This window comes from Larus michahellis, chromosome 8, assembly GCF_964199755.1.
Source record: "Larus michahellis chromosome 8, bLarMic1.1, whole genome shotgun sequence".
NCBI classification, from domain to species: Eukaryota; Metazoa; Chordata; class Aves; order Charadriiformes; family Laridae; genus Larus; species Larus michahellis.
In genome coordinates this window covers 5,694,130-5,806,781 of record NC_133903.1, presented here as the reverse complement: position 1 = coordinate 5,806,781, position 112,652 = coordinate 5,694,130, and the positions used below count along the sequence as shown (strand labels likewise).

The 112,652-nt window shown below is 59.5% G+C and overlaps 9 protein-coding genes and 1 long non-coding RNA gene across 25 annotated transcripts; 3 read left to right on the top strand and 7 right to left on the bottom strand.

Moving 5' to 3' along the window:
* Window positions 1-625: 625 nt before the first annotated feature.
* On the bottom strand, window positions 626-7,301 carry LOC141748052 (chemerin-like receptor 1). 5 transcript variants are annotated; one of them, XM_074599427.1, is made up of 3 exons: window positions 6,670-7,301; window positions 5,703-5,845; window positions 626-3,038 (listed from the first exon to the last, which is right to left on the bottom strand). In XM_074599427.1, the coding sequence occupies exons 2-3, from the start codon at window positions 5,763-5,765 to the stop codon at window positions 1,935-1,937; spliced, it is 1,167 nt and encodes a 388-aa protein (XP_074455528.1). In that variant the 5' UTR covers window positions 5,766-5,845; window positions 6,670-7,301; the 3' UTR covers window positions 626-1,934. The 5 variants fall into 5 exon arrangements, with proteins under 5 accessions (XP_074455528.1, XP_074455529.1, XP_074455530.1 ...); XM_074599428.1 differs by lacking the exon at window positions 6,670-7,301 and having other exon boundaries at window positions 5,703-6,043; XM_074599429.1 differs by lacking the exons at window positions 5,703-5,845; window positions 6,670-7,301 and adding an exon at window positions 3,529-4,427.
* Window positions 4,473-11,184, top strand: SHMT1 (serine hydroxymethyltransferase 1). 2 transcript variants are annotated; one of them, XM_074599424.1, is made up of 12 exons: window positions 4,473-4,588; window positions 6,054-6,175; window positions 6,735-6,880; window positions 7,186-7,301; window positions 7,390-7,550; window positions 7,718-7,799; window positions 8,049-8,261; window positions 8,527-8,643; window positions 9,002-9,124; window positions 9,420-9,536; window positions 9,721-9,831; window positions 10,314-11,184. In XM_074599424.1, exons 2-12 carry the CDS (start codon window positions 6,074-6,076, stop codon window positions 10,481-10,483), a joined length of 1,458 nt encoding a protein of 485 aa, XP_074455525.1. In that variant the 5' UTR covers window positions 4,473-4,588; window positions 6,054-6,073; the 3' UTR covers window positions 10,484-11,184. The 2 variants fall into 2 exon arrangements, with proteins under 2 accessions (XP_074455525.1, XP_074455524.1); XM_074599423.1 differs by having other exon boundaries at window positions 4,499-4,601.
* Window positions 11,029-20,808, bottom strand: SMCR8 (SMCR8-C9orf72 complex subunit). Its single transcript, XM_074599422.1, has 2 exons — window positions 18,263-20,808; window positions 11,029-16,056 (listed from the first exon to the last, which is right to left on the bottom strand). Exons 1-2 carry the CDS (start codon window positions 20,614-20,616, stop codon window positions 15,603-15,605), a joined length of 2,808 nt encoding a protein of 935 aa, XP_074455523.1. The 5' UTR covers window positions 20,617-20,808; the 3' UTR covers window positions 11,029-15,602.
* A 166-nt stretch (window positions 20,809-20,974) lies between these two features.
* Window positions 20,975-32,743, top strand: TOP3A (DNA topoisomerase III alpha). Of its 6 annotated transcripts, none has more exons than XM_074599421.1 (20): window positions 20,975-21,059; window positions 21,480-21,734; window positions 22,924-22,983; window positions 23,406-23,479; window positions 24,088-24,163; window positions 24,716-24,824; window positions 25,128-25,271; window positions 25,810-25,980; window positions 26,204-26,304; window positions 26,441-26,515; window positions 26,673-26,755; window positions 26,875-27,082; window positions 27,260-27,445; window positions 27,876-28,005; window positions 28,422-28,535; window positions 28,620-28,785; window positions 29,214-29,357; window positions 29,648-29,770; window positions 30,018-30,748; window positions 31,800-32,743. In XM_074599421.1, the coding sequence occupies exons 2-20, from the start codon at window positions 21,549-21,551 to the stop codon at window positions 31,976-31,978; spliced, it is 3,060 nt and encodes a 1,019-aa protein (XP_074455522.1). In that variant the 5' UTR covers window positions 20,975-21,059; window positions 21,480-21,548; the 3' UTR covers window positions 31,979-32,743. The 6 variants fall into 6 exon arrangements, with proteins under 6 accessions (XP_074455522.1, XP_074455518.1, XP_074455520.1 ...); XM_074599417.1 differs by lacking the exon at window positions 20,975-21,059 and adding an exon at window positions 21,109-21,193; XM_074599419.1 differs by lacking the exon at window positions 20,975-21,059 and adding an exon at window positions 21,130-21,197 and having other exon boundaries at window positions 21,477-21,734.
* LOC141748053 (uncharacterized) lies at window positions 23,750-29,220 on the bottom strand. The gene is made up of 4 exons (XR_012588887.1): window positions 29,041-29,220; window positions 28,601-28,692; window positions 26,620-26,699; window positions 23,750-23,961 (listed from the first exon to the last, which is right to left on the bottom strand). It is a non-coding gene; the product is annotated as an uncharacterized LOC141748053 (long non-coding RNA).
* Window positions 32,744-33,950: 1,207 nt separating the features above from the next.
* Window positions 33,951-38,592, bottom strand: MIEF2 (mitochondrial elongation factor 2). Its single transcript, XM_074599297.1, has 4 exons — window positions 38,139-38,592; window positions 37,858-38,011; window positions 37,193-37,370; window positions 33,951-36,339 (listed from the first exon to the last, which is right to left on the bottom strand). The coding sequence occupies exons 2-4, from the start codon at window positions 38,002-38,004 to the stop codon at window positions 35,285-35,287; spliced, it is 1,380 nt and encodes a 459-aa protein (XP_074455398.1). The 5' UTR covers window positions 38,005-38,011; window positions 38,139-38,592; the 3' UTR covers window positions 33,951-35,284.
* Window positions 38,593-38,667: 75 nt separating this feature from the next.
* FLII (FLII actin remodeling protein) lies at window positions 38,668-49,103 on the top strand. Its single transcript, XM_074599290.1, is given in 31 exon segments — window positions 38,668-38,810; window positions 39,648-39,758; window positions 40,939-41,010; window positions 41,184-41,264; window positions 41,765-41,850; window positions 42,005-42,166; window positions 42,272-42,375; window positions 42,480-42,655; window positions 42,742-42,899; window positions 43,023-43,107; window positions 43,407-43,554; window positions 43,697-43,830; window positions 43,947-44,159; window positions 44,241-44,420; window positions 44,494-44,576; window positions 44,656-44,730; window positions 44,989-45,072; window positions 45,140-45,311; window positions 45,395-45,499; window positions 45,701-45,892; window positions 45,998-46,186; window positions 46,288-46,427; window positions 46,543-46,587; window positions 46,589-46,769; window positions 46,966-47,120; window positions 47,249-47,309; window positions 47,398-47,526; window positions 47,631-47,737; window positions 48,002-48,107; window positions 48,219-48,284; window positions 48,467-49,103. Coding segments are annotated over 31 exon segments (3,798 nt in total). The 5' UTR covers window positions 38,668-38,747; the 3' UTR covers window positions 48,602-49,103.
* Window positions 49,104-49,205: 102 nt separating this feature from the next.
* LLGL1 (LLGL scribble cell polarity complex component 1) lies at window positions 49,206-61,856 on the bottom strand. 4 transcript variants are annotated; one of them, XM_074599294.1, is made up of 23 exons: window positions 61,637-61,856; window positions 58,793-58,890; window positions 56,627-56,708; window positions 56,419-56,549; window positions 55,842-56,000; window positions 55,599-55,761; window positions 55,365-55,500; window positions 55,223-55,277; window positions 54,951-55,108; window positions 54,652-54,869; window positions 54,460-54,527; window positions 53,997-54,150; window positions 53,470-53,574; window positions 52,965-53,257; window positions 52,722-52,875; window positions 52,490-52,643; window positions 52,110-52,393; window positions 51,587-51,851; window positions 51,362-51,476; window positions 51,171-51,265; window positions 50,936-51,059; window positions 50,751-50,830; window positions 49,206-50,509 (listed from the first exon to the last, which is right to left on the bottom strand). In XM_074599294.1, the coding sequence occupies exons 1-22, from the start codon at window positions 61,715-61,717 to the stop codon at window positions 50,752-50,754; spliced, it is 3,171 nt and encodes a 1,056-aa protein (XP_074455395.1). In that variant the 5' UTR covers window positions 61,718-61,856; the 3' UTR covers window positions 49,206-50,509; window position 50,751. The 4 variants fall into 4 exon arrangements, with proteins under 4 accessions (XP_074455395.1, XP_074455394.1, XP_074455396.1 ...); XM_074599293.1 differs by having other exon boundaries at window positions 49,206-50,491; XM_074599295.1 differs by having other exon boundaries at window positions 49,206-50,462.
* Window positions 61,857-63,267: 1,411 nt separating this feature from the next.
* Window positions 63,268-82,389, bottom strand: ALKBH5 (alkB homolog 5, RNA demethylase). Of its 3 annotated transcripts, none has more exons than XM_074596832.1 (5): window positions 82,339-82,389; window positions 80,866-81,694; window positions 74,198-74,278; window positions 69,649-69,804; window positions 63,268-67,896 (listed from the first exon to the last, which is right to left on the bottom strand). In XM_074596832.1, the coding sequence occupies exons 2-5, from the start codon at window positions 81,588-81,590 to the stop codon at window positions 67,713-67,715; spliced, it is 1,146 nt and encodes a 381-aa protein (XP_074452933.1). In that variant the 5' UTR covers window positions 81,591-81,694; window positions 82,339-82,389; the 3' UTR covers window positions 63,268-67,712. The 3 variants fall into 3 exon arrangements, with proteins under 3 accessions (XP_074452933.1, XP_074452932.1, XP_074452931.1); XM_074596831.1 differs by lacking the exon at window positions 82,339-82,389 and adding an exon at window positions 81,890-82,215 and having other exon boundaries at window positions 80,866-81,697; XM_074596830.1 differs by lacking the exon at window positions 82,339-82,389 and adding an exon at window positions 81,890-82,215.
* Window positions 82,390-82,830: 441 nt separating this feature from the next.
* Window positions 82,831-107,275, bottom strand: MYO15A (myosin XVA). Its single transcript, XM_074596828.1, has 64 exons — window positions 107,084-107,275; window positions 103,526-107,053; window positions 102,522-102,604; window positions 102,225-102,288; window positions 102,009-102,118; window positions 101,677-101,751; window positions 101,368-101,458; window positions 100,794-100,897; window positions 100,190-100,253; window positions 99,996-100,109; window positions 99,646-99,807; window positions 99,428-99,541; window positions 99,258-99,316; window positions 98,861-98,984; window positions 98,678-98,773; window positions 98,454-98,585; window positions 97,889-98,014; window positions 97,620-97,697; window positions 97,073-97,227; window positions 96,873-96,918; window positions 96,608-96,732; window positions 96,245-96,362; window positions 95,978-96,153; window positions 95,820-95,904; window positions 95,472-95,525; window positions 95,205-95,286; window positions 94,984-95,114; window positions 94,149-94,244; window positions 93,823-94,058; window positions 93,138-93,316; window positions 92,942-93,014; window positions 92,569-92,760; window positions 92,328-92,422; window positions 92,124-92,212; window positions 91,905-92,028; window positions 91,690-91,751; window positions 91,480-91,543; window positions 91,241-91,379; window positions 90,629-90,719; window positions 90,448-90,544; window positions 90,078-90,199; window positions 89,877-89,936; window positions 89,635-89,710; window positions 89,119-89,234; window positions 88,922-89,040; window positions 88,697-88,838; window positions 88,316-88,427; window positions 88,092-88,166; window positions 87,470-87,675; window positions 87,265-87,398; window positions 87,129-87,186; window positions 86,901-86,973; window positions 86,597-86,670; window positions 86,412-86,494; window positions 86,058-86,188; window positions 85,843-85,937; window positions 85,352-85,429; window positions 84,999-85,095; window positions 84,758-84,918; window positions 84,525-84,658; window positions 84,297-84,430; window positions 83,564-83,697; window positions 83,113-83,253; window positions 82,831-83,017 (listed from the first exon to the last, which is right to left on the bottom strand). Exons 1-64 carry the CDS (start codon window positions 107,273-107,275, stop codon window positions 82,916-82,918), a joined length of 10,482 nt encoding a protein of 3,493 aa, XP_074452929.1. The 3' UTR covers window positions 82,831-82,915.
* Window positions 107,276-112,652: the final 5,377 nt, after the last annotated feature.

Genomic DNA, 112,652 nt, shown 5'->3' with positions numbered 1-112,652 from the left:
TTTTCCAGCCATCGGAGCAGTGAGGCTCCAAGGCAGGTTTCTGGAAGGATGAACGGGACAAATGGTAGCTTTGGCCATTTTACAGGCAGATTGGGCAGGCCAGGAGAGGGAGGTGTGATACACTCACCTGCTCGGTCAGATGCCTAGGATGGGCTGCAAATGCCAGCACCTCAACGCTGCCATTCCCTTTTACGTGACCAACATTTCCTACTTGTGAAAATTAAAGCAGTTTAGAGGCTGATCAAGCCTGAGACGAAGACTCCCACCAACTTCATCCTGGGCAGTTTGCAAATGTGAAACTTGACCAGACCCAGCTCAGCCACACTTGCTCTTCTTTCTTCTCCAAACCACTGGTTTTCAAATACACCAAAAGGTCTGAAACCCAACGGGAAGCCAGAACTGCGGTCTGGCAATCAGATCCACATGGACAAAGTGCCCCAGGCAAGTCCTCACGCCCAGGTCAAGTCCCGTCTACTTCAGTTATGAGAGTTGCTGCTAATGCCAGTGGTTTGTTTCCAAATTCTGGGTATTTAATCTTTTTATCTGGGTGTTCTATTACCAAAGATGAGCATGGTTGGTCAGATTGGATCAACAAGTGTTTTATCACACAGGCGACACAACAGGCTGGGTATGTTTTACGTAAGTTTATTGGGATTTAATATTCATTCACCAACAGTACAAACTTCAGATCTCCACTATTTAAGGGCCAGAAACATGTCAAACATGACCACAGACAAGCATTGCTCAGAAACAGTTATGCTGTACATCAAACCTGAGTAACCGGAGCACAACCAATAATTTGTCCTGCCACACATCTGGGGAGAGAAAAGATGAGTGTCTTACCAGCTATTCCAGACCCTACACAAATACATGTAGCTATTTCATTTAACCCTATTTCTTTAAAAGATGCATGTGTAAGAGTGCCTCTGGATGGATCCCACAGCACATTCAAGCTGTATTTTTTAAACTATTTTCTCCTTAAGCTTTAGCAGCCCATATGTCAGACTGGAATGATCCACAGGAAAGGATCTTTGTGTTTTCTTTACCAATTTAATTACAAGGGACTTAAGGAATAGCTTTTCCCTTCCTCCTTTTCTCCTCTGGACAGCCAAAACACTGGCACAGCCATACACCTCTGGCACATACACCTCTGGCACAGCCGTAAACTACTGGCACAGCTGCAGGCTGCCGGCACAGTTGTACTCTGCTGGTGCAGCTGCACCCGATTTTGCTCTCTGGTGGAACCCCAGCAAAGATGAGCTGCCAGGAAAGTCTGGCAAGGGCAGGGAACAAACTCTCCCCTCGGCTCGCCATGTGCAAATGCACTGCAGGCAGGTGAACCCAACAGAGACACAAACAGGGTTTGTCCCCACATGCCTCCCCTGGGCATGTACAAGGTGACCCCGGGCTGGGCGGCAGTGTGGAGAGCAACTGAGAGCTCCTTCCTTGGGAGCCAGGAGGAGTGGAAAGGAAAGGGAGCTCTGCCAGCAGAGCCACAAACCCAGCGAATTTTTTAAAGGGCTTCCTGTTAAAAACTGGAAGCTGCAACAGACCAGCAGTGCCGAGGCACACAAGTCTGATGACTGGCAGCCACCACCCAGGCTGTGGTTGCCCTCTCAGCTCATCCAGCCAGGGAGACATTTTGCCAGGTATGATGGATCATAGGGGATGGAAAAGCTGCAGGGAAACAAGGCAGCCAAGGAAGGGGCACAAGGAGCAAAATGTACTTTGACTTTCCCACCCTGCTGCAGCTCCAGATAGTTGTTTAATTTCCATAGTACATTAAGTCATAGTAGGTTTGAGATACCTCCAAAAGGTCAAATCACGCTTCATTAGCATGCACAGCCCTTTGCAGCCCCCAGTCCTGCAATTATAGCTCTGAAATGAAGGGAAATTGCAGAGAAAAAAATTGGCACCTCCACACCAGCACCCACTCAGACCCTCGGGACCTCTGCTTCTGAAGCAGACCTGGACTTTCGCCTGCTGGTCAGGCTGCCCAGGACCGACTCCTCGCTGAAGGCCCCTTCAAAGGTCGACAGGATGGACTGGCGAAACTTCTCCTTGAAATCCGGCCCCACAAATACGTACAGGATGGGGTTGATGCAGCTGTTGAAGAAGGCAAGGCTGGAAACCAAGGGGATCCCTATGTAAAGGGCCATTTTCATCTCATGACTGGAAGAGTTTTTGGATATTTCCAGCAAGGAGAAGACGTGATAGGGGAAATAACAGAGGAAAAAAGAGACTGTGACAGCAATGATAATTCTGTATGGTTTTGCAGAGTTGGCTAACTGCCGCCTTTTCAGCTTGACAGCAACAATGCTGTAGCAGATGAGAATCACCGTGAAAGGGATGAGGAACCCGCATAAGAATCGCGTTATGATCATCGCTTTATGCCGCATCCTCCACAGCCTCCGCGTTGCCTCGGAGGTGTAGTCATCGGACAGTGCAAAATTATTATAGCAGCTGGTGATGTTCCTGGAACTGACCACAGTGTCCCGAAAGACGAGGTACGGCGAGCTGAGGAGCAGAGCCAGGACCCACGTCCCCAGTGCGATCCTGGCCGCCAGCTCCGGACTCCTGCGGTTGTGAGACCAAACGGGAAAAGCAACAGAAACACAGCGGTCCATGCTGATGACTGTCAGGAGGAAGACGCTGGCGAACATGTTGAGGAACGCAATGGTGCTGTTCAGCTTGCACAGGAGCTTCCCAAACGGCCAGTGGAAGCCCAGGGCAGTGTAGGCGATGCTGAGGGGCAGGAAAAAGGTGAAGATGAAGTCAGCAATGGCCAGGTTGAGGAACCAGATGGAGTTCACCGTCTTCTTCATCTTGAAGCCAGCAATCCAGATGACGAGGCCGTTCCCTGTCACCCCCAGCAAACAGGCAATGCTGTACACCACCATGGAGAGGACATGCATGCTCTTCTGGAGGCCGGAGTAGTAGTCATAGGCAGTGGCGTTCTCGGACTGCACAGTGGGGGAACTGGCGGAGAAGGGTGAAGGGGAAGAAGAGACGCTCTCCATCACCAGCACGCCGGAGTCCTGAAATCATAGCAGCACACACTGCTGTGATGTGCAGCTCCTACTGCTCAGGGGAGGTAAAAATCTTTGCTAGCAGATGTACACAAATTGGGTATGCAAAGCCAGACTATATAACTTAATATATAATTAATATAAAGTCCTTCTCTACAGCATCTGCATGTCACAGAAACCACTGCAACCAGAGAAACCGACCCGGGTTTTGCTGCTGGTGTTGGCACTGTCAGAACACCACCTCCGTGACCAGCCTACAACAGCGATCAGACATGGGCCAGCAGCAGAACCACAGGAACCCAAACCCCACAGCTGTGACAAGTCCTCTTGGGATGACCAACCACACATTACGGTAGCAAAAAACACCTGGACTGATAAAGATCAAGTTAAAAGACTGTTCAACAAGTACCTTCCAGGGCAGAACAGTCTCCGAGGTGTGTTCTAGTATAACCCTTGGCCCGTTACCCACCACCCACGATCCCCTTGCCCCACTCCGCACCTTGCTCGGTGCCAGCAGGACTCACCGCCGGCAGGACTCTCCTTCGCGGCTCTGTCCGACCCCCCGAGAGACGCAGCTCCTCTCCGGTGAGTGATTCATGCTGCCTCGTTCCATTTTCCCCTTGGCTTGGGATCACGAGGAATTTAGTGGGATCCCTTTATTCCCTAATCTTCTTCCTCAATTTGCTGTGCATTGATTTAACCCCTGATGCCCTGGTGATCGCCGTGCTGCTGCCTGGCATGCCTGCTCGCCTTGAGGCATGGCTTCGGCCGCCCAGGGAGGGTGGCTAGAACCGCTCCCTTCCCGCTGCAGGGTGGCCAGGGGGCTCCCATCCTCCATAGAGAATCCCCCCGGGATGGCGGGGTGGTGGGAACACCCCAGGGCTGGGGGAGAGGTCCCCCACCGGCATCACAGGGTGCGGGGTAATGGCAGAGGAGAGGTGACAGCAGTGGGGTGACAGCAGAGGATGGGTGATGGCAGAGGAGGAGTGATAGCTGGATAGGTGACGGCAGTGGGGTGACAGCAGAGGAGGGGTGACGGCAGAGGAGGGGTGACGGCACAGGGATGATAGCAAGGGAGGAGTTGACGTCAGAGAAGGGGTGACGGCAGAAGTCTGATGGAAGAGAAGGGGTGACAACAGAGGGGTGACGGCAGAGGAGGGGTGACAACAGAGGGGTGACGGCAGAGGAGGGGTGACGGCAGAAGGGTGGTGACGGCAGAGGTCTGATGGCGGAGGAGGGGCGACGACAGAGGAGGTGTGACGGCAGAGGGGTGGTGACGGCAGAAGGGTGGTGGCAGCGGAGCCCCAGCCCGCCCCGGTCAAGGTCACCCGCGCCCAGTCCGCCACGTGCTGGCAGCGCCGCCAGCCCCGCCTCAGCGCGGACCAATAGGGTGCGGGGAGGGGGAAGAGCGCGGCGCTGATTGGACCAGATACTCGGAGTGTGTTCCCCGCCGCCGGCCGACCGAGGCGCTGATTGGGCGATGCATGGAGGGGCGTGTCCGAAAGGTCTATGCTAGGCGCGCGGGCTCCCGCGCGGTGGCGGAGCGGGACCGGGACCCGGTACGGCGGGCGGGTAGGGGCCGTGCGGGGCCGGGACAGGGCGTGCGGGGCCGGGAGGGTTGGGGTGCAGGAGCAGGGCACCCCGCTGCGGGGCGAGAGCCGGGCAGGCAGCGCTGTTCCCCACCACCGGTGTCGGGGCAGGGGGAGCGCAACAGTGGGAGCTTCTCAGAGATGCGGAAGGCGACGGAGCCGGGATACAGAGGGGTTCAGAGCCGGGTGGGGAAGAAGCATCGGGGCTGGGGATCATCCCTGCAGCAGGTGAACTGCCAGGGCCCTATCGGTGTCCTGCCACGAGGGTGGAAATGGGGGTCTCAAACCTGGGTGGCAAACGGGGAGCTCTGTTCCCCTGAGCCTTCTGCAGGTCTGTGAAACCACTGGGTGTGAGTACTGCTGCCACCCGTGCGCTGAACCAGCTGTCCTGCTCAAAGCCAGAGCACTGCACCCTACCCTTTCCCTTGCAGCCCTTTCCCCATCCCGATGCAGCTTTTCTGACAGTGGGGATTCCCACCCTGCCAGCAAGGCCCCGGGCTCAGGGAGGAGGGCAGACGGGTGTCCCTGCCCAGCAAGGGCAGCACACAACAGGCCTGCGCTGAATGGACTTCAGCAGCTTGGCACAAGCAAGCCAAGTATGATTGCTTAATAACCTGCTCACGGCCCTTTGCTGGCCTTGCAGGGTTAATGGTTAAAAAGATGCATTGTTTTCAGCCAAGGCAGAAGCTGGGCTGTCACGCCTGCCCGGGAGCTTGTGCTCTGCATTATAATGCAACCAGGAGTTGCATGGATGGGGACAGAGGGCTGCTGCCAGGCCTGGGCATCACACATGCTGTGGAGTCAAGCTGAGGCAGAGCTGCTGTCTCTCGGGGCCCTGCTCCACGAGCCGTGCTTGCATCAGTTAGGGTTTGGGGCAGAACTCCGACCTGCTGGGACTTTGCCCTCATGGCTATGCACAAAGGAAAGCAGCCGAGAGGTTTAGGAATGCTGGGGAATGCAACTCACATTAAAATTGAGGTCTTGTGGGTATGAGCACTTCACTGAAACTAAACAGCAGTTTTAATAAGACACCCTTATGTCCATGAGGGCATGCGCTAGCATTTCCTAGAAGCCTAAGACTCACGGTTATATGGGATCGAGAGGGACAGGCATTGGTCATGTTGCTGATACGGTTTAGTCCATGCATGGGTTCATCATGTCCCCAGGTGTCTGGCCAGGCGCTGCAGAGCTGGGTGGCGGGACTTCAGGCAGGGCGGTGATGGGAGACTGTAAGAAATGATCAAAGCATTATAATTAATGATCTGGTCTTAAATCAGTGGGGGAAACCTTAGAGTTGTTGCTCTTTTCCTCTCCCAGTGGGCTCCAGCCCATGGCTGGTCTCTGTTTCCAGGGAAAACGTGGGATAGGAGCAGGCAGGATGCAGGGAGGCACCCAGCCCCGCTGCCATCCCACAAACTCCTTTCTCTGCTGGCAGGTGACATTGGACCCAGCAGAATGGCAAACTCAATGCAGGGTGAGGGGGCTCTCCCCAGTGCGGAGCTCTGGGCCTCCCATAATAAGATGGTAATGGAGCCGCTCGACAGCAACGACCCGGAGGTGAGACCCCCTTCCTGGCCCTGGCCCAGCAGCCACTTCATTCATCCCCCGGGCAGCCACAGGGATGCTGACCTCCTCAAGCCAGGGCTGTGGCAGAGAGACGGACCAAGGCTGAGCTGGTGGGGCCCATCCATCCTCCGTGCCCTCTCTGCCTGGAGTAAGAGGTGGAGAGGGAAGGCATCCTCCAACTGTTTGCCCATAACATGGTCATAACTTTGCATCTATTGCTCATACCCCTCTGCTTGAAGCTCTAATGCCCACACCAAAGCAGCTGGCCCACCAGGCCACGTGGCAGTTACCCTTGTCTCTCTAGCCCAAATGACAGATGAATTATCTGGCAGCTTCCTGAAATGTAGAAACCCAAAACGTGGCCTGTGACTGGACATGTGAACTGTTTAGGATCAGCTGTACAGAGAAGGGATCTCCTCTCCCTTCTCCACCATCTTTCCAGGCCCCTCTCCACACCCTGTCCCCTCCAAGGGTGCATCCCCTACCACAGAGCATCCACGCATCCGTGCAGAGCTGGCACGGGTGAAGCTGTTTCTCTTCCCTCCCAAAGGTGCACAGCATCATCAAGAAGGAGAAGCAGCGGCAGAGGCTGGGGCTGGAGTTAATCGCGTCAGAGAACTTTGCGAGCCGAGCAGTCCTGGAAGCTCTGGGATCCTGCATGAACAACAAATACTCTGAGGGTTACCCAGGACAGAGGTATGGGGCTGGGGCTGAGTCCCACCCAACCCAAACCCTCACAGGGAAGGGAGAGGAACCACCCACGCTGCCAGACCTCACCTCTGGAGAGGAAGCGATGTCCTGGTGCTGGCAGCCAAGCTCCTCCAGGGCAGGATCTGACCTTCTCGACTTCTGTCCTTGTCCACACATGGGACAATCTCAGCAGGGTCATGTCTGCTGCAGCAGCAAACGCGGCGTCACCCCAGGTTCTCCCCAGCTTGGTCACGGGGACCGTTCTGAGCAATGAGTTTGGTTTTAACCCCTACCCCGTCCTTTACCGGCAGGTACTATGGTGGGACGGAGTTTGTAGATGAGCTGGAAAGGCTGTGCCAGAAGCGAGCCCTGCAGGCGTACCGGCTCGACCCCGAGAAGTGGGGCGTCAATGTCCAGCCCTACTCAGGTAACGGTGTGCTCAGGAGAGCCAGGCCATCTGCCCAGCCTCTGTGCATCCCAGCACCCATAACCGGCCTGGTGTGCTCTCACTGCAGGGTCACCCGCAAACTTTGCGGTGTACACGGCCCTGGTGGAGCCCCACGGCAGGATCATGGGGCTGGACCTGCCTGACGGGGGCCACCTCACCCACGGATTCATGACAGACAAGAAGAAAATCTCTGCCACCTCTGTATTCTTCGAGTCCATGCCCTACAAGGTAGACAGCTGCTCCAGCCAGAGCCATGATGTGGTCTTCATAACTGTTGGTGCCTCTTAAAGTTAAAAGTAGTAGCATCAGGCTCTCAGCACACTCACCTGCAGGATGGTGCTGCAGCTGATCTTCACCCCTGCCAAGGTAGCTGAACCCTCCTCTTCCTCTTCCAGGTCAACCCCAAGACCGGTTACATCGACTATGACAAGCTGGAGGAGAATGCCCGCCTCTTCCACCCCAAGCTGATCATAGCAGGTAAGGATCAAACCCTTACCAACCTCGCTGGTGACACGCACTGGGTGGGGGTGGCTCACTGAAGCCAGTAGCAGCCTGATAAGCCCGTGGATGCTGCAGTGCCAGGAGATGACCTCAAACACATCCACACTGGCAGGAGCTTGTGTGCTGTCCCCAGCTGGGCTGTCCCCATCGCAGGGCTGGACCCGTGGCTGTCCCAAGGTCATCAAGCATCTGCTCCTGTCCCCTCTACGTGCTATCTCCCTGCAGGTGTCAGCTGCTACTCGCGCAACCTGGACTATGCCCGTATGCGGAAGATTGCTGACGCCAATGGTGCCTATCTCATGGCCGACATGGCTCACATCAGCGGGCTGGTGGCTGCTGGTGTGGTGCCATCCCCCTTCGACCACTGTGATGTCGTCTCCACCACCACCCACAAGACCTTGCGGGGCTGCAGGGCTGGCATGATCTTCTACCGCAAAGGTGCATGACCCAGACAGGGAGCCGGGAGAAACGCTCCCCCCAGGCTGGGGGGCTGCAAGTTAAAGCTCCTTCCTGCTCTAGAGGGAGGGCAAGAAGGTCTGGGGCCTCCTGGGAACATCTGGGGAGCTTCCCAGTGCCAAACGTGGCCCAGATTTGGAGAGGAACAACCACCATCCCTGTTTGGAGAGGCCAGAGGGTGACAGCAGCTCATGGGAGAAGGGAGGCTGAGCTGCCTCATGAGTGATCCTGCCTTCCCCTCCCACAGGCACCCGCAGCGTGGACCCCAAGACAGGCAAGGAAACACTCTACAACCTGGAGAGCCTCATCAACCAGGCGGTCTTCCCTGGGCTGCAGGGAGGCCCGCACAACCATGCCATCGCAGGTACACATCCAGCCTGGTCACCAGTTCCAGGGTGTCAAAGGGAGTCGGCAAAGGTGTTCTGGCTGGTCTCTGACCCCCAGCAGCAGTGAAGGGGGCTCCAGGTGACACGGGGGGCTTGCAGCCTGGAGATAACACAGCAAAGAGCAGCTGGTGTGATCCAGCATTGCCCAAGGAGCAACCAGGCTTGTCCCATCCTGCCTTTTGGCTCATGGCACCGCTGCCAGCCTGGTTAGGGGAAGGGACTGTTCATCAGTTCGCTCAGCTTCCATGATGACTTCTGCTGGCGGTGCCACACATCCCCGCCAGCTCTCCTGGTCAGAGCCCCCAGAAACTCACCCTGGTCTGCCTTCCTCCCCAGGGATCGCCGTGGCGCTGCGGCAGGCCATGACGCCCGAGTTCAAGGCTTACCAGCAGCAGGTGGTCGCAAACTGCAAGGCGCTCTCGACAGCGCTGATGGAGCTGGGCTACGACATCGTCACAGGTGAGGACAGGTCTTGGCTGTGGGACGGGGCTGACGCCTGTGTGGCCAAGGGTCTGAGCCAGGCCACGAGGGCAGCACGTGCACGGATGCAACAGGCAGGGCTCTGCCATTGCAATTCCTCAGGAAAACCACAAAACTATTTTGAAGCAGCCCCTCTTCCTAAGGACAGGCCCCCTTCCATCCCCAAAACCAGGGGCAGGTCCCAGCTCAATCCCAAGCCTTTTTTGCTGAAGTGTCGTGCAGGAGCAGCATTTACCCTGATCCCACGTCCCCCACTAAACCCCTCTCTTTGCAGGGGGCTCCGACAACCACCTGATTCTCCTGGACCTGCGCAGCAGAGGCACGGATGGCGGCCGGGCTGAGCGGGTACTGGAGATCTGCTCCATCGCCTGTAACAAGAACACGTGCCCTGGTGAGAGATCCCACAAGCTCTCCTGTGTTCTGCCCCACACACTAGGGTTCTCCCGTGGCCTGTGCAGAGCTTCCTGCAGGGCTCCCAAATTCTGGTCCACCCCAGGCACTGGGAACCACGCCAAGTTGCCGTGTACAGCAGTTTTGGTACCTGGTTTGGTCACACATGACTTGTTTTGGTGCAGGTGATGTCAGCGCCCTGCGCCCCAGTGGCCTGCGGTTCGGGACGCCGGCTCTCACCTCCCGCGGCTTCCGGCAGGACGACTTCCGCATGGTGGCTCAGTACATCCACAGAGGTGAGGCTGGGGGGGCGTGAGTGGCCCCAGGGCAGCTCCTCCGGGTGACAAGGCACAAGCTGGGCGGTTTCCCCAGCAGCTGGGGAGGGAGCACACACACAAGTGAGGAGGAACTGTCCCACCTGCACATCTGGATGTGGGACATCTGTCCACAGCTGGGACCAGCCAAACCCTCCCTACTGCACTAGCAGAGGGTTGAAAGCCTGAATTAGAATTGTACCTTTCCCAGTCTAGTTCCAGTTGTCCTCAGGGGTCCCACGCTGGTTTCCTGGGGCAGTAAGCCCCTCGCAGCCCTGCTCCTACCCTCCCGCATCTTAGGGAGCAGCCCCAGTGCTGCTGCGGGGTGGTGCAGGGCTAAGCCCGCAGCCCAGCCTCGCAGGCTCCCTGCGGCAGGGCTGGGAGAGGTGCGGAATGCGGCAGCTGCCCACTGCGGGCGCAGGCAGAGGTGTTGCAGCTGGCCGACGCATCTCCCGTCTTGGCAGGGATCGAGCTGACACTGCGCGTGCAGAAAGACATGAGCCCCAAAGCCACACTGAAGGAATTCAAGGAAAAACTGGAGGAGGACAAATACCGGGGGGAGCTGAAGGCACTGAAGGAAGAGGTGGAGGCCTTCGCAGCCACTTTCCCGCTCCCGGGGCTGCCTGTCCTGTAAGGGGAGGCACCTGTGCCCGCTCCTGGAGCCGCCGAAACACCTCTAGCCTGAGATCAACACCCCAGTGCCTTCTCCCAGCACCTCCCCGCTGGCCCTGGCTGCGGAGCACCAGTGGCTCTTACTAACCTCTCCCCTCCCATTTGGGGCACAGGACCCCCCTGAGCACCGCTGCCGCCCCCCACCGCGGGGAAACTAGCCCCTTCACCGCCCAGTGTCACAACTGGGACCGAGCACCAGGGAACCCTCAGCCTCGCAGACAGGCCGGGGTTTGATCCAGCTCTCGCTGGCTGCGAGTGGCGGGTCCACCCCTGCCATGAATCACCCCCGCGGCCAGGCGCACTGTGCTTGGCTCCACAAGAGACATCACAGCTGCTAAAAGCCTCCCTGGTTTCTGCCTCGAGAATTTCCTTTGGTGCCTTCCAGCCTCTGCAGGCTTTTACAAGGCCCAGCCTTGTCCCAAACCCACCGAGAACAGCCCTCCCGGGATCGCCATCCCATCCTAGCCAGCGTCTCCAGTATTTCCTCAGACCTCTGAGTTACAAAGCTTAGGTAGAACCATTTTTTAATAAGCACGGTAAAATTAAGAATTTAACCACAATGTATGACAAGAATTATAAGCTTTAAAAAATACAACCAATTTTTTTTTTTTTTGTATTTCAAAAATATCTGAACCCAAATAAATAATTTTTTTTTTAAAAGTACATTTCTCAGACTAGTCATTTGGTGTTAACATCAGTTAAACTCTTGTGCAGTAACACTTACAGCACGACACTAAGACATGCTTCTTGGATTTCTCCCGGTCACACTCGCTCTAACTACTGACGCAAGCATTCGGCACGCACAGGCACACACACAGAACTCAACATGCAGTAATAGGATACAGTGCTTTAAAATAAGATGAGAATTCATCACAGCCTGGCAGCTCTGAGCCCAGCCCCATCCCCGTGCCGGCAGCGAGGTGGCCAGCGGGGCCGGGTACCCTGTGTTTCTGTCTTCCAGTTAAAACGTGTCTCGGGGACCGGCGTGCGGTGGGTTTGTGACCCCTCCAGTATGGGGCTACTGGTGCTCTGACGTTGTGCTCCTGGGGCACTGAGCGGAGCAGGCACCCTCCTTCAGCCCAGGCAGCATTTCCCATCCCACCTTATTGCAGGAGCCTTCTCAAAGCGCTGCTACAAGCCCCAGGTCCTGCCCAGCTCTCCAAGATGCTGAATCTGCAGCGTGGGCTGTCACCCGTCACCAAACCGGGGGTTCAGGGCCCCCCATGCTCAGTGAAAACCAAAGAACAGGCCTGGGGGCACAGAGCCACCAGCTCCCACCCCTCTAGCACCTCTCCCACCCCTTCCCAATGGTGAATATTGCTAGAGTACAGGCGGTACTTCCCTAGGCAAGGCAAGACAGCCTTGGAGCTGCTTAGAAGTGATTGCTACTGGATGAAAGTAAATCCGAGCACTATTCTCTGAGAAATGAAACCTGTGTAGGGTTAATATCACCTACTCCTATGGCTGACCCTCCTCGGGGTGGGATCTGAAAGCACTCGGGCTAGTGGGCTACTCTAGCGTAGAGCGGGAGCTGGTGGTTCATCTCCCAGCGCAGGAAAGTGGAGGAGTAAGAAAAGGGAACTCTGCCCTCCCGGCCGGGCAGCGGACGGCCAGGGGAGACCTTTGCTCTGATGAATTCTCGGTCCGGCTTTAACGCCTCCTCTCCCTGACAGCCAGAGAGAGAGGAGGGAGCCGGAGCCGCGGTGCGGGAGGTGGGGACATGCTGGCAGCACTCACGGAAGCAGTCGACGGCCATGCAGAGCACCGCCGGCTCCGGCGGCCGGAGGGTGGGTGCGGGAGGGCTGGCGAGTATTGCACTGCGGCTGCGAGGAACCTGCCCTGCTCCTGGTGGAAAAGGATGGCTGGGTGGCGGCGCTCGGGTGGTGCGGTGCGAGGCGACGAACACATATGCCAAGGTTTGTTGCGGGAGCTGTTAGTGCGAAGATCGTAACTTGTTGTAAGTCTGCGAATACCAGAAACTAGTGAGGTAACACAGTGAAGATGAGGGGGAAAAGTCTTAAAGTGCCAATATAGGAATCTTTACTGTACAGAAGCAGGTCAGAGAAATTACGGAGCAAAGAGGAATTCAGCTCCCGAATCACCAGCTCCACCCAGACTCCCCCCCGATTTCTGTCTCCAGCTGCACCGAGGTGCCACAGCCTGATGTCATTACCCCTTTCCTGGAGTCCGAGCTCAGAAGTGACCCTGCCGTGAGTCAGTTTTTGGATGACAAGTACTCCAAGGTGCGTTTCCCCACAGCTCCTGCTTAATAGTCGAGTTGCAGATAGTGTAGAGCTCCTGTTTCAAAACAGGCCGAGGGTCCCAGCAGAGCCCCTCGAGTATCCTCCCAAATCAGAGCTACTTTGTGGCGGAGATGAAGCAGGTCAGACAGGTGGTAGTGCAAGTATTGCTCAACACAGCCTCGAATATCCGATACTACAGGTTTGATAGAGGGAGCAACGAGAAGTGAGTTATTTATCAATTTATGAGCGCAGCTGAACACCGCAGGTAGAGACCGCTGCGACTTAAGAGATCGGCCAACACTAATTGTCAGTCCTGCTCCACCGCTCTGCGCTGTCAGCCTGGAGGAAGACGTAAGTGAGTCAGCAGGAAAAAAGTTCCTCCCTCTCTCCTCAAACCCAAATAGCATCAGGTCATTTTCCAGTAGGAAACAAGCTCCCGCGCTGAGCACTCCTCCAGCGCTGAGGGTCAGGCAGGACGCAGGGAGCTTCGGTCTGCCCGGTGTCGCCTGCATTACTCATTTACCGAGACGCCTCTTCCTCCGGGGAATCTCGCCTCAGCTGTAGTGTGGAAGCCGTTCAGGTGCACACGAATCGACAAGGGGACACCTCAAGTCACTTCTGAAAGCAAGCGTTTTCGAGGGACACGGAAGTCTTTTGCCAGCAGACCCAGTTCACGTGACAGGAGGGCACGGTTAGGAAAGGAAAAGGCCTTTAAACATGCTTTAAAGGTGTGCAGCCCCGCACACAGGCACACCGCTCACCTTCAGCGAAGGCGACACCACGCTGCTTCCCAACTGCCACCTGAAAACACCATCACGAGGTCCCCTGACTTTGGAAATCCCTCTGGAGAGTACCAAGAGCTCAACTTGCCCAGCTGAGCTGGCCTCACGGTCGGTCACCAGAAACAACACTAACATTTAAAATAGCCTTTCTGCCCTGTTGGTTTACGCCCCCCGCGCTACCCAAGAGAGCCCTTTCCAGGTGAAGGAGGGGGCAGCGGTACCGAAGGGCAGGTGCTGGTGCCAGACAACACCCTCCCCAGGGAGACCTCCTTGCCTTCGGGACACAGGTTTCGGAGCAGTGCGGTTCTCACAGCAAGTTTCAGTGGGATCTAAGCCACGCTGACGAACCCCAGACCCTACACTGAAACTTCCCCTGGGCATGGAAGGAACATCACATTCATCTCCAGCGCGGCCTCACACCAGCACAATAAACAGAGGTTTAAAAAAACCCAAACCAAACCACGCTTCAGCTCATCTTGTACGATCTCATCTGTTCTCACTCCATAATCAGAAAAGTGATAAAAAGAAATAAAACCAAGGCTAATCTTTCCTAGCAAGGCTTTTCTTGCTTAGAAGTACCACGGGGGCTGCTACCGCCACACAGCACCGGGCAGAGCAGATTGCAGCCCGGCACTGGTGGCGAGGGAACAGCATCTCCTACGAGACTCCAGAGGGAAGAGCTGTGCCTGGGCACAAAGCTTTTGGCACTAACAGGAACAATCTGGGAGTGTTACCACGCCAGTGGTGCAACCTTTATGGCACAGGCAGCAGCGTAGAAGCTTTGAAAAGTAAAGTCCCCAGCATCTAGGCTCAGATAGTGGCAGTTCTGCCCGGTCCAGAGCTACCCAGGAGCGCCCCGGGAGAGGTAGTCGAGACGCGACAAAGGCTCGGCCAGAAGCAGCATGCAGCCACGCTGACCCTGCTTTACTGCAAAGCACAAAAGTCAATTACCCGACAAAAAAAAAAAAAAAAAAGAAAAGAAAAGAAATTATTACGGATACGACATGGAATCCAGTACATTCATCCCCAATCTCTCCTGAGCACTGGTAACCCACCATCCCAGCAGCCGGCTCTAACAGCTTGCTGTCTCACAGCATAGCTTCAGCTGAATTGCACTGTTCGTTTCCCCATCACAAAATGCCCCAATAATGAGCCCCCCCCACACCTCTGTTCAGTTCCCCTCGTTCCTTAAAAGCCCACCCTCAACCTCAATGATTTGAGGATTCCCGGTCTCCCTCCCACCCTTCTCGGAGGTCACCCAGCAAATGGGACGTGACAAATTAACAAGGCACAGTGCTCTACATTCACAGCAGCGGGCGCCTCGGTGCTTGCCGGCATTAAGGAGTCCTTCCACATTCCAGATTTTAACAAAGCTGAAACTGGCAAACGCTTTCTGGAGAGAAGCACGTGTGCCTCCACTGCTCTCCCACCCGAACAGGGACAACTTGTCCTGGGAAGCGCCAGGAAACACAGAAAAATGCAGGAAGGGACACCATCCACTACTGCTGCGCACAGACATGTAACTGCAAGCTGCCATCCTGCCAGGGAGCTTCCGAGCTACACTCACGTGAGACACTGGTGGGTTAAAAAACTTCACGTGGCCTTTACACCTCCCCCCTCTGGTCTCCGCCCCGGCTCCACGGAAGGGACCAACAGCATTTAGGGCTCTGGCAGAAGCACCCGAAGCACTGCGTTATTTTGGGGGCTGCACACTAGTAAGTATTGATCCCCAAGACAGCCCACCTCTCTCTCCGTGCCATAATCTCCCTGGGATGCTGCCATGATATGCTTAACAAGTTTATAGTGCCCCTTCTAACATTTAAAAACAGAGTGCCCAGTGTTATATGTGATGGAATATCTATGTTCTTGGCTACAGGGAACCACACAGAAATCCGGCCCCTCAGACACTGATTTCTGTGGAGCAGAGAAGCTTGCAAATGCATCGGCTTCTTCGCCCCTACCCAACGTATGAGAGCTACTGCAGACAGCATCAATGTCAAGCACGGATGAGCTTTGTCAGACTCTGAGTACACAGGCAGACAGCCTACACGCGAGGCTAGATTTTGTACAAAAAGCTGGGAACATAGTCAAATCTGAGCAGAGGGTTCACCCCCTGGCCGGGTTCCTGAATGTACTGCAGCTTCAGCAGCTCAGCTAAATACTGTACAATTTTGATATCTTCATTGGCGAGGCCCAGCTGAAGCTTCAAAAAGTTCATCCTGCGATTCACCACGGATTCCTCCGGTTCCCTTTCACTGATGGGAAGGTGCAAATGATGGCAGAAGGTGAAGAGGAAGGCTTTTGAACACAGCTGGGTGAGGATACTTTGGACGTGCATATAGTAGGTGCTTCCTCGTTTGATCTGCGTGCGGTGGTCTGCCAGCCGGGACACCAAGGTGCCTTTGTAAAGCGGGCAGCGGAGAGTCTTACTGTCGGCATCCAGAATGCTGACGTACCGGCTGTATCGGCTCAGGGTGTGCAGCATGTTCACCCCGGCAGGTGACACCATCCTGAAACAGCAAGGAGAGAGGTCATGGCTGGAGGGGACCAGACAGTTAAGCAGCAGACTGCGTCCGTGCCCCTGTATCACACGTACTTTCCCTCTAGTTCACAAGCTGGTGCAAGAGCCTCTGTGGGTAAATAGAGTCTGGCACGGAAGAGAATGGCCAAGTAGTCCCTCCAGCCTGCCAGATCCCAAAGAACCCTCGATCCCCTGGATCCCCATATGCACTGATCTGCTCCGTCCGTGCGCTACTTCATAAACCACCGCACTGTGGGGCAGCTTCCTCCCTTGGCGATGCAGAGATGGGGTGACAGGACATCTCTGGTGAACAGAAGCAAATCTTGCAGCAGCTGGTAGCTTCTGGATGTGAAAACAAGGACCCAGAAACCCAAACCAGACCCACCTTGTGAGGAGCTCCATTTTTCCCCCTTATCACTGTTTTGGGAGAGAGCCGCTCTGAGGTGATCAAAGCCCTGAGCAGAGCGAAACCTTCTACCTTTCCTTTAAAAAGGGCACATCCTTAAACCAGAATATTCCCTGGCTGAGCCTGGGCACTTTTCACTCAGGTGCAAACCCACAGCACGTTCACAACACACAATTATCCAACAAGCCTAAATTAATGTTATTTAAATGCAAATTACAAGCCTACGCAAACTCTACCTTCTGCTCCTTAGTTTTGTGTGGTTGAAGCCGCTTGGTTGAGCTAAAGCTCCCACCCTCAAAAACAAGATCCCCAGCTGCTGGTGTCAGGGCTGCCTCTGTTCCCGGGCAGCATCTGGCCATAGGAGACACAACACCCTTACCAGGATAATTAATTTAGCCTCTAAGTTCCTTCCCGAAGCCCTTGTACAAATGGCTTGCTGACAACACCTACATTAAAATCAACACTTAATTAACATTCCACAGAGGAGAGTTTAAATGACTGACACATGTTACAAGCAGTTCTCAAAAGAAAAAAAAAATATTTTGTTTATAAAAATTGCATCTAACCACAAACATTGAGCAACCAGTAAACACTCCGGGCTTTTAAAAACCTCACTGACAGACAGAAAAGTTTGGGAGCAGCTGTTGGCAGATCTGTCATCCTGCCTCATGAGCACAGAAATAAACTCACAGCTTAGGATAATTTCGTCATCCACAACCCCCAGCAACGCAATCCCCGGCAGCCCAGAAAGCAGATTTCTGTACTTTGATTTTTGCGCTGTTCTGAAACACTCTTTCAGGAGCTATTCCAGCCCGGCTCTGAGCAATGGGCTGCCACTCTGACTCATGTTTTCCATGTTGGTGACAGCAATGGTCATTCCATGTCACACCTGCACCCAAAGCGCCAAACACATCCTGGTAACACACACAAAAAAAATCCTTTTCATAACAGCAACAAAGGCAGGGACAAAATGTTGAGAGCTGAGCAATCACTATTTGCTATTATAAACTACGAAGCCACATTTCAGGACTGTGTGTCAGCAAAGAGGTGCTTGCTTTTGTGATGGTCCTCACCCCGAGCAGAAGTTTCCTTTGAATCTGAAATGCAATTCCAACACCGCAGTCCGCTGAGTTTCATGGACCTTTTTTCCTGCACTGAGGCTGGTTATGAATAAGTCTCTGCCGGTCTGCACCCCCCTCTGCAGCCTCCGCCCTTCCCCACAACACCCAGCGGGCGCTCCCTCGCCAGCACAGCCCAAGGTGCCGGCAGTCCAATTTCTGACCTACCAATCTCATCGACAGTGCATCATCTCTTCCTTAGGGTCCACAAGAAAAAAAACCCACCCCATATCAAAGCAGCCATTTGAAAAAACCAGAATTCTAGCTAGAAATGTCATAAGATTTTTGGCAGGAGATGAGAGAAAACGCACAAGGGACTCCAGGAACACTCTTATCAAATCACATGTGACTCATGTGTTTGTTCTCCACTTTGACGGGCTAAGACCTAAACAAGAAGGAAGCCTCCTGACCAAATAACTAGTATGAGCCAAGCAGTAAGTGCCCAGCAGATGTTTTAAACATTAACTCTCAAGTGAGGCTGGATACAAAGAGACAGACAAATCTACCAGCCTTCCACAAATATATCCCACAAGCAGAAAATCACGGCAGCTGCACAGGTAATTAGACAGAGACCCACCCTGCACACCCATTCCCCTCTGAAATTCCTGCTTAAGAGAAGTCGTTTTTATGATACACCTCGATACCGATTAGCAAACAGATTCTCAATTTACCTCTGGAGTCCGATCAGCTTCCACTTCTGGAAATCCACAACGTGCAGAGGGGAAGTGACCCAGTGCTTCACGGGCTTGGCGTAAATGCCGCAGTTCGGCACGAAAATGGAGAGCGCCGTCACAAGCTTTTTGACTATGGCTTCCTCTTCCCCCAGCACGACGAGGGTCCTGCCGCTGAGCAGGGAGTAGATGGCGGGGTGAGCGAAGGGGTACTGCCTGATGAACCGCAGCGCGTTCTGGCCAGCCTTTTTTTTGTGCCTTTCGCTCGCCTGACAGGCGAGGTGAGCAGGAGAAGGGGTCCTGTCAGAGCACGTGGAGGCGGCGCTGCTGATATAGCTCGTGGAGTCCGAGCACTCGTCCAGACTGCTCTTACTGACCTCCCTGCTGCCTGTCAGGTAGCGCGAGTCAAGCTCGTAGGGAAGGAGCCCCCCCGAGATGCCGTCATGGGAGGGGAAGCTCCCGAAGCTGCCACGCAGCCCCGGCTCGACCTGCCGGTACGGCTGCGGGGGAATCCTGACCACCCCATCCTCATTGCAGGGTTTCTGTCCCAGGTCAGGCAGAGGCTCAAGGAAGTTGGGACTCTCCTTCCCGATACAACAGGCAGAATCAACCTGCACTAAGTTTTCCCGTTTTGAAATGTCTTCCTGCTCGTCAGCGTTGTCCGGATTTAGTTTGGGGGTGAAATGAAGGCCTCCCTCTTCATCATCCACGTAAGGTTCCTCGTTAATGGCACTTGGGTAGCTTGCTTTGAAATCTTCCGGGATGAGCGACTCGGAGGGACATGTGCTGAGAACCTCGATGCTGTCCTCGCTGACGGTCCGCCGGCTGCCCACCTTGCTCCTGCCCACCTGGGGACTGGGGCTGACAGGTAGGCTGGCCTGGCTCTCTGATTTTGTCAAGCCAGATGCAGACTTCTCTGTTCCAAGAACCTCGATGCTCTCACCACTACTGATGCTGCCTTTAATATCTGCATCGAGATAGTCCAGGTTCTCCTGGTGTTCAAACGTGATGGACTCAGTCATTTTGGGTTCTTCGGAGTCCTCGATTTCCTGTTCCATCTTGATGGGCACACACTCCACGCTGGACTTGTAGGATCCCAGGCTGATGACCACTTTAGGAGCAGGAGACTCTTCTGAGCACTTTCTATCGACGGCATCTTGACTGAGCCCCTGGCAGCCTCTGTACTGTTTTTCAGGTGGTTTTTCATCCAGAAAAGACACATCCTCAAAGAGGAAGTTAGTTACGCTTTGTTGCTTTAAGAGCGCCCTGCTGATCTGGTCTGTCAGGAGGTAGCACACATCACCTCTGAAAGTCCTCTCGATCTGATGCAACTGGTCAAGGGTTTGGGTGAAAAAATAAATATCGCAGAGCTCCTCCAGCGTCTTCAGCTTCTTGTCAAAGCATTTGGCAGACTTCGCTTTGATGAGCTTGGGTGTATAGGATGGCACATGGGCATAAAGTTGCGTTTCACCAGGCTCAGCAAGGTCAGAGGTAGTCAGGTCCTGGTCGCAGCCTGCGTTGGCCTGATCCAGCGCACCCTCTGGCTCATAGGGGTGGAAGTCGGACCTCTTCAGCTTCCTATAGGGATATGACCTGATTTGTTTCAGCAGATCTTGGTGCTCGATGATAGACTTTTCCACACTGGCCAGCTCATTGGCCTTCTCGATGGCTTGGGTTGTGTAATAACCTTTGTCGTTTGCTTTCTTCTGTATCTCAGTTTCGTTGTGCAGGACAGTCCTGGTGTAGTCAAGATCTTTCAGTTTCTTTTCCAGTTCATTAGCAAAAGCCTTCCTGTTCCCCGTCTTTAGGCATTCAGAGGCTTTGGAGAACTCTGCAGAGAGTTCCTGAAACTGCTGCATGATTTTGTGCTCGTCGGCAGAAATGTAGGCCATGCAGAAGGGCCTCACAAAACCCCTGGCTTCAAGGTCATAGAGAGTCAAATGGTGCACGTACGCGAAAGCCCCTTCCTTCGAGTCCCCCAGCACCACTTTGGAGTCCTCCACAAAGTTCAGCTTTGGGTAGGCGGAGCCGGGAGGGTGCCCCACGAAGGAAGCCTGGTAATCCACAGACATGATCCGAAGGGAGAAATAATTGAGATCGAAAGTGCCCGACACTTTGGCGTCATCGGGGATGGTCAGGAGGGGCTGGGGCCCCACTTGCTCCGAGAACTCAGAGATGAGGATGAAGTCCCGGGTGAACTTGGAGCTGGCGACCTTGGCCCAGGGGTTGGCGCCGTGGCTGGCGAAGGGGAAGAGCGGCACCGAGTACTCCTCGGGCAGGGGGGGCTCGCTGCACAGCTCATCCTCCAGCTCCTCCTCCCTGGTGAAGGCCACCACATCAGGGGCGCTGATCATATTTCCCGCAGGAGGGGACCGACATGGAGCAGCGAGGCCCCTCCGGTCCCCCCCGCCACCGCCACCGTCAGGCCCTGCGGGAGGCCCCGCCGCGACCCCGGCCCCGGCCCCCCCCCCGCCCGCAGCCGGGCCCCCGCCGCAGCCCCTTCTCCCGCCGCCGCCGCCGCCTCACGCCTCCACCATGGCCGGGAGCCGCCGGGCCCCGCTCAGCCGCCTCCCTCACGGACGCCGCAGCCCCGCAGCCATCTTGGGGTCACATGACGCCGCGACCTCTCACCCCGCCACCCGGAAGCGGAGCCACCACCTCCCCCGCACCCTTTGCGACTGTTGTTTTGTTTTTTTTTTTAACCGTCGCCGTCCCGTTCCGTTACTTAACCCGGGATGGACCCAGCGGCGGGGGGAAGCAGCAAACCGACCCGGGACCGTGGGGGAAAACTGCTGAGGTGCGCCGCGGGGTATCTTGGGAGCTGTAGTTCTCTCCCGCCACTGCGGCGCTTTACGGCAGGACATGACGGTGCGGGAAAGCGCGCCGCGTCCCCCCCCGCTTTGCGACAGAGCGAGCGCGGGAGTGAGGGCGGTGGGTGAGGAGAGCCCGACCGGGGGAACACCGAGGGGGGTCAGGGAGAGCCTCGGGGGTGGTGATGGGGGCCTCATCTGCCCCGGCCTGAGGGTGGGCCTTGGCAGGGCAGGAGGGGGCCGGGGGCCCTGCCTGGGTTTCTGGTGGGGGGAGAAGCCTTCTGCAGCTCTGCGGGGGCAGCCGGGCAGAGGGTGCCCTGGGCCCTCCCGGGGTCGCCGGTTAAAGGCTGAGCAGGGACGTTCCCCCGTGGCAGGGACATTCAGCGATCGCTCTCCGTCCCCAGCAGGATCCGGCCACAGGGCAAGGACGCAGCAGCATGCCCTGACCCCCCCGGGAGCTGTCGCCGTCTCTTGTAATGAACTTTCAAGCGAAGCTCTTCGCTAGCTGCAGGGTCGGGATGCTGCCCCCGCCCTGGCGTCTCTTCTCCCGGGCTGCGGAGGATATGGCACTGCAGAGGATCCGGAAAGTCCTGTGCGTGGCCGAGAAGAACGATGCTGCCCGAGGGATTGCAGATCTGCTCTCCAACAGCAGAATGCGACGGGTAGGAATGTGCCACATTTCCTTACCGCTTGCTGACAGGCATACAGGTCTGGCTTAGCTGTCTGGAGAGGGTTAGCTCACCAGGGCCACCGTGCAGTGCAGTCCTGTTCTCGGCTGTAGGCTGTGTCTCGTGTGGTAGCCCCGGCCCACTCTGCCCATTTGTCATAGGGCAATTCGCATCAGCATGTGCGACACCTTGCAGTGTTTTTCTCTCTGGCCACTTCTGACTGCATAAGGGTACAAGAATGGCTTTCTTTTGTGGACAAACACCGCTTCCCCCAACGCGTTTGGGAGTCTTGGACCCCTTTTCCTTGTGACTTAACTGCTGTTGGAGTTAAGCTCCCCAGCTGCACTCCCTCTGCCCGGACTGCCTTCTCGGGGCACTAAGCTCCGCAGCGAGAGCTCCCTGTGTCTTTCCTAGCTTTGCAGTGTATGCAAAAGGCTTCAGGAAGCGAAACCATCTGTTAGCATGTATTTCCCAGTCAAAAAGCGACGCTTCTGCAGCATCAGCAAGTGTCGGGGGTTTACTGAAGTTCACATAATAAAGCAAAGATGGTCTGCGGTTTGGAGAAGAGGAGTTCAAAGATCTCTCCTCTCTGCTGCTTTGTTTTGTGACCTTTAACGGTTTGCATAATTACTTGGTATTTCCAAGCTAAGGAACTAGAATGTTCTTCTAGAGCAGAATTACATTTGAATGAAAGGGGTTATTGAGAACCTGAGCACTGACAGTCCCAATCAAGGAAGATATTGTCCTTCTGTAGAAAAAGCAGCAAATACCCAATCTAGAAACTTCTATGAGTCTCAGTTGGGTGGAGGGCAGTCTTGGTGACCCGCAACTGACACACTAATTGTCGTTTGGAGCGGGACAGTTGTTTGTCAGGAATATAATTAGCCAGACCCATTAAACAAATCTGTTCTTCACTGTTGTCACTGTCCACGAGGAGATAACCCTGGCATCCCCTTCAGTTTAAAATCCTCTTACGTTTGAAAGCACCATTTCAGCATCTTCATAAATGATACAGACAATTTCCATTCACCCCACCTTGCCTTTGTGTTTTGGCTACAGTACCTGGTTTTCACTTGCCCCGTGCTTCTCTGTGCTTTACCGTAACAGCGTGTATAAAGCGAGGTGGAACGCGTTGGGTTTCCGTTAGGAGCCAGAAACTCAGCAACTTTCCTTTTCCTTCTAGCGAGAAGGGTTTTCCAAGTTCAACAAGATCTATGAATACGACTACCAGATGTTTGGCCAGGTAGAGTTTTCTTTCATTCTACTGCTGGATCGGAGAAGTGCAAAATACTAATTACTAAAAGCCATTGGTCAGAAGTTACAAAACACACATCCAGTGACAGGGATGTTTTGTCCAAAGACGAGGAAAAGTCAGATGTTCTTTTTTTGGCTCAACCACTGACCTTTTTTGTTGCTTTAAGTCTTTCAACTTTCTGGGTTTGTATCAGCCAAAAATATGTTGCTATTTAGAATTGTGAGCTTCCTACAAAAATTGAGGATAAGGCCATAGATTTAGCTGTCAGTAAGAGAAGAGCTTGTTATGATATATTAGCAGGAGAGAGGTGTCACTGGTTGTGCAAATGGAGAACTGCATCAAGATCGTGGGGTTCTGGGTAGTTTTTAGAAAACGATGGGCGCTAATTAACCTTGCCCTGTCTCTTGCAGAACGTTACTATGGTGATGACGTCCGTGTCAGGACACTTACTGGCTCACGATTTTAAGCTGCCGTTTCGCAAATGGTTAGTACTTAATACCCCCTGGCAGGAAGGGGGGCTGTCATCTGCTTTCAAGCCTGAGCTGAGTGGGAGTAGGGAGGGACTCTGACACCGCATTTTTCAAGGAGCCATGCAGAGCAGGGCGATGAGCACCGAATTTTATATAGAATAGCTAAAGTATTGTTTCAAATTACTGTCTTCAGAGCTCTAAAAATCCCCAAAGTCATAATATTGATTAAAATACATTAAGGCAGACCCAAGGAATTAAACTGATTTCAGAACTTGATTGATGCTTTTGTGTTCTTTGTTCAGTTAGGATTTGTCCTGGGAAGTGAGGCGCTTTCTCTGTCTTCCCTTTCCTGTGTTCTCTGTACTTGAAATAAGAGAAGTTGCTTGTTTAGGGCTGCCTTCCAGATCTGTTGTTTTCTCTGGTTGCTTTTTGGTTCTATTGCTTTTAAGCGTAACTCGGTATTTCATGTGAATGCTTAAGTTGTCTAAGACGAGGCCTGTAATAAAATATATTATTAATTCCAGTATTTGAACAGCGCTTCCTCACAAGACGACACCAGTTAGTGTCTCACAACATATTTTTTAGTTTTTGTTACGCACACTGTTTATCCTCTGTTTACCAGGCATAGCTGCAACCCTCTAGCTCTTTTTGATGCTGAAATTGAGAAGTATTGCCCTGAAAATTACATGGATATCAAGGTAAGTTGTTTTTAAGAGTTTCCCTGAAACTCTTAAGTTCAGACGTTAGTTCTACAAATATTGTCTCAGACAGAAGGAAGATTGTACCTTCGTCCTCAACATCTAAATTCTAGAGTTTAGCAAATTCCTCCTGCATTTCCTAGAACTATATATGCTGTTCATTTGTAACACAAAGTCTCCTGCTCTTGTACAATTAGTGCAGTAAAGGAACAACTAGTTTGCTAAAAGTAGAAATGTTTTTTCCAATAAGGTAGAGTTGGTAACTGTGTCTCAATTTTACAAAAAAAAAATAAAAAATGGCATTTTCAGAAAACAGATTGTGGTACAATCCAATCCAAGCCACGCTTTTTAACAGAGTTAGATGTAAATAAATGACTCAATTCTTTTGAAAGCTGCCTAATCTCATGAGAGACACAATTACAAAATGTTACTGCAACAATCTGTCTCTATGGATACGTGTTGCATTTCATGTTCAGTTAGTGAGTCATTCTAAAATTAAATGACAAAGCAAGTGGCCTGGTTATGTCTCAGTCTGTTGTTTTCTTATCTTAGAGGACCCTTGAACGAGAAGTCCAGCAGTGCCAAGCTCTGGTAATCTGGACTGACTGTGATCGAGAAGGAGAGAACATTGGCTTTGAGATAATTCACGTTTGCAAAGCTGGTGCGTAAAGCATCTTCTTCATCAAACTGAGTTCCATTAAAGTGCTGGTTTAACAGGTAACGCTGCTCGGAGATCTCGTTAACAGAGGCGTATTCTCAGTCTTACTGTGTCCAGGTTTAATAGGTTGACTGTAATTCTGATAAATACGTGGCTCTGATGGACCATAAATATATTCACCTATTGGAAAGCTATAGAAGAGGTTGACAGCATACTCTGTCAAAGATAACTGTTTATTAGTTGCTCCTTTCCATTGGTGTTTGAGTCGCTCTCTGATATTATTTTTTTTGTGTGTGTGTTTGACAGTAAAGCCAAACCTCCGGGTTTTCCGAGCCCGTTTTTCAGAGATTACGCTTCATGCTGTCAGAACAGCCTGCGAGAACCTCACCCAACCAGATCAAAAAACGAGTGATGCAGTTGACGTCAGGCAGGAGCTGGACCTCAGGATTGGTACGTAAACACCCACTGGAGATGAGCGCAGGCTGCCAGGCCTGAGCTGCTGCATGCACCTCTACTAAAGGGAAGTGAACAAGAAGTAGGCAGGGGACAGCTTTGTTATCAGTGTATAGCTTATTGTCTGTAAATACTTGAACTCCTCAGACTGCTGTACCAAGAAGATAGCTGGCCATCAGGCTCTTCGTCGCTTCTTGTCTAACCGTGTTGAATGCACATTGTTAAAGCCCAGCAAGGGGTGCTTAGAAGTCATCTGTTACTGTATCCTCAACACAAGACAGAAATGCCCTCTATAGTGTTTTAAATCTGATTTTTAGATCAGATGCAACTAAATCACATCTCATGTTTTACTAGAAACATGCTCTTTGAAGCAAATGTTAGGTTTATAGCTCACTCAGCACTGACAGGCTTCTGCAGCTGACTATTAAACTTAGTCTAAGTATTAATTTTACTCTATGAAAAAGAACCATCTGAAGTGCTGTGATTATTCTTCAGTGTTGTTGTATCAGTTCTGGTGTCCATTTTGTTTTCTCAGGTGCTGCCTTTACCAGATTCCAGACACTGAGGCTCCGGAAGATCTTCCCTGATATTTTAGCAGATCAGCTGATCAGCTATGGTAGCTGCCAGTTCCCAACGCTGGGGTTTGTAGTGGAACGCTTTAAAGCCATCCAGGCCTTTGTTCCTGAAGCCTTCTATAAAATAAAAGGTATGCTTGAGGAAAGCGAGTCCTGGGCTCCATCTTAAAGGGCTTGACTTGTATAGAAAGGAAAGACTTCAGGGCAACAAACAATGCTGGAGAGGTGATTTCCTCTTCTTTTGCCGTGACCACTAAGCAGAACCGAAAGGCTTCCCAATAGCGTGGCCCCACTGCCTCTGCTCTATTTCCATTGTATTACTACTATATCACTCAGATCTGTTGTTCAACGCAGTGACACATGATCATGAAGACGGCAGTGTGGTCTTCAACTGGAAGAGGAACCGGCTCTTCAATCACACAGCATGCCTGGTCCTTTACCAGATGTGTATGGAGGTAGGAAAGCTTTTAAATAATTGTATGATCCCATATCAGCCAAACAGTTCCTGCATCCGTCTCACTCAAGACCTTTAAAGAATGGTTTATATAAACTCTTAAAGGAGATTTTGTGTGTTGCTTACTCTGTGTTTAGGATCCGGTAGCAACTGTTGTTGAGGTTGGGAGCAAGCCAAAAAGCAAATGGAGGCCCGTGCCCCTGGACACTGTGGTACGTTTGAAGTACGCTGAAAGGACTTAGCTGAAAGAGGCTATTTATAAAATTATTTATAAAAATGTATTATATGTATTTATAAAAACAGATATTTTACTCACCACTCTGAATTATGCACAAATACTTTTTTTTTTTCTGGCCCCTCCCAACGCAGGAACTTGAGAAGTTGGCTTCCCGCAAACTGAAAATAAACGCAAAGGAAACCATGAGAATAGCAGAAAAACTCTATACTCAAGGGTAAGAAAGCAAAACTTGGCATGGTAAACTTAATTATTTCAAAAGTAAATGGCCTTTAGTCCAAAATGGGAAGCATCTTGGAGCACCTCTTAAAGTGCTCTTCTGTCTTTCTTCTTAAGGTTCATTAGCTACCCCCGAACTGAGACCAACATTTTCCCCAAGGAGCTGAACCTCTCTGCCTTAGTGCAACAGCAAACACAGGACCCAAACTGGGGGGCATTTGCACAGAGGATTTTGGATCAGGGTGGGCCAACCCCTCGGAACGGAACCAAATCAGATCAGGCTCACCCTCCCATTCACCCCACAAAATACACTGCTAACCTGCAGGTGAGTTTAACTAAGGCAGAGAGAACTGGATGGTTTGTATTGCTTGATAAATAAAGATAGAAGTCTTAGTAATATGGTCATTAGCACAGTATTGTCACCTGAGATCTCACTAAAATTTCTTGACGTCTCATTGATGCTGGAGGAGACTCCGATCCTCTTTTTCTGTTTTAATATCAGGGCAATGAGCAGAGACTATACGAATTCATCGTGCGCCATTTTTTGGCTTGCTGCTCTCAAGATGCCAAGGGACAGGAAACAACTGTGGAGATTGACATTGCTAATGAGCGATTCATTGCTCAAGGACTAATGATCCTGGCCCGAAATTATCTGGAAGTCTATCCCTACGAGAAGTGGAGCGATAAGGTAATACCCTTGAGTAACGCTGATGGGAGATGGCTAAGATACCTGGAGTTTAAAAATCACACCTCACTGCCAACTTCAGACCCCTCTACAGACAATTTCTGGCCCACTGGCTGTTTCACTCAGAGCCATCTCTGCTGAAAACCTGTGCAGCTTTATTGTGCCAGCTTTGGATAGATTCTTCCCCTTCTGACCCCACAGCAGAGAGCATACAGTGCTGTGGAGTTGATTTTACTCACCCAGAGGAGCTGCAGTTGTTGTTCAGTGGTCTCTCTGGCAGCTCATTACTGTCTAATCCTGAGGACCCTGAGACTGGATCTCCTCCAGAACAGGGTGCTGGCTCTGTTACTGCACTGGCCTGCTGTTAGCGTGACATTTTGTCGTCAGTGAATGGACCAGAAGGCAGTTTCAAAGAGATTCTCCTTCCCTTCAGGTTATCCCACTGTATCAGAAAGGGTCTCGCTTTCAGCCCACTACAGTGGAGATGGTGGATGGGGAAACCAGCCCTCCATTGCTCCTCACAGAAGCGGATCTGATTGCTCTCATGGAGAAACATGGCATTGGTCAGTATTGGCAGCGTGGCCTTTCGCTCTTGGGAGAGCTTTGTTCATAAGTGTCTTCTCAACTTGTCTAACACCGGTTCTGTCCCACCCTTAGAGTAGGGAATTCTCTAAATGTCAACTTCAGGTAAGGAATCATTTAAACGTACAGAACAAAGGAATAGTAGAGACCTGCAGGCCAAGTCCAAAGATCCTAAGGAGCCTGCAGAGTGCCTCCAGTACCCAGGGAGAGGTGTGATTTAGGGTCCAGGGTGTGCCTGCCAGCACACTGTTGGCCTCAGTGCCAGTGGGACGTGAGGACAGTGTTGCCCCTGACCATAAGTTGTCTCCCTGTCCCTTTAGCACCTTGCACTCTGCAACAGGTACAGGGGAAATCACTTCTTGGCACCTAATTCGACTAACAGCCTCTCTGCTTTCAGGGACTGATGCCACTCACGCTGAGCACATTGAGACAATTAAGACGCGGATGTACGTGGGCCTTACCGCAGATCAGCGGTTCCTCCCAGGCCACCTGGGCATGGGGCTGGTTGAAGGTAAGGGCAGTCAGTACCTGTTAGGAAGATGACAAGTTTCTTACTTGCTCCTTCCTTTCACTTACCATGTGGCGTGTTCCTCAGGCTATGATTCCATGGGCTACGAGATGTCCAAGCCTGACCTTCGAGCTGAGCTGGAAGCTGATCTGAAACTGATCTGTGAAGGGAAGAAAGACAAAGCTGCAGTGTTGCAGCAGCAGGTCCAAAAGTACAAGCAAGTCTTCATCGAAGCTGTGGCCAGAGCCAACAAGTGAGTCCTGTCTTTGCCCTCTTCTGTTTGCTTTGCTGGTCTGGGAGGTGCTTTTCATTTGGGGCTCAGCCTGGAGTGGGATCCTGTCACACTCTCCCTGGAGCGCTGCCCAGGGTGTGTAGGCATTTGCATGGGAAAGGATGACTCGCAGCCTGGCACACTGTCATGAGTTGGTACCAACGAACTGCTCATCTTGGTTTAAACCCTAAAGATTAAATTCAGAGCTGGCTGAAGGAGACAGCAACGTGCACTGACCTCTTTCATGTTGTCCCCACACGTAGCCTGTTGCAGAGGCATGGTCCTGAATCAACATCCTCATGGAGAAGCTCAGAGGGGCTGTGTGGAGGGCAGCAGGCACTAATTCACTGCAGTGCCTGATTGCTCTTTGCAGAAGAGACACACAGGATGCTCTGCTTGTTTCTTCATAGGTTGGACCAGGCCTTGGCTCAGTATTTTGGAGAAGCTGCAGAAATTGCAGAGCAAGAGGAGGTCTACCCGGCAATGCCCGTTTCTGTTCGGAAGTGTCCACAGTGCAACAACGACATGGTCCTGAAGACCAAGAAGAACGGCGGGTTGGTGATCTTCCCTGTTGTAGAAAGTAGCCTTCTCTGTTGGTTTGTGTTTTTCTAGGTGTTGTTCGTTTACCTCCCCTCTGCAGCAAGCATGAAAACTTGGGCTGCAGCTAGCTAACTCCACCAGCTACATAAGCTGTGTGGACTCAGCTGAACCTCTCTCTCAAGTACGTATTTGCCCTTAAAAATTGTTGGTTTGACAATTTTTGGCGCCTGAGAAGATGGGAGAACAGATCACTGACTGTCTTGACTTTGCCTCTTCCTCATCCAGTGCCTTTGTCCCGTGACAGGTTCTACCTCAGCTGCACGGGCTATCCGGCTTGTAAAGCTGCAGTCTGGTTTCCTGATTTCGTGCTGGACGTGGCCAGGGACGAGAGCATCTGCGCTGTGTGTGAACCACATCCAGTTCACAGGTAGGTCATACCATTTATCCCCTGGGGAAATGCAGCTCCTGGGCTGGGCAACCCTTTTCCATTCCAGTCTTGGAAAGCTGGAGCAGCGCTCTCATGGCTTGGGGATGGAAAGAGGAGGGATTGGGGAAAACAGTATATAGCAGAATTTAAAAAAAAAAAACAAACAACATAAAAATTCAAGTCCAAATCGAGATCTGTTGATGAGAAGTTGTATTAACTGGGAGACTTATTCTTCCTTTTCTTTTAGACTGAAGTTTAAGTTCAAGAGAGGCAGTATTCCACCCGTGATGCCCCTGGAGTTTGTTGGCTGCATCGGAGGCTGTGATGAGATGCTAAAAGAGCTCTTGGACCTCAAGTATTTACACAGGTCATCCCAACCCGCCTCGTCAGCCAGCCAGCAAGCTAATCACTTGCAGGCCAACAACTCCTTTAACAGAGCTAGTGGTGAAAGCAGGCACGTGAGGGGGACCACAAACCCAGCGCCAGGACATCTACTCTCCCGGAGCTCAATGAGAGCACCCAGGCCTGCTCCTTCAGCTGCTCCAGATGACGGGAACAACGCAGTGGTGTGCAACTGCGGGAACGAAGCCCTGCTGTTAACTGTGCGCAAAGAAGGGCCCAATCAAGGCAGGCAGTTTTACAAATGCAGCGCCAGCACCTGCAACTTCTTTCTCTGGGCTGATCAGCAGTCAGAGGACAGAAGCAACGTGGCTCCGCAGGGCTCTGCCCTGCCCCAGCCCTTTGCAGGAAGGGGCCCAGCAGGATTTCAGCGGCCAGGAGGAGGGAGAGGCCCAGAGCTCTTGGGAAGCAACAGCTCCGATGCAGGAGGCGGCACAGTCTGCAATTGCGACCAGCCAGCCGTCACGCGCACTGTCCAAAAGGACGGGCCCAACAAAGGGCGGCAGTTCCACACCTGCTCTAAACCCCGCGAGCAGCAGTGCGGCTTCTTCCAGTGGGCAGATGAAAACGTGGCACCAGGTAAGGCTGGGCTTGGGGTGAGACGCAAAGGTTGGAGGCTCTTCTTGAAGCTAAACTGAACACACTTCTCACAGATGCCTAACGCTACCACAGTGTGACAGCTCTCGTAGCAACTCATATGTTGAACTTCAGGTTTGTCTTTTGAACATCTGTCAGCAGCATTACAGCACTTCAAATGTTGCTCGTAACAACCGAGTCCGGCTTACCTTTCCAAGTGCTAGCAGCATATGTCCTCAGAGCACACATCTGCTGAGCTCTGGGCAGGATGCTTTGCTTCTGCATGCAGTAAGCTCGAGCATCTGTCCGTCCATCCGTGACTCGTTGGATAAAGCCCAGCATTCCTGCCAACAGTCTGCTTGGGAATTTTTCTTCCCAAATTATGGTGCTCAGCTTTGTGAGAGCTGTAATCAATTTGGTGCATAGTTGAAGCGGTGGCACTGCTTTTGGAGATCTTTAACCCCATTCCGTCATGCCAGGGAAACCATGCTGCTCCCTCTGCCCTAGTTTAGGAATGCAATAAAAGGCCACGTCTTTCTGAAGCTTTGATCAGAGCTGAGAAACTGAGTGTGGCTGCTCTGGAAGGATGCTGAAAACAAGTATCCACAAAAAACTTAATAACAAAATAAGGATGCGAAAGAAAGAGCACTGACACAAAGGGACAGTGAGCGAAGTACAGAGGTGGAGATTTGGTCTGAGAGAGATCTTCAACGTTGGCCTCCTCCTCCTTAGACATTTGGGCCTAAAGGGGTAGAATCAAGCTTTCAAAACTACTTAAAACCCAGTTTTTCTCTGGCATGTTTTGTTGTTTCTGCTTCAGCTGTAGACCAGAGCATGCAGCCAGGCAGATCAGTTTCCCCTGTTCTGTTCCCACATTTCTCTAATGCTGCAAGACAAACGGTTAACAACTGTTTAGAGAGATCTAAAGCAAGTGTAGTTTTGGGAATAATCTGAGTGCCTGGGATAGTAAAATCCTTGATTGGACGTTTTGAACTTCTGTTTCTCACCTACTTGTATTTTCGAAGGTACTTAAATGCATTTCCTTTCTCTCTAGGGCCTTCTGGAGATGTCTCTTTAAACCACTTTGGCAGCAGTGGATACTCAAGAGGAGTGGGAAGCAAAGCCAAGAGACCAAGCGGTCTCTCCTCAGAAGCCACTGCCAAGAAACCACGGACCTGTAGCATTTGCCACCAGCCTGGCCACACTAGGAAAACCTGCCCTCAAAACCACTGAGCCTGGAGGGACATCTGGAGAGCCTGAAAGGTCCAGGGTTGTGAGCTGCTACGGGAGCAACTACTGCTGAAAGGAACTGGAGTCCAGAAAAGAGCCTATTGAGTGCTTTCTGGAAGGGCTGGTTGCAGGCCGCTCCTGCCCAAGGGATACCATCCTCCCACACGCATTACATGCCTGAGCAGCAAGGGTTCAAAGCAGCTTTGAAAGGTACCTCTGCTGCTCTTTCCAGCTGCTCTTCTGCTGAGCAGATTGGGATAGTCTAAAACATTTCAAGAAGGCATTTGGAAACTGAATCTGCAGAGAAAACAGCACTGGATCTAGTCCACCTGCAGCTCCCGCCACGGTGGTAGTTGTACGTAGCCTTTCTATGCAAGGAGGAGCACCAGGACAGACACCAGGGCTGCTTAGTGCTTCTCAGTCCCTGGCTTTCCACAGTGTGGAATTTTATTTTACGTTCCCTTCCAAGTTGACGGTACCTGAGCAACTTTCCCCTTTCTTTTCTGTCACAGTGCCATACCCCTTACCAGGGGTTGTCCCTGCCAGTGAAGGAGGGCCAGGTGCAGAGAAGCTGGGTCTGGTGCTTGCCCTAAAAGGGAAGCTCAGCTGCAGGTGCTCAGGAAAAGCCTTCATTTTACATAGTTCCCGAATTTGAAACTGAGTTGTTCTTCAAACCTGAAGAGATGCCTCTGTGATGCTGCTAGCTAATGGAAGTTATTTTTGTCAAACTAATAAGTTTCTTATTAAAATATTATTTAATTTTTAAAAGTTTGATGCAGTGACACCTTAACTCCGCCTTACTGTTTCTTCCTACTAAAAACAGTTACGCTGTTACTTTTAAAGCATCCACCCAAATCTTTCTCTTTCCACTCACTCATTGGAACAACACAGAAGCTTTCTTGGCAGAAACTCCCTCCAGTTATTTAGAAACGAGCTGCTGCAGAGGGGCAGGGAAAGTGGATTTATCTCACCAGCTGCATCTGCTGTGGTGTTGCTACCCAGGGACAGACAGCCGGACAGACAGCTGGCTGAACTGAAGGGAGGTTGTTTTCCTGCACTTAGTTTAGATTGAACTCTCCGGGAAGCCAGGCTTCCTCCTCCCTCTCTGTTGTGGCTTCCTCTGTACATCAAAACAAGTAGATCCACAAGACACCGGTGTCCTCTTCTGCTGGAGGACAGCATTCCGGTTTTCCCCCCAGGGCCCCCGATGCTGCTCATGACCCTGCTCCTTTGGGACACAGAGCGGTTCCCTGGGGTCAGCACTGAGGTGACACGCAGCACACGGAGCAGCCAGGGTGGGCAGGAGGCTGAAGCGCTTTCTACAGTCTAGCTCAAAGCAGAGGAGATCACAGCAGCACAGCTTCGCTTTAAGGTCTGCACGAGAGAGAAGATCCTTTAACCTCAGCTGTCCATTGCTAGTGAGCCTAAATCTATGGAATAAGGTCAGGAGAACTCGGGTTCCATTTCCCTGTACCCCTCACTCCCACGATTAACAGCTGTGGCCTAAAAATACTGACCTGCCGGCAAAAATAACAGGATTACGAGGCTTTGTAACACAACCACTGATCTGGCAAAAGCATGGCAGAAGCCCAGGCAGCAGCCTCTGAACGGGCAACGGCAGCAGAAAGCATCGGTGTAGCACCGAGGCAGCAGGTTAAGCGTTGCTGGTGGCATCAGCCGTTACCAGCTTTACTGGTCTAACCCTGCCCAGCGTTCAGGCAGCTGAGCCGTTAGAGCCACCGGGTAAATGGCAGAGCTCAGCATCGGGATGGCTCACATACCGCAGCCAGGCACTCCGCAGGCACAGGGGTTTGGAAGAGGAGGAGAAGGGCCTTGCAGGACAGGGTCTGACCACCGCCAAGGCTCTCCTCGCAGGCGGGGAGGCCCTGGGCAGTCCTCTGGCATGCCACCGCAGCTGGAGGATCGATTCAGCCCTTACCACCAGAAAGGAGACAAAACAGAGCTGACACACGAGAACCAGTATACACAGGGAAGGTTTATTCTCATCGCTGACACCCGAGAAGTGGGTTGGAGGGACAAACTAAGTAATCTTCAGACTGGGAGGAAAAGCACAGGTTGTTGGGGTTTTTTTCCCCTCCCATAAACAAGATGATAGCTGTAAACAAAACTAAACCACAACAGCTGCTCACATTGAAGTCCACAGGATTTCTCCATCTCCACCAGTGTGCAAAAAACATCTCCTCCCATTAAATATAAGAATATATTACTTCGCTCTGGGACTACAGCCAGAACCAAAGCCTACTAGCAGCCACTCAAAGGAAAAACAAAACAAAACACCCAAACAAAACATATCTTCTTAATAAAAAGCATAAACCACTTCAGTTCCTGCAAGCGCTCTGCTCAGAGCATCATCCCTGTCCTACTTTCCTGCCCCGTACCACGCAGCTCCGGGGGAACGGGACCTCAAGACAGCAGCAATACATGTGTGAGAAGGTCACTGGACAGACTGGAAGGGGACGCACAGCCCTGCTGCAGCCTCCACCAAGGGACCGATACCAGGAGCCTCTTGGGAGTCAGCAGCTCTCTTCCTGCCACTGCCTTTTTCAGGACATCTTCCAGCAAAACACCGCATGGGACAAGGGCCACGAAGCCCCGGCGCCGTGCTGGAAGCGCGCCCCTTCCTCGGGGCAGAGACGATACTGGCAGAACAAAGAGGCAGGGCTGAGCTCGCCCCTTTTGGCAGCTGAAAAGGTTTCCAAAGAATAAACCCAACGCCCTGCTCGCTACGGCTGTACCTTCAAGTGCCCAGACAACCACCCAGGTCATCGCTCGGGCAATATCCTGCAGACGGATGAGGCTCACACCCTGTCCCAAAAGCTGGCGGAGGGCATGGCACAGTAAGACCAAGTGTCCAAGGGGACACTGCACCCCGTGGGGTCTGCAGGACACAGCAGCAGCGAGGAATCGCTCCCCTCCAGCTGGTCTCGGAGCGTGAGGGGAGCCCGAGAGCTGCGACAGCAGGCTGGGACAGGCAGAGGACACTGGGAACCGGAGACCAAACATGCTTCACGTCAGCTCCCAGCGGACAGGACTCACCTGTGGGTACTTGAGGTGCGGGCTGCACTCGTCCTGGGTTCGGCAGAGCCCCCCCAGCCAAAGGCTCCTTACGCCAACACCCACCTCTGCTCAGGCACCTTTTATTCAGACAGGAAATTATTTTTTTTTTCTCATAAAGTGCAAGAACTTTGCCTCTTACCGACTAGTCAACTAGAAGCATCGCAACCCTCACAGCGGGGAGCAGCAGATGGGTGAGGAACACCCTATGTTCAGGAGTGCCCGACACACCGATCATTTCTCCTCCAGCAGGAGCTCCGGCTCAGATATGGCCCTGTAGAGCATGAAGCCCATCTCATCGATTTCATCCTCCAACAGCTCGCAGAAAAGGTTGATTTTGTGGTTGAAATAGCAAGGCAGGACCCCTTTCTCCAGGTAGCCTACCAGCTCCTCAAGCACCTGCTGGAACCTGTCAGCAAGGCTTTCTTCTGCCCAGTCCGAACTGGTGGCACTGAGGTGAAGGACAACGTGGGTCAAGGGGCTGCCGCTCAGTTTGTGCAGGGTGGGATGGCTCTTGCAGACGCCGTTCAGGATGCAGAGGCAGTGCTGCCGAGCCCCGGAGTCACCAGCATCCAGCTCCTTCACCTTTGAGACCTCTGCCCTGTAAAAGCTCTCAAGCCAGAGGTTTTCCACCAGTCCTTCAGGAGGAGCAGCCAGAAGAACCTTGTCCTCCAGTTCCACCACTGGGAAGAGGGTGATGCTCAGCTCAACCTGATCATGTTTGACTTCCAGCTTCAGCTCCTGGGAGGCAACGACTGGGTGGATGACGGTCCCCAGCAGGCTGCCTATGGCAGGCCAGTTGATGGAGGCCACCAGCATCTTGTGGAGGGTCTCGTTGAGCGCGTTGGAGGAGAGGTACCGACCCACAATGAACCTGTCCCAGGGGCTACACCCACGAGGGAAATACTCCAGATCGGTCCTCTTGATCATCCAGTACTGGGGGTTCCTCACCACAGTGTCCTCTCCTGGGATGAGGCTCCAGAGCGTGGCATCGAGGACCACCGGCAGCATGAGGTGGATGTGGTCGGCTGTGAGAGACTCAAGGCCATCGAGCAGGGGACCGCTGAGGAAGAGGCTGCCAAAGGGCAGCTCCGGGCACTTGTTCCGTAGGAAGTTCTGCAGTTGGGTGCAGATGCTCCTGGCCAGCTGCAGGGTGAGGGACACTTGCGCCTTGGGCACGGCCAGCTGGCTGCTGTAGTGGGAGAGGAGCTTCTCCTGCAGCGTGAGACAGCGCAGAGGGCTGGATTCGACCCGAGGGGTCTCTGGAGGAGCAGAGCAGACCCTGGGCTCTGTGAGAAGGGGATGGGACAGAGGGAAGGGAGAAGTCACAGCTCTGAGCAGACAGTCTGCAACCTACAGCAGCAGCTTCTCCTGCCGTAGCCGAGGGTGAGGCGTGAGCTGGGTGCCCAGCTCTCAGCCCACCTCTCTGATGCGAGGCTGACCTTGCCAAGAGGGCCACCACAGAGTCCTCCGATGTTAACAGCGCTTCTCAGCCAAGGCAGAGCCCAAACTAACCCCAAAACCCGTCAGCGCCCGGCCTCACCCCCCAGCTAGGGATGGGGAAAACCAGGCTACGCACCAGCAGCCGGGCAAGGGACTCGCTGCCAGGGTCCCTACGAGTCTTGGCTCCACTGAGGCTCCTCAGGCAGATCCAGCCTGCCCCAATGCCGAGTCCTACAAACGATCCCGCTCCGTGTCCCGTATCTCAGGACCTGCCCTGCACGGAGCTGGGCTGCTTTCACCCTTGGAGAAATGCCGTATTTGTAGGCAGCTGGACAAGGCAGCCTTTGTCTGTGGCAGCTCCAGAGCGTACCTTCCTCTAGGCAGAGCTGACCCAGAAAACAAGCGCAGCAGCCACCGCTCCGGAGGAAACAAAGCCCCAGCAGCCTCCACCATGCCGTGGTGGCCAAGGCACCCAGGATGTTATCAGAGGTGCCATTACCGCAGGCATTGCCTAAAAAGGGGCCGCGGCTTGGGAGCCTCCCAGGAGGGAGGGCACAATCGGGTCGGCTTTCCGGACACCGAGCTAAAAATAACATGGAACTCCCAGACCGCAGGGAGCAGCAGCACAGCCGGCCCCGAGCATGCCAAGGTGATCTTCCCAGTCATGGTGGGAGCTGGCATACACACCACTAGTCTCACCTGGCACCAGTGGCCGAGACGGAGAGAGCAGAGGCTCGCTGAGGTCTTCCCTCCTCTGCTTCTTGGGGGGTTTTGGCATCGCCTTGATCAAGGCCAAGTCCTGCCAGCTCTCCTCCAGGGTCTTCTGCTCGGCTTTGGGATCGCCTTCGTCGCGAGGGCTGGTGGCTCGGTCGATCAGCTGGAGGGGAGGAAAACCCACGTGGACGCGTTATTATCTCCGTACCGTTTCCCTGTGGTCACACCCCAAGCTAAGGGGGACGGCAGCCCCGCTGGTACATGCACGGGGAGACACGGCCCCACGCGGGGCTTCTACTAACAAAAATATACAGTTTAGGGGGCCCTAAAGGCACACATTTTCTTCCTACAGACTTTAAGCGGAAAAAAAAAAGTCAGGTGGCCAAATGTGAATTAAGCCCAAGGTGCCTTTCTGGATGGGACACCGTACCCCAAACGCGTGCTGTTCCAGGCAAACAGTGTGGGGGGCTGCATGTGCCCCCGCAGGGTGGGAGCGGGCAACCCCACACCGGCAGCGGTTCTGCCGGACTGGAGGGAGCAGCTCCGCAGCTCGGGAGCAGCCAACGGGGTCCGTGGCTCATCTTTCACCCCCACACGGTGGCCGGCCGCTGCCGTCCTCCGAGCCCCGACGGTGGCCGCCCCAGCCTTACCCGCTTGACGGCCAGCGTAGCGATGGCGAGCACGGCCGCGCCGGTGACTCCCAGCACCAGCCTGGCGTTGGCCAACAGCAGGTCGAGGACGCTGCCCAGCCCGCCGTCCTCCTGCCGCTTGCCCCGCTGCCGCCTGAACTCGGCCATGGTCGCCCTGTGGAAGGAGAGGAGCAGCGGGGTGTCACCCTGGACGGGCGACCCACCGCCCCGGAGGGCGCGGAGCCCGCAGGGTGGCAGTTTTTTGGGGAAAGGGTGGGGGGGGGGTGTCCTGCAGCGCCCACCCCGCCGCTCCCCTCCGCCTCCGGGTCAAAGGCTCCCGCCGCTGCCGGGACGCCTGGGTGCGGCGGAGCAAGGGTCACCCTGGAGAAGGGTCACCCGCCCGGCCCTGCCGCAGCCACCGCCGCTTCGGGGGGACCCGGCGGCACTGGAGGCGGGGTACCGCGGCCCGCGCCCCCCCGGGGAGGGGACACCGGGACGGAGACCCTGGCGCTGCCAAGAGGGAGGAGGCGGCCGGGCCGCGGGCACAGCCAGGGGCCGCCTGCGAGCCCCGACCCGCTCAAGGGCAGGAGCGGAGCGGAGCGGGCCGGCTCCCCAGGACCGGGACCGGGACCGGGACCGGGACCGGGACCGGGACCGGGACCGGGACCGGGACCGGGACCGGGACGGCCGCGCACCCCGCAGCCCCCCCGTCCCGGCGCGGCCCCAGCCAATGAGGGCGCAGCGCGGAGCGGCACCGCCCACCCGCGCGCGGAAGCAGAACTCGGCCCCGCCCTCCCGCCGGCAGAGCGTCATCGGGGGGGCGTGGCTTGCGGGGAAGGGGCGTGGCCTGAGCGGGCCGGGCGGGGCGGGTGGCCGCCGGGTCCCTCCGCCCTTCCGTCGCCAGCGCCGCCATGGCGGCCACCGGGGTCTTGCCCTTCGTCCGCGGCGTCGACCTCAGCGGCAACGACTTCAAGGTGCGGGGGGGAGCGGGGGGCAGCGGGGAACGAGGGGGACAGCCCGGCCCCAGGCCCCGAGCGGCGGGCGAGGCCCGGCCCGGTCCACCCGGCCCCTGTCAGGCCCGGCCCGGCCCCGCAGGCTCAGCTCGGCCCGCCCGGGCCCGGTGCCCTGGGGCTGGGGGATGTCCCCAGGCCGGGGGTGCTTGTACAGGGGCAGCACCGGGCCCTGACCCCATCGGTACTATAGGGCCTGGCGATCCCTGGCCCCCCAGCCTCCACGGCTGGGCAACTGCCGCCCCCCAACCCATGGGGCCCTAGAGAGCCGGGGGATGTTGGCCTCCCGGTGCCGTAGGACTGAGTGATCCCGGCCCTCCAGGTCCCAGTTCCATAGGACTGGGTGATCCCAGCCCCCCAGCTCCCAATCCCATGGCACTGGGTGATCCCAAGTCCCAGTCCCATGGGACTGGGTGATCCCGACCCCCCAGTTCCCAGTTCCATAGGACTGGGTGATCCCAGACGTCCCCCCAGGTCTCAATCCCATAGGACTGGTCGATCCCAGTCCGCCATCTCTCAATCCCATCAAACTGGGTAATCCCAGCCCGCCCCCCCAGCTCCCCATCCCATAGGATTGGGCCATCCCAACCTCCCAGCTCCCCATCCCATAGGACTGGGTGATCCCAGCCTCTCCTAATCCCATAGGACTGGGCAATCGTGGCTCCCCAGCTCCCAGTCCCATAGCATTGGGCGACGACAGGCCTTCCCCCTGACCACACAGGGTGGGTCACACTGAGGTCCCCAAATCCTCCCCTGGGGCAGGTGGTTTTCTCACCCTCCTCTTCCTCCTCCTCCTCACAGGGCGGCTACTTCCCGGAGCACGTGAAGGCGATGACCAGCCTGCGCTGGCTGAAGCTGAACCGGACGGGGCTCTGCTACCTGCCCGAGGAGCTCGCCGCCCTCCAGAAGCTGGTGAGCGGCACTTTTCAGGCAGGGGATGGGGCTCGACGGCTCCCACTGGGGCTGCGGGGTCAGACGGGACCCTGCGCGGCAGTGCCTGCCAGCCTCGTGGCTCATCGGCAGATGCTCTGGTGTCTAATAATAGGGCTGAGCTACAACGTGTGGTTGAAATCGGATGCAGGAGCTGTTAGGAGTGGGGTTGAGACAGATGAGGCAGACTTGTATTCAGTTTCACCTTGTTTTCCTAGAAAACCAGACTAAAAACCACACTTAGATCCTCTGCCCTCTAATAGAAGGGAAGAGTGAAGGTTTAGTATGGGGAGGAGTAAGGGTTTGGGGCTCTTTTTTTTTTTTCCTCCGCCTTTACTAGAAGATATAAAGAGCCGTAGCTGGCAGCTGCCTGGCTTTGTTTTTTGGGTGGTTCAAGTTTTGCGCGCACGACCAGGCCTTTGGTGGAGTCCATGGCTAAGCTTTGCTTTGGCGGTGTCCTGCAGTGTGTTATGGACATCGTTAAATCGGTGTCAGACAAACACGATGCTTTAAATGCTGCCAAAAGTCCTCGTCACCGTGCCGGGTGCACCCTGCTGAGGCACAGCGAGCGGGGAAGCCCTCCATGCTGGTCGGAGCCACGCTCCTGCCAGTCCTGACAGACGTTCAGGCGCCACGACTAGACTTAAAACCTGGCATCTCGCCCCCAGTCTGCCAATTCCTCATTTTCCTGAGCAGGTAACAGCCGGGCTGTCAGAGGAAAACAAAAATTTTCCCTGGGCTCCTTTCCTACCCTGCCGGTCCCCACACATCTGCCCGTTTCCAGATCACCCAGGGAGAAGCGTTTCCAAGAACTGGGGTCTGTTTGCTCGGGGGCTGTACGGGACTGCCACAAGCCAGCTCAGTAGCAGCCCGGAGTGTCCCCAACCCTGCAGCAGGGCTGGGGTGTCTCAGCCAGGTCTGCCCCAGGGAACGAGGGGCGCGGAGGCAGCATGGACACGCTGGGGCAAATCAACCAGTTTGAGACTGGGGGCATCGCCACAGCCTCATGGGGGTCAGGGCTGAGCTCACCCCATGTCTCTGCGAGCCCCCGACTCTCCTGGGATTGAGGAGCCCCCACATCAGCGTGGGGACCCGACTGCTGTCCCACGCAGCCCTGTCTCCTCTCTCCTCTCATTGGGGCTTGTCTGGGGCTTCCCTGCAGGAACACCTCTCCGTGAGTCACAACAGCCTCACCACGCTCCATGGTGAGCTCTCCGGCCTGCCCTGCCTCCGGGTAAGTGTCCCCCTTATGCGTCCCACCTGCATCGGGGCTGGTATCCCCACGCACCCCTTGGCCAGCCCCTGGCTCTGGAGGCCACACGAGGATCATCTATGGCCACCCCGAGGGGCTCAGCAGGCATAGAGCCGGCGAGTGGCTGTAGTCGTGCCTCTCTCTCCCATTTCAAGGCAATTGTGGCTCGTGCAAACAGCCTGAAGAACTCAGGAGTCCCTGATGATATCTTCCAGCTGGACGACCTCTCGGTGCTGGTAGGTGCAGAGTCTCCTTGGCTAATGCAAGAGCCAGCTCAGGCTCCTGGATCCTGTTCTTGCACCTTGGTGGCCCTTCATGCTCCTCACGGAGCGTGGTGGGGCTGAAGAGAACCTGGGGGAAAGGTGCAGGAAGTAAATCAGGACTCAGTGCTGCCAGGCTCCCTTTGATTTTTGGGTGCCCAGGCCATAAGTAGCTTCCCTGCAGCAAGAGCTCCTGTGCCCTTTCAGTGCCAGTCTTGACCCCATGCCCAAGCGCCGGGGAATCTGGCTGCGGGCAGGATAACCCTATGGCAATGCCTCCTGTAAAGGCTGATGCTGCAGCTGGGTTCCCCGTGTGCTTGTCCAGTTGCTGCTGGGCACTGATCCACAGGGCAAGGCCCAGTGTGGCTGTAGGCACGCCATGTCCCCAAAGATGCCCCTCGCTCCTCGGGTTTGGGTGGTGGTTGCTGGGTGTGGGGCAGAGGGTGATGCCTGCATTGCTCTCCTGTTTGCTCCAGGACCTGAGCTACAACCAGCTCACAGAATGTCCCCGGGAACTGGAGAACGCCAAGAACATGCTGGTCCTCAACCTCGGCCACAACAGGTGGGTCCAGGCCAAGGCAGCCATCTCCCTCTAGCTGTGGCCACCTCCATCCATCACCCCCTTCACTCTGGGTACTGCACTCTGTCCCTCTTTGAGGGAGACCTGGTGCTGGTGCGAGTCCCAGGCAGCCCTGAAGATCTCCATATCCCCGCAGCATTGAGACCATCCCCAACCAGCTCTTCATCAACCTGACGGACCTGCTCTACCTCGACCTGAGCAACAACAAGCTGGAGAGCCTCCCACCACAGATGAGACGCCTGGTTCACCTCCAGACCCTCATCCTCAACAACAACCCCCTCCTGCATGCGCAGCTCCGGTAAGGCCCCCTTTTCCAGGCTGGATCCCACGGTGCCGGGGCTGGGCCAGGTGCCTGCTCCAGCCCTGATGCCATCTCTGCCCCGTGGTTCTCCATGGTCCGCAGGCAGCTCCCGGCGATGACAGCCTTGCAGACCCTCCACCTCAGGAACACCCAGCGCACACAGAGCAACCTGCCCACCAGTCTCGAGGGCCTGGTGAACCTGGCAGGTAGGGCCAGGGGACCCAGCCCCATGGTGCTCAGGGCCCTCCAGGGGCTCTCTCAGCCCTGGCATGGGTCTGGCTGGCATCGTCACCCCGTTGTCTTGCTCCAGATGTGGACCTGTCCTGCAACGACCTCAGTCGTGTTCCCGAGTGCCTCTACACCCTGGGCAGCCTGCGGCGCCTGAACCTCAGCAGCAACCAGATCACAGAGCTGTCCCTCTGCATTGACCAGTGGACCCAGCTGGAGACCCTCAATCTGTCCCGCAACGAGCTCACCTCCTTGCCTGTATGTCCCTGCCCATACATGGCATCCCTGCCCATGTCTCCATGCCACTGGGTTCTCCCTCACCTTGCCATCTCCTCCTTCCCCAGTCAGCCATCTGCAAGCTGACCAAGCTGAAGAAGATGTACCTGAACTCCAACAAGCTTGACTTTGATGGGATCCCCTCGGGTATCGGCAAGCTTGCCAATCTTGAGGAGTTCATGGCAGCCAACAACAACCTGGAGCTCATCCCCGAGAGCCTGTGCAGGTAGGGGACAGCCCCCAGCCAGATCAGTTCTGTCCTCAAAAGAGGACACGGAGGTTGTGTGGCGATACGGGCTCTCTGAGTGTCCCTGCCCTGGGCCTTAACCAGCACGTCCATGTCCAACAGGTGCTCCAAGCTGAGGAAACTGGTGCTGAACAAGAACCGCCTGGTGACGCTGCCAGAGGCCATCCACTTCCTGACGGACGTGGAGGTGAGAGCCCGTCATCCCCTCCACCTTGGGCTGGGTCCAGCACAGCCCCAGCATGTCCCTGGGATCCCAGGGCTGTAGGGTGGGATGGGCAAGGTGAGGACAAGGGGTCTTGGAACCAATACAGGCAGTCTAGCACACAGTTCAGCCCAGGCAGGTGGTGGATTTGGGGCTCCTTCCACATACCTTCACCTCATCAAAGCCCAGGGTGCTCCGGAGGTCTCCCGGCCCAGCCCACATCCTCAATGTCCCCATGAGCCTGTGCTTCAGAACAGTGAGGTCTCCTGTCCCCTTCTTGGCAGATCCTGGACGTGCGCGAAAATCCCAACCTGGTGATGCCACCGAAGCCAGTGGATCGGACGTCGGAGTGGTACAACATCGACTTCTCCCTGCAGAACCAGCTCCGCCTGGCCGGAGCCTCCCCGGCCACCGTCGCCGCTGCCGCAGCAGGTAAATGTGCAGGGGACGTGAGGGACAGCTCTGCCTCGGGCAGCACCCTGGGAGAGGCCGGGAAACGAGCTTTGTCCCATGGCATGCCCTACACAAGGCACAGGTGTCATGGCTGCCTCTCACCCTGTCCCCGTGTCCCCAGGCAGCGGCACCAAGGACCCGCTGGCCCGCAAGATGCGTCTCCGGCGGCGCAAGGACTCCGCACAGGACGACCAGGCCAAGCAGGTGCTGAAGGGGATGTCGGACGTGGCCCAGGAGAAGAACAAGAAGATAGAGGTAGGGTCTGGGGTGGGAGAGGGTCCCCGAGCAGCACCATGGTGCCCCTGGCCCACCCCGGTTGCCAGCAGGGACCCAGTTGCCCCCAGTTTAGTGACCTGTCCCCGTCCCCACAGGAGAGCGGGGAGGCGAAGGCACCGGACCTGAAGACGCGCCGCTGGGACCAGGGCCTGGAGAAGCCGCAGCTGGACTACTCAGAGTTCTTCAGCGAGGACGTGGGGCAACTGCCCGGCCTCTGCGTCTGGCAGATCGAGAACTTTGTGCCCACGCTGGTGGACGAGGCTTTCCACGGCAAGTTCTATGAGGCCGACTGCTACATCGTGCTCAAGGTACCTGGGGAGGACTGAGGGTCCCCCACATCCCCAGCCTGGGGCTGTGACCATCCCATCTCACACCCCATCCTTCCCCAGACCTTCCTGGATGAGAATGGCTCCCTCAACTGGGAGATCTACTACTGGATCGGGCAGGAGGCCACGCTGGACAAGAAGGCCTGCTCCGCCATCCATGCCGTCAATCTCCGCAACTACCTGGGAGCTGAGTGCCGCAGCATCCGGGAGGAGATGGGGGACGAGAGCGACGAGTTCCTCCAGGTGAGGCTGACCCCCAGCCCCGCCATAGCCCCCACCCCTGCCTCTCCCACCCTCACCCCCTCCCTGCCCCTAGGTCTTTGACAATGACATCTCCTACATCGAGGGTGGCACAGCCAGTGGCTTCTTCACCGTCGAGGACACACAATACGTCACCAGGTACTGCTGGGGCCAGGGGCTGGAGGGATGTGTGGGGCAGGCGGTGCCGTACATCCCACTGTGGTTGTCTCTCCCTCAGGTTGTACCGTGTCTATGGGAAGAAGAACGTTAAGCTGGAACCGGTGGCACTGAAAGGGACATCGCTGGACCCGCGGTGAGCAGGGGGAGCGGCCAGGGGACACAGGGTCCCTGCAGAGGGACAGGGTGCTGGCAGGGTCCACCCAAGACATTGCAGCTGCAGCTCTGGGGTGAAAATTGGCCATGGCAGCACCTTTCTACAAGGATGTGGGTCCAAACCCCACTGTGCAGCCCCAGCAGCTGCGGTGCCCTGCTCCGCAAGGACCCCTGGGGTGGGGAGGACACGGTGCACCCCACTCTCTCTTGACTGTCCTCTCACCTCTGTATCCACCAGCTTTGTCTTCCTCCTGGACCACGGCCTCAACCTCTTTGTGTGGCGCGGGAGCCAGGCCACGCTGAGCAGCACCACCAAGGCCAGGTAGGGCTGGGCTGGGGGGACGGGGGTGCAGGGAGCCCACCTGCCATCTCACCTGCCCCCGCCGCAGGCTCTTCGCCGAGAAGATCAACAAGAACGAGCGGAAGGGCAAGGCGGAGATCACGCTGCTCACCCAGGGCCAGGAGACCCCCGACTTCTGGGAGGCGCTGGGGGGGCAGCCCGAGGAGATCCGGCCCTGCGTCCCCGATGACTTCCAGCCCCACAAGCCCAAGCTGTACAAGGTGGGGAGCTGCCATCTGCGGGGCTATCGGTGCTGCCAGGGCCCTGCAGCCCCCCCTCACCCGTGTCCCCTTCCGCTCTGCAGGTTGGCCTGGGCCTGGGCTACCTGGAGCTGCCCCAGATCAACTACAAGCTCTCGGTGGAGCACAAGAAGAGGCTGAAGGCTGATCTGATGCCGGAGATGCGCCTGGTAGGATGTGGCGGGGAGGTTCTCCCAGTCTGACCAGTGAGACTGGTTTTGTGCCCTTTCTGCCTCCAGCTGTGCCCCGGGAGAGGCAGGTTCGGGGCGCGGGTGGGGGATGCGCTGCTCTTCCTGACTGTCTTTTGGGGAGCGTTTTCCAGCCAGGAAAGCCCAGGGGTGCCTGACCCCTTTTCCCTGCGGTGCCCTCAGCTGCAGAGCCTGCTGGACACCAAGAGCGTGTACATCCTGGACTGCTGGTCCGACGTCTTCATCTGGATCGGGAGGAAGTCGCCGCGGCTGGTGCGGGCGGCAGCACTGAAGCTGAGCCAGGAGCTGTGCGGCATGCTGCACCGGCCCAAGCACGCCATGGTCACCAGGAACCTGGAGGGCACCGAGTGCCAGGTAGGGCAGCCCACGTGCCTGCGGGGGCACAGACCCCTCGGATGGGGTGCTGGGTGCCAGGGAGGGTACTGGGCCGCAGGGTGCGTTACCTGCTCCCCGACGTAGGTCTTCAAGTCCAAGTTCAAGAACTGGGACGATGTCCTGCGTGTGGATTACACCCGCAATGCCGAGACGGTGCTGCAGGAGGGCGGCCTTGCCGGCAAGGTCCGCAAGGATGCTGAGAAGAAGGACCAGATGAAGGCTGATCTTACGGCGCTCTTCCTGCCCCGCCAGCCCCCCATGCCCCTCAGCGAGGTAGGGCTGGGGACTGTCCTGTGCGTGTCCCCATGGCGTTGGGCTGGGTGCTGATGGGAGGGCCTGGGTGGTCGCTGACTGACAGAGCACGTGGGGCCCAGGCGGAGCAGCTGATGGAGGAATGGAACGAGGACCTGGACGGCATGGAGGGCTTCGTGCTGGAGGGCAAAAAATTCGCTCGCCTGCCTGAGGAGGAGTTCGGCCACTTCCACACCCACGACTGTTACGTCTTCCTCTGCAGGTAACACCCGGCTCAACCCCTCTCTGGGGCTGCTGGACCACCTCATCCCCCCATCTCCCTGCCCAGAGCCCCAACCTGCCCCATCCCTCACATCACCCCCTGTTCTTGCCCTCAGGTACTGGGTGCCGGTGGAGTACGAAGAGGAGGAGGAAAAAGAAGAAGAAGGGTGAAGGCAAAGGGGAGGAGGAGGGTGAGGAAGAGGAGGAGGAGAAGCAGCCCGAGGAAGACTTCCAGTGCATCGTCTACTTCTGGCAGGGTCGGGAGGCCTCCAACATGGGCTGGCTCACCTTCACCTTCAGCCTCCAGAAGAAGTTCGAGAGTCTCTTCCCTGGCAAGCTGGAGGTGACTCCGTTGCCTGCTTCTGGGGGGTGACACAGGGGTCCCCATCTTTGCCGCACTTTTTCCCCATCCCCTCTGTCCCTCAGGCCAAGGGCAGGGGATAGCAGCAGCGATGGGGGCTGGCAGGGGGGTGCAGCTGGGGCTTGGGGTTGTGTTTGGGGGGGTCCCCATGGCCCTGCTGACACCCACCCCTGGCCAGGTCGTGCGCATGACCCAGCAGCAGGAGAACCCCAAGTTCCTCTCGCACTTCAAGAGGAGGTTTGTCATCCACCGGGGCAAGCGGAAGGACAGGGCCAGCCCACCCCAGCCCAGCCTCTACCACATCCGCACCAACGGCGGGGCCCTCTGCACCAGGTCAGCCCTCCCGACGGATGCTCCGGGCCAGGCAGCGCCCACGGGTGCCAGGCTCCCGGCAGGGTACGTGCCAGTGGGCGCAACTGCCTGATCTCTTGCTGATGGTGCCTCGTGGGATTCTTTTCTAGGTGCATCCAGATCAACACAGATGCTGGTCTGCTCAACTCAGAGTTCTGCTTCATCCTCAAGGTACTGCTCACAGCTGAGCGTCCTCAGGGATGCTCGGCCACTTGCCCCCCTCCCCTCTTGGGCAGCCCCAACTCTCTGTGCTCCCCAGGTGCCCTTTGAGAGCACGGACAACCAGGGCATCGTCTACACCTGGGTGGGCCGGGCAGCTGACCCCGATGAGGCCAAGCTGGCCGAGGACATCATGAACCACATGTTTGATGACTCCTACAGTAAGCAGGTGAGTGGGTGGCGGCACAGAGGGGCTTGGCTCCGGCTTACCTGGGTGGCAGCACCCACCAGGGCAGGCGACGGCTGCGCTCAACCCTGTCCCTGTCCTTGCAGGTGATCAACGAGGGAGAAGAGCCCGAAAACTTCTTCTGGGTAGGCATCGGGAGCCAGAAGCCCTATGATGAAGACGCTGACTACATGAAGCACTCCCGGCTCTTCAGGTAGGTCCTGACCCAGGTGGGGCTGCTCGAGTCTGTACTGATCCCTTTCCTCATCCTGGGTGCCCTGGGCCATGGTGGCCTTTACCAGGGGCTCAGTGCTCCCAGACTAGCCAGGGCACGACAGGAAAAACCCTCTCCCAACTCTTCATCTCTGGGCACCAACCTGCTGAAAACAGCTGCTCCATCACATCCCTTCCTTCTGCATGAGCTGAGTCCTAACAAACTCGTGTCTTTGATGCAGTCCACTTCTTGCTGTCCCCGCAGGTGCTCCAATGAGAAGGGCTATTTCTCCGTGTCGGAAAAGTGCTCCGATTTCTGCCAGGATGACCTGGCCGACGATGACATCATGCTGCTGGACAACGGGCGGGAGGTGAGCCGGGGCGGGAGGCTGTCCTGTGTCCTCTGTCCGGGGGCAGCGTGGCAGGGGCTGAATTTGCCAGTGGCTCCATTGTCTGAGCCCGGCTGCACGTCCTTCCCACAGGTCTACATGTGGGTGGGCACCCAGACCAGCCAGGTGGAGATCAAGCTGAGCCTGAAGGCATGCCAGGTAGGGCCTCCCTCCTGCTTTCTGATGGAGAGGGAGGATTCGGGCATTTCCACCTCCCCTTGGGGCCCAGATCCTGCCCTGTGCGTGGTGGTGCAGAGCTCCCAGCAGCTCCTGGGCTAGGGAACACCAGCCCCCAGAGGTGGGTGAGGGCCAGGGACTCCCATGACTGTGCTCTGCTCCAGGTCTACATCCAGCACATGCGCTCCAAGGACCCCACGCGTCCCCGCAAGCTCCGGCTGGTGCGGAAAGGCAATGAACCCTGGCCCTTCACCCGCTGCTTCCATGCCTGGAGCGTCTTCCGCAAGCCGCCTGCCTAAGGGATGGGGGCACCCAGTGCTCTGGCCATGGCCCCCACGGCATGGCTGGACCCCCCGGCACCCTGCACTGCCGCACATGCCTTCTCCCAGCCAAGCTCAACTTGGAGCCGCTTCTCCCCCAAACTGGGGCCAGCGGGGAGCACTGGGGCTGACCCTCTTGTCCCCCACTTCTCCTGGCATGGGGCCCAACTCAGCCCCTTCCCCTCCTTGTGGAGGGGGGGGTATATGGGGCAGTGTGGGCGCCTGTTACACCCTGCTTGGGGATGCTGCTGCCCCAAACCAGTGCCGAGCTCCCCCTGCAACTGGGGAACAGGAGTGTTTCCCAGTTTGGGTGGGAGGATGCTTTGCCAGGGAGTGCTGGGCTGGAGTTGTGGGGCGGGGGGGTGGGACAAGGGGCTCTCAGCCCTGGGCCCTACACCCGGCCCCACTGTCTGGGGGGATCCCAGCCCCCCCAGCAGGGGCCAGCCCGTTGGTATCATATCAATAAAGGCTGCACTTCTCACCCCGAGGCCGTGCCAGGCTCTGACTGCACCCATCTGACTCCCAAGCAGGGTCCCAACCCCAATCCTGCCCCGCTGTGGCTCGGGGAGGCGGGGGGGGGGGTCCCACATCCACCCAGCTCCTCAAACACCTGCAGCCTGGGCAGTTGCTATTAAATGCTTTATTTTCAATATTAAAAACCAGTATTTTTAATAACTAAACAATGCTAAATTCATCTTACCAAAAAAAAAAAAAAAAAAAAGAAAAGATGAGGTCGGGGGGGGGGTCTACCAGGGACGCTACAGCCCCGGCCCCGTCAGGCAGCGATGGAGCCCAGGGCACCGCTGCCTTGCCTGGCTCCCCCCCCCCCAGCCACACACGTACCGTAAGAGAGCCCAGGGCTGGGCGGGGGGAGGGGGGGGTGTCCAAAACGGCCCCAGGACCCCAAAAGGAGAGGGACAGGTACCAGGCTGAGCCCCGGAGCCACACAGGGACAGCCCCTGGGGGACAGAGCCAGTGTCACCGCAGCCCCCTGTGAGGATGAGGCCGAGCTGGGGAGCCTGGGGAGGGGATTTGGCACAATGAGACCCCCCAGGATGGGGCCACTCCATGCCCCATCTGTGTTCCCCACCTGCCCTCAGCACCAGCATGGACTAGGGCCAGGAACTGGTGTGTCCCCTGCAGTGCGATCCCATCCCAAACCCACCCGTGGCAGGAATTAGTGTCAGAAAGGAGCAGCAGGCACGGAGCCCAACCTGGAGAATAGCCCTTGGAGAAGCCACTAAGAGAAAAAGGCCACCTGTGACCCCCCCCCTCTCCAGGCTGCTCAAGCCCTCCAGTGACCACCTGGAAGCCAGGGGGTCCACGCTGGGCTCCCCCGGGAAGGGGACAGTCCCCAGGCAGCAGCCGGAGCCTCCCGGCAGGCAGGGGACGGGGCTGTAAACTGCAGGGAGCCGGGCATGTAAACACAGACCAGGGTACTGGGGGGGGCCGTGCCCAGGGGCTCCCGGCCCCCCACCTCCCCAAGGGACCAAAACCAGGGGGGATGAGAAGGGTCCACAAGCCCCAGCCCTCCCCATGGAGCCAGGGAAGCAGCAGCATCCCCCGGGAAGTGGGCTCTGGAGCCGGGGACAGTGACACTCAACCGTGTATAAAAAACGAAATTATCTTCCCCGGGAAGAGTTTGTGCACCACGACCCCGGCTCGGGGCCGGTGGGGGGGGGCCGGGGCGGGCGGCCGGGCAGGGAGGCGTGGGGGGAGCGTGCCGGAGCCAGGGTGCAGCGGCGGCCGGCGCGGATGTTAGAGAAGAGGCGAGTCTACGTTACGCAGGGAGAGGGCACGGGGGGGTCCAGTCGAGTCACGCATCCCGGGAATCCGAGCACTGAGATGGGCCGGGGAGGCCGGTGATGCCTGCGGGTGACGCAGACCCTGAGAAGGGGACCTGGTGGGGCTCCAGGACATGGTACCCCCCTGCTCCCCACCCCTCTACAAGCGCCAGCGACCACAGTCCCATTGTCCCATGACGGATGGGGATGCTGCGGCACTGCACGGGGGTCACAGCTCCGAAGCCCGTGGCACCCCAAGGTTTGCAGCCGGAGCCATGTCCCCGCCACGGCACAGGGCCACCCACCCCCGTGCCCACCCTGGGGACCACCAGCCCCTCACACACCTCACTTGATGAGGATCCCTGTGGGCCGTGCCTCGTCCTCGCTGGCGTTCCTCAGGTTCCTCTCCGCTTCCTCCGAGGACCTGGAGCAGAGCCGGATAAGAGGCAGTTGGGGGCACCGCCGCAGCCCCTCAGTGCCAGCGGCAAGGGCCACGAGCACTGCTTACACCATTTCCCCCCCAACTCACGCCAGGAAATCCTTCACTTCCTCCACAGTGATATCCCCGGTGGTGTCCAGCGGGTTCTCCATGCTGCTGTTGGGGGAATCGATGGTGCCAGGCGAGGAGGCGGCCGGGTGCTCCTCGGGGGACCCTGGGGAGCCACGGGGATGGGAAGGTTTTGGGACAGCCACAACACGAGGCCATCCCAGAGCAGAGCCCACAGGGACGCAGTGCACATGATGGGGACAGAGTGATTGCTCACGGTCGCTGTCGGTGGGGGAGCATCGGCCCTCAGGGCTGCACGGGACGTGGGTGCCATTCGCCTGCGGCAGCTTCGGCGTCGCCATCAAGCTGTTGCTGGAAGGAAACATGGGGAGAAGTTACTGCCGGAGCCGGTGCAACGGGGCGGGTGCTGCCATAGCAAAGCTCCCACATCCCCGGGGCACATCCCACCTGAGGCAGGAGGTGTCCTGGAGCCGGGCGACCTCCAGCCGGCACAGCGGCTCTGTCACGTTCCTGGCACTCAGCGAGAAGCGCTCGAACTCAGATGGCGAAATTAGGTAGAAACCTAGAAGGAGGGGACAACAAAGAGCCTTAGGGACCCCCGCGGGGCTCCAGCCAGAGATGATGTCCCATCTACAAGGGACATCACCCCCAGTGCAGGGTTGGTGTCCTCACCCTGGCCGTGCTTGGTGAAGACACAGGAGGCGATGCCGCTAATGTCCTCCTTGCGGATGCAGCCGTAGTGGACCTGGGGCCGCAGGCTGGGCACGGTGAAGATGTGGATGTCACCCAGGTTGGTGAGACACGCCAGACAGTTCTCCAGCCGCTCCTCGGAGCCAGCGCTGGCCAGGCTCACCAGGGCCACCTTCCGCACCCGGCAGCCCTCGTGTGCTGTCAGCTTGAACTTGGTCTTGGCGCTCACTTTCGGCAGCGTGAAGACCTGGGGATGGGCAAGAGGATGCAGGTGCCAGGGGATAACGGGGTGGCACTCGAGCAGCATCCCACCACAGAAGCCCTTGGCAAAGGGCAGCCCCTTTCCCTCGGAGCCACTACCCTGGGAACAGGCATAGGAGTGCCCCTGGACGGTCATCTCCATCCCTCTGCCCAGGGTGATGGGGACACCCAGAGAGGACGTGAGACACGTTGCGGGTGGTGCGTCCCAGCCCCACCACACCAGGACTCCAAGCCCCACGCTCACCTTGAATTGCTCCTCGGAGGAGATGAGCATGGAGTGGCTGCCCTGCATGTCAGGGGCCTTGGCCAGGTCCCGTGAGACCTCGTAGGGCTCGGGGAGGGGGTTCCCCCGCCCATCCAGCACCGCAATGGCCACCACCGGCGCCCGGTGCATCAGCTGGATCTCCTTCCCCAGCACCGCCTCCACTGCCCGCTCCGAAAACTTCTCCTGCGATGGCACCTCCAGGGCATAGGCGAACACTGAGCCAGAGTTGGTCCCTGCCCACATCGTGGGGCCGTGGTGGGCAGCTGCGGGGATGGGAGAAGTGTTAGAGCCCCAGCCTCACAGTGTGGCACCAGCCAGGCCCAGCTCGGGGGCTTTTTCCAGGAAGGGGGGATTCCTACCGTCTCGTAGGAAGGTGTCAGCGAAGTAGAGGCACCGCACCACCCCTGAGAGCGAGTCGTCAGCCGAGCGGGGCTCGATCCGCCGCTGCACGGGTGTCATCTCCACCTCGGGGGGTCCCGCCTGCTCGGCCAGCTGCGCGTTGGCCTCCTGCACCTGGGGATGGGGACACGGGGGTCACCCCCTGCCCAGCAGGGACGAGGAGCAGCCACGGCGGCCCCGCTCGCTGCCCACCTTGCTGGAGGGGCTGCTGCTGTTGAGCCTCTTCTTGCCTGACACCCGGCTCTTGCGGATGCGGCGGAAGGACTGCCGCAGGGACTTCTTGAGGGACTTCACGCGGGACAGGGGCCCCTCCATGGCCAGCGAGTCATTGGGGTGCAGCGTACACCTGCGGGCACCGATGCTGCTCAGCGCCCGGACCCCTGCCACGTCGTTCCAGGGGGGATGCGGTCCCCAGCACCGAGATCCCCCCCATACCTGGCCAGCACGGGGTTCCGCCGGTAATAGTCGAAGAGTCCGAAGCCATGGCTGGTGCCGAAGGCCACAAGGTTCCACTCAGAGTGGAGGGTGACGGCGGTGACGGCGGCGGGGGGCACGCACTGCACCAGCACGCTGGGCTGGAAGCCAGGGGCGAAGGGCAGGGGCCCGTTCCTGGGGGCCAGCCGGTCGTGGCCCTTCCAGGTGAAGCCCTCGCGGTCCTGCAGCAGGTCCACCGTGGCCACGCTGACCGCGTGCTCCGACTTCTCGTCGCTCAGCTCCATCACCAGCACCTGTAGGGGAGAAGCGCAGACGGTGGGGGATGCATGCCAGCCCCCCGGGACAGCCACCCTGCTGCAAGCCAGGGGCAAAACTCTGAGAGCAGAAGCCCTTCGTGGACAGACGTGGGGGTCTTCAGGGTCTGAAGCCCCCTTCCTGCCACGTGTCCTTGATGGGGGAGCCAAGAGGTGCCCGGCAGCCCCGGCTCTGTCCCCTGCTGCCCTACCTGCCCTGCCGTGCCGGCCACCACCATCTTGGCCGTGTACTTGCAGAGAGCGATCTTCTGCACACCCAGGCGTGGGTCATCGCTGTAGGGATCAAAGCAGCCCACCTGCGGGAGGGACGGGGAGGGGCAGGCACCTTCATACAGCTGCAAGGCAGCTCCCCAGTGCACCCCCATGTCCCCCCCCGCCCCCCCCCGCCACCAGCTGGCGGGTACCAGCTGTGGCACACGGGCTCCTCCGGGCATCACGCCCGGGAAAGGTCTGTCCCCACGCGTCCCCCAGCTCCCCCCCGACGCTGGGGCAGACCCATGAGACGGGGCATGAGGAACAAGCAGCCCTTGTGTCCCCACGGGGCATCACACGGCAGCTGTGCCCCGAGCCGGGGGACACGTCCCCAGGGTGCAGCTGGGATGGCTCTGGCGGGTGCTCCTCCGTGCCCGCCTCTGGGCTTGCCCCCTCCCCGCTGCTGGTGGAGGCAGGGGGGTGCTGGGGTTCGCAGCAGTGTCCCCCCCCGCCCCAGGGACCTCACCTTGCGGAAAGGCGGCCACTCCTCCTCACCCGCCTGGTTGAGGCTGTCGTTGTGCTCACAGTCCGTCTGGAAGATGCTGGCGGTGCCCAGCTTGTAGAGGGGCTTCAGGGAGACCCCCGAAGCATCCCAGAACCGCACCGTGCCATCCTCGTGCCTGGCCCGGGGGGGCGACATGGGGAGGCTCTGTTAGCGCAGGGCCCTGACATCTGCCTGGCTAACAAGAGCCGCCTGTGTGCTGGCAGCCACTGTGCCAGAAGCAGGGGCACAACACAGCCGGTGACACACTCCTGCCCAGCCATCAAGCCAAAGAAGAGGGGCAGACCACCCAATAAGAGTGGTGGGACCCCCACCACCACCCCATCCCACTCCCTGACTGCAGGAAGGAGTTGGGGATGCGTGTCCCGCCGCCCTCCAGCACATTTTGGGTTTCCCAGGCCCCCCTCCCCACTGCCAGGCCACTCACCCGGTGAGGAGAAGCCCCCTCTGCGTGGGCTCCTGGGCCAGGTTCTTCCCCCCATCGATGGGCCAAGCCTGGAGGGAGGGATGGAGGAAGGGATCGAGCCCACCCATGGAGAGCAGGAGCAAGGGTCACCCCTCTGCCAGCCCATCCTGGGGGGCTTGGGGACCCCAGATTTCCCCCCGCTCTGCCACTCACCGCGGAGGAGAGCCGGGGGCTCTGCTGCTCGCCGGCGCTGATGATCCTCTCCCAGAGCTTGAGGGGCACATTGGAAACATGGCAGGAGCAGGTGATGGCAGAGGAGTGGAGCGGCGCCAGGTACGGGGCAGGGATGGTGGGCCAGCCCGGAGTCTGGAGGTCGATGGCCACCAGCTCTTCCTCCACCAGCACCACCAGGGCACGGGGGTTCTCAAAGCCTGGGGAGGGGGGAAATGGCTGCTACTAGTGGAAACCCCCCACCACAACCCCCTTCCCAGTGCTGCCCCGGTGGGACGTACCTCCCTCGGCCACCTCAGCGCTCTGCACGGTGAAGAAGTCGATGACGCGAGAGGTGAAGTCAAGCGTGGCCAGGGTCTGGCCCTGCAGCACGCTGACGCAGTGCCGGTCGCCATAGCTGGCCCGTGGCATTCCCCCACTGAAGATGATGAAGGGGTTCCTGGGGGCGGGGGGTGAAGCAGCTTCCATCAGACCTCAGACCCACCTTCCCCACAGCCCAGGTCCCCCCCAGCCCCTGTGCCCATCACCAGCCCAGCCCGTACGGGGGACATACCCTGACTCACAGGTCCGCCAGAGAATTTTGCTGATGGCTTTGCAAGGGAACGGACCTGAAACAGAAATATCAACCCTGCGGTTGCAGCACCGGCACCGGGATGGAGCGGATCAGCCCCCAACCCTGCGATTTTCCCCCATACCGTAGGGGATGGTGGACATGACGGGCTGCTGGGTCTTCTGGCCGGCACCGTTCACCGCCCACACCATGTACCCGCCGTCGCTGTGGGAGCTGACGATGCTCTTCCCGCTCTGCTCCCAGGCCAGGCTCTCAAGCTGCTGCGGGGGCACACGGAGAGGGGCTCGATACCCAGGACGGGATGGGGGGGAACACACAGGAGGCCACAGCCCCACCAGCCCCCCGCCAGCCCCGGTACCTGGTTCCCCAGGAAGAGGTGCTGGACGGTGCGCGTGCTCTGCTCCCAGAGGACCACCAGCCCCCGGCTGTACCCGATGAGGAGCCGACTGCTGTCGCGTGGGTGCTCCTGGATGGACTCCACTGGCCCCAGCGCCTTCCCGCAGCGGTAGTCATCGGGGACACTGCAGGGCGACACACAGACAGGGGGGTGAGGGGGGGGCTGGGAGTGGTGGGGACGGGGCGCGGGGCTGGCGGGGCTCACCTCTGCAGGATCTCGTCCGGGAAGAGGGTTTTGTCCTCCAGCAGCACCAGGGTGGGCAGGGAGAGGAAATACACTGCGCCGCCCTCGGTGCCCAGGCAGGCCACCGTGCCAGCAGACGTTGGCAGGACCACCGTCACCCGCGTGATGCCGGGGGAGCAGCTGGAGGGGGGGAGCGGGGGGCTGCGTCAGCCCCATGCTGGGTCTGAGGGAGCACCAGAGAGAGCCCAAACCTCCCCTGCCCTGACACTGTATCCCCATCGGACCAGGAGGATGGGGACAGCCTCAGCACTAACAGCAATTAGAGCCATTAATCACCCCTAGGACCTGCCAGCACCTATAAAAAGCCCAGGGCTGCGTTGTCCCCCCTCTGCCGCCGCAGCATCCCAGTCAGGGATCCAGTCAGGATTGGAGGAGCATCCCAGCAAGGAAACCACTGCCACCAAGGGGACCTTGGCTGCCATCCCGCCCTAAGTGGGGACGGCTGCTCCCACGCTCGGTTCCCAGCCGGCAGCGGTATCACTCCCGGCCGCAGCCCCAACGTGGGGAGTGGCTGAGGACCGCCCCCCCAGGCAAGTACTTAGCGCTGTCGGACCCTGGGCGTCCCGGGAGGCCGAAGCTGCGGGTCTCTTCCAGGTGGGAGCAGCCATCCTTCTGGCAGACCTCCCAAAGGTGCAGCGTGTTGTCATCCAGCAGGGAGAGGAGCCAGCCCTGGGGGGAACAGACACGGCAGGGTGGGTGGGGGGCTGGGGGGGCTGCTCCTGGGCCCCACAGGGACACCCACCTACCTGGCCGGGGAGGAAGTGCAGCTGGGTGACGGTGGCCGTCTCCTTGTGTAAGCCCGTCAGCTCCACGCCTGGCGCGCCGTATCTGGGCGGGGGGCCGTCAAAGAAGCAACAAAGGTAGAGAATGCCCAGGACCCCCCCGTCCAAATTCCCCCCCTCCCTCCTCAGGTCACAGTTCTGCAAGCAGGATCCAGTTTAGCCCCGTCCCACGTCCCCAGGGCGAGACAGGGCTGAGCATCCCAGAGCCAGGGCTCAGTACCACGGTCCCCAGGGCTGGCTGGGATCCAGCAAGCACTTCCAACCGGGATGCCCCAGGTCAGGACGCAGCCGGCGCGTGGCCGGGGTGGGTGTGCGAGGGCCAGGCCGGCTCCTGCCCTCTGCCACCCTCTTCTTCCTCAGCTGCAGGGCTGTGGCCGTGCAGAGGCACCGGCAGCAGGGTGGGGTTCGGCATGCGCCGGCACAGCCGCACTCACCCGACTGGTCCCGGCTCCTCCACCGGTAACGCCGCTCAGCAGGAACCGGGGCAGGACCCGGGCGGCAGCTCCTGCACCGCACGGTGCACGCCGACCCAGCGCCTCCCCGACACCCCCGGTCCCAACGAGCTCCTTCCTCCAGCTCGGCATCGACGGTGCACAACGCAGCCACAGCTCGGCACACACCGTGTGCCGGGGGCTTCCATCCACCAGCCCCTGTGGTCCTTGCCCCCGGCCACCCCCCCCCCGGTGCCCTCGGCGTGGAGAACTGGCCCGGCGGCTCTGCCTGGACCGACAGGCAGGAGCTGTCTGGCAGCGCTGGGCACAGCCGAGCCTGTGCCGAGCCGGCAGAGCCAGGCCAGAGCCGCAGAGGCTTCGGGGAGGCCAGAGCACTGGGCAGGCGAGGGGGAGCACGCAGGGGGGGTCTGGGTGCTGCAGGGACGGGGGATACCACCCGTCCTTACCCCTCCTGGGGGCTTTCCCCACCCAATGGTGCCGCTGGCCTAAAGACAGGCAGCTCTCGGTGGCCGGGGAACGCCGGTGGTAGCAGCTCACCGCCAAGCCCAGGGACCCCCAGCTGCCCCAGGGCATCCCCCAGGCTGTGGCGCCCCTCGATGCCGGGCTGTCTGCAGCCAGATCCACCCAGCCCAGCCGGGGAGCACCCATGGGTGCCCCCACTAACCAGTAGCACCAGTCAGGCCAGCTCCGGCTGCCGCCTCGCCCGGCCCCAGCTTCCCCGGCACCCTGAACCTCCAGAAGCATCTTCTGGGTGGCAGCCGGAGCGGGGCGGGATGGCCACCAGCTGCAGTGCCGTGGGCAAGACCGTGCCACCCCACTGCCAGCCCCGAGCCGGGTACCACCCCAAAAACATCCCCGGAGAGGATGCGCAGGGCACCACAGCCCCCCGCCACGGTGGCTCCATGGCCCCCAGAGGGGGTTCGATCCAGGGGTGGCTGGAGCCAGCACCCCACAGCGGGGCAGCCGAGCGGAGCGGCCAGCGACATCGCGACCGGGCTGGCACTGGCAGTTAAAAAAAAAAAAAAAAAAAAAAAAAAAAAAAAAAGAAAAAAACGCCATCTTTGTGCTCCGGAGGCAGCGAGCCGCTGGCTGGGGGGAGGAGGAGGAGCGCGGCGGCCCCCCAGCCTCCCAAACCCTGACCCCAACCCCGATCTGGGCGCAGCCACCCCCGCATCCACCCCCCCGGCACGTCCCCGTCCCCCCCCCCCAACATTCCTGCGGCACGGGGCCCCCCGAGCGCGGGCCGCATCCAGCCCTGGCCGCCCGCCAGCAGCCCTCTGAAGTCTCCCTGCACGCTGCCGGCAACAAAGCCCGGCCGGGCCCCGCGTCGTCGTGTCGTGTTGTGTCCCCCCCACCCCCGGGCCCCCCACCCCAGTGTCAGGCCGTCCAGAGGCCCTGCTGCCCCTCGCCCGGTTGATCCGGCAGCCACCCCCAAAGGTGGCCAGGAGCCCCCCCGCCCCGCGATAAGGGAGGTGACACTGGGAAGCACCCCCCCCACGCCTGGTGTTTCGGGCAAGGCGGGGGTTTCCTCCGCCCCCCCCTTCCCAGCCCAGCTGCAGCCCAGCTGGATGGACGGACGCCGGCACGGCCATGTCTCCCGGCATCCTCCGGGATGGGGGCAGCCAGGGGGGGCGCGGGGGGGTCCTTACCTCCTGCCCTCAGTGGGGGAAAAGGATACAGCTTCACGGCTCCCGCCTTGGTGCCGATGGCCATCACGCGCAGGACGGGGTCGTAGGCCAGGGCGCTGGGCTGGCTGGGGAAGCCGTGCTCCACCGTCTGCCACAGGGACACGCAGGTCAGAGCCGGGACCCCCCACTCTTGGATCCCCCCAAACCCCTTCTTTGCCCCACGGCTCTATCCACAGTTCCCATCCTGCACCAGCCTGAGCTTCATCCCCATGATGGAGGCGCATGAGGACGCTGCCTTGTCCCCCAGTGCCACCGAGGGGTGTCCTTGGGGTGGGGGGACACAATTCCCCACCCAACTTCCACCTGACACCCCAAGATGGACCAAACCCAAAAGCCACGCTGAAGGATGGGGGAGGTCTGAGCTTGCACAAGGCCCCCCCGGCCAGCACTTTGGGGAAGGGACCCCCCACCCTAAACCCCTGCCCAAGGTGCGGGTGCCCCAGGAGGTGTGAGCAGGGTCCAGCTCAGCCCCACAGGCAGGCGGGACCCCCACCACGACATCCCCGGGGGTCTGCGGTGCCGGGTGGCAGAACCAGGCAAGCGGGACCTGCCAGCACCGGGGACATCCCCTCTGGAGCCATGTGCCGCCCGCGGGCACCTTCCCAAGGAAGTCCCGGCCGGCGACGGCATGCCCGGGCTCGCTGGCTGGGGAGGGGCTGCCCGCCTGGCAGCAGGGGGACGCGGGGGGCATCCGCCGCCCCGGCCCGCGGCAAGGGGACCGTGGGGCTCCCGGGGGAGTGGCCCCGGGGGCAGCTTGGCTGAGAGGCGATGGCTGGATCAGATGATACGGAGGCGCCGGAGCCAGACTGGCCGGATCCTGACCCGCTCCCTTTGTCTGGGGCGGCCGAGGCGCACCGGGGCAGCTTTTCACACCCGCCGGCACAGCCACCGTCACCCCCTGGCTCCCGCTCACCCTCCGAAGGGACACCTTCAGGGGCATGACAACGTCCCCAGAGCACCCAGAGGGTCCCAGCCTGGCTTGGGGGGGCGAATTAACGGATGTCTGTGTGTCCCAGTCATTGTGACAGCTCCACGCAGGGTCACCCTGAAATCCCCCCAGGATGAACGCCGCACTGGAGGATGGTGGCGGGACTTGGGACGGCAGCAGCACAGGGACATCCCGGTGATGCTTTAGGCCGGGAAGCGATACAACGACCCCGGAAAAAACCCCCCAGCACTCCTCCAAAAGCGCCCTCCCAGCTGCCCTGCACCCCGAGCCCCAGATGGGGGTCCCGGGTCCCAGCCCTTCCTCCCGCCTGGCAGCAGAGCCGCATCCGGAAGGCTGTGCCGGCCCGGCCAAGGAGCGCTCCCGGCCAAATTACAGCAAATCCCAGGCAGATCTGGAGCTCGGGAGGAAAAACAACCGTTAATGGGAGGCAGGTGGGCAGTCGGCAGCCCAAGCGCTGGGCCGTCCGGAGTGGGGCCACTCCCCAGCCCCCCCCAGGACAGCCCTCTGGGTGCAGACCCCCCAGGGCGCCTGCTCGGGCAGGATCCGGCCGTGGGACCATCCTTCCCAAAATCGGGGGGCTCCAGCTGGGCTGAGCCTCGCAGCCCAGTGAGACCCTCACCCACAGTGGTGAGTTTTGGGGGGAACAGGGCTGTGCCAAGGCGGTGGGTGCTGGCTGGGACCCCCCCCACCGCGGCGCAACCCAACACCTCCCAACCCGGCCCCGCTGTGGGGTGATCCGGAGCGGTCCCTCCGGTGTACCCCACAGTCCCCACCACAGCAAGCGCCTGACGCCAGTGCCAGGATGCTGCGGAAGGATGGACGGACGGACACGGTCTGGGCTCAGCCAGGGGCCGGTGCCGGTGTTCTCCTGCTCCCGCAGCCAGGGCTGGAAGATCTTCCCAATGCCATGGGGCTCCGGGGATGGGGCGCACCGATCCCCGGCTAGGCACCCACTGGCACAGCATGTCCTGCCGATGTGCCGAGGGAAGGGTCCGGCACCCCGGGGCTGGCGGGGTCCCTCCCTGGTTGTTTGACAAGGCTAGGGGGCTGCCCACGCCACATGAGGGGGGCCGAGCGGGAAACCTCCCTGGTGCCGGTGGGGGGGAGCCAAGCTCTGGGCCTTCGATGTCCTCTGTCCCCCTGAGACACAGCTTTGGGGTGCCAGGGGACCCCAAGCCCCCAGCGCCGGGGGTCACCACCACAGCTTTTCCTGCTGACGTAGGGGGTCTGTCCCCCCCCATATCCCACCCCCGGGGAGTTTGGGGCTGAGCCCCCCAACAGAGCACACAGCCGGGGATGCTGCGGGGCTAGACGGGGTGGGGGGCCGTGGGGTGCCCCGAAAAGCCGCTGCCGGTGAGCGAGGCCTGGGGGAGCCATGGGGCAGCGCGGGAACCGGGGTGCTCGGGGGAGCCCCCACCCCAGGGGGGCTGGGGAAGGGGGATGACGCGCCGGTGGGGGGGTCGCATCCTGCCCCAGGCTGCCTCCCGGGTACCGAAGGGGGTGTCCCCTCAGGCGGGGTGTCCGCTGCACCCCCGGGGAGGAGGGCAGCCCCCAGCCTGGGGGTCTCGGTACCCGCCCCCACCCGGGGGTCCCGCCCCACCAGGGGTGTCCCCTCCCCGGGGATTCCCGGTACGTTGCTCCCCACCGCGGCCGACCCCCCCCCCCCCGCCGGGGGTGTACCCCGGTCCCCGGGGGGGCGGTGCCCCGTGCGCTGCTCCCCGGCGGCGGCGGCATCCCGCCCAGGGGGTGCCGGAGCCTGCACCACCGGGGGGCTGCCCGCACCCCGCTCCCGGGGCTCTGCCCGACACCTCCGGTAGCTCCCGGTGGACGTTCCCCCCACCACCACCGAGGGTTCGCCGCCGCGCCCCCCCCGCCCCGGGCGCACCTTGCTGAAGGCGAAGAGATCGTGCCGGAGACGGTCGCGATGCGGGTCGGCGCCCTGCCGCCGGAACCGAAACTTCATCATGGTGGGGCCGGCAGCGGCCCGGTACCGGGCAGGGCGGGCGGGGCCGGCGATCCCGGGGGCCGGTACCGGGGCGGGCGGTCCCGGTGCCGGTCCCGGTGCGGACGGTGCCGGTCCCGGCCGGGGGGCGGGGGACAGAGGGGGGGCGGGGGGGGGGTATGGGGGGGCGGTGCCGGTGGCGGGTCCCGGTGCCGGGTCTCGGTGCGCGCGCCGAGCGCCGAGCGCCGCGCGCCGAGCCCCGGGCAGGCACCGCCGCGGCGGGGCGGGGCGCGGCCACTGACGGACAAGCCTCTCTGCCAATCAGCTCGCGGCCGTGCTCAGCGCGCGGCGCGGCCCCCCCACCCGCGCTGCGCATGCGCCGCCGCGGGGGCCGACGGGATTTGTAGTCCCCTCACCTCAGGCGCCCTCTGTGGGCGCTTTATTTATTTATTTATTTATTTATTTTATTCCCCCCACCACCCCCCAACTTTCTTTCGTTTTTTTCTCTCCGGGTTGGTTGGGGGCACAGCGAGGACGGCTCATCCTGGCGGCAAGGCCTCCACGGTCATGGAGTATTCTGGATTCAAGGCTTCATCCTGGCCTATAAGGCCCCACAGCCATGGGGTGCCTCAACGACATGGCGGCACCAGCCACTGGGCCCTAGGCCAGCAGGGTGCTGAGCACGGCCCCGCTCGGCGCGGATGCGCCGAGCGGGGCCGTGCTTAGCGCCCTGCCGGCTCTTGCCTTTTGTATTCAGGCCCTGTCCGCAGCTGGTGACCAATTGTCCCTGCCATGGCATGGCCTAGGCCCAGGGTGAAGGGGAAGAACCCTGCCCTGCACCCGGGCTTGAGGTGAGTCACCCCGGGCAGGGCAGGGCTTCCCCTCCCTGCTGACTAACGCGGGCCCCGGGGAAGGTGCCGCATTGAGGTGACGCAGATTTTTCGATTGAAAAACGCTCCAGAGGTGAGCGGGTGGCCCATCTGCCCTCACACCCCAGCGATGGGCTGCAGGATGGAGGGAAGGGATCTGAGTCCACGCACAGCCCCAGGGCTCCAGGGTGGGTGATGGAGAGGACATTCCAGACCAGGCAGGAGCTCATCACAGAAGAGGAGGAGGAAGGCCGCCACGTGAGGCCAGCAGACCCCATCCATCCCTTCCCCTCTCTGTCAGCACACGCCCATCCACCACCATCTCCCTCTTGCAGGGGGGTTAAGGGGCTCCACATGAGGCTGAAGAACTGGGTTGCAGCCTCCCCAGGATCCTGTGGCCATCTGGGGACCAGGCATTGCCTGCAGCAAGCCTGGGCAGTGGGGCAGGGTGGAAGCTGGAGGGGGACAGCATCCACATTTGCTCGCCAGGGATGGAGAAGAGGAGGAGGAAGGCAGCGAGCTCCATCCCTGCTTTCTAGGCCAGCGCGGGAGGGACAGACACTGCATTTGGCCGCCCCATCCCCAGAGAACCGGAGACTCCCTTTATTTAGAAGCGGTTCCCCGCTCCCTGCAACCTCGTTTCTGCCAGCGGAGAAGCAAGGCACACATCCCAGCCGCCAGCACCACCACACAGGCAGGCAGAACGATGCTTTCTGCTTTTATTCAATTAATGCAGCAATCTATACAAGAAAAAAAAAAAATAATGAAACCATGAAATTCCAAACCCTGACAGTGAAGAACCAAATTCTTCCTAAGAATCAACCAGAATTAAAAGATTCCCCCCGCGTCAGACTGTACATAAAATAATCTCTGCCCCATTTACAGCGTTTCACACAGTACTTCTCGTATCTCAAACTTCAGAACTGTACAACTTTGTTACAAACCACGCTTTTTCCTAGGAAAAGCTTACGGAAAAAAATATTGCCACTTTCTTTTTTGTTTCTTTTTTTTATTTATTTCTATTCGTAACAAAAAAAAAAAATTAGAATCTTTAAAAAACAAAATTAAAGTCAGCCAGAACTTGTAAGTGTGGGCAGGGGGCACGGGAAGGAGCAGAGACGCGCTTCTCAGCCAAACATTTCTCCTCCCGATTGGGAAAGGGAACGCTTTTGGCAGATAAAAGACTATTTGCCGCTGGCAGGGGTCCAGACCCAGGCCCCCCGCAAGCCCTCCTCAAAGCACAGCAGCTGTTACGACCCATGGGGCTTGGACCACGAGGGTGCGAGTGCCCCAAAGGTCCCAGCAACGTCCCCCGCCCCGTTTCCAGGATGAGCCCGCCCTCGGGATGGGGATCACAGCTCTTGCCTAACAGCTGGACAGGAGTTCAGCAGGTGCGGAGCCAGATGTGTCAAGGCGGGCTTCCCTGCTGTCTGCCAAGCCACGCCGGGCAGGGACCTGCCGGCAGGCAGACAGCCCCTCCCTGGGCCAGCTCACCTCCCGCCGGCAAACAGCCCTCCCTTCTCTTCCTACGGATGTACCAAGCCCACGCAAGCGATGCAAGAGCTTTAATTCGATCACCGAGTCTTCTCGAGATACGGGTAGCAGCAACAAACCCCAATTCCTCCCGCTGCTTGAGGAAAAGCAGGGGCAAACCCCAGCTTCCTCACCCTTCCTTAGGAAAGACGGTTCTCACAGTCTGGGCTGTGGGTTGGGGTGCGTGGGATTGTCACATTGGACGTAGCTTTATTCCCAGTTTTGGGCTGAGCAGGTTACACAAACGACACGCTGCGGGTGGATGGAGAGGAGGTCGGACCGCATGACCGCACCAGACAAACACGACAAAGCTGAACGGGTCAGGTCCGTGCATGAGCCCGCCCTGCGGAGTGGATGGGGAGAAGTTTTGTCTCCAAATTGGAGCTCACCACCCCCATCCTCCGCAGCAGACCCATGCCACCGACCTGACCCGCAGCCCGCAGGCAGCCCAACACAACTGGCGACAGAGAACAGGTATGGGCATCACCAGCATTTTTGAGCCACAGTTTTACCAGACAGGTTACAGTAAGGGATCTAGACATCTGGATCCACGTCAAAATGTGTCTTCTGGTTTCAAATCAAGGTTTCACTCCAATGTTGTTCAGTGCAAAAGAGTTAAAAAACCATGTTATCTACACATATACATCCATGTGTATAGAAAATGTCTGTACAAGTGGGGAAGGTGGCCTGCCTATACGCTGGGGACTCCTCGCCCAAGAGATGATACAGGTCAGACTGGTTGCGTCCCACTCTCTCTCTCTGCAAGGTGTCAAGCCCCAACCAGTCAGGGTTGAAAGCCACGCGCACACGAGAACAGATGGCGGCTGGAAAGCAGCTGCGGCGAGGAGCTTCTCCTGTCCCTCCAGCCACAGCTGCCAGCTCAGACCCACCACGCAGATGCGGGGAAGTGGGGAAGGAAGGAAGGGAGAGCTCCTGACCATGGTATGCAGGAATACCAAAACAAACTGGGAGAGGAAGGATACCTGCATGCGTATAGACTGCACAAGGCCAGGGATTAGGTGATGGTTGGTACTGGGCTAGAGGTAAGACCTCAGGATGCCTTGTTCAGTGGAAATAAGAGCCAACGGGAGCCCTGCGCTGGGAAGTGGACCCAGAAAGGCAGGCTGCTTCCAGCTTCATTTTGAGTTGAGACACCAAGGTACAGTATCCATATTGCAGAGGTAGGAGCAATAACTGGGAGCTGGTGGAGGGGAAAGAGGGGGAGAGCAGGCTGTGCAGAGCTGAGACCTCTGGCAGCGACCACTGCCACCGTCAGCAGCACCTGACACTGAATAGGACACGGGGCACACGCAGGATGAATCCAGAAAGACAGTGAGAAACAGCCATTGCTAGGCATCCTGCTAGCAGGTCTCTAGCTTGCTGGAGATGTTTGCACCAGCCATAAGGAGGAGAAGGGACACTGTTCCCAGCATGTGGTTTTGCTATCAGGGAAATGCCAAACTTTCCAAAACAGGGGGTTTGTTGCCAAGAGCTGGCCTGGATTCTCTGCAGAAAGCTGGGAGGGCGAGGAACACCGCTTCAAACGCTAAGCATGGTCTGAAATGGCTTTTTAAAGGTTTCAGAAGTAGCAGAAGCGTGAACTTTCAGATCTCTGGGCAGACAAGATGGGTTCCTTTGAAGGCTGGCTGCAAGGCTGTGCCTGTACCTCTGCACTGAGCCGATGGGGGCTCTCACCGGGAAAGCAATCGGATAAAGAGAATCAGAGACAGGGACCGGGGATCTCGCCTATGAGCCCCTCGCAGATCAGCAGCGCTGAACACGATGGTTATTTCCTTTGCACTAATGTGGCTGCTAAATCCAGCCTGAGCAGTAACCCTAACAGGGGGCGAGTGGCAGGAGCTGCAGAAGTCAGCAAGGAAGGAAAAGGACACCGAGACCCAGATGTCAGCAAACGTGCTCCATCGCCAAGGAACGACGCTCTGGGGAACAATGCTTGGGTTTTGTTGGTTGTTTTTTTTTGACTGGGAGCCCCTCAAGACAGCAGCAAACGCGTTTCAAAATATATTACATCTTTTTATTGCCAAGCGTGCAGACCATGAAGTGTGTGAGGGACACAACACTAAGAAAAACTACAATTTGAGGGAGGGCAAAGCAGTAAAAATTTAAAAATAAGACTACTCCTTACAACTGCCATCACTTGGGTTCAAAGAATCAACTGGAGGAAGTTTCTTAAAAGTACGGTTCTAAATATGGTGTTGGGCCCCAAACTTTGAAAACGCCGAGGCTTCGGTCTTGGCTAACGCAAACCGGGTGGAGGAAGAGGAGGAAGGCGGCAGACTTTCTAACACTAACTCCATGGGGCCGAATTCCTATTCCTCTCAGCATTTTCTGTAGCAACCAGAAAACTCCCAACCCTGGGAATACAGGCAGGAATAAGCCAGGAGGCGGCAGGCTACTACTGCAGTAGTAGCTGCTGAATGCACTGAACTGGGGTCGAACTAGACCCTTGCAGCGTCCTCGCTCCCAGAGCCAGCCTCGGAGGGGACGGACTGCAGCCGAGCTGCCCAGCTCCCCCAAGGCCACGGCAGTGCCTGTTCCTGCTCTGACAGAGCGTAGCCAGTCCCTCGGGATGGGATGCTGTGCCATCTCAACTCTCTCCACCTAAAAGGGGTAGGGGGCCTGAAAGCCAGTCCCCCAGGGAGTGGAGAAGAGCTCTTCTCAGGGGGTCCCAAGGCAAGCGTCCTCACAAGCACAGCGTCTCTCCTACCCCTCTTTGCTATCTCCAGCTCTGGGAAGCAGCATGTACTCAATGCGATCACTCGCTCGGCAGCCCCGGAGCTCCAATATGGACCTCGGGTCAACGCTGGGCCAGCCTCACTGAAGCCAGCCACCTTTCCTTCCTCCTCAAGCAAAATACACCCCATGTCAGACCAGCACTGAGAAACCAGAGCTCATGTACATTCTTCTCGGAGAGGGCAACACAGGGACACAAGGCTGCGAGCCCACACTGGCTTGGGAAAAGGGACTGGAAAGGAAACCTACGGCATTCAAAACTGATACTAAAGTGCAACAAAAATGTCCTAAACCCTTTGAAATCAATTGCAGTAAGAGGGGTCTGCAAAGCTTCAAACTTCCAGTTACTGCAGGGCACCCTTAAAACAAACCCAACAACTATGTAAGAGCAGACCAAGGAGCCCTTTGGTGAAGCACGGAATACAAGGCCACCCCACAGAGTTTCAGCTCCTGGGGTCAAACATCATATTTAGAACATTTGGAAAGGAAGAAAGTTAAAGCAAAAAAAAAAAAACCCCAAAAATACAATTCTTGAATCTTGCGCAATGAAACAGTTAAACTTTTTGGTGTTTTCAAAAGAAATCCCAACAGACAGCCTGGCATAACTTTATCTGCTTCCTAAGAGAGATGCCCATTTGACCCATGACTCAGGACATCATGTGCACTGGACATGTTCCATCCTTATGTATGTCTCAGCATTCCTCCATTCATAAAAACAAATTGCTAGATCCTTCCTGTTTACTCTTCAGCCTGAAAGGAAAAACCAAAACTGAAGCTAGATGGAAGATAGCCAGAGGGAGGAAAAAGTTTTCACAGACTGGAGGCCAATCTCATCAGCTCCACGAGCCTGGAAAGTGCAATCCTCAGTGTCGCCTCATTTTAACTTTCCTGGCTGGGCTGCCATCCTCCTCTTCCTCATCACAGTCCTCCGTGTACTCGTAAGACCTTCGCCAATAGTTCTCGGAGCTGAAGCTGCTCCGTCTCCTATGTTTTGGTAAGAGGACTGAGCGCCTGTTTTCCTCTTTATCCATTTCTAGAATCCGTGGCCTATGGAGAGAGAGAGAAAGAGGGAGTGAGAGCACATCCACAACAGGATTTAGACATTCCTTGTGCGGACACCATCTGCAGTTTTGCATACTTCGAGCGCTATGACTGACTGTTTCCACACTGCTTTCCCAGTACTGGGCACCCAGCAGAGCAGGAACAGATCACCAAGCTGCACCTCCCATGAGGAGGCTGAGGACTTTGCTTTCGATGATGCAAGTCCTTCCCCTTCCCAGGGCAAGTTTTGGTCTTTACCTCCACCAGGAACGCTTCCAAACAGCTCAGTCACCTCTTTTTAAGTGCAGCTTGTGGCCTCAAGAAACATCCCTTGGGCAGAGGGGTTTGCCTCTCCTACAGCAGAACTCGCAGCACAGAGCTGAGCTCCTATTTAAGCTGCTGGGGTGCTTGTGGTGCAGGGTCAAACCACAGCTCCAAAATCCTTTGTCCTCTCACTAGTTCTCCCAAACGTTAGCACTGTGCAATTGTTATTCTGCAAAGCTGCCTCTGCTCTCGCCTGCAATCGCTTTGTAGTCGGACTGGGCTGGTGGGCTGCACAGACCACTTATTTTATCCTAGGTGCCAACTGCAGAGCTCCTCTAAGAGATACCGCTATCTGACATCCATGCTATTTACGTATGTTAAACTGGAGTCTTTGAGGCCAAAGGAAGAGAAAAACATATTTTTGATACCTACCTGGAGCAGAAGTTTATGCAAGGTCCGTTCCCCACACACACCCCCCCTCACCCTGATAAGGTCACATCAAGCTGAACACCAGCTCTCACAGATCTGCAGATTTGCCCTGCGTGATCGCTTCTCTAATCACACGCCGGCTCACTGCGTGCTCAGAGGTAAGCTTTCATTTGCAGGCTACCTTCTCTTCTTGATCTATCTTCCCAGTCAGTCCGAGTCCAGGTGGATGAACACTGCTCATAAACAAGCCATCCCCACCCTCCTCCCTCCAGGACAGGTTGAAACACGGTCTGGGACCACACAGCGGCCAAGCCCTGAGACCAAGCCAACTTTCGGTTTTTAGAGGATGTGCAGAGAACGCAGTCTTGATCTTCGGGAAGCTTTGGAATTGGAGAATACCAGAAATATTGCATGACAGCCGGCAGACTGGCTATCGCTCACGGCTATCAGTACGTTCACACACAGCACGGTGGTGTTTAAGGGAAGCCTTGCTGCAGAGCTCAAGCTGTCTGAAACCTCAGCAAGCAGCTCCCCTGAAGGTCAGGCTTACACATTCCCACAGTCTGGTTACACACCCAAAAATATACACATGCAGCTCTGGAACCAAAACATGTCTGAGAAGCTTCCCAAGAAGGCCTTCACCTTTCCCAGACAGCAAAACCTCGCGTTCTCTCCCAAGACTGCTTTCATAATATAGTTTAACGCAGCTGCACAGGTTGCTTGGCAATAGAGGTCAAAAATAATTAGCTGCAGGGAAACTATTGTTCTGAATGACTGCATTATCAAGAGCCAGCCAAATCTATTGCTTCTTCATTATGCCACTCACAGGATAAACAATGTAAGCTGCTTATTGCCAGAGCTTAGCCTCCGCAAGCCTAGGAGGAACGTATGAAGAACTTCATTCTGATAAAACAGATCTGTACACCACAGGAAGCACCTGGGAGGTGCAAACTAAGATGTTTTCAAGCGTGCTGTGCAGTCTCTCTTATCAAGGGCCAGGAGCCTCAAACATGCACTGACCTAGAGATACCATCCAAAACATTGCTCATTGAGAGATCATCCTACCTGTGAGCAGCGTCAGGATCTGCTTTGCGATGGGACCGCTTTGGTTTCAGGATCTGGTCCCGGTTGCTTCCCGATAGACGGTCAGAGTTATAACCTGGTGGCAACACAGAGCTACTCAGGGATTTTGTTTCCAATCGAGGTGCATCTAGTCTTGTTCTGCAAATATTTAAAGAGAAGAGAATTTGCAAGGAGTTTCTACAGCACCACTAGCACGCTACAGCAGACATTTGTCCAAGATGTGCTGAAGCAGAACCCTCAATCCCAGCCACTTAGCTCAGGAAGAGGGTCAGGACTGTCACGCTCAACAGCGGAACAAGCTGCAGCTTTCTGGTACTTGAAGCTTCAGCTTTAACATTTGCTGCCTTGGTTAGAGGGAAGAGGAAGGCTTAGGGACAGTACAGTCATGAGGTGAATGCGAATGGTGCTGGGCTCACTGCAATCCCAGTTACAGGGTACAGAATAGGGGCGTTGGAGCCCCTGTGAAATCCTATGAAATCACAGTGACTCCTCAATAACTCGCAGCTCCAGTTAAGCCACCTGGCAGATACCCTGCAAAATTCATCATCACCTACAACAGTAATAACTGCTTCTATCTGGAAACTCCCTACTGTCTCAAGATCTCACGGGGGCAGGCATTTCTCAGCTTGACTAAGAGGTTTAAAGAGTTGAAGTACAAGTCAGGAGAAGGTCTAGCAAACAGAAGCTGCAGCACATCCCTTCCACCAGCACAGCACCACCTTGTTCATGCCGGGATAGAAACGTGCTCAAGCTACACCAGAGAGCAAGCACAGCTCGTCCCAGAGCAGAACTGTCGCTAGTCCAGGCAAAACTGCAGCCATGCACACGTGGAAGGAGGCAGCAGACTGAGCAGCAGGAAGGAAAACTCGATGGCGCAGCGTCTTATCACAGCGCTATCACCGTCTCCAAGCACAGCACAGTTACTAGTCTCAGTTTACAAGCACCACTGAAGTCTATTTCAAAACATAGACTGAAGCCTAAGAACAGGCAAAGCACACTAAAAGGTGGTGCTCGTGCTCCAGAGCTGCCCATTTCAGGAGGATCCAAGCCACTTCCCAGAAGGAAAGGCTCCCTGATAGTGTTGCCGCAGCCTGTCTCCCTCCTTCGGATTAGGGGTGAATACAAAAGGCGTCTGGGTGAAAGAAAGGGGAGAACCACTACTTGCCCTCTAGTGCTGAGCTTTAGCTCCTAAGGGAGTTTCCACAGGAGAACCCCAACTTAAACTTCTGTTAGGAAGCACGTCCAGTTGCCAAGCTTCCTCTCCCCCATTGGGAAGAGCCTCTTCAGTTAACCAGGGCGATGCCAGGCTGGGCACAAGCAAAGCTGGGCACGGCAGCCCAAGTCCGGCCAGCATGCCAGAAACAAGGAACACTTCCGCAGGCAGCTGCCATGCTGGAGCCTGCGCTAGTCCACAACGCCGTCCTCCTGAGCTGCTGTCGGCTCCAGGACTGGACCCAGTCCAGCTAGGAACACCAAAGGCGTTGTGGACAAGTTAGGTGGTTTAAATACCTCTCAAATACAACAGCAACTACAGGCCTGCAATTAAAACAAACAAACCACCAAATATACTGCAAGGGCAAGGGAACACCAGCCACGCTCTCTCTGTCCACAAAGCAATGCAGGTATGAGCTGCAGGAGCAGGTACGAGGAGAGGCTATACTAAAAACAGAGAGCAAACTACCTACCAAAGTTCAAGTTAAATAGAATGACTCCCCTATGTAACTGCTTTTAAATGGCAGTATAAACCCTCCAAAACGACTTTTGAGACCCACTTCAATAGGTCTCATTTCTATCCCCTACCTCTTTCAGCTTCTCCTGAAATTGAGAGCATTGTTCCTCTCCCCCAGCTTCTTGCTCAAAGCGCTTCCAAACCTTGCTGGCTCCCTGCAACCCTGCACGCCGATACGCAGGAAACACTGTAAATATCATCACACTACAGCACTGAAGTGTTTATGACCTACTTGGTAACCACGCCACTCTCGAGCATCCTGCAAAACTCAGTCACTTCTCCAGCTCGCGCAGCTTTGTTCTCCTGCTGCTGCCAGCAAAAACCATCTCTAGAATGACACACTCGGAGTAGAGACAAGAGCAGATCCAGACTCAAACGTCTGGAACCCAGCAGGTTCTATTCAGAAGCCTTTTCAGAGCTGAATATCCCAGCTCCGCGATGCAGCAAAGTTTATGCTGCTGTATGCCCCAACTGATCAGATCCCGCTGGAAAGCTTGGGGCTGATTCTTACTACGAAAAGGAGGAAGAGGAGTTTTACCAGGCCACTGGCTGCTCCCAAGCCTCTTGTGCTAGCAGGTTACCAGCGGAAGGAGCTGTTTTGCTGGTTGCATAACTCGCTATTTCAGACTGCACGAAGTCGCATGATCCGGGACGAGGGAATGGCATTCGCTGCAGCAAGAGATGCCGCGGGGATGCGAGCGCAAACAAAGGTCACCGCAGCCCTGCTGTGCATGCATGCATGCACACGGGACTCGGCGAGGAGACAGCCGCCGTCACAAGGGATAAGCAGCAATTAATAAGCTCTATTTGGCAGCAATCAGCGTGCACCCTTTGGCAAATGGGCAATTGCCGTGTATTCACCAGGCTGCTAAGCTCTATGGAGATTACACAAAAATAATTACCAGGGGGTTTCCACTTTGCTCAAGAGAAAAATCCCGTTGTGGTTTCATTCAGCCTGACAGTCAAGTCAGCCCATCGCTGTCTGCATCTGACTGGGCAGAGACACTTCTGCTCTAACGCTAAGCAAATCAGGCCCCTAAAAATCAGGGGAAGACAGAAGGACACACTGCTACAGAAGGATGGCTAAGCAAACACAGCCAATATGGCCCTGCTAGGAGCTGACTGACTTTGTCTCTTCAGCAGCGATGTACCAGGTCAGCCGGGTACATCTCAGCCAGCCATACATACATCCAACTGTATCTGGTTTATAGGAGATTAGTCAGGCTAGGCTGAAATAACTCAGCACCCTTATCTTACTGAGGCTGGGGAAAGCAAGAGGCAAAGCCAGTCGAAACAAGTATGTTAAATATCTACATCAGTTTGGGCAGCTTTAGCTTATTTAGCCGAGTCTGCCACGTCTAGGGAACTGGTCCACAACCTAGGACAGGCAGCTTCTCTATCCCAAAGCCCAACTAAAGCAGCTACGGGATTTGGAGATGTCTTCCACTTGTCAGCACTCACACTGCTTTTCGCTGGCTGCAGTAACCAGTAAGGCGAACGTAACAGCCTTTTAGTTCCTATCACAACCCTCTCGCCTTAAACCTCATGTGGCAATAACCAGCTATGGGGTGGTTTGCTTCTAATCTTTCTTTCTTTCATCCCACCTGCCACATCTCAACCTGCCTTGCTGGGTGTGTGCTGATTTCGCCTGGCTAACGCCTCAGGGCTGCTGTTTTTCCTGCCTCCATTTCATGGGTCTCTCTAACCAGATGTCCAACGCCACTCCACTGGCTTTGTGCCGTATCTTTACAAAGTTGCCAGACTTGTTTTAAAACCAACTAAGCTGGCCAAAAGCTCAGCAAGCGTGAATCTAGACCACTTGCCTGCTAGCCTTATGCCAGCCCGGGCCACAACTGCAGCCCTGCCCTCATGCCCATGCTTTCGTCTTGAGTTTGCACTACTCAAGTCATGTGTGTTTCCACTTGCAAAAATATTTCTTGACAGCAGAATTACTCCTAACATCTTCTAAGGCACAATCCACACGGGTGAACATGTGGCAGTCACATTTTTTGGTCTCTTAGTAGAAGAAACTGAGGAGAGAGGACATTTCTGGGCACAAAAAAGGGTCATACTGCGGGAGTTTGGGGTGAGGTTGGTTTATTTTTTCTCCGTTTTCTGAGGACCTTTAGGAACAGGCACTGGCTGATGAAACGCCATCAGCTGACTAGGACAGCGTATCTTCTAAAACAGGAAGCGTGTGATACAGCTCACAGAGCTTGGCTTCCCAACACTGACTTGAAGGACAAGCGCTGTAAATTGATTGCTAAATTCACTGCATCCGTTTCCCTTCAAAGCCAGTGTCTTCCTCCCTCTCCCCAGGAAATGAAAGCCATGCTACTGAGAAAACCTTATCTGCTTTATAGGAGATTCTTCATTGCGAGCACCAGCTTCAAAGGACTGCCCAGTAACTCACACATGTGGGTATCACACAATCAGACACCTGAATATGCAGCCCAGAACAAGAGTCTGAAATCCTAGCTGTTTGGAGTTAGGCAGCCAATGAAAGCCAGGTGTTTGGACATGAACAGGGCTTGCAAACACAGACATTACAATGAAGTACTGCTGCACAGAGCCAAGAAGTGATTAACTCTGCAGTAACAAGTTCCATCTACTTCCACCGGCCAAGCAATGGGTACGGCAAGACACAAATGAGCATCAGAGTGACAGCTAATCAAGATGTAAGATCAAGCCAGGAAATTAACAAGCATGGCAGTTTTAAAGTGTTTCTTCAAAAGCACCTTAGGAAACATCACACCACCACATCCAAGTTTATCTTACTGTCCAGAGGGCTTCAACACTTACTTTCGAAGGATGATGACAGCTCTTCTCTCCTTGATGTCCTGTGGTCGAATACAGTGTGTAATTTCATCGGCTGCATATCCACTGACAACAAAAACAAAAAGCCACTGTGAGAAAGATGACAGGCAGAAGCAGAAAGTGGTTGCCAGCCTCAACAACTCAGTTTGGCCAGTCATTTCCTAACTTCCACCAGGAATTCCTCCTCCAAACACCATTCCCCAGGCACACAGGAGCTAGACTTATTGGAAGGAAGAAACTTCAGGAAAGAATGAGGAGAGTTGGGGCTTTTTTTCTGTGTTTTTCTGGACTCGATTTTTTAGCATACACCAGAGGAAACTGCCACCCGCCACAACACTGTGAAGTAAGACATGTAGAAAATGAGTTTATGGAGTGTAAATTCCGCCAATTCATTTATCAAGAAATTAGAGAGCAACAGGGGAAAAAATCAGCACATCGCTCCAAAGCATCTTCTCATGCATGTCGCCAAGAAAAACCACCTCTCACGGCTGACATGTGCAGCATACCCAGACACGGACACGTGCTGGAGTCGATGAGAATATTTGTTAGTCGAGGAGGCAGCGCGGCGGTGGTAAAAGTCGAGCATCTCACTCCCCTTACCTGGGCACAGACGCTGCCATCTCAGCACCCTCGCCTTCTCTGCTACCCGCCATGTGGCGCATCCTCAGCCACGATCCAAACACCACCCCCCAGCACAGCCCAACCCAAACACAACGCACAGGGGGTAACCTTCAAATTCAGACCTGCAAACCTCCCTGGTTTGCCAGGGCCCAGCTACCTGGGCTGATGAATATTACACCAGGCTCAAGCAGCTGCACGGCACACAAGGAGCCGTTCTCGGCAGGAGAGTCTTTTGCTGTATGAGGTGACTTCACCTACTCCACGTTTCTAGCAGGCGGGAGGAAAGTCACGGCCAAGGAGGGCCCCAGCTACCTGCACCACACAGGATTGTTTTTCTTGCAGCTGCTTTGGTTGTTCAGCACAATTACGGGGCTCCAGAACTGCACGTGAGATCGCAGCAGGTCTATGGAGAGCAACCAGAACACCTGCTTGGACACACAAACCACCCTGCCAGCAGCACATCTCGTCACTCACATGGGTGCCAACGAGCAGGTCCGAGAGGTGGGCCTGCCCTCTACCTGCTGTTTGGAGAGTGTCTGTTCACAAAAGAGCCTTCTAGAGTCCAACACGGGGAAAAGAGAAGGTAAATGCCTACAGAGCCTCCCAAAATGGCTGGCAAAGACAGGAGGACCTTTGAAGGGACTTGGGCGAAGGCTGCTCATGCCACACAAAGCTAGTACACCCCCACGCCAGTTTAATCTGAAGCAGAAATCACTGAGCCCACTCTCCCCACGAGGCTTTACCATGAAGCTGCTGCCACGCGGGCTGTCAGCCAGCCCTCCAGGAGCACAGCCAGGGTCATCGCCTTGCAGGTTATTCAGGACACTCGGAGCAGAAAACAGATCACGCACACACGGGTTTTCTCTGGGGATGGGACTGGGTTTCCTTCATCTGGTTAGATAACCCACCCACTCAGTGAGAAACGCACACCTCAGAGATGGATTTACTGCTTTGAGAAGAGAGTTAAGAGTCTGAACCCTGATCAGTTACAACAGGGGTTGATGTCCATCCTCCCTGTCCTCCGGGGCATTGCAGAACAAGACAGCGCTATGCGAAAGGGCTTATGATGATGCTCTATTATGTTCCAGGAATCTCTGCGTCAAGCTCCAGCGAATTCATTAATATCACCCACGTTAAGATTCAACTCAGCACATCCCCAGCGACACCCTGAACATCAGGAAAAGGTCTGCTTCCAGACCTGCGCTCTCCATCACGAGATGTCAGCCTGGCCACTCGTCCTCACTCCCCAGGCAGGAACCCGCTTCCCAGCTACTTTCAGGGCAGCGCCAGGCAGAGCTCGTGGTCCCAGATGCACGTGGGCAGCACCAAAGCAACCGCCCCACTACCCCTATCTGAGGCCCTAATGGGGGCCCACCAGTCTGCCCCAGTGCCATGCTGGTGTGGGAAAACTCAGCTTGCACCTTATCAGATATAGTGATGGCATCTCTCTACATGGCGCTCCAGCAAAGGGGTTCGCACAGGCACCAGGCAGAGAAATGGAAGAAAAAGATTATTTGGTTTTGTCACACTTGGTCTGCTTCGTGCCAGCATGGAGTTCTCACCCACTGCCTGGCCTTGCCGCATCCTGATGATGGGTGAAGGGGCAAACACTGCAACAAAACACCTGTAACGATATTGAGGGTCTACACAGAGATTTATTGCCCAGAAAACAAAAATCAAAGCACAAGGTAAAAGATAACTTGGGTAAGGAAAAACCTAAATTGCTGCCCACCAGAACACCTGAGCGTGAAGTCTCCAGCCTAGAGCATTTTCTGGAAGAACACAGGGAGGTGCAGATGCCATTCACACACTCCCCCAACTAACACTCCAACTCCTAACCAACCTGTCAGATCTTATACCCCCAACTCCTCCCCGACTCTCTTTTTCCGTCCAGAAGAGCTGCTGCCGAGCCACAACATAACTGATTCACAGGGAGATGAAAGCAGATCAGATTTTTTTGTACAAACATCACCAGAAAGGAGGCCATGAAGTTCTGCAGAGTCTCTAACGAGAAATATTTCTAGGGGTTGACGACAGCCAGGCCAGCTCAGAGGCAGAGGGCCCTCACACGCTGGCCCATCGCAGGGTTTGAGCAACTCGAGGCTTTACTTGTGGTTCAGGAAAGCTGCTGCCACAAACCACGGATGTGACACCAACCAGTTCAAGCAGAGCTTGAACAAATCTATTTGCCTCATCACCACTGGCACACACAGAACTTCCTCTGCACCAACGGCCTGTTCTGAGGGATCAGACTTTTCTGGAAAAGCCTCTAATCCAGGCAGTTGCGGAGAGATTCCTCCAGCTGAGAAGAAAGCAGGTTCATCCTTCAGAGACTCCAACCAGCTCCAATTACGCTACCATCAGGCATGCCTCGAGACAACAGGAGAGACAAACATCATGATGTTTCCACTGCTATTACAAACAGCAGGGAGACGACCTGGAGCACTCACCAGCTGCAGAAGGGAAGCCTGCATGGCACACAGGCTCTCAGAACTTGGGAAACGTTACCTTTGGTCATTTATTCCTCTGGCTAACTGCAGCTCCACTATTTCCAACCACAGTACTGAGACGCAACACCCGGCAGTTATGCAAAAGTTGGCTTGGTGTTGAGATTCGCTACCCATGACAGCAGCTACAGGGCATGGTGTAGGGCTCCTGCACGGTGCAGGGGTCCGGCTGGAACCACCGGCCCCGGCTGGCTCCGCACCCCTCAGCTTCCACCCTTTTTTCCATGTCAAAGCACGTGTTCCCCAGATGAATGGGCAAATTCCTCCATCTCCTCCCCACTGCTTCTATCGATTTGATGCTTATCAAATTATTGTTAAAAAAAAGAAAACCCACAAACGTGGTCCAGCCAGCAGCCCCCAACAGACAGCTGATGGTCCACAGGACCGACATCCACCTTCACTCCGACTGCCCGAGAAGAGCAGCACAAGCCAAGGCGCTGCTGACGCTTTTTTCCTGGCCTGGCTGGCAGCAGGACAAACCTGCAGGAACACCCGCTTCCTGGGGCTGCGGGACAAGAGGGGACTGGAGGACATCTTCTAGATGTCGAAACCTACAAGGGCAAATCTTCACGGCACATGCAAAAGGAGACGAAGGAGTACCTTGCTGGAAGAGTAAAGGGCTCGTTAGCAGGTCGCGGGGTGGCTTAGCCTTTCTCCTGCTGGCAGAGGTGCACAGCCCAGCCAGGAGAATCTCCTGTCCACCTTTTAAACACTAACCTGTCACCTCGAGATCTGAATACTTTCCAGCGAGTTTGAGGAGGATTCAGTGTTCGCCCACACCACAGCCTGCTTCGTGGTAGGCAAATAAAGTCAAGGGAGGGATACGGGGAAAGCCCCTCTGTGGACTCCCTGCCGGGTAGGTGGCTACAAAATTAGGAGGACAATTCGGAATAGGCTGCTGAGAGCAGGAACGGGACACGGGTGATCTGGGGAGAGCCGGAGAACGACGTGGGGGCAAGGAGAGAGATCTGACAGCTTTCTTTAGATCCTCACGAGTTCCACACGGTAACCAAACACATGTGGCTATCCTGGCTTCCCCGGAAAGGCGGCACGCCAGCAGCAGCCACTGACCCAGCAATATTTGAATCACAGACATTACAAGCATGCCATTTCTATCTGCGCCGTTTCCCCATCTCCAGGGCAACTGCTTTCAGCAACTGTTTACTGGCAGGAGAAAAAGCCAAGTTTGGGGAGCTGACTTAAACACGACCAAGGGCTGGATTTCAGAGGTACAGCCCCGAGAGCCTACCGACAAGTCTGCACCTCTTCCCACTCCTCACAAATTGCTGGGGTTAGAGGGGAGACATGGAGATCTGCAGGAGACAAGGAGATCTGCCGGGAGTCTCGGAATCGAGGAACTTGTATCCAGCCAGGATCATATCATCACAGAACAATCACTTTGGCGGAATCTCTCTTAAGTGAGTGCTAAGTATCTGCTAACTGCTGTACCAAAATTGAAATAATCCCCGGTTTAAAGTCTATTATTTGCTGGAAAGCAGAACGTCTAACCATGGATTAAGCTAGTGAACGGCTGTGGCAGGTCAGTCAGAAAGCAACCCTTAAATTTAGAGGGAAAAAGATACCTTTGTTTGATTTGTACCATTGTTTCAGCCACGTTAATATACTGATTACGGCACCCAGGTGACGCTGGCCAACAACCCAAACACACGGGCCTGGGAGACACCCTGCTCTGGTTCCGGGAGCCCTGAGACAAGATGCCTCTTCCCGGCAGTTTTGGGAGAAGAGTGAGAGTCATTTTCTTGTCCCAGAGCAGAGAAAAGCACCTCTCCCTTCTCTCACCATCCTCCACTGAGGTGTCCCGATGCTCCTTCGGACCTAAAGCCAGTTTTCCTACTGGCTTTGACTACGACAGACAGACCCTGTGTTAACAGCTCTGCCAGCACGCTCGTAGGCAGAAAAAAAACTCTCACTGTCCTTCAAAAAAAAACCAAGGCTTCTGGCTGTGAAAGGACACACAGCTATTTACACCAGCCCCCCCTCCCCAGGGAAAGGCAGCACAGGGGTTCACATCAACAGCAGGAAAATTAGAGTAGAAAGTTTCCCTTCTCCTGTCTAAGAGGAGACGACGGAGAGCGGCTGCCTTGCACCCAGCAGCCTCCATCCCCAGGGACGGAGCTTGCTCTGCGGTAAAAAGGACGTGCGGCAGGTTAGGTCCCCCTCCGGTCCCGTTTCATGAAATCACCCTGACCTCTGCCACCCCCTGCACCCTCCCTGCCCCGGCTGACCCACCAGAGAACAGGAAAATGACCTCAACGCCATTCACGCTTCCCTCTGCAGCCTCCCTCATCCCTCGCTAATCCACAGAAGTTACCTAACGCAGGGGGTACGGCGAGGATTAGTTAATGTTTGTGCAGCTTTTCCGAGATAAAAGCTACGCGAGATCTCAGCATTTATTATTGATGCACTAGTCAACGGTGTGAGGCTGTGTGTACGTGGGGGGGAAAAATTCCTTCCCGAACCCTGTGGCGATCACTTTACAAGCCAAAGCGGAGGATTGTGTTACGGCCTAGGAGCCCTGAAAAGCAGCCTGGACCTTCACCAGGCCAAAAAAAAAAAAAAATTAGAAAAAAATTAAAACCCCAAACGAGGATACAGTTGGTAGCTGGAAGCACTGCTGGCAGAGCCCTGGCGAAACCTGCAGGGAGCACTCTGACCTTCAGGGACACCTCACCGAGTCAGGCAGCCCCGGCGCTGGGCTTTGGTCCGCCCTCCCCAAGGCTTGCACACCGGCTTGTCCGTACGCACCAGCCTGCGCACACCCTGCCTGTCCCCTCACCTCCCTGCCCAGCGCGTATCGGGAAGCAGGGGGGATTAGGAAGCAGGTGTTTCCCAGTACCAATCCCAGCTTTACTACCGACCGGCTGAGTGACCTTGGGCAGGTCATTTCACCTCCACAGCTCTTCCCCCGCTTGCAAGAATACACGTGAAGTCCTTTCTTGCACACATGACCCACCACGTTTCCAAGTGACAGTCCCACAGGGCTCTGCAGTCCGGTCTCCCCAACAGCATCGGGCAGGGGAGGGTTTAGCATTCCCAGTTTACAGACTGGGAAGACGAGGCCATTCACACCTCCTCTCCATGCTTAAGGTCAGGTCAGGGAGACACCGGCCGAGCTAAGAATAGACCCAGCAGCCCCGTCCCAACCAGCTGCTCCGCTCTGATCACTCTTGGGCAGAGAATCCATTTTGTGCCTCGATGTGTTATTTTAACCATTTACAGGAACTACGGCAAAGCTCGGCTCCACAAGTGGCCACGTTCCCGCCAGGACTCGCCTTCAGCCCTGTGGAGAGGACACCCCCCTCAATCCCCATCCACTGTGGCGGCAGGACCCCCCCCCAGCTCTTTCCTTCACCCCTTCCACTGCAGCGAGGCCCTGCATGCCTACAGGCGGGTGAGATCAAGCCCGAACTGCCGTCAGGGTGTGCATCCCCGTGCCTCGTGATTCGCGTTACACAACCCAGCCCCGGCACATTAGCGGAGGCCTCGGCGATGCGGGCGAGTTACCTGAGCACCGTGACGCTTCCCCTCTTGACGGGCAGGAAGAGAACGGGCTCCGAGACCCTGATGGGTTTGAACTGGAATTTACACCCGAAGCAGAGCGCCGAGTCGCTGAAGAAGGAGACGGAGACGATGGGCCTCTCAAAGATATGGATGGGGTCCACGTGGGAGACAATGCAGCCCCCCGGCTGGTAGTCGTTGATGACGGCACTGTTCACAAAGCCCTCGGGAATCACCCGGTGCTCCACCAGCTTCCTGATCACCAGGTCGTGCACCCACTCCGGGATGGCGTCCACCTCCCCTCGGGGGTACAGCCGCTCCTGGCCGGGGCCTCGTCTCTGCAGCTGAGACCCGTAGGTGTAGCCTTCCCCGAAAAAATACTTGTTTCGCAGCGGGGCCCGATCCACTGTGTGCTCCTTGTAGAGCCCCTTCTCCGCCCGGGACACCACCTCCTCGATCCGCGCCTCGATCTTGGCGCACTCCTCGGCGCTGAAGAGGCGAAGCTGGCGGATGCCGCTTTTGACTTTCCGAGCTTCTTCCTCCTCCTTTTGCTCCTCGTAGTCGCTGGGCTCGGAGCCGGAGTCCTCCTGGTGCCGCCGCTTGCGATCGTAAGGGGGTTCGGGGGGCTCCCGCGGGAGGCTCCCGCCGTTGCCGCCGCCTTTGTGGCCGTCCCGGTAGGGCATCATGGACTTGAGCTTCTCCCGCAGGTCCGTGTAGCCGCTGCCGGCCATAGTGCGCCCGCAGCCCCCGCCTCTATCGATCCCGACGCTGCAGGCGGCGGCGGGAGGCGGCAGCAGGGGGACACGCGACGCTGCTATTCATGGCACCCGCCGCCCTGCTGGGGAAGAGCACCGGAGGAACCGGGAGATGAGGACGGGGACTCCCCCTCCCGCCACCGGCCGGCCCGTGCCCACCCCCCCCCACCCCTGCCCCGGGGAGGTGGGACCCCCACACACCCCCTTCCCGCCTCCCTCCCGCCGCGCCGCCCTTCCCCGTGGGAAGGGGGCGGCCCGCCGAACGCCACACTCACGGCTTGGGCCCGGGGCGGGCGCGGACAATGCTGCCGGTGCCGGTGGCGGCGCTCACGCGGCGGCCGGGCCTGGCACATGCCTGGCGGCGGCCCCGGGGCGACGCGGCGCCCTGCCCGCTCCCGCCGCCGCCGCCGCGGTGGCGCTGACCATGGCGGACGGGAGGGGGGCACGGAGAGGAACGGAGGGGACCGGGCCGGGCCGGGGGGGAGGCGGCGGACCCGGGGAGGGTCTGGCGCGGCCCTTCCCGCGGCGCGAGCGGCGCGCTACGTCACCAGCAGCCAGCCCGACATCCCGGATCGCCGCCGGGGCCGCCCACCGCGCCCGCCCCGCCCCGCCGCGCACGCGCCCCGCCGCCACCGCCCCCCCGACCTCGTCCCCGGCAGACCCCGCCCCTCGCACACACGTACGTACGTCCGGACGTACGGCGACGCCGCGGCCCTGTACCCACCTGGCCGCAGCCGCCGCCTCCGCCCTCGCCTCGCGCCGTAACGGGTACCGGCAGCGCCGCCCCGCCCCGCCCCGCCGCTGATTGGCCCAGGGGGGCGGGCGCGAGCGGCTCGAGCCGGCGGCTGATTGGGCGGCTGGCGGGCGGCGCGGGGGGGGGGGGGGGGGGCCTAGCGTGCGCGCGCGGCGGCGGGTGGGAAGGCGGAGGGTTTGGGGTGGCCGCCGAGGTGCCTGCGGGCGGGCGGGCCCGAGCGCCCCCTGGCGGGCGGGCGGGCGGAGCGGGACAGCCGGCACAGCGCCACTCGGGGGCAGCGGGCAGGGGTACGGGGACACCGGAGGAGAGAGCTGGGGGGAGCTGGTGCGTGGGGACAGGGGGAAACTGAGGCACGGGGGGCAGCACCCCCCCGCAGCAACGAGCGCGGCACAAAATCATGGACACCGAGTCGGGCCGGGCTCACGGGCGTGTATAAACCACAACAACAGCGAGGGGGCGACAGGGCGGACGGCGGCCACCAGCCAGGCTAGGGACACCACGGGGCGGATGCGTCCTCCGTCCCCCGCGGCGGGGGTCGGCGGTGGGCTCAGAGCAGGGTGATCTCGCTGGGCGGCAGCGTCAGCCTCTTCTCCCGGGCTCCCAGCAGCCGCTCCATGTGCGCGGCCACCACACGGCACAGCTCCAGGCCCTGCCGGGGGACACGCGCCATCAGCGGCTGCGCCACCACCGCGGGACCCCCCGACCCGCCCCGGACCCCCCGACATCCCCCCGGGTGTCGCCTACCTGCTCCAGCTGCAGCTGGGTGATGCCCTGGGCCAGGAGGTCGCCCAGCGTGATTTCCACGTAGGGGTAGCTGGATCCGGCCGTCGGCCGCTGCGTTCGCGTCGACTGGATCTCCTTCAGCGAGAACTTGGCGACGGGCTCCTGGAGGGACAGGGCAGGTGGCCCACGCAACCCAGGAACCCCCCCGCCCAAGGGGACCGAGGACCAGAGTGGGTGCGGAGGAGGGCAGGACGGAGGGTGCCAGCGATGCCGCCCCCCGACCCCCCCACAGGGAGGGCACAGGCGGGCAGACCTGGCCTCCTGGGGCCAAACCCCGTCCCCTTCGGAGAGGGACATCGACCACCCCCTGCCTTCACATCTCACGGTGCTGCCTGGCTCTGTCCCTGCAGCAGGAGCAGGGGGACAGGGTGGTGCCCACGGGCCCCCGTGTCCCCCACAGCCCCCCACCTACGTGGGTCTCCTTGCTGAGGAAGTTGAGGCCGTTCTGGTTGACGGCCAGGATGCAGGGTGAGACGATGGCGTTGTTGCTGCAGCTCTGGATGTAGAAGAAGGACGAGCCGAACATGGGGTAGGCACTCAGCAGCCCTGCGGGGTGGAGGACGGGGTCTCAGCACCCGCTGCCACCCCCTGCTGCCTGGATCCCGGGGTGGCTTGCACCCATAGCGCCTCTGCCAGGGGTCGCAGCCTGGCAGGAGCTGGGTCAGCTCCTAGAGCCTTGCACAGCTTCAGGCTCTGGACCAGGAGCAGGATCGGACCCCGGAGCGGCCAAGGGGCCCCGTTGCAGCCTGCTGGGAAAGTGGGTGGCCGAGTGTGGGGCCTGAGAGCACCCTGCCCTTCTGCCACGGTCCAGCCCCCTATGTGCAGCACCCCAGGTGCCACACAGGGCCAAGGTCTGCCTGTCCCAGCCTCCCCGCAGAGGAGCCACCCAGCAGCATCTCATCTTTGTCAGCATCGCATCCCCAGCAGCATTGAATCCTCATTAGTATTGTGTCCTCGTTAGGAAGACACAATCAGCATTGCATCGCCAGCAGCATCGCATCCCCGGCAGCCTTGCATCCTCATTAGGCTGTGTCCTCATTAGCACTGCATCCCCGGCAGCATCACCTACCCCTTAGCATCGTCTCCCCGTTAGCATCGCCTCCCCGTTGGCATCCCGTCCCCATCACGGTGCAGTGCCCACTCACCCAGGAACTGTGCCCTGGCCTGGTGGGCGCTGAGCGCCTGGGCTTGCTGCATGTGCTGCGTCACCATGTGGAGCCAGGACTGTGCCTTCAGCAGGCGGAAAAGCTGGGGGGGGACGTAGTCCTGCACCTCCCGCCTGCAGGGAGATGGAGGTCAGGGCCAGTGATGGCCAGTGGGTCTTGCACCCCATGGGACGTGACCCCCCCCAGTCCCCCTGCCCCGGGCCATACGCGGTGGGGACATGATGGCGGTCCTTGGCTCGGTGCTGGAGGGCGGCCAGCTTGGCCACGTGCGGGAAGTGCTGCTCTCCTGGCCTTGCGGGCGGCAGGACGGTGAACAGCCCCTTGAGGTAGTCAGGGAGCACCTGGAGGGGACGGAACACAGGGACGTGGCTTAGGGACGGAGGATGCTGGGGGGGGTGGCAGGGAGGTGGCCCCAGGAGAGCCTGGCGGGGTGGCCCAACCTGGTTGTAGTGGACGGTGACATAGAGCTCATTGTCAAACTTGAGGGGCTGGCTCCAGACCACGCGGCGGCACCAGAAGGTGTAGCTGGTGTCCCGGCACTCTGTCTCAGCGGCCACATCCAGGACATATTCCCGGCGGGTCAGCGGCCGCACACTCCGCCCTGCACCACCCCAGGAGCCTCAGCATGGCCACCACGCATGGCACCTGGCAGTGGCATGGCTGTCCCTGCCCACCCCTCACCTCTGTCGGTCACCACGAAGAGGATGTACTCATCAAAAGCCTCCGGGTGCTGCAGGCCCATCTCGCTGCACAGCTCCTCGATCACGTCCAGAGCCACCTGGGCACAGGGGACAGGCAGATGGGGGGCTGCCACATCCCCCTGCCATGCGTGGGGCCACCAACGGGTCCTGCATTGAAGCTCATCCCATGCAGCTCCCCGGGGAAGGGATGTTCCATTCCCAGAGAATAAAGTCCCCCAGCTCAGGGACAGACAAAGAGTGCAGCCCCCCCCAGACCCACACCCTTGGGGTGCCCACAGCCTGGGGTCACCATGAGCATGGGGTGCACTGAGCCTGTTGTCCCCTCCAACGCACCGAGCACGTCTTGATCTTGAGGTGTCTCTCGATGCCGCCGGGCAGGAGGAAGAGCTGGCGCTTGGCGCTGCGTCCAGCCTGTGTGTGGGGGGGGGACATGTTGGGGTGCAGGGGGGCCCTTCGCACGGCAAGACCCCAAAGGACACCCCAAATCCCCAGGCTATTCCGTGGTGACCGTCCCATGGGGATCATCCTGTATCTTGCCCAAGTGAGCCATCGTGCCCCCCCACCACCACCACGTGCATGTTGCTGCATCCCTGCTGGGGACCCCAGAAAGCTCAAGGCACCCCCAAAGCAGTGCCCCTGGAGAGCAGCCCCCCCCCAAAGGACTGGGCTCCTCACACCAGCAAGGGGCCATCAGCTCAGCCCCAGGGCAGTGTCTGGGGGGGACCCCGAACCCACAGCAGGGATCCCAAGCCCATGGAGGATCTCGAGCATCCGGGGGGGATCTCAAGGTGCCTGCTCTGCACCCAACAGGCACCCGCTCTCACCACCATGGCTTTGAGCTCCGTGCTGCTGGGGAAGAGGCTGCGGCCACCAAACTGCAGGGTTTTCCGCAGGTTTTGCTCGCAGGCTTTGGCGATGCCTGGTGGGGATGGGAACCAGGATGAAGGCTGAATTGAGCCACGTCTCCGGAGCCCCGTGACACCCCTGGGTGCCCTTCCCCACCGCGCACCCAGCACCCTGGGGCGTGTGGAGCCCTTACCCTGGAAGGGCAGCTCTAGATGCCCGCTAGCATCCTGCAGGAAGGCCAGGAGGAAGGGCCAAAGCACCTCGGAGCACTTGTAGTAGGCGGCGAGGATGTAGAGCAGCCTCCAGCCCTTCTGGCAGCTGTCCCTGCCGGGAAGAACTGGGGCTGAGCCCCCGGAGCGGGGAAGGGTGTCCACAGCAGCTGCAATGGCACCCACCACCCTGGGGTGCAGTGCAGCCCACTGCAAGGGGGGGTTCCCCGGGTGTCCCCCCATGCTGGGGTGGCTCAGCCTGGCTGGGGACACAAGTGTCCCTAGTGCCAGCCTATGCTGTTCCAGCTGGGGCGGACAGCACGGGTGCAGGGACTCACGGCTTGGAGCTGGTGTTGTTGGTGACCTGCTTGACGATCTGGCAGTACACCTCGTCCCGCAGGACCTCGTGCTCCGCGCACAGCTGGGGGACAGGCACAGCTCACTCTGCGGTTGGGGATGTCCCCTGCTGCCACTCTCCTGCCCAGGCCACCCCCAGGATTCACCACCCCAATGGGGGATTTACCTTGAGGATGGTGCAGATGGTGTCCAGCTCTGTCTGCCCCCGCAGAGGGTGGTCACCCATGAACTTCATCACGGCTGGGGACGACAAAGCCACACAGTGGCACAGCTCACCCCATCCCTTCCCCAGGGACACACTCCCCTGGGTGTGGGCAATATTCCGAGCACTTGGGGCAGTGGAACCAGGAGCTAAGCCCTTCCTGGCCACCCCATCTGCCCACCTCGTGCCTGTCACCCCCCTCCTCCAAGGATGGGACTGGCGACAGCTGTGGTGCAGGGGGATGGGGCACTTGTGCCCCCTCACCTACCTTGGAAAGCCTCGGTGGCCAGTTTGCTGATGCCACCGTCCACAAATTCGATGAGCGACTCCTGGATGGGGGTCTGGAGGGGGAGAGGGTCAGCTCCCAGGAGCAGCCAGAGGGATGGGATTGGGGCTGGGGTGGCATTCAGGGAATTCCCGAGCATGCCAGGACCTCGGGGGTACCCACGGGTGATGGCAGAGCAGGGGCACCCCAAAACACCCCGCTCCCCCGCACCTTGGTGAACGTCAACATCTCCAGCACATCCTTCTTTGTCCTGGTCCCGCAGGATTCCCTGGGAGAGGGATGAGGGAACAGGTGAGCACGTGTGTCCCTGCCACGGGTTGTCCCCATCCCGCCGCTGGGCACTCACATGGTCCTGTGCCGCGCTGCGCGGAAATACCGCTGGGCGAAGGCCAGCATGGGGCAGGTCCCCATGCCAGCACCGAGCCACTCGCCGCCGTCTCGCTCCGGACCCTCCACAAAGGCGGTGCTGGTAGGGGACGCCTGCGGAGTGGGATGGTGGGTGCTGGGCACAGCCAGCACCATGCCGGCAATAGCCCCGGGCCAGCACCCACCTCGGTTTTCCGGTCCAGCTCCTGGGCCACAGCGGTGGAGGCCACGGCCACGGCCACAGCCACCGAAGATGCCACCTTGCCCTGCTTGTCCCTGGGTTCCTCTTTCCTCTCCGCTGGCAAATGGACGAAGTCAGGGGCTGCGACGGGCTGGACGTACTCGGCGGGGAAGAGCCCCGACCTGCCATGGATGGCCCCGAACTTCCACCCTGCGCCGGGCAGATGGTGGGGATGGCCCCAGGATGGCAGCCCTGGGGGCCACCCCCCAAAGAGCCTCCACCCAATCCCTCCTGCCCGCTGCACCCTGCAGCACCCCAACCCCTTTCCTGGGGGATTGGCCACTGGTTTTGGCTGGAAACGGCTGCGGTTTGGCATTGCTCAAGGAAATGGCACAGACCAGAGACCACAAAGCCTGTCGCCTGCAGGGACGTGGGGCAGCAGCCGATGCCACCCAGAGCGGTAACCACAGGGGAGCATCCCCCTGCATCAGGTCAGTGCCGAAAAGAGCCCAGACCATCCTGCGGTGGGTGACAGAGGCAGGATCCTGGCCCAGCCCCAGGAGAGGACACGGTTCAGGGCAGTGTATGCATGCTGGGGACACGCACAGGGACATCATGGCACCCACCAAAATCCTGGGTGCCCGTCTTCAGCTCCTCCAGGTACATCACCTTCTTGCGGACCACGCAGCCATAGTAGTGGTCTGCAGGGACATCATGGGGACACAGGGTGTCACAAGATGCGAGGCCAGGGCATGGCCACCTCCAGGGGCAGTGAAGCCATCAGTCCTGCCACCCCCGTGCCCTGAGTTGAGGGCATTTCGGCATGGGGGGGCTGTGGGGGGTCGCTCACCTCTCTCGGGACACTCCAGCGGCTGCAGGTGGATGATGTCCCCTTTGTGGAAGCTGAGCTTGCGCCCGTCCTCCGGGCTATAGTTCCTCACAGCCACCACGTACTGCGAGTCCTGGGCACAGGAGGGGCTGGCACAGCCCGTGCACGCAACGCCGGTACACCCATGCGCACCCATGCGCACCCACATCCCACCCAGCACAGGGGCTTCGAGCACCCACGGCTGCAGGACCACCCCAAGGTGCCCTCCCCAGGCACGGTCCCATTTGCAGGGTGCCCTCCACTGCCCACCCCAGCCCCCCAAACACGGGCACCCAGGCAGGGTCTGGCCCCCAGGACATGCCCTCAGCTGTCCCCTTGGCCCCAGGGCACCCCCCCCCCCACCTTCCTGAGCTCTGTGATGAAGTCGTCGACCATGGCCTTGACCTGAGGGGCTTTGGGGGAGAAAAGGATGAGCTTCTCGCTGCGCAGGTTGAACTCCAACATGTTCCTGGACGGGGTGGTGACGAACAGCACGTCGGCGTAGCTGGGGCAGGGCGAGGGGAGGCTGAAACACCCGGCACCCACAGCACCCGTCCCACCCCGACCACCCCGGCTCTTCGCCCCTACCTGTACGTCCGCAGCACCCGCAGCTGTTCCCCGGGGACGTTGGTGCCCTTCACCAGCCGCAGCAGCTTGATGCCAGTGTGGGACACGGCCAGGATCTGCACGCCTGTCCCCACGCTGCCCTGCGGGGCCCGGGACGCTGCCTCAGCCGGGGGCTGCGGTGCCCCCCACACCAACCCACCCCACGGACAGACCCTCACCGTGGCTGGGAAGAGGCGTGAGAAGTACACTTCGCAGCCATCGCGGGCTGCGGTGATGATCTCCCTCTTGACACTCTCAGTGGCCACGGGGCTGAAGGAGTCCAGCTTGTTTTCCGCTGCAGGGGGAAATACCTGCTGGTGAGTGTCCCCCGTCCCCGGGGAAGATCCGGACACAGCATTCATGGGGAGAGAAGGGATTCTCATCCCCTTCCCCAGCCTGGCAGGGCTGTGATGGAGAGACAGGTGTCCCCCACCGGGCACTCCCTACTGCAGCAATCCTGGCTGAGACCGGACACAACTCATCACTTTGTGGAGCACTAAATCACAGGGAACTCGTCGCGTTTGGAGGCAAAACTACCCCAGCTTTAAGCAGAGACAGCTGTGGCTTGGAAACGCCCAGGAGACAAGGATAGGCACCAGAATGGCTGTGTGTGAGACCCCCATGTTGGGGCCCCCCCAGGTCTGGGGCCCCCCAGCCCAGAAGCAGCGGGACGTGGGGGTGCGGGCGAGGGTTACCGAAGAGGGATTTCAAGCGGAGCCGCTCCTCCTGGCTGATCCGGATGCAGGTGTCGGAGAGCGTGTCATTGAAGATCTGGGGAAGGGGGTGAGGAGCAGCGGGGCCATGCAGGGGGAGCGGTGTGCCCCCCACCCCCTCTGCCCTGTACACCCTCCCCCCCGGCTTGGGACAGCCGAGGTGAAGGGATACCCCAGCTCCCAGCGGACCCCGGGGGGGCTTCAGTGCCAGTTGGGTGCCTCACCTGCCGGAAGATGAGGTCGAGCAGCAGCGGGTTGTTGATACTGTCCTTGGGGTAGAAAACCTGCCAGGAAGGAGAGCAGCACAGCGTCGCTGGCATCGCCCACCCCGCAGGGCCTCGGGCTCGATGAAAAGCTCCCTTTATCCCCGCAGCACCTTGACACCAGCCTGTCCCTGTCCCGTCCCCCCCCCCCCACCCCGGCACCTCCTTGCGGATGTATATTTTCCAGGGCACGTTGTGGTAGGTGTAGAAGTCCTCGCTGCAGCTCCGGTGCAGCTGGGTCTGGACCTGCTGCCCCTCGGACGGGAGCTCCCGCGAGACGCAGACTGCAAAGGGATGGAAAGCCCTGCACATCCCTGGGGCGGGGGGGGGACGACAACCAACAGCCCCTCTCCACCCAGGGAAACTGAGGCACAGGGGCCAGCTGTGGGGCGAGGAGGGTTTAGCCAGGCACAGGAGTTATCCTATGAGGACCCAGCCTCATCAGGCATCACCTGGTGCCACCAGGGAGGATGAGGTGCCCTACTCCACCCTGCCCCCCCCTGCCCAATGCCACAGCTCTGCCCTGCGATACCTGGGGGCCGGGTGGCCGCCGGACGCCCTGTCGGCGCTCGCAGCGGGTATCTGCCACTGGCGACTGGCTTCACTGTGGCCACCACCTCCTTGGGCCCCTGCAAGGCAGAGAGCAGGCTGCAGCTGGGGCCGGCGGTTCCCCCAGTCCAGTATGGGGGACACGGGGGCAGCCGCATCCCTACCACAGCCGCTGGCACCCGGGCTGCCGAGAGCTGCTCCTTCAGGATCTGCATGGCTTCCTCGTGGGGGTCCAGCTTCTTCCCGAAGAGCTTGCTGCGGAGACAGCACCTCGCATCGCCTGCATCCCAGTGCCGCCTGCACCCCAGCATCGCCTGCATCCCCAGCATCACCTGCACCCCCAGCATCACCTGCATCCGGCATCAGCTGCACCCCAGCATCACCAGCACCCCCAGCATCACCTGCACCTGGCATCAACTGCACCCCAGCATCACCAGCACCCCCAGCATCACCTGCACCTGGCATCAACTGCACCCCAGCATCACCTGCACCTCCAGCATCATCCACATCCCAGCATCACCTGCACCCCAGCATCACCTGGACCTGGCGTCACCTGCACCCCAGCATCACCTGCACCTCCAGCATCACCTGCACCCCAATACGAGCTGCACCCCCAGCATCACCCCCATCCCAGCATCGCCTGCACCCCCAGCATTGCTTGCATCCCAGCATCACCTGGACCTGGCACCAACTGCACCCCAGCATGACCTGCACCCCCAGCATCGCCTGCATGCCGACATTGCCTGCACCCCGGCAGGAGAAGCCTGCGTGGGTACCTGGGGGGCTGGGAGCCACGCGGGGCCGGCTGGCACTGCCGGATGATGTTGCGGATGTCGTGCGTAGGTCGTGGGAAGTGCTCCGAGTTGAGCCGGGAATGCCGCACCAGCTCACCTGGCCACCGCTGGCCCACGGGTGCTGGGGGGCCAAACAGGCGTCTCAGGGGGGAGGCAGGCATCACCCTCACACCTGGGACCACGAGTCCCCATCACCCCCCCATTGCACAGGGACCTCTCACCTGATTTCTGCAAGTAGGGCCGGGGCTGGGGGGCGCGGGCTGGTGTCCCCTCCACGGCTCTGCCCTGCAAGGGACACCGTGCAGTGAGGATATGGCAACCCCCCAGCTGTCCCCATCCCTGGGGAGACACTTGGGAGAGCTGCCCCACAACAGAGGCTGGGCAGGGTTCGACCCCCAGCCCCGGTCCCCCCCGGGTCCTGCCCCACTGACCGGGGGCCCAGGAGGCTGGTTGGCATCAGCCTGGCGCTGTTGGGACGGGGCTGGATCCGGGCCTGTGACGGCAAAGGAGGAGAGTTCAGCATCCTGCGGCCCTGTACTGGGGGGCGCCAGGTGCAGGGATGTCCCCCACATCAGGGACCAGGGAGCAGGTGGGGAAACTGAGGCAGGGAGCTGGGTCGGGACGCAGGAGTGCTCGGGGCGCTCACCCCTCGGCTGACGCATCTCCGTGGGCACCGGGGGTCCGCTCTGCTCGGCACCGCCGCTGTCCCCACCTCCCGTGCCACCTCCTCCCTTCATCCTCTGCGAGACAGCAGCCGGCTTCTCCAGCTCCTGGGGGGACAAGCATGAGGGGAGGGTGACCAAGCCACCCGCACTCCCAAAATGCTGGACTCCCTCTGCCTGGGGCAGGGGGACGCCCCTCTCACCCCATTGCCGTAGGAGAGCACGGGGTCGAAGAGGCTGTCCAGGTACCGGTCCAGACCCTTCTGGCTCCGGGGCTCCCCAGATTCCCCGTCTGTTGGGGAACGAGGAGGGATGAGCTGCCGGCAGCAGGGATGCACCAGCACGGCAGGTCTCCACCAGCACGGCCCCACCAACAGCCCTGGGGGCTGGGGGAGATGATGCCCTACCGTGTGAGGGATACGCCTCCGTGGACGGCAGCGTGGGGGCTTTCACGGCTGGAGGAGGAGGCACTTCATCCAAATCCAAGCCGTGTCCCAGCACCCTGTAGGGAGGGAGGGAGTGCTCATCATGCACCCGCTGGATGCCAGACCCCCACCCCAACCCACGCCTCTGCCAGCACCCGTTCAGGCCAGCGCTGTTTCCCCACCAGCCCCACACTGGGGGACCCATCCCTGCCCGGGTACCTACGCCCGGCTGTCCCCGCCGCGGCTCTCAGCCCCCTCCCATGCGACGAGGAAGCAGGACTTCTGCTTGGGGAAGCCCTGGAGCAGCTCGAGGTCGGAGACGAGGTCCAGGACATAGTCATGGCCGGCCAGCTCGGCCCACTGGGCACCTGCCTTCATGGCCACGGACCAGCCACGCCAGCCCTCCGCCAGGCCCCTGCCAACAGCAGGATGCTGGGGACGAGGACGGGCTGCCAGTGGTGCCCCGGCTCTGTGGGAACACCCAGGAGCTGGGCATCCTGGGTCTCAGATCCTGGGGTCACCCAAAATGGCCCCAGGGTGATGCTGTGCCCCGTGCTTGCCCCTCTGGGTGGGGGGGGTGCCAAACTGGTGGGTACCTGTGCTTCAGGACATCCCCTGCCAGGTCCTCGCCCGTGCTCCAGGAGTGGATGGGGCAGGAGAACTGGTCGCCTGGGAAGGGACGGGCGATGAGGAGGTCCTGCCGGTCACCTCCTGCCCGTGACGGTAGCAGGGTGGTCAAACTGGGACCAGCCCTCCCCACTGCCGTGCCCCCGGCCCCGCGCTGCCCCGCACCGTTGAAGCAGTGGAGGTCGAGCGCCATGCTGGCTTGCTGCCGGTTCGCCGTCCACTCCAGCAGCGAGGGTGGGAAGGCGCGGGCGGCCGCGGCACCCAGCTGCGACCGCGCCATGGCGTGCATCAGCTTGCGCTGGCACACTGGCTTGTAGCCGGCAAAGGCGTAGTCAGAGACGAACCTGTGGGGAAGGGAGGATGCTGCAGGAGGGACCTGGGCAGCATCCCCAGGCATGTGTGCCAGGCTGGCCAGAGGCATCCTGGAGAGACCTCAGCGTAATTCCTGGGCACCTGTGCCAGGCTGGCCCCGGGGACCATGAAAGGACTTCAGAGCATCCCTAGAGGGATCTGGGCAGTGCCCCATGGCATGTGTGCCAGGCTGGTCCAAGGGATCCAGGAGGAACCTGAGCACAGTCCCTGGCCATGTGTGCCAGGCTGGCTCCGAGGACCATGGAGGGATCTCAGAGCATCCTCAGAGGGACCTCGGTAGCATCCCTGGGCACATGTGCCAGGCTGGCCCAAGGGATCCTGGAGGGACCTGGTGGGACTTGGGCAGCATCCTGAGGCACGTGTGCCAGGCTGGCCTGGAGAGCCTCTGGAGAGACCCAGCATTGTCCCCAGGCATGAGTGCCAGGCTATCCCCGCGGGTCCCAACCAGCCCTGGTCCCCGGCCCCGGCCCCGGCTCACTTGAGAAGGTACTTGTCGAAGGCGGCGGAGGGGGTGAAGGCACTGAGGCAGGTGGCCAGCAGCAGCCAGCCCCGCTCCTCGTTGTTGACATTGGTGTTGCGCCAGACCTGGTTGGCGGCTTGTGCCAGGAGCTCGTCCCGCAGCCCCGGTGCCGACAGCCCCTTCTGCACAATGTAGTTGCCGAAGAGGGTCTCCTGTGGGCCGCCCAGCCCCGGGTCCCCCATGAACCGCAGGATCTGCCATGGGGACAGTGAGGTCCTCCCTCTGTCCCTGGGCAGGGAGTGGGCAGGGGACTGCGATGATGGATTTCATGTCTTCCCACCTACCAGCTGGAAGAGGCTGAGAGCCTCATGGCACAGCTCCTCGTCCAGCCGGGTGAGGGGGGCGGCCAGCGGGGCTGTCAGCATCCCGAACGCTGGCTCCTGCGGTGACACCCGCACCTGTGGCTACCCGGGCCCTGGGGACAGCCCCAGGCCACGGGGGTCCAGCCCCATGGCGCTGAGCATGGCGTTGATGCTGGATGGGGGGCATGGGGTTGCGAAGGGGCTGGGATACAGGATGGGGCCAGCAGCCTCCCGGCAGCCGGACAGGGATGGGCTCAGGCTGTGCTGGTAGCACCAGAGATGCCGGCACCTTGGAGAGGCTGAGAGCAGGATCTGGCCCCAGCACTGTTGTTTGGGATGCCGGGGACTGGGAAACACAGTGCAAAAATAGGGGTCGAGGAGGAGGAAGGGGGGCAAAGCGATGGGGGATGAGGCCAGGGTCCCGGGAGCAAAGCGACCTGGTCTCCCGCCCCAGCGTTTCCGAATCCGCCCTGCGCCGGGCATCCAGGAGGGCTCGGTGGGTCTCTCTCCGATAACCTCAGCGGGGTCCCCCCGGCCTCTGGAGACGACAGGAACCCACGGGGAGGGAAGGAGGCGGCAGCCAGCTCTCCACAGCACCGCAGCCGCCCCGGATCCGGCCCCTCTCACACCCTGCGGCATCCATGGGGCCGAAGCCGGGGCAAAGCCCGGTGGGACAGTGCGGGGAGCCGCCGGGCAGAGCCGCTGTGGGGACCCTGAACCTAACTGCTCAGCCACGACCGGGGCACCGAGGACTCCCCGAAAGCTGGCTGCCTGCTGGGGCAGGCTCCCCGCCACCGGGCCGCGGCGCCCACCTTACCTGGAAGTGGCCCCGCACGTACTTGGCCATGGGGTAGTCGTTGATGTCGAGCGGGAGGGTGAGCTTGGAGTCAGGCTGCAGCGCCGGTGGTGGCACCAGGACCACACAGCCAGCGTTCACCTCCCGGGAGGCTAGGGCACAGTGGGAAGCTACAAGCATGGCCACAGGGATGGGGATTAGGGGCTGGGAACGCTGCCAGCGGTGGTGTGGGACCCGCTCACCTGCAGCAGCTTCCAGCAGTCCCATCAGCTCGGCCGGGATCTCCAGGTGGGTGACGTCCACCACCTCCCTCCTCGTCAGCTCCTGCTGGGGCAGCACAGGGGTGCACCCACTCGCCACACTGCTCCCTGCCCCAGCACCCATGGGTGCCCTGGCCAGCAGCATGGGGACGGGCGAGCACATGGCAGGGACAAGGGCACAGAAACATGGGTTACACGGGCGTCACACATGCACGTTCCCCCCAGCGCTGCATGCCCGCACCCCATTACCTTCTTCATCCTCTCCCTCTCCTCCTCCGCCCGCCGGCGGGCATCCTCCTTCCTCTGCAAGCAGAGCAGCCGTGCTGAGCCCCCGCCAGCATGGAGGGATACCCAGAGGCAGCAAGACCCCACTGGGGTGCCATTGCCCCCCCAGCATCACCAGGCTTTCACCCCAAAGAGGCACTGCCCACACTCCACAGGGCATAGAGGAGGTGGTGGGGACGGGATCTGGGGGGGGTCAGGATTCCCCAGGTCTAGGGGCGCAACTGTCCCCTCTTCAGACCCACCACTGAGCATGCGGCAGGGTGGGAGCGGGTGCCTGGGACCCCCCCTGGGATGTGCCAGCCCCCACCTCACCTTGAGATACCGCCGGCGGTTCACGTAGATGTGCACCAGCGACCTGAACTTGATGAGCGTGTGCCGCATGCGCCGGTACCGCTGCCTGCGGGAGGGCACCCGTCACCCTCTGCTACCCACCAGCACTCACCCACCACCACCCCCCCCGGGACCCCCACCTGGCCAGGTATCCCCGCGCCCGGCTCTGCAGAAGCACGATCTTTCGGCGGAGGGAACGGAAGCGCCTCTTGATGAAGAAGGTGCGAGCATAGCGCTGGAGCGTGAGCGCGGCCAGGTGATGGGCACGGGTTCGCTTGCTCTCCAGCGCCTGGTACAGCTGCTCCTTCAGGAAGAGCTGGGAGGGGGGATGATGCTGTGAGCCCCCCCGCCTCGGCCGTCCTCCCCCAGGGCATCACTGGAGCCAAGCCCCTTGCTCGAGGTGGTACCTTGCTGACACCAACATAGTACATGCTGGGGCTGACGGGGCAGAGGTTCCTCAGCATCTCCACGCAGTTGGCCCCGTTGGGAATGACATTGGACCACATGTCGACGAGGCAGCGGTACCTGAGCAAGTCCACGACACCATCACCATGTGGGACTGCATCGGGACACTGGCACAGACCATCCCCATGGTGATGAGCACCATGCCTGGGAAAGCAGCTTCTCCCGGTGCTGTGCACCACAGCGGGGGGCTCCCAGGTCCCACTGCTGGGGACCCCCAGGCCAAATGCTGCCCCCCCAAAACACCCACAAGCCTTGTGGTCTCCCCTCACTGGGATGGTGGTACCCAACCCGCAGCCCCCAGGCACCTGTCGATGAAGACGAGGAAGGGGATGCGGATGGGGAAGCCCTCCTTGCGGATGCGGATGGTCTCCAGGATCCCCGAGTACCGCAGCTGGCTGCTGACCACGTCAGCCTCGAAGAGTCCCGGCTCCTGGAGGTGAGATGGGGAGACGCCTCGGTGGCCGTGCAGGCAGACCCCCGCCCACCATGCTCCCACCACGCTCCCCGTGCTGGCGAGGTCAGGCAGCATCGGCATCACCGTGGGCAGGAAAGCCCCAGGCTGGCTCTCACCTTCTTGTTGTTGGGTTTGAGGCAGCGCACGAAGAAGGGGTTGCACCTGCATTGGAAAGATCCTGTTGGCCACGGGGGACAGGGGACAAAGCCAGCTTGGCCACCCCGGGCTCCGGTCTGGCTGTGACCCTTCTCCCACCAGCCCAGAGCACGGCCTGGCTGGCTGCCCTGCCTGCTCTGCCCACCCTGCCTGCCCTGACCTCTCCATCTTCTCCACCAGCTCCAGGAGCGACTGCTGGAACTGGGCAGCCACGGTAGGGGCCTTGTACCGCCGTGTCCTGGTGCTGCTCCTCCTGATTAGGCTCCTCTGCCGGGCCATCACCTGGGCATGGCCGAAGAAGAGGTTGGCCACCACCTTGAGGAGATGGGAAGGGTTAGGGAGGAGGAAGATGGCTGGGATGATGCAGCTCTCCTGGCTCCTCTTCCCAGCCCGGCCACTGCCTTTTTGCCCAGCCCTCAGCGAGTCGCATCCCCTACGTGCATCTGGGTTCCCCAGGTGGGGATGGAGAAGTGCAAGAGCAGCCCACATGGCCAGTTGTGCCAATGCCTGAGGGGTGAAAGTGCAGAGAACCCAGTGGGAAGAGGGCACAGGGCAGAGCTGGAGGAATCCTCTGTTCCTGTTCCCCCCAGGCTTCACCTGCCACGGGGTCACAGGCTTGGGGACATGAAAAGTGGTGTGTATGGAACGGGCTATCCATGCCTGGTGTCCCCCCAGCACCACAGAGCCAGGGCCAGGCAGGGCTCTACCTTGGTCCTACTGCTGATGAACAGGTCCAGCACGTCCTGACGGACCTGATCGTAGTTTTTATCCAAAAACTTATGAACCTGACAAAGAGCAAAACCTCATGGTGAGGATCCTGGTGGCACGGCGGGACAGGAGTGAGCTCCAGGCTGGGATGGGGGACCCCCAGCTGGACCCCCTGTGCTGCCCCTCACACCCTGGTGTGGGATCAAGCCCATAAACTTCCTCTTTAACCCTCCTTAAAACCCCAGCTGGGCATCCCACTGTCACACACCTGGTAGGTCACCTTCCCTGCGTAGTGCTTGATGGTGAACTCGGGCAGCGGCATCTTCGGTTTGGTGTACAGTGGGTTCATCCCGTGGTGGTAGTGACACTTCTGGAGGAACGTGTGGTCGGTGGCCTGGGGACAGATGCAGGGGTGAGACATGGCTTGGGCTGTTCAGTAGTCCCAAAGATGTAGTCATTGGGATGGGGATGCCTGGACAACTGGCCAGACCCCGCTCTCAGCTCTGCCACCAAGTAGCTGCACGGCCATGGGCATCTGCTGCTCTGTGCCTCAGTTTCCCCATCAGCAGAGAGGGTGCAACCACCCTTCTCTCTTTTATGGGGCAGCTGGGAGGGGTTTTTCAGTAATTCCTGCAAAAGCAAGTCCTCAGGAAGAAGTTGCTCCAGTGGCACCGATCTGGAACCTCTTGGGGCTTGTCCAGCCTGGAGAAATCTGTGAGGTCTCCCAGGTTGTCCAGGACAGCCCAGGAGTAAAGCACCCCTGGGCCATGGTGTCACCCTGGGCACGGTGACCACCCGGTGCTGCCGTCTTTGCTGACTCCGCAGCCCCTTACCTGGGGGAAGCAGCTCTGGTCATCGAGGATCCGGAGAATGCCGTAGGGCTTCTGGGAGATGAGGTCAATGCAGGGCTGGTTGTCGCTGAAGGGGATCTCCTTCCACTCGATCTGCTCCCGGAGGTACTCCTCCTGCAGGGCCAGCACTTGGTCAGCCCCCAATGCCTCCAGCCCCACGGTGATGCTTGGCATGGGGCAGAACCTGGCACTGCTCGCCGGCCCACCTGCTCCTCCTGGAAGACGATCTTGTTGAAGAAGAACTGCAGGTACTCGTTGGCGTAGTTGATGCACAATTGCTCGAAGCTGTTGAAGTTGAGGTCCTGCGAAAAGGAAGGTCCGTGGCACCTGAAACCCTGCACCCCGGGGCTGGCGGCCGGAGAAATGGAGCCAGGATGGATCCTGCCCACCTCGAAGCCATAGATGTCCAGGATGGCGATGGAGAGGGCCTCCTGCCGCGGGTACACCCGCTTGTTGATGCGGTCCGTGAGCCAGCCGAAGAGCAGGGAGTAGAGAGTCTTGGCAATGGCATCCCTGGGGAGGGGGCAGATGAGCAGAGCGCTGGAGCTCCGTCATGGCGTGCCACGGCATGGCACACACCCCCACCACTGTCGCCAGCACCCATCACAACCTCACATCGTGCATGGAGCAGCCCTCGAGGCTGCGGTTTTAATCACCAGAGAGCCTAAGCTGCTCTGGGGGACACGACTGTCCCCTTTCCCAGCCTGGCATCTCACCTCCCGCCCCGTCCCCAGGGGCCAGACACCCCCTGCGTCCCCACACAGCACGGTTCCCCCTTCCCCCTACCTGGCATCCACAGCACTTTCAACGGTCAGAGGGGTAAAAATCTTCTCCCGCTGCGTTTCCTGGTTAGGGTGCACAAAACCAACCATGGGATGGAGCTTTAGCAACACCAGCTGTGGTCCCCAGGGACCAGGGACCCCCCCTCCCTGCCTGTGCCCTCACTTTGCACTCACCGTCACCTTGAAGGTGATGGCTTTCTGCAGGCCCTCGGGGGACACCTGCAGCAGCTCAGCCACCGTCTGGATCTCCGTGGCACTCACCACCGTGGCAACCTCCTGGCAGTCAGTCTGTGGGACATGGCGAGGTGGTGGGATGCGGTGACCCCCCCCCAGCCTCTTCGCCGCATCCCGAATCAGGCCCAAGGAGCGCAGCTCGGCTCCCCTTGGGGTACCTCGTATTTTTCAAAGTAGACATTGCCCAGGTGGAGGACGGAGGAGAGGATGCGGAAGATGCTGTTCTGCTCCTCCATGCTGAAGCTCAGCACCTCCATGGTGTTGAGCAGCCGACGGAAATCCTCCGCGTCATCCTTGCCGGGGATCTCGCAGTTCCCACCCTGGCATGGCCCCCTCAGTGCCATCAGGGGATCCCAGGGAGGGTGTGGGGGGTGACACCCTGCCCTGAGCACCCTCCCCTTCCACACGCTGAATCCAGGAGGACTCAGGAACCCACCGGCACCCCGAGCTTGGCCAGGCCCCCAAAAAGCGGGCAGTGGCGGGGGGCGTCGGGCAGGGGACACACTACCTGGTTCAGGTAGTAGTAGGTCTCGGCGCCCTGCAGGCAGTACCGCTGCCGCTGCTGGGTGGGCAGCCCGGCCAGCATCTCGTAGAAGATGTGGTAGTTGCGCTCGCTCTTGGCCTGGGAAGCAGAGGACCAAGCTGGGGTAGGGGGACCGGGGGGGACAGCATGGGGAAGCAGAGCGCGGGACCCCCACCCACCTGGAAGACCACACGGGACTTCTCCAGCAGGTACTGCGAGGTTATGGCACCGCAGATCAAGCCGCTGCAGGGGCAAGCGCAGGCACCCGGTTGGCAACCTTGGCGCGGAGGGGCTGCGCCACCCGCCACCAGTGCCCACCACTGCCCCAGTGCTCTCCCAGCACACGGGGGGGTCAGTACCAGCCCCCAGGTGCCTCCCACTGGGATCTGTGGGCAGGGAGAGTTGCCCACACCAGGGTCGTGAGTGAGGGCTGGAGCTGCTGCACCCTGGGGTGAAATCAGGCACCCCCTCCTGTGGAGATCAGTGGGGCTGAGCGCGGGTGGGACTGGCCGTGGGGACAGGGACAGGGACCGGGAGGGCACAGGGAGCCAGCCCAGGGCACAGCAACCCAGGGACAGCAAACGCTGCCTGTCTTCAGACGCCATCTCCTTTCCCCCACCAAGATTTGTCCCCAAAAGCATCCCCGTGTGCCTCGCCCCCAGCGCCGAGGGGCAGGGGCAGCCTGGCAGCGGGGCTGGGGGCCGGGTTGGGCACCCCCGGGGTAGGGGGGGGACACAGGGGGTGGGGGCCAGCCGCGCGCGGGTGTTGCTCGGCATTACTTACTCCTCCAGAAAGATTTCCACAAACTTCCCAAACCTGCTGGAATTGTCATTCCTCACGGTTTTGGCGTTGCCGAAGGATTCCAGCAAGGGGGTCGCCTCCAAGATCTGCCACGGCCATGGGGAGAGCCATAGGGTCAGCCTGGGCACTCCGACACACCACAGGCTGTCCCCATGGCTAGGGGAGCCCCCCCTTGTCACCCTGCCACCTGTGCCACCCTCCCTGCCACCTCCCGCCCCGTGCAGACACACATGGGTGCCAAAATTCAAGGTATGCACCGCAGCCGGGCTGCACAAGGGCGCAGGAGAACACAAGGACCCCATGCGCACGCATGCACCGAGCTCCTGCTGTCCATCCCGGCCGTCCCCCCACCGCTGGGGTGACATGGCAGAGATGCCACCACGATGCTCAGTCCCTTTGAACCGTCCCAGCCCATGTGTGTCCCCCAGTACCTCTATCTGCCGTGGTCCAGGTGGAAGCATGGGGACAAGCAGAGTCGTGAGCAGAGGGTGGAGGAGAACACGGGGAAGCGGGACAAGGGGATGGGGACAGCGATGTCCCCAGGGCAGCACCCTACCTGCGGGGTAGTGCTGCGTTTCTGGCTGACGGCTGCCAGGTAGCGCAGGATCAGCTTGGTGGCTTCGGTCTTCCCCGAGCCGCTCTCCCCACTGAAACGCAGAGGAGGGGCATGGCCGGGGCCACCAGCAGCCCAGCAGGAGGTGGACGAGTGTGCCCACCCCAAACCCACCCAGCACCCCATCCCCAGTGGCACGCCTCCACCGGGGGCTGGGCCAGGCAGGCGGCATCATCCTGCAACCAGTAATTACGGCAGCACTGATAAGGGGCCATGATGGGGACGCCGTGCTGGGGAACAGCTGTGTCCCACCTGATGACGATACACTGGTTGTGTTTGGCATCCATCACTTTGGAGTAGGCGACGTTCGCGATGGCAAAGAGGTGCCTGAGGGGAAAGAAAGCGGAGGTGGGGGGTGCAGTGCCACATCGCCCCGGCACGGGGACCCTCGCTGCACCCTGAACATCCCCATGAATGAACCCTGAGCATCCCCGCGCGTGGACGCAGCTGCTCCAGCACCCTGCGACCGAGGGTCCTTGGAGCCCTGGGACCACCCAGCCTGGGGGCTTCTATTAAAGAGTGGGTGAGGGTGGGTAGGGGTGCTCCTGTCCCCGCAGGGCCTTCAGGGACACCCCAGTACTCACGGTGGGTTCTCGCCCAGCGCTCTGCCTTCGTACTGCAGCACCTGCTCTGTCCCGTAGATGTTGTAGAGCCGGTACGGGTTCACCGACACCAGGATGCTGCCGATGTAGGTCTGCAGGAGAGCGAGGTTTGGGGCTGCGAGCGCTCAGAGAAAGATGACCTCCCTGAAGACCCCACACTCCGAGTCTTTGGGGGACGCCATGTGCCCCTAAGCTTACGTAGATGAGCTGACGCTCGAACCGTGTCCGGATGTTGCTCAGCACCGCAGCCTCCTGGAGGTCCCTGGCGTGGAGCAGAGGCTGCATTGGGGCGGGGGGTGGGGGACAGGAGGTGTCTGCCATCCCCCAGCATGCCCCCAGCATCCCCAGGCCCGGGAGGCCGGAGTGGACCCTGTGTTGGGATGGGGTGGGGAGCAGCGGGGGCTGTGGAGTGCATGGAGGGGGGCATTTACAGCCCTGTTGTCCCCTGCAGTGCTGCGTCACAGTGGCTGGTGAAGGGGACACGGGGACACTCACTCCAGCTGGGTCATGTCCTCCAGCCCGTCCTCCTCCTGCGGCTCCTGGTACCGCACGATGGGCAGGCTGCACAGCGACTGCATCTGCATGGAGCAACCCAGCCCAGCTCCATCACGGCAGGGCTGTGTCAACCTCCGCCGGCATCCCACCCAGTCACCGCCACCACCCCAAAATCACCATCTGTGACCCCAAACCATACAGCCCACAGCCAGTGACAGCAGGGACTTGATGTGGGCAAGCATCCCACAGCCCCGAAACAGGTCCCCTGGAAAGAGCCTCGCATACCGGGGCAGAGCAGCAGTGCTGGAAATGGGGACATGGGGACACCAAGGCATCCCTGGGGACCGTCCAAGGAAAGGCTGTTCTTGGTGAACCCCAGTCCCACTCGACGTGGGCAGGTGGGAACAGGCGGAGGCGGCTGTGCCACCCGCACTGCAACACCCTGCGGTTCACCTAAACCCCTGCAGGGGCTGCAAGGGGTGGTCAATGGAGACCCCCGGGGCAGGGTGGCACCTCCAGGGGAGATGATGGAAGGGGGCTGCGGTGGTGGCTGAGCCATGGGGCTAGGGGCGCAGAGGCGATGCGGGGCGGGTGGCACGCAGGAGGCCACGCTGGCGGCCAGCCAGGTGACGGGCAGAAAGCGGACACCCGCCGGGTCAGCGTGTCACCTGCGCCCGTCCCAGCCGGAGATCAGGTCTCAGCATTTCCATACGCGAGAGTCAAGTGTCCCCGAGGGGCCCGTGCACGGGGCAGGGGGGGACACGCAATGGGCGATGACCACCCCCCTCCAGCCTGCTCCCCACAGCAGGACCCTGCCAGAACCCAGTGTCCCCCCATAGCCACTTACCCCCCCACGCCAGGCACTGCAACCCCCTTGTCTCTGGTGGCTTTGTGCCCTGGTGAGCTGGCAGCCACCTCAACACGCCACCCCATCCCGGGTCCCTCCATCTGCCGGGTCGCCCCCCGGCTCCGTCCCACCATGGCGGGCTCCCCGCCGGCGTTACCTTGCTGCGCCAGGGCTGCTTGGTGCCCAGGTAGCCGGCCGCCCAAGGGTGCCTGTCCTGCCAGCCACCCGCTGGCGAGCGCTGGCTCAGGTATCGGGCGATGTCGGCTCCCCGTTGGCTCGCCCACCGCCGGCCGCGCTGGGTGGGCTGCCGGGGGAGACCCTGCTCGGCCGTCCAGGCGTCGGGCATCTCCCGCACCCGCACGACGTGCTGCGTGGACCAGTGCTGCTTGTACATGCGGGAAGCCCGTCGGAAAGAACCCAACCTCTGCACCTGCGGCGTCACCACCGCGTAGCGTCCCGCGCCCTCCTCCCCGGCCACCCCCTCGCCCTCGATGGCCTCTGCCGGCCCCGGGGTACGGGCAGCGCGGTGGGGGGTGGCTGGCGAGCCGGGGGCTCGGCCGCGGGGTGCCGGGAAAGCAGCGCGACGCTGCGGCGAGGGGCTGCAGTCACCACGCGGGGAGGAGGGGGGGACGGGGTGCCCGGTGTCGGCCCAAGCCCGGTGACCCACCGGTGGGCTCGAGGATCTGCGTGTGCTCCCGTCCCGCCGGGATGGGTGCCGGGGCAAGGAGGGCAAGCGGGAGGAGGGACGGCGGGTGGACGGTGAGGATGGAGGGGCTTCGGTGGGGGCCATGCTCTCCACCAGCAGTGACGCCAGGGATTGCCCCACGGAGCGCCCCGGGGAGGGGGTGCGTGCCCCCACTTCAGCTGGAGTTGGCCTTGCCGGGGGGGAGCGGGGGGCCATCCCGGCAAGGGGCTGTCCAATGCGCTGGATGAAGGTTTTGGGGGTGCTGGGAGCAGAACTGGGGGGTGGGGGCACCTCGGCGAGACCCCGTGTGGGACCCTGCCAGGGGGGCAGATCGGCATCCCAGGAGGGGCCGGGGGGGCTGAGGCGGCGGCTGCTGGCGCGGGGGGTCGATGCCAGGAATGGGGTCCTCTGCAGCGGCTTCACCGCCTTGGTGGGGGGCTCGGGAAGTCGAGGCCAGGCCTGGGGGAGCGGCAGCCCGGGGGGGCTGCTCCTCCGTGACGGTCGCGGGGACAGGGGTCTCCCCGACCCTGCCACGGGCACCCCCAAACGCCTCCCCCGCACCGGCCCCGGTGAGCGGGGGGCGGCCGGCGGTGGGGCAGGGGGCTCGGGGCCGAAACGCCGGAGGCTGGCCCTGAGGGAGGGGGATCGCCGTGGCCCCTCGCCCCGTACGCTGCCAGGGGGCTGCCGGGCTGGCGGCGGTGATGGGGAGCGCCCAGGGTTGGCGAAGGGGTTATGGAGTGACAGCCGCCGCGCGGCCCCCGGCTCTCGGGGAGGGGGCTGCCCCCAGGGCCCCGCCGCTGGGGAAGGGTCCCTGGCCGACAATGCTCTCACTGGGGGGTCCCGGCCCCCCGAACCGGCACTCTCCATCCCCGCCAGCCTGCGGCTGGAGCGTCTGTAAGAGGACTGGGGGGTGTGGGGGTCCCGAAATCCCCCCGCACCCTGAGGCGGGCGGCTGGGGGGCTGTGAGAGGGAGCGCTGGAGGAACTGCCCCAGGGGGCTCCCGCACGCCCGCGCTGCTGAAACACGGCGTCCCGGGGGTGCCACGGGGCCAGGGGCTGCCGGTGGTGGAGGTGGCTCGTACTCATCGTAGTCGTCCTCGTCACGGGCGGCGGGCAGGTGGGGGGATGGCGGGAGGGGGACGTCCAGGCGGTCCCTGCCAAAAAGCTTGACCTGGGGCCGGGGGAAGAGCCTGAATTTCCTATTGAGGGAGAGCTTGGAGGAGAGGGTCTCCCGCATACCCCGGAGTGAGGAGGCACTGAGGATGGAGAAGGGATACTCCCCATCCTCTTCCTCCTCTTCCTCCCATTCTTCGGGCTCCTCGGCCTCGGCGATCTCCTCCAGGGCCAGGGCGTAGGGGTTGCAGGAGGACTGGGCATGCGGCGCCCACTCGCCCTCGCTGTACTGGATGCGATGCTCGGGGTATTCGCCCCCCGGGTACCCTCCGGCAAGGGGCTCCCCAAAGTCCTCGTAGGGGTCCCTGCCATAGCCAAAGGGCCCGGCTGCCTCCTCGCCGTACTCCGGGTCGCTGCTGTAAGGGTCATAGAGGGCGAGGGGAGATCTGCGGCCAAATGGCCCCTCGTCCTCTAGCTCTGCGTAGCCATAGGGGTGCCCCGGTGGGTCACCCTCCTCCCAAAAACCGCCGTAGAAGCCATAGTCCTCCTCTGCCTCGTAGCCGGGGTAGTCGGTGTAGGGGGTTGGCACCACGTCCTCGAAGCCGTACCCTGCTGGGTAGGCTGGGGTTTGGATGTAGCCTTCCTCTTCCTCAGCATAGCCCTGCCGGTGGCCATAGGCTCCATCCTCCTCCTCGGTGTAGCCATGCCAGGGGCCATAGGCTCCATCCTCCTCAGCATAGCCACGCTGGGGGCCGTAGGCTCCATCCTGCTCCTTGGTGTAGCCATGCCGGGTGCCATAGGGTCTATCTTCCTTCTTGGCATAGCCACGGCGGGAGCCAAAGGCTCCATCCTCCTCCTTGGTGTAGCCACGCCGGCGGCTGTAGGCTCCATCCTCCTCCTCGGCCCACCCATAGCGTGGCACCGGCATCTCCGCAGATGCGCGCTGGGAGCGCCGCCGGGACGGGCGCCGTGCCATGCTGCTGTGCCTCTCCTGGCTGTGCCGTGCGGCGCCGGGGGCCGACAGTCCGTCGCCACCGGGGATCCGCTTCATGTTGGCCCGGTGCCTGAGGATCTCGTCTTCCGCGGGGAACGGCAGCTTCCTGGCACCAATACGGGTGAGCCAGGCCGCGTCGGGTGCCCGGCCGCCCCCCACCAGCCGCCCGCGCCGGGAGAGCACCTTCCTGGCCAGCCAGCCTGTGGCGGCGGCCGCCTTGCTCAACACCTGTGCCCGTGGCTTGAATTTCCTTTCCGGGCGCCGGCGGAAGAGGGACTCGCTGTCTTCGGGCACCTGCCCGCCCCGCCGCAGCAGCAGGAAGGACGGCTTGGCCGGCGGGGAGCTGCTGGCTGCCTCCTTCCTCTTCTTGCCCACACGCTTGAAGCGGACCATCAGGTTGGAGGTGGACTTGAGCACCGCCTTGTTCTTCTTCTTCTTCCTCTTCTTGGTGCTGTGCTTCTGCAGCCCCCAGAAGAAGCGGGATGTGTTCTTGAACTGCCCCTTCTTGGGTCGCTGCAGCCCCAGCTTCTTGAAGCCCAGGAAGAGCTTGGAGGTGCTGCGGAGGCTCCGCTTCGCCCGGGCCTTCGGTGCCGCTGCCGCTGCCTCCTCCTTCTCCTCGGCCAGGCCGGGCTCCACGGATGCTTTGGGCTGGCCCTTGGCCTCCACGCCCTTGGCCCCTTTCTTCTTCTTGGCGTTGTCGGTTGCCAGCCCCATCACCAACTTGGAGGTGCCCTTAAGGTTCTTCTTGGTCTGCGCGGCATCGCTCTCGCCTTCCTCCTCCTCTGTCTCCAGCTGCACCTTCTTCCCCCGGCCTGGCTTCTTCATCCCCACCCCCTTGAGCATCCCCTTCTTCTCCTTCCCCTTCCCCTTCTTGGGCTCCTCCACAGCTGCCTCCTCCTCATCCTTCTCCTTCTCCTCCTCCACCTTCTCATCCTTCTCCTCCTCCACCACCTCCGTCTCCTCGCTCTCCTCCGCCTTCAGCAGCTCCGTATCTGAGGTCTCCTCCGACTCGCTGGGCGCATCCTTCTTGCCCTTCTTGCCATCCTTCCCTTTCCCTTTGCCCCCCTTCCCTTTGGCCTCCGCATCCTTTTTGGGCTCCCCCTTCTTGCCAACCATCCCGACGGTGGCGGGCGCTCATGCTCTGGCCCCAGTGGAGCCCTGGGAGATGATGCCCTGCACCGGCACAAGGTGGCTCCCGGCACACCGTCCGGCTCCCGACCCCACAGCCTGCCCCGGGGGGGTATTTACCTGTGCCCAGTTTCGCCGAGGCACGTGCCCGTGCGTGGCTCCCTTGGCCGCCGGTGGCCCCCTGCTTGGCATGGCGCTGGGGCGGGGGTACGGCAGCCCAGGCGCAGCCCGGCGGGAGCTGCCTCCTGCCTCCCGCGGCACCCCGTGAGCTGGGCAGCGCGGTGCTGCCGGCTGGGCTCCGGCTGTAACCCAACCGCCGGGGCTCGCGGCGGCATGAATAATGTAAGGGATGCGCCACTCCGGCCCCGAGACTTTTCCGAAGGAGCAAGAAATGGCCCCCGCGGCGGGTGCAGGGGAGTGCCTGGACCCCATGGGAGCATCCCCTGGCGGGACGCTGCAGGGAGCGGCACAGAGCACCGTCACCACCCCAAAACTGGACCTTGCCACCTCCCCACACCTCGGAGCTCCCGGAGGAATCAGGAGGATGAAGCACAGGGACCCGTTTGACCCCGCAAAGCCAAACTGTGGCACTGAGAGGTGACAATTCTGCACAGCCCAAGGCACTTGCCACCCCGGCACCGGGAGCATGGCCAAGGGAAGCACCGCGGAGGAGGGACCCGACACCAGACCAGATCCTGCAGCCCCATTGGGAAGCAGAGAGGAGCCAGGAGCCCATGGAGGCACCCCTCATGCTGTGCCAGGCACGTTGCGGGCGCATGCAGGGTGCCACGTGTGCCCACACGCAGCTGGCAATGGGGCTTCCATGTGCCACACGTGTTCCCTGTGGCGGTGCCGGCGACGCGTTTGCACACACACGTGCCCAGACGCAGGGTGACCACATCAAATGTTAATGCCAGGACTGGATTCCTGCGGCCGCAGGTTCATAAAAGTTTAAGCAGCGGCGCTGGGAAATTTGCTGCCCTGCGCGGATCACCTGCAGGAGCTGTGCGGGCAGGGGCAGCACCCGCGTCACCCCTTCGCAGGGTGTATTTGGGGAGATCAGAGGAGGAGCAGCGTCAGCATCCAGCTGTGCAGCAGCTGGGGGAACCCAAGAACCATCAGCGGTCACTGGACCGAACCCGTTGGCCTCCCCCAGGACCAGGAGAGCCCTGTGGCTGGCATCCCACAGCGCTGTCTTCTCCCCAACCCGGTCCCTGCCTGTGTCAGAGGGGACATCAGCTGTGACCTGATGGCTTTGGCATCCTCCCTGCACTGATTTCTGGGCCGGAGACACCACGGTGGGGTCTGCACAAAAGGAGGTCACCCCAGAGCTGCAGGGAGAGCAGAGGGAGGGAGCAGGAGGGGAGGCACCTGGCAGGTATCAGGAGAGGAGACACCTGGCAGGTATCAGGAGAGGGTCTATGGAGTGACACAAACACGGGGTCAATAGGAAAAAGCATCAGCAGAGCCCGAGCTACGCGGGGAGCATCACCTTGCAAGACCCCCCGCCATGGTGCTGGCACAGTCCACACACAGGTCCGCCATTGCCACCGTGCCGTATGGGGCCGACGCAGCCTGCCCTGCCCGCAGGACAGCAGCCTGGCCCACACCACCACGCTGTCCCTCCTCCTGGCACGGGTGCACGGAATGACACCTGGGCACCACGATGTGGTGGGCAACCACCACAGACATGGCCCCTCCCTTGGCTGCCGGCAGTGAGCAAGGGGATACCTGTCTGGCAACAAGCTGCTACAGGTCCCCACCTCCATCCTGCCACCCTCTGCGGTCCCCACCTCTGTCCCACCACCCGTGCAATCCCCACCTCCATCCCACTGCCCTCAGCGGCCCCGACCTCTGTCCCCGCCACCCTGGGCCAAGCCGGGCAGGGCAGAGGAGGGACCGGCGGTGCTGGCAGGGCTCCCTGCGCTGCCATGGCTGTGCCCGTGGTGCCTGGCCGCGATAAGGGTTCTCCGAGAGGAGATTCGGAGGAAGGGAGAGCGAGTGGGCAGCCTGGCCTCAGCCCAGCAGGCTTCACGCCACACAGGGGCTGCCTTCCATGGTCCCAGCCCCCATACCAGACCCACCACAACTCCCTGGCTTCTTCATCCGTGGGCACGGCGTTCACCGCCTGCCTTTGGCATGGCAGAGCTGGGGAAGGGGCATTTGTGCCCAGGCACAGCGGGATGGTGTCAGATGTTGGGGGTCAGAGGGGGAACCCATGGCCTTCATGCCCAAACACACACTCGGCAGACGTTTCCAGGGTGTCTGGGCATGGACACATCCAGCAGCAGGACAGGGGAGGGACCCTGGGTGCAAAACCTGGTGGTGAGGTGTTCCCTGGGGTGGCGATGGGGACCGGGGCTCTGGGAGAAGATGCCCAGAGCATCCTCTGACCCCATCACCCCTGAACGGCTCCAACCACATGGCTGAGGCAGGTAAAGCCACCTCGCCCTAGGCACACGGTCCCTGTCCCACCACCGCAGCGTGGGGCTCTGCCAGGGCTGGCTACGGAAAAGGGAGGGAGGCTTTGGCCACCAGGGTTCTGCTTCACCCGCCCCAGCCCGGCACCACACGCGGCTGCCCGGGACTGTACCTTCGGAGCACCGGCATCGGCAGGGCAGAGATCCTGGGGTGGCAGCTTCGCCGTCTCCAGGCAGGTCTGCGGTCACCAGCTGTCCCCGGGTCCCCTTACAGCCTGTTTCCAGTTACAGCCGGAGCAGGGCCCTGTGCCACCGCACCGTGCCACACCGGCCCCACCGCTGCCGCACCTCAGCCCCACGGAGCCAGCCCAGCTGGCCAGGCACCTCCTGGCTGCGGCATCTCTTACCACAACTCCTTCCCCGTCATCAGTTCTTTAAAAGTGGATGCACAAAGATATAAACACCCGCGTGTGGGTGAAGCAGCCCTGCCACAGCTCTCGCTGCTCCAGCCACGAGCCCCGGGGATGCCGGGAGCACCAGGACGGGCTGGACCCTTCCAGCAACGGGCAATGTGAGAGCAGCATGGTTCTCCAAGCCCCTGAGGCACCGGGGGGATCTCTCTTTGCCTTCCCGGGCACCCATCACACCCCTGAGCCAGCTGCTGATTTCCACCCCCTCCAGTTCCCTCCCCCAAACTGAAGATGGAGGAACATCTCCCAGGGGATGAGCACCGTGTCCCTGCCTGCCAGCTGCTGCCTGACACCAAGAGCTGCCCGTGAGGGAGGTGTTATCGGGAGGAGAGAGGACGGAGCAGATGCTGGAAGCGGGGACCAGCTGGGCGCGAGGTGTCCTGGGCTTAGCGCTGGCGTGCACCCAGGAACGCCGGCTGGTGGCCTCAGAGCCAGGTCACAGCCCAGTGTCATCGCCACGGCCCCGGAGCTGAGCCCAGGCAGCTCTCCTGGGGTAAAACAGCCCCACGGTGAAAGGAATTTTGGAAAGGGGTGGTAGGAGACGTGGGGCAGAGGCTCCTGGGGAAGGAAGGGGTGTTCAGGGGAGGACATTCGGCTCTGGAGCGCAGGGGGAACACTGGGACCGCAGAGAAGGTGAGAGGCAGAAGGTGGGATAAGGGGGGGCTAAAGGCAGCAGACAGGCAGGGACAACCAGAGATTAGAGGACACCATATGCCCTGACCCAGAGGAGCTGATCCCTACAAGACAGCACTTGCACAAAGACCAACACTGCACACGAAGGTCCCTCCCTGGTCCTTCCCATCGTGGCCTCCACAACCCCAAGGGATGTGCCACCCAGCTGGGGGACTCCCAGCCACTCACCTGGGGTAGCCTAGCTGGCCCACATGGCGCTGGGCTGGCTCGGTGCTGCCTGAAGCCCCCGGCTCTGCCGGCGTTGTGCTCTTGGCCTTGCTCTGCACCGGGGACCATCACTCCCCCGGCAGCCGCAGGACCATATTTGCTGCACGGCAGCTGCAGGCTGCTGCTACCCAATGCATATTTGATGACCGCTATTATTCTCATCTCTACTCATGAGCGGAGGGATGGGAGCTAATCTTCCCTCTGCGGAGCCGGGGAGCGGCAGGGAGGGAGCAGCCGGAGGGGTGAGGGGCAGCCAGCTCTCATCCCCGTCCCCTCCTTCCCCAGTCCCCGTCCCTCCCTCCCCCAGTGACATGGCTGGACAGCCCTGCAGCCCCTTCCCTCCTGGGACATAGATCCGCGCCACCTCTCAGCGTCACGAACCCCAGATGTGAACAGCTGGTAAACGGTCCTGACCTGCTCCTGCCCCCAAGGCAAGGCAAGTTTAGCAGGAGAAAATGACAGGGACACGCGGGTGGTGGACACCCACCCACCCCCTCAAACCCCTCTCCAAAGCAGAGCTGGGACCAACCAGCTCCCCAGGCCGGGCACTGAGAAGGGACCCAGGCGCCCATCACCCCAACACCACCAGACTGCCCTCTCCTCCTCGGGACGAGCGGGGCATTTCCACCTCCCTTCACAAAGCATCCAAGATCACCAGGGCAAAGAGTCCCAAAGCTTCACCCTCCCCTCCTCCAGCACGGGCTTCCTCCATCACACCAAACCAGGGACCGTTTTCCTGCAGGGATGGATCCTGCGGCTCTCCCAAACCCCGGGGCAATGAGAGCATCCTGCTGCTGGCACCGCACCGCCCAAGCCGGGAAAACCTCCGCTCCCTTCTCCTCCATGCAGACACGTCCCTGCCGTAATGCGGTGGGTATTTATTATGCTGATTCCTCAGAAAGCGAGGGCTTAACTGCAAATTACAATCAATAGCCCCAATCCCCAAGGGGCAGGTTCATCATTTAGCAGGCGCAACCAGAGGAATTCAAAACTATTTGCCAGCCATAAATCCTCCTCGCCGCAGCCTCCCGAGCCAGCCCCGCACAATGCGCGATGCCTGGCTGGGGTGACCCTTGTCAGCATTTGAAACAATTAAGCTGTCACTGCGGATCGTGACTCTTATATACAGCCCCGAGCAGCGCTTTAAGATGTCAGCGTGATGGGCTGAGGGAAGCTGGCTGAGGCGAGCCCGCCGCAGTAACTGTCTCTCATTGAATTAAATGAATGTATTTGGAGTCAGAGTCTCTTTTTATTACTTTGCAAACGATTCCTGACTAAATTAAATTATAAAAGGAGTGTTCAGCCAATCAAACCTGCTTGATTGCCTGGAACAGGCATTTTAAACAGAGCACGCCTCGGGCCATGGCTGTTTCCAGGACTAGATGGAGGGTGGCTGATGGACTGTATCGAAGCCGATCCACCCGGCTTCACACCTGGAGCGCGGCTCAGCAGCGACGCACAGCCGCGCTCCGCAAGGCCTGGGGACAGGGCAGGATGAGTGCAGCCCTCTGGGAGCGGGATACGGCGCGGATGAGAGCAGGGCCGGCTGAAACAGCAGAGGAATGGCAGGGGGCT

What these genes read in the sequence shown, in the direction of transcription:
- LOC141748052 (XM_074599425.1), bottom strand. Translation starts at nt 3,377, where the DNA reads ATGTGTGGTTGGTCATCCCAAGAGGACTTGTCACAGCTGTGGGGTTTG. An exon ending in ACACCAGCAGCAAAACCCGG is followed by an intron (nt 3,039 to 3,230) that starts GTCGGTTTCTCT and finishes CTATGATTTCAG; the next exon opens with GACTCCGGCGTGCTGGTGAT.
- SHMT1 (XM_074599423.1), top strand. Translation starts at nt 4,514, where the DNA reads ATGGAGGGGCGTGTCCGAAAGGTCTATGCTAGGCGCGCGGGCTCCCGC. An exon ending in TCGACAGCAACGACCCGGAG is followed by an intron (nt 6,176 to 6,734) that starts GTGAGACCCCCT and finishes TCCCTCCCAAAG; the next exon opens with GTGCACAGCATCATCAAGAA. An exon ending in CATGATCTTCTACCGCAAAG is followed by an intron (nt 8,262 to 8,526) that starts GTGCATGACCCA and finishes CCCCTCCCACAG; the next exon opens with GCACCCGCAGCGTGGACCCC.
- SMCR8 (XM_074599422.1), bottom strand. Translation starts at nt 20,616, where the DNA reads ATGATCAGCGCCCCTGATGTGGTGGCCTTCACCAGGGAGGAGGAGCTG. An exon ending in AAGCTGATCGGACTCCAGAG is followed by an intron (nt 16,057 to 18,262) that starts GTAAATTGAGAA and finishes TTGCTGTTTCAG; the next exon opens with GATGGTGTCACCTGCCGGGG.
- TOP3A (XM_074599421.1), top strand. Translation starts at nt 21,549, where the DNA reads ATGAACTTTCAAGCGAAGCTCTTCGCTAGCTGCAGGGTCGGGATGCTG. An exon ending in AAGCTGCCGTTTCGCAAATG is followed by an intron (nt 23,480 to 24,087) that starts GTTAGTACTTAA and finishes TCTGTTTACCAG; the next exon opens with GCATAGCTGCAACCCTCTAG. An exon ending in GCTGTGGCCAGAGCCAACAA is followed by an intron (nt 28,786 to 29,213) that starts GTGAGTCCTGTC and finishes GTTTCTTCATAG; the next exon opens with GTTGGACCAGGCCTTGGCTC.
- MIEF2 (XM_074599297.1), bottom strand. Translation starts at nt 38,004, where the DNA reads ATGGCCGAGTTCAGGCGGCAGCGGGGCAAGCGGCAGGAGGACGGCGGG. An exon ending in CTACGCTGGCCGTCAAGCGG is followed by an intron (nt 37,371 to 37,857) that starts GTAAGGCTGGGG and finishes CCTCCCCTCCAG; the next exon opens with CTGATCGACCGAGCCACCAG. An exon ending in GTCTCGGCCACTGGTGCCAG is followed by an intron (nt 36,340 to 37,192) that starts GTGAGACTAGTG and finishes CCCTTCTCACAG; the next exon opens with AGCCCAGGGTCTGCTCTGCT.
- LLGL1 (XM_074599294.1), bottom strand. Translation starts at nt 61,717, where the DNA reads ATGATGAAGTTTCGGTTCCGGCGGCAGGGCGCCGACCCGCATCGCGAC. An exon ending in TGCACTTCCTCCCCGGCCAG is followed by an intron (nt 56,550 to 56,626) that starts GTAGGTGGGTGT and finishes TGTTCCCCCCAG; the next exon opens with GGCTGGCTCCTCTCCCTGCT. An exon ending in AGGGGGCTTCTCCTCACCGG is followed by an intron (nt 54,151 to 54,459) that starts GTGAGTGGCCTG and finishes CCCCCGGGCCAG; the next exon opens with GCACGAGGATGGCACGGTGC.
- ALKBH5 (XM_074596832.1), bottom strand. Translation starts at nt 81,590, where the DNA reads ATGGCCGGCAGCGGCTACACGGACCTGCGGGAGAAGCTCAAGTCCATG. An exon ending in GGAAGCGTCACGGTGCTCAG is followed by an intron (nt 74,279 to 80,865) that starts GTAACTCGCCCG and finishes TTTTGTTGTCAG; the next exon opens with TGGATATGCAGCCGATGAAA. An exon ending in GCTGTCATCATCCTTCGAAA is followed by an intron (nt 69,805 to 74,197) that starts GTAAGTGTTGAA and finishes AAATATTTGCAG; the next exon opens with AACAAGACTAGATGCACCTC.
- MYO15A (XM_074596828.1), bottom strand. Translation starts at nt 107,275, where the DNA reads ATGGTTGGCAAGAAGGGGGAGCCCAAAAAGGATGCGGAGGCCAAAGGG. An exon ending in GTGGAAATCTTTCTGGAGGA is followed by an intron (nt 100,254 to 100,793) that starts GTAAGTAATGCC and finishes TTGCCCCTGCAG; the next exon opens with CGGCTTGATCTGCGGTGCCA. An exon ending in CCTACTACTACCTGAACCAG is followed by an intron (nt 99,808 to 99,995) that starts GTAGTGTGTCCC and finishes GGGCCATGCCAG; the next exon opens with GGTGGGAACTGCGAGATCCC.